This window comes from Staurois parvus, unplaced genomic scaffold, assembly GCF_062004578.1.
Source record: "Staurois parvus isolate SC_StPar_1 unplaced genomic scaffold, SC_StPar_1.0 ptg002083l, whole genome shotgun sequence".
Lineage (NCBI taxonomy): Eukaryota > Metazoa > Chordata > Amphibia > Anura > Ranidae > Staurois > Staurois parvus.
The window spans coordinates 204,745-348,923 of record NW_028319879.1 but is presented as its reverse complement, the minus strand read 5'-3'; the positions used below and the strand labels follow the sequence as shown (position 1 = coordinate 348,923).

The window sequence follows — 144,179 nt, the reverse complement described above, 5'->3', positions numbered from 1 at the left end:
TATAGTAGCTGCTGCTTCTACTGTAAGCGTTGGATCTGAAGATCTCATTTTGACCTCATTTTAGTGTCACTATCTAGTAACTTAGTGACATCAGAGAAGTGTTCGATGCTTGCAGTCATGTCCTGCATACTTGTGTCAGACGTAGGTAGAGAGGGTAGGCCAGGCAGACTATGTAGTGAACCTGGTATCAGGTAGGTGGAGAGGATTGGCTAGGCAGACTATGTAGTGAATCTGGTGTCAGGTAGGTAGAGAGGGTTGGCCAGGCAGACTATGTAGTGAATCTGGTGTCAGGTAGGTAGGGAGGGTTGGCCAGGCAGACTATGTAGTGAATCTGGTGTCAGGTAGGTAGGGAGGGTTGGCCAGGCAGACTATGTAGTGAATCTGGTGTCAGGTAGGTGGAGAGGGTTGGCCAGGCAGACTATGTAGTGAATCTGGTGTCAGGTAGGTAGAGAGGGTAGGCCAGGCAGACTATGTAGTGAACCTGGTATCAGGTAGGTAGAGAGGATTGGCTAGGCAGACTATGTAGTGAATCTGGTATCAGGTAGGTAGAGAGGGTTGGCCAGGCAGACTATGTAGTGAATCTGGTATCAGGTAGGTAGAGAGGGTTGGCCAGGCAGACTATGTAGTGAATCTGGTATCAGGTAGGTAGAGAGGGTTGGCCAGGCAGACTATGTAGTGAATCTGGTGTCAGGTAGGTAGAGAGGGTTGGCCAGGCAGACTATGTAGTGAAACTGGTGTCAGGTAGGTAGAGAAGGTTGGCCAGGCAGACTATGTAGTGAATCTGGTATCAGGTAGGTAGAGAGGGTTGGCCAGGCAGACTATGTAGTGAATCTGGTGTCAGGTAGGTAGAGAGGGTAGGCCAGGCAGACTATGTAGTGAATCTGGTGTCAGGTAGGTAGAGAGGGTAGGCCAGGCAGACTATGTAGTGAACCTGGTATCAGGTAGGTAGAGAGGGTTGGCTAGGCAGACTATGTAGTGAATCTGGTGTCAGGTAGGTAGGGAGGGTTGGCCAGGCAGACTATGTAGTGAATCTGGTGTCAGGTAGGTAGGGAGGGTTGGCCAGGCAGACTATGTAGTGAATCTGGTGTCAGGTAGGTGGAGAGGGTTGGCCAGGCAGACTATGTAGTGAATCTGGTGTCAGGTAGGTAGAGAGGGTAGGCCAGGCAGACTATGTAGTGAACCTGGTATCAGGTAGGTAGAGAGGATTGGCTAGGCAGACTATGTAGTGAATCTGGTATCAGGTAGGTAGAGAGGGTTGGCCAGGCAGACTATGTAGTGAATCTGGTATCAGGTAGGTAGAGAGGGTTGGCCAGGCAGACTATGTAGTGAATCTGGTATCAGGTAGGTAGAGAGGGTTGGCCAGGCAGACTATGTAGTGAATCTGGTATCAGGTAGGTAGAGAGGGTTGGCCAGGCAGACTATGTAGTGAATCTGGTGTCAGGTAGGTAGAGAGGGTTGGCCAGGCAGACTATGTAGTGAAACTGGTGTCAGGTAGGTAGAGAAGGTTGGCCAGGCAGACTATGTAGTGAATCTGGTATCAGGTAGGTAGAGAGGGTTGGCCAGGCAGACTATGTAGTGAATCTGGTGTCAGGTAGGTAGGGAGGGTTGGCCAGGCAGACTATGTAGTGAATCTGGTGTCAGGTAGGTGGAGAGGGTTGGCCAGGCAGACTATGTAGTGAATCTGGTGTCAGGTAGGTAGAGAGGGTAGGCCAGGCAGACTATGTAGTGAACCTGGTATCAGGTAGGTAGAGAGGGTAGGCCAGGCAGACTATGTAGTGAACCTGGTATCAGGTAGGTAGAGAGGGTAGGCCAGGCAGACTATGTAGTGAATCTGGTATCAGGTAGGTAGAGAGGGTTGGCCAGGCAGACTATGTAGTGAATCTGGTATCAGGTAGGTAGAGAGGGTAGGCCAGGCAGACTATGTAGTGAATCTGGTGTCAGGTAGGTAGAGAGGGTTGGCCAGGCAGACTATGTAGTGAATCTGGTGTCAGGTAGGTAGAGAGGGTTGGCCAGGCAGACTATGTAGTGAAACTGGTGTCAGGTAGGTAGAGAAGGTTGGCCAGGCAGACTATGTAGTGAATCTGGTGTCAGGTAGGTAGAGAGGGTTGGCCAGGCAGACTATGTAGTGAATCTGGTGTCAGGTAGGTAGAGAGGGTTGGCCAGGCAGACCATGTAGTGAATCTGGTGTCGGGTAGGTAGAGAGGGTCGGCCAGGCAGACTATGTAGTGAATCTGGTATCGGGTAGGTAGAGAGGGTTGGCCAGGCAGACTATGTAGTGAATCTGGTGTCAGGTAGGTGGAGAGGGTTGGCCAGGCAGACTATGTAGTGAATCTGGTGTCAGGTAGGTAGAGAGGGTTGGCCAGGCAGACTATGTAGTGAATCTGGTATCAGAACGTCACCCGGGTCTTGCGCCATTCAGAAATAAGTCAGCAATGATCAGATTAAGTTATTAAAGGGCCAATCAGGTTTGTGCTCAAAGGGGCTCTTTCATGAGAACAATATGGAGGCTGTTTCTGCTCACACGAGTTGTATTGTGCGCAGTACACATGTGCATTTCCAGCATCAGATGGGAGGAGCCCGAGTGTGTACTACCCTGTGCATGCACCACGACCATTGTACACTCAGTAAAAGAAACTGCAAGAAGATGCATTTTTATTTGGTAGCAGATACTTTGATGTTGTAAGGCAGAAGGAAGCCTTTCCTCTGATCCTCTAGTGATTGGACTGTACATTGTAACTTTGTAGCCAGTCACAAGGTGAGAGGTTGTGGCATGCACTGATCTGTGTCAGTTAGTTGCGAATGCAGCCAAGACCTGCACAGACATCAGGATTTAGGCCCAGATCACATCCATGTGGCTCTGCGGGCCGCGTTTGCACAGGTATGGCTGCCCATTCATTTGACTGGGCTGCTGTGCCTGCAATTCCTGCAGGGGAACAAGGTCTTTGTACCTTTTTTTTAATATGCAGCCACACGGAAACAGTATGGTGCTTTGGCAACATGCATTTCCATGTGTTAGAAGCTGCACCGCATTTTTCAGTGCATGAGGGTACCGTTAGGAGTCAAAGGCACCCTTGCGCATTTCTTTCATTCACTGCATTTTGTGTGTGACTGCGGGAATGCATGCCATTTACACGGCATCCTGCACCTGCACAGATGTGAACCCAGGCTTACATGTCCGTGTCCAGATATTGATGATGGCCCTGGATGAGGTCTGAACAAAGGCAGCACTGTCCTGGATTCATTGGGGTAGATTTTAGGCTAGGTTCACATCTGTGCGGGTGGTGCCGCTGCGGATCCGCATGAAAATTCGTGCAGCCGCACCACCCGCACAGAGAAATGCAGACCTGCGGGCGGGTGCCATTAGTTCTAATGGCACACCGCCCGCACTGGGAAATGCAATTGTAACGGGAACCTCGGCTGCGTTTTCGGAAGAAGTGCCGGGACTTCTTCCCTGCGTGGCGTGGGAGTCCATTCACATGAATAGGCTCTCGTGCATGCGCAAAACGTGGCCCGCACAGCCACATATATGTGAGCCACGGCTAACTAAGGGCTCATTCACACTTGACTTTATTTCTAACTCTTGCCAAACTCCCCCTATAGCGTTTGACAGGTGTTAGACAGGAGTTTGTGAACCGTTTTTAACGCTCCAAAAACGCCCTATGCGCGTTTTTGCGGTGGTTGGTAGGCGTTTGCCAAGTGTTAAAACCGCACCACAAACGCCTATAATGAAGTTTTAAATGGTGTTAAGGCTACGTTCGCACTAGCGTTGTGTGCAGGCGGCAGAGAGGCGTTTGGGAAGCGTTTTTACGGCTTCCCAAACACCTCTGCCAATTCTGCACATTACAGCACATGGTGCTGTTCTAACGGGAGCGGTAGCGTCGCGGCAAAACGGACGCCTCTGGTCGAGTTAGGAGGAGTTGAAGCCTCCTATTCTAGTCCATGGTGCCGCTCCGTAAACGCCCGGCCGGCGTTTGCGGAGCGGTAACACCATTCGAAATGCATTATAGGCGTTTGTGGGGTGTTTTTAATGCTCGGGAAACGCCTAGCAACCGCCGCTAAACCGCACATGCGGCGTTTGCGGAGCGTTAAAAAACGCTCCGCAGACGCCGGACCAACGCTTGCCAAACGCTATAGGGGCGTTTGGCAAGCGTTGGTAAAACAGTCAAGTGTGAACGAGCCCTAAATGCTCCGCAAACGCCTCACAACCTCGTCACTTGAATGGGAGGCTTCAACTCCTCCTGACTCAACCAGAGTCATCTGTTTTGCCGCGACGCTAACGGTTCCGTGTGAACAACACTGTGTGCTGCCATGTGCAGAATTTTCAGAGGCGTTTGAGAAGAGTTAAAAACGCTTCCGAAACGCCTGTCTGACGCCTGCTGACAGCGCTAGTGTGAACGTAGTCTAAAACTGGAGCACACAGAATGTGGTGCAGCTCTGCACGGCAGCCAATCAGCCTCTAGCTTCAGCTTGTTCAGTTAAGCTTTGACAACAAATCCTGGAAGCTGATTGGTTTCTATGCAGAGCTGCACCAGATTTTTCACTCTCCAGTTTTAGTAAATCCCAATGTGTCAATACTGTGAGAACACATCATGGGGAGTAGGAATAGATGCAGGTGCTGTGTGGTAGTTTGGGGGTAAAAAGACCACCACTGCTCACGTGACCATTTCTGGAGGGGTTCAGACAGGTATGTATTGGACATTTTTGTCTTTTAGATTCTTGTGCTTTCTTTACTTGTGTGACTATTTTTGACATAACAATGCAGATCCACTTACAGCTGAACTCCAGGCACATAGAAGTGGTGCAAATTAATGCAGCTCCGTATTGTTAAGCAGTGTAAGTAGCTGAGTTTTGACTTGCTATCACTCTTTTGCAGTCCCCTGTACAGCCGAGTTCAGACTAGGAGAGGGAGAACAACAAAAATTATAAAAATCAGGTTTCCCCATTCAATAATTGATAAGAGGTCAACAACAGGGTTCCAAAAAGGGAATTCCCAAATAGTAATACATCGAACTAAGGGATACCCAAAGTGGTGTCCTCAGAACCAATCATAACTTGCAAAAAAGGGGAAAAAAGATCTAAGGAAAGGGGTCCAAAGGTCCCAATAAGGACAATCTGTGGCTTGGAATAAATATTTTATTGCAAAATATAAAAACGACAAAGTACAGACCCAACAGAGAACATATTTTCTGTTGGTGGTTGGGTCTGTACTTTATCTGAATTTGTCATTTTTTATATTTTGCAATAAAATATTTAATCCAAGCCACAGATTGTCCTTATTGGGACCCTTTGACCTTTGGAACCCCTTTTCTAAGGTCTTTTTTCCCCTTTTTTGCTAGGAGAGGGAGAAGCTGCACAAAGATGTAATCAGTTCATGTGCTTACATAGAACAGACTGATAGGAGGATAGAGCAGAGAGATGATGCTGCTTCTCCTTTCACTGTTCAGTCACAGGCTGGGGGGAGGGACAAGACCTGTAAATATGACCGAACTGCAGCAGGGGAAAAAAAAAATAGATCTCCTCTTCTGCCAGACAGGGCTGTGCTGTGTAGCAGAGCTGTGTAAATCTCAAGTCTGGATGAACAGAAATACAACTCATTTGGCAAGTAGATCCGCTCCTATATATAGTATTTGTTTCATATGTGTGTGTTCAGCGATTTGCCTGGAGTTCAGCTAAGGAAATATTACTGATGTTAGTGAGCCTGTCTTCAGGGTGGTCCTTGCTCTCCTGTTCCCCCTGAATTTTTTTTTTTTCCTCCCTCTGACTTTCATCATCCCATCTCATGACTTGTGTTCTCTCCCCTCCTCCTCCACCTCTCCCCTCCATCAGATGAGCTCACCCCCCTACACCCCGTTCCCCTCGGAATATCTGGCTCCCATCCCCAACTCCACGCCCCCCAAAACCGACCGACCCAAGAGAGACAGAAAGAGCCGCGGCGTTAACCCCAAGAAGCCCAAGGTACCTGCGTGTGCGAGTTGTTGCGAGTGTGTGATCGTACGAATGCCTATAGAGGGAACGCTGCCCTTTTAATGTGCAATTTTCTTCCTCTTGTTCTGTTTGTCTTCTCCCTGTCCACTCTGATTCCTCTCTCTCTCCTGTCGATAAACTCGCCAGATTCCGCTGAGTCCCCCCTCTAGCTGCGGCGGAGTCCTGCCCTTCAGCCCCCGCTCTTCAGGCCTCTCGTCCCTTTCGTCTTCAAGCAAGCACGCGCCGCCTCCCACCATCCTCAGCACCGTCCCGCAGCAGATGTTCAGCGACGGCGGCGAGGGCAGCGGAGACGAGGGTCCCCTGGATGGAGACGAGGAGGATGACTTGGTCATAGACATTCCTGAGTAAAACTAGTGCATCCGGATGCAATCAAATTTTTGCTGGCCTTGGTTTGTAACCATTTGCACGGACCCCATTCATCTCTGTGGTTACATACTAAACACTTTGGTGAGGATTTTCTCATTCCTCAGTTTCCAGGTCAGCCTCTCAGCCTTCTGATTGCTTGAAGGAACTGGAAACAAGATGGAGACCCTGAAGTTCGCACAGTCGGCTTCCGTAAATGATTGTTCGGTCAAGATTTATTTATATAGATGGCGAAAGATTGGTGGACATGTGACCATCACACCTACACTATATGGCCAAAATGTTGTGGGCGCCCCTCCCAATGATGGTGTTCAGGGGTTTCCAGTGACAGGTACCATTAAAGCCTAACTCCACATTTAATTATTATTATTATTATTATAATGTCATTTAATGTCATTTTTGTCCAATTGACCCAAATGAACTGTTTTTTTGCATTAACAGACACACTTGCTTAGCATGCTGTATTAAGGCTGAACTCCAGGAATTCAGCTTCTTTGTAAAAACTGCAGGCGTGCCAAGTCCAACAAGGTGCCTGCCGCCTCATAGACTTATCTCTTATTACTTATTATTTCCATATGACAGTTTTATTGTGCTCCACTGTGGTCTCAGTTCTTTCAAGAGCAGAGTCACTGGAACTGCTATGCCTGCCCCTCCCCTCCTTCTGCCCATTCACAGAAGACTTTGTATTATGTGAACTCATGCACAAAATACAAAGGCTTCTGTGAATGGGCAGCAAAGGGGAGGGGCAGGCATAGCTGCTTTGTGTGTTTCTCTCCTCTCACAGCCTGGAGTGTATCCTGCGGGAGTGCAAGAAACCTGTCACATATAAGTAGTAGTGAAGTCCTGGACAGGGGCAGACTGACCATTTGGAAACTCAGGCACTGCCCGAGGGCCCGGGGTCAGTAGGGGGCCCCATGAGATGCCCCTGGTACCTTTTTCATAGGCTTTTTTGAGTTTGGGCAAGGACACAGGGGCCCCATGATCCCCTATTGTCCGGGGGCCCCATGAGTTGTCAGTCCGCCCCTGGTCCTGGAGGTGATATGCACCTATTTGGACTTCACTTGGTGTGCCTGCACTTTATGCCAAGTTGCTGAATTCCTGGAATTCAGCTTTAACGGTAAAAAAATAGAGTTGTGCTGAGCGCCGCTCAGCCATTCACGGGAAGCTCATTCACAAAATACAAAGGCTTCTGTGAATGGGCAGTAAAGGGGAATGTTGGGCATAGCTGCTTTGTGTGTTTCTCTCCTCTCGCAGCCTGGAGTGTATCCTGCGGGAGTGCAAGAAACCTGTCACATATAAGTAATAGTGAAGTCCTGGAGGTGATATGCGCCTCTTTGGACTTCACTTGGTGTGCCTGCACTTTATACCAAGTTGCTGAATTCCTGGAATTCAGCTTTAACTGTATGTAGGCTACATACAGTATAAAGTCCTGGGTTCCAGCAGTGAGCCTGGGACTTCCCATCCCACTCCTGGAACAAAATAGAGTTGTGCTGAGCGCCCCTCAGCCATTCACAGGAAGGTTATATAAGCAGATAGGCAAGGCGGATAAAGTCACAACCTCTCCTCAGCCAATCAGAGGAAGCTTTGTAACCATTGATAGAGTACAAAGCTTCTCACGAATGGCTGAACTTGACTCTATTTTATTTCGGGAGTGGGACAGGCAGTCCTCATCCCACTACCGGAATACAGATCTATATACTGCATGTAGCTGAGGCTGCATATAGTTAATGCAAAGCACCTATTAATACAAGAAAAGTTTCTGTTGGGTCAGCTTGGCCCAAACAAAACATTAAACATGGGGAGGCATATTTTTGATGCTCCTCCAACCCTGTGGTGACAGTTTGGGGAAGGTTCCAGCAGACTGTGCCTCTGAAAATGGAATTCCAGCTTTACTGTGTATATTTTTTTTAAATAGTTTGCTGGCTCAAACAACCTATTTGCTTTTGAAAAATATATTCTATTGTAAAAATTGTCCATTTCGGTTTTTGGCCAAGTGCCTCCTGAATTTTCGGCGTTCCGTCCGGACGCCCTGATGTAACCATACAAAAGAATGCGCCGTGGCTAATGCCACATGTAACCTTTAGTAGAAAAGTAAATTATTTCAAATGTTCGGGTATCTGGATATACCGTGACGCCGTGCTCACCCCCCGTGGCACTCCATGTTAGGTAGAGGTGGCCTTCCGACACATCTAAGGCCCGCGGGACATGCTACAATCTACACGGTATGGATGGCAGAGCATTAGAGAGCAGCCTTACTGGAATTACTGCATATATAAGCTGGAGACGCATGGAACTGTACTCTGGGATGATGGATGGGTACGCCGGATTTGTTCTCGGTCACGGAAGCATATTAACTTTTTTTTTTTTTTATACCAGTTCCTACTTTTTGTCTTCAAAAGTAACCTCTATACACAGTGGCTAAATGGTTAGCACTTCCGCCTGGCAGTAATCGGGTCGTTGGTTCGAGTCCGAACCACGGCACCACTTGCCCGGAGTTTGCATGTTCTCCCTGTGCCTGCGTGGGTTTCCTCCGGGTACTCTGGTTTCCTCCCACACTCCAAAGACATGCTGGTAGGTTAATTGGATCCTGTCTAAATTGTCCCTAGTATGTGTATGTATGAATGTGAGTTAGGGACCTTAGATTGTACGCCCCTTGAGGGTTAGGGACTGATGTGAATGTACAATATATATGTAAAGTGCTGCGTAAATTGACGGCGCTATATAAATACCTGAAATAAATAAATATACCCCTTCTATGGGGACTAGTTTGTGTTGTGATCTCCATATTAATGTCCATGGTTTTGGAATGGGACTTTCCAGCACGCTCATAGAGGTGTTCACAAGCGTCTGTCAGTATAGTAGACATGGGGGTTGGTTTAATAAAACTGGAGGGTGCAAAGCTTGGTGCAGCTGTGCATGGTAGCCAATCAGGTTCTAAATTCAGCTTGGTTCACGTGTGTGGGTGGTGCCGCTGCGGATCCGCATGAAAATCCGTGTAGCCGCACCACCCGCACAGAGAAATGCGGACCCGCGGGCGGGTGACATTAGCTCTAATGTCATGCTGCCCGCACTGGAAAACGCAACCGTACTGGGAACCTCGGCTGCATTTTCGGAAGAAGTGCAGGGACTTCTTTCCCTGCGTGGCACGGGAGTGCATTCAAATGAATGGTCTCTTGTGCCCACGCAAAACGCGGCCCACACAGCCGCATAGATGTGAACCGGGGGGGTTCATGAAGCTTTGACAAGACAACTGCTTTCTATGCAGAGCTGCACCAGATATTGCACTTTCTAGCTTTAGTAACTCACCCCCATGGAGTGATGTGTGGTGAATGTTCAGAGCGAAGGTGTGCCGGTATGGCTCATCGAATGTGTGTTTGTATTGGATGGCCTGTGTGTGAGGACACTTCATACATTTTCCATGTGCTTGAGGGCCATCTATAGTAAAAAAACACGGGTCATAAACATTTAATTTCTATACTACAGGGAGATTTACTAAAACTTGAGCGCTCAGAATCTGGTACGGCTGTGTACGGGAGCCAATCAGCTTCTACCTTCAATGAAGCTTTGGCAATAAAACTCGAAAGCTCATTGGTTTCTATGCAGAGTATCACCAGATTATGTGCTCTCTAGTTTTAGTAAATGGCCCCCATCGGAGGGACTGTGTAGTGAACGGGTGTCGCACACTTCATACATACCTGTGGGTTGGAGAGGAATTGAAATTGAAGCTGAATTCCAGGCAAAGTAAATATCTACCCTTGCAGCGAAGCTACCCCTGTATGGTAGCAGGAGAAAAGAAGCGCCTCTAAGTGCAGCAGAACCACTTTATTATAGCACAAATGTAAGAACACTCACATATTCAAGGAGTAAAACAGGTATGTGTATGATATCACTGTTCAACAGGTAAAAAGTTTTGGGCATAAAATTAGCTAATCTTACATAATTTTGGGGTGCTGAAAACGAAAATGACCCTAAAAAATGTTGATTGGCTCTAGTTTCCATGATATTTTCACCCATCTAATGACGTAAGCCATTCAAAATTATGATGCAACTTCAGCTGCATATTGCGCAATTGATACTGGTGACCAATAGAAAATCGCATGTATACTGAGATGATGCAATATTAGCCTTTAATTGCATCACTTCACTGCATAAAAGCTGCACTATCTGTAGCTGATTGTAGTTCGTCTTTACATTTCGTTTTATGCTTATATAGGCTACTCAGTAATGCCTCGAACTTGTGTGAATAAAGCAGATAATTTCTGCTATATCTGCGGTGAAATAACTTTTATCTCACAAAAAAGGAGGATAACAGGAATGATTAAGAAAGCCTACAACTTGTATTTTGGCTGCAAGATAGGAGACCAGGACAAGAGCTGGGCACCGCATATATGCTGCAATTCTTGTGGGACGGCACTGGAGCAATGGTTGAATGGAAAAAAGGCATCTATGCCTTTCGCTGTGCCAATGATTTGGAGAGAGCCAACAGATCATGTTAGTAATTGTTACTTTTGTATGGTGCCTCCAATTGTAAAAGGGCTAAATAAGAAGAAAAAGTTATCTGTGCACTATCCAAATATTCCATCGGCAATACGTCCAGTTCCTCATGGAGAGGGGCTACCAATTCCTAAAGCACCAGAATCCTTCGTGGTTGAGTCAAGTGAGGAAGAACCTGAAGCGTGTAGTCACGTGCAGTTGTAAGAGATAGCCCTTTCCTCGAATACAAGAGAAAAGCCAAGAGAAGCAAAACCGACACAAACTGAAGACAAAACTAGTGAGAATCCTAAGTATTAAAATGATTCAACTTAGCTTATGGCTATAATTTTTCTTGGTAATCCTATGCAATATATTATGCCATTTAGGCTTTGTTATGTAGTCAATATCACTTGCTTTATATTTGTGGAAAGACATCTATCTATATAATTATTGTGCATTATGTAGTCATTACGCCTATAGTAGAAAACTTTCCGTTTACAGAAAAACTAGAGCCAATTGACAAATTTCATTGTTATATTTGAACTCAGAATGTGAAATTCATTAAGAAATGGATCCTTTTGTTTCCAAAACTGGCAAAAAATAAAAATTTGTTGAACAGTGTATCCAGTAAGGAACGGCTGTGACAGGTGCCTGACATCTGCATCTGCGCTAAAACAAAGGAGCGCGCTTCCGCCAATAGAGGCCAGCGCATGCTCCGAAACGCTAATAAGATACTCAGTGCGCGCTTAATGGTATAGCAGCGAATGGCACGAAAAGGTAACCGCAATAAAACCTCTTATGATACACAGAAAGTGCAGCGCTAAAAATTTTTTATAAATACTTACTAATAATGGTGTGAACCATCGTCAAATCATAGTCCAAAGGAAATCAAGCTAAATAAATCCATAAAATGATAATATAAGATGTAAAATAAAACTGGTGACCGTGTGTGGGAGGTGATAGGTACAGGAGTTGATAGTGACTTCACGTTCCAGTGACGAGGTGATAAATAGTAAAATAGTGGTCCCTCAACAAGTGGGAGGCACATATGCAGACTGTTGTAATTCCTACACCGTTCACCTGATTTGGATGTAAATACCCTCAAATTAAAGCTGACAGTCTGCAGTTAAAGCACATCTTGTTCGTTTCATTTCAAATCCATTGTGGTGGTGTATAGAGCCAAAAATTTTAGAATTGTGTCGACGTCTCAATATTTATGGACCTGACTGTATACTGCGTCTCTGGAAATGCTCCGAAACGCGTCGCAATGAATTCTGGTCCCTGACGTCATCACGCCGACGTCGCGCCTCAGCGTGCGTTCCAGACGCCATCTTGAGGAGTACGTGTATGCCGGCCGGCTTCCACATCTGTCTCCCTCCTGTTGCCATGCTTGTTTTAGCGCAGACGCGGATGTCGGGCACCTGTCACAGCTGTTCCTTACTGGATATCACACACATGCCCATTTTACTCCTTGAATGTGTGAGTGTTCCTACATTTGTGCTACATTCAAGTGGTTCTGCTGCACTTAGAGGCACTTCTTTTCTCCTTCTATCATACAGAGTTCTGCTCCAGTACTACATGAAGCTTGCCCTTAGTGACCTATGGACCTTCCTAGTCTAATGTATTTAGATTACATTAATATCACTAATTACACTGTTCAACAAATTTTTATTTTTTGCCAGTTTTGGAAACAAAAGGATCCATTTCTTAATGAATTTCACATTCTGAGTTCAAATATAACAATGAAATTTGTCAATTGGCTCTAGTTTTTCTGTAAGCGGAAAGTTTTCTACTATAGGCGTAATGACTACATAATGCACAATAATTATACAGATAGATGTCTTTCCACAAATATAAAGCAAGTGATATTGACTACATAACAAAGCCTGAATGGCATAATATATTGCATAGGATTACAAAGAAAAATTATAGCCATAAGCTAAGTTGAATCATTTTAATACTTAGGATTCTCACTAGTTTTGTCTTCAGTTTGTGTCGGTTTTGCTTCTCTTGGCTTTTCTCTTGTATTCGAGGAAAGGGCTATCTCTTACAACTGCACGTGACTACACGCTTCAGGTTCTTCCTCACTTGACTCAACCACGAAGGATTCTGGTGCTTTAGGAATTGGTAGCCCCTCTCCATGAGGAACTGGACGTATTGCCGATGGAATATTTGGATAGTGCACAGATAACTTTTTCTTCTTATTTAGCCCTTTTACAATTGGAGGCACCATACAAAAGTAACAATTACTAACATGATCTGTTGGCTCTCTCCAAATCATTGGCACAGCGAAAGGCATAGATGCCTTTTTTCCATTCAACCATTGCTCCAGTGCCGTCCCACAAGAATTGCAGCATATATGTGGTGCCCAGCTCTTGTCCTGGTCTCCTATCTTGCAGCCAAAATACAAGTTGTAGGCTTTCTTAATCATTCCTGTTATCCTCCTTTTTTGTGAGATAAAAGTTATTTCACTGCAGATATAGCAGAAATTATCTGCTTTATTCACACAAGTTCGAGGCATTACTGAGTAGCCTATATAAGCATAAAATGAAATGTAAAGACGCTGTCGAACTACAATCAGCTACAGATACTGCAGCTTTTATGCAGTGAAGTGATGCAATTAAAGGCTAATATTGCATCATCTCAGTATACATGCAATTTTCTATTGGTCACCAGTATCAATTGCGCAATATGCAGCTGAAGTTGCATCATAATTTTGAATGGCTTACGTCATTAGATGGGTGAATATATCATGGAAACTAGAGCCAATCAACATTTTTTAGGGTCATTTTCGTTTTCAGCACCCCAAAATTATGTAAGATTAGCTAATTTTATGCCCAAAACTTTTTACCTGTTGAACAGTGTTATTGGGCTTTATGGACTTGGCATTAGTGTTTTGCGCTGATTATCATTTCAAGCTTCCCCTGTATGGCAAGAGTTAAATGTTTAGGTCCAGGGGACTGGGAACAGTTTTTTTTACTTGCCTGCTCCTCTGTGCCCCAGGTTCCTATCACACCGTTAGACCAGTCCCCACAGCCTCTTCTCCCCTACGGTCTGGAAGTCGCAGGTCCTCTGACTGTAAATGCAATGCATGGTACATAGCCCTGCATTGGATCTGCGGAGGCTGAGGAACAGTCCACTGCTGGAGCGTAGGGAAGTAGAGGAGAGCATTGGCTGTTTGGGGAGTAAGGCTGGCCATACATCATACAATTTTCTTGAGATTTGTGGATTAGATTTACCAAAAACCATATAATAGGTCAAACCTAAACAACACTTTCAATTGTATCCAATCAGGCGGGCTCATGGCTACATAGTTGAAGGTAAATCTAAAGGAAATTGGATCGAAAATTGTATAGTGTATGGCCAGCCTAAGGAATCAGGTAAGTAAACTGCTGTTCCCAGTCCCCTAGACCTAAAGGAGCATCTAACCCATGGAGTGCGGAGGCAACACCACTCGCAAGGTAGGATATTTTTTTTTACTTTCTCCAGCAGTGATCGCGTGAAAAAAAAAAAATCTGAGTCTGATTGTACCGAAGTTGATTGACGGATAAACTTCAGTACAGCCATCCTGCCCATAGATGGATCGAATCTTAGCCAGTCTCTGCTGAACCGGTGGAATTTCAGTCCATGTATAGCCGGCTTTACTCTAACGGTCTCGTGTCTCTGGGACAGGAAGTAAAGGGAAATGTCCCCGTTGGTACAAAGGCAACAAAAATGAACCTGACGGGTTTTAATCCTTCCCTGCAACTATGAATCACTTGTAATCTGTTTATTTGAATTGCAGTGATTACATTTCCTGTGTATGTCTGCTCTGCTCGATTATCTGTAGACAGTCACAGGCGGCACATTTATAAAAGTTAGGGCCGTAGGAAACTGGTTTTTATCATTATTTAATTTAGTAGTAAAAATTGATAGCTGAATCCTGATTGGTTGGCAGCTGAGCCACACGTTGCACATCTGCATATCAGAAAGATGACCCAGAGTATGAACGCGTGTTTGTGTGTGGTTATTTTTTTTTTTTTTATAAATTATGTAGCACCACCGTATTGAAGTTCTATTTTGTACTGTGTGAGGAGTAAATTGAATTTGCCAATGTAATGTCTCCTCCATGCCTCCTATTCATTTATAAAGCTGAAGTTGCTTTATGTAAGATCTGCTGATTGCTCTAGCTCAGGGCTTGAAACTTCCACTCGCCTGCTCACCAAGGGTGAGTGGAAATTATGGTGGGGGCGAGTGTGTCCCCCAGGGCCGTCTTGCTGAGCAGGCTCGGAGCTCAGGCCGGATCTGTCATTGGCACTGGGAGCCTTTAGACTGCTCAATAGCTGAACGCAGTGAAAGCAAAGCAAGGAGTGTGTTCTGTGCCCTCTGCCTCTCCCTAGAGTGCAGTACCCGGATCTGTGAGTGAACAACGAAGTACTGCAACTTTTTATGGGGGGGGGGGGGTGTACGTGTACATGTGTGTGTCTGTGTATGCATGTACAATTGTACATGTGTCTGTGTGTATGTACATGTGTGTATCTGTACATGTGTCTGCGTGTATGTACATGTATGTGTGTATGTACGGACATGTGTCTGTGTGTACATGTATCTGTGTATGTATGTACATGTGTCAGTGTGTGTATTTCTGTGTATGTACATGTATCTGTGTGTATGCTGCGTGTGTGTACATGTTTCTGTGCGTGTATGTACATGTGTGTGTGTGTGTGTGTGTGTGTGTGTGTGTGTGTGTGTACAGGTGTCTGTGTGTTTGTACATGTGTCTCTGTGTGTGTGTACATGTTTCTGTGCGTGTATGTACATGTCTGTGTGTGTGTACATGTTTCTGTGCATGTATGTACATGTCTGTGTGTGTGTGTACAGGTGTCTCTGTGTGTTTGTTGGTGGCGAGTACCTCTAAGGCCTGGCTAGTCGCTAATGACTTGAAATTTTAAGCCCTGCTAGCTGATGGGAATACACACCGTAGATGTACACGTTAATGAAATCAACCTTGTTTCTATATGTAAAAATAATAAGATTTGTTTGTATAGAAAAGAAGTGATAAGCATGTAACCCACTTATGGGTGTGGCAGGTGCCTGGTCCTCCTGTGTGCACTATGGATCCACAGTATGCAGTAGCCCACCCTGCATCTGACACCCACAGAAGGCTCCCTGCAGCTAAGGAACAGTCCACCATATTACTAACTTACTATGCTTCGTGCTAAAGCACGGGTGTCAGACTGGCGGTCCTCCAGCTGTTGCCAAACTACAAGTCCCATGTGGCACTGCCAGATTGACAGTTTCAAGCATGACTCCCAAAGGCAGAGGCATCATAGGACTTGTATCAAATAAAAATCAGTGAGCGCTCAGGACAAAAAAAATTGCTCAAGCTGCAAATGCACCGACAAAGGAACCCTAAAGGCTTACAAGAAAATTAGAAAAATAGTGCAGCGCTAAGAAATGAAATCTATAAGAAGAATGTGCAATAAAATAAAAAATAATACAAATCAATTCATCAAAATAAAACAAATGAAGTAGCGGTGTACCATGTAAGTGAATAAAGCGCTATGTTAGGCGCCAAAAATAAACGTGATATTGTGTACAGTCCTTATAACAATAAAGAGTGTTCATAAACGGGCGCACTGACCATTTGGGTACTCGGGCACTGCCCAAGGGCCCGGGATCAGTAGGGGGCCCCATGAGATGCCCCTGGTACCTTTCATAGGCTTTTTTGGGTGTGGTTTGAGTGTGGGCGAGGACACAGGGGCCCCATGATCCCCTATTGCCCGGGGGCCCCATGAGTTGTTAGTCCGCCCCTGTTTATAAATTAGTGAAGGCTTGACACGGTCAGGTCATCCTATAGTGCTCCATAAAGTCCTAATGCACTTGTGACATCCAATAAATCCGTGTGACTTAATCCATGTAGAAGACTGTAAGAAATGCACACTCACCAGATGCGCATAATTAATGCACAATATGCTGGATAAGAATCTGTAGGAAACCCCCTTTTAAATGGATCTGCCAGACCGCATGGAACCAGGATCCCTCCTGTGGACACAAGCCTCCTTTGTAGCCATGCTGCCACTGGGGTCCTGGGAATTCTTAGCTCAGAGCTGTGCTTGTCTCCAACTTGCAGAGGCCGGTCTAAAGGAACATGGGAAAAGGAGGAAGCAGACGCTAAAACTTGGAAATGGGGAACCCTGGATTGTATTGCCTATGAAAGTAAAAGACCTTCTCCATGCAGCACCCCCCCCCCCCCCCCAATACTCACCTAAGCCCCCTCTCGATCCAGCGATGTGCACTGCAATTTTGGCTATCCCAGGGCTTCCTCTCCTCATTAGCTGAGAAAGAAGAAGGGCCATTGGTTCCGACTGCTGTCAATCACAGCCAGTGAGCAAATGAGAATAGAGTGGCGGGGCCAAGCCACAGCTCCATGGACACACAGAGCAGCTGGTGCCCCCATTAGCAAGCTGCTTGCGGTGGGGGCACCTGACAGGAGGGAGGGGCCAAAAGCGCTGAATGGGGGCCTGAGAAGAAGAAGACTTGTGCTGCTCTGTGCAAAACCACTGCAAAAAGCAGGTAAGTATAGGCATGTTTGTTATTTAAAGAGAAAAAACATTAAGCCTTTAGAATCACTTTAATCACCGGTTTCCTTTAAAATTAATACAGTAGCCACATGAGGCCGGGCATTGTCATGTACTAGGGGGAACCTAGGATCTACTTCACCAGTGTAGGGTCTGACAACGGGTCCAAGGATTTCATCCCGATACCTAATGGCAGTCACGGTGTCATGGTTTATCCTGTAGAGGTCTGTGTCCCTCCATGGATATGCCTCCCCAGACCATCACTGACCCACCACCAAAATGGTCATGCTGAACCATGTTACAGGCAGCAGAACATTCTCCACGGCTTCTCCAGAGCCTTTCACGTCTGTCACATGTGCTCAGGGGGAACCTGCTCTCATCTGTGAAAAGCACAGGGCGCCAGTGGTGAACCTGCCAATTTTTTGAGCTCTATGGTGCCAGGCAGTGAGCACAGCGCCCATTAGAGGACGTAGGGCCCTCAAGCCACCCTCATGAAGTCTGTTTCTGATTGGTCAGAGACATTCACACCAATGGCCTGCTGGAGGTCATTTTGTAGGGCTCTGGCAGTGCTCATCCTGTTCCTCCTTCCACAAAGGAGCAGATACCAGTCCTACTGATGGGTTAAGGACCTTCTTCGGCCCTGTACAGCTCTCTTAGGGTAACTGCCTGTCTCCTGGAATCTCCTCCATGCTCTTGAGACTGTGCTGGGAGACACAGGAAACCTTCTGGCAATGGCATGTATTGATGGGCCATCCTGGAGGAGTTGGACTGCCTGTGCAACCTCTATAGGGTCCAGGTATGGCCTCATGCTACCAGTAGTGACACTGACCCTAGCCAAATGCAAGACTAGTGAAAAACTGTCAGAAAGATGAGTAGGGAAAAAAATTATCAGTGGCCTCCAGCTGTAAAACCATTCTTGTTTTGAGGGTTGTCTCATTGTTGCCCATGTAGTGCACCTGTTGTTAATTTCATGAACACCAAAGCAGCTGAAACTGACTAACAACCCCCTCTGCTACCTAACTGACCAGACCAATATCCCAGGAGTTTCACTGACTTGATGCTAGACTCTGATTATAAAGTGTTCCAATATTATTTTGCCGTGTATTATTCCCCAATAGCTCAGTATCAGAAGAGTCCGAAACAGGGGAAGTGCAAAAATTGTCTAAGCATTTGTTTCCGATGGAGGAAATAGAAGAATTGCTGAAAGCAATCTATCCTTCACAGCAAATTCAAGAAACCATGCCCACTAATTCTGTCCAAGACAGATTATATAGAGGGCTACAAGAGATCCGGAGAAGAACATTCCCAGTCCATCATTCTATCAGAATAATAGAAAGTCTTGAGAGATCAGCGGACAGGAAAAAAAGATTCCCATTTAAGTAACCCAGAGACAAGACAAGAAGATTTTTTTTTTTCGGCGCTACAAACCAGAAGAGCAGACAGAAAACAAAAAGCAGCAAAACCAGCATAAAATGAGTATTCAAAGGAATGGGAAGGGAAAAGGAAAGCCTCTTTCCAAATACACCTACAACCAGCAAAATCTAATGACGCCATCTCTGGGGCCCACAATGGAGGGAGTTCTGTCAAAATCCTTTTATCCTGCAAATAATACAAGACTGGTACACTTAAGATTTGGAAGAAATACTTGGCGTCTATACCTCCGGATAGCAAAAATCTCAGACAACTGGCTACTGTGTTAGATTTTTTTTTTTTTTTACAGGACAAAGTGGAGGCGGGACAATCCGTAAGCACCCTCAAAGTCCATTCTGCAGCTCTGCTTGACTTCCTATTGAGTGAAAACACTATGGTTAAAAGGTTCTTCAAAGCTATCTTGCCCAGGCAAGTCAGTGAAAGTCACACCTTTGGAAACTCTTGTAAGTCTTGAGAGCCTAGACCAGAGATCCCTTTGAGCCTTTGGAAGAGTGAAATTTTTAACGCTCAAAGTGGCATTATTAGTGGCCATCACTTCGGCCAGAAGAGTCATTGAGTCACAGGCCTTATCCATTAAGGAGCCTTTTATACCAGTTTTTCCTGACTGGCTCATATTCAAGATGGATCCCCTATTTTTACCTAAGTTAGCATCACCATTCCATAGAACTCAAGAAGTGCTACCATCCAGAGAACTCAAGAAGTGGTGCTACCATCCAGAGAACTTAAGAAGTGGTGTTACCATCCAGAGAACTTAAGAAGTGGTGCTACCATCCAGAGAACTCAAGAAGCGGTGCTACCATCCAGAGAACTCAAGAAGCGGTGCTAGCATCCAGAGAACTCAAGAAGCGGTGCTAGCATCCAGAGAACTCAAGAAGCGGTGCTAGCATCCAGAGAACTCAAGAAGCGGTGCTAGCATCCAGAGAACTCAAGAAGCGGTGCTAGCATCCAGAGAACTCAAGAAGCGGTGCTAGCATCCAGAGAACTCAAGAAGCGGTGCTAGCATCCAGAGAACTCAAGAAGCGGTGCTAGCATCCAGAGAACTCAAGAAGCGATGCTAGCATCCAGAGAACTCAAGAAGCGGTGCTAGCATCCAGAGAACTCAAGAAGCGATGCTAGCATCCAGAGAACTCAAGAAGCGGTGCTAGCATCCAGAGAACTCAAGAAGCGGTGCTACCATCCTTCTGTCAACATCCTAAGTTAAGCAGATAGAGATTTTGCCTCACTAGACATCAGAAGATGCGTCCTTCAATATTTAGAATGTCACCGGGTTGTATGGAGGCGCATACAAAGGGAAGCCTACCTTGCTATGCTTACACGTCGCAAGATATTACTTGTCCTTTGGGCATTAAAGCTCACGCCACTCAAGCAGTCGCTACTTTGTGGGGTGAGAGGGCTGGGGCTTCCATCGAGCAGATCTGCAAAGCAGTTACATGGGCCAGCAATTCTACATCTGCGAGGCTCTGCAGGATCGATTTGGTCTCCGCCCAAGATCTAGCCTTCGGGCGCAAAGTTCTTCAAGCAGTAGCCCCACTCTAGGTATGCATCATTGAGATCTCTTGTGGCTGTCCTGGAGGATGACCTAGAAAATGAGTTATTACCCGATAACTCCCTTTCCAGGAATTCTCCAGGATGGTGGATTCCCACCCTGATTTTCTCGTGTGATAATTTTAATGAAATTAAATCTGTTTTTTTGCTGTCCGATCAATCTTTTTATAACTGAGGGGGCAGCCCCTTGGCTGGCCTTTTAGCCACTTGCCTACCAGGCACGTATACCCCCTTCCTGCCCAGGCCAATTTTCAGCTTTCACTGTTGTCGCACTTTGAATGACAATTGCGCGGTCATGCAACACTGTACCCACATGAAATTTTTATCATTTTTTTCACACAAATAGAACTTTCTTTTGGTGGTATTTAATCGCCACTGAGGTTTTTATTTTTTGCACTGTAAATTAAAAAAGAGCAAAAAATTTAAAAAAAAAAAGTTTTCTTTATTTCTATTACTGATGTGCATTGATGAGGCTGCATTAATAGGCAGCACTGATGAGGCGGCACTGGTGGGCATTGATGAGGAGGGACTTCTGATGGACTGATATGCAGCAAGGATGGGCACTGACTGATAACAGTGACTGGCATCAATGCTTGGTGACACTGCTGGGCAGCATTGATAATCAGGACACTGTTTATTAGTGCAGATCTCCCCTGTCACATTTGCAGGTTATGGGCAGTTACTTTCTTCACACTGTGACAGCTGTGAGGAAAGTGCAGCCGATAATCGGCAACTGTATTTATATTGTGATCTGCTCTGTCATTGGACACGGCTGATCACGTGGTAAAAGGCCATTGTGATTGGCCTTTTATCTCATCATCTGATCAGCTGTGTTCGTAGGACACAGCGATCGCCGACCGTGCCGGGTGCATGCCGCAGGGGTCGTGTTCTGGCAGGACGTCCATGGACGCCCTACCAGAACTGGACAACCATGCTATAGCCGTCTTTTGGCTATAGTGTGGTTGTGAAGCGGTTAAATCTATCTGAACGTGTTTCCTGTAGGGGGTGGAGCTTATCATTCATGTGACTGTCATGGAGGATTCCTGGAAAGGGAGTTATCAGGTAATAACGCAGACTTTTGTGAGAATCCGGCACAAGGTTCCCAGGTCTGTACATCTGCTGTGCCCATTATGGGGGGGTTCCCACCATCCCAGTGTTGAGTTCCCGGGTCTGTATACCTGCTGTGCCCATTATGAGGGGTTCCCACCATCCCAGTGCTGAGTTCCCGGGTTTTTACATCTGCTGTGCCCATTATGAGGGGTTCCCACCATCCCTGTGCTGAGTTCCCAGGTTTTTACACCTGCTGTGCCCATTATGAGGGGTTCCCACCATCCCTGTGCTGAGTTGCTGGGTCTGTACACCTGCTGTGCCCATTATGAGGGGTTCCCACCATCCCTGTGCTGAGTTCCTGGGTCTGTACGCCCGCTGTGCCCATTATGGGGGGTTCCCACCATCCCTGTGCTGAGTTCCTGGGTCTGTACACCCGCTGTGCCCATTATGAGGGGTTCCCACCATCCCAGTGCTGAGTTCCTGGGTCTGTACACCCGCTGTGCCCATTATGAGGGGTTCCCACCATCCCAGTGCTGAGTTCCCGGGTCTGTACAACCGCTGTGCCCATTATGAGGAGTTCCTGTCATCCCTGTGCTGAGTTGCTGGGTCTGTACACCTGCTGTGCCCATTATGAGGGGTTCCCACCATCCCTGTACTGAGTTCCAGGGTCTGTACACCTGTACTTTAGGTGGATTCACTCTGTAGAAGGAAACAAAACCTTTTCTTTAGCTTTCTGCACCACACTACACTACACTGACACAGACACCTCAAACTAACTAGTCTTAAAATGCCCCCCCCCCCCACTATTTATGCTTCCTTACCTGTGTTAAAAAGATGTGTTTATGTACCTATGTTTTTTTTCTGCTCACGTGATCCCACAGCTCTGGCTCCCCTGTGTCAGTTAACGGCAGTTGCATGGGGGGAAGAGGGAGCGCAGATGATGGCTGGAACATGGGAGCCTATGAGTGACATCACCACTCCTGAAATTCTCAGCCATTGTCGAGTGTTATCTCCCCTGCAGCTGCCATCACTGACATGGAGGATGACATGACCGGAACAGGCTGAAAATGGCTAAGTATATTTTTAAAACTGGTTATTGTTAGGCTGATACTTATGCAGGCCATAGACGGTTTGTTTATCGGACGTTTTTTCGTCCGAAAAACTAAACATCGGTCATTCTGTTGCCACCAATGATTGCGAAAATCTGCCGTTTTTCGCAAATTTTCCAGCATGACCAATAAAAGAAATGAGGAGGAACCGAAGAAAATCGGTCGATGCCATTGCCCCACTAACAGTGCGAAAATCGGTCGATTATTCTTTCGGATGCAAAATTGTCTGATAAACGCACCGTCTATGGCCTGCATAGGTTGTACCTTTAGCCAAGACTTTTTGATTTTGGATAGGGGTCTCCAAACGTTTCGGTATGGGGGTCAGGTTGTATATTTTACAAATATTCAGGGGCTGAAAAAATCAGCTTTGTAAATGAATGAATAGGTTTTAGTTGGAACTTTTTTTTTCTATTCTGCATAAGTTTCAGAACAAAGAGAGAACTTCTGTAAAACAAAGCAAATAAGTTCCAAATACATCTGAACAATTCTAAAATCACATTCAGCCTGCACCTCTCTCATCAGAGTCCCTCATATATCAGGGTTGTCCCTTACATCAGAATCCTTCCCCCCAGAATCTTCCCCCCAGCCCGGACACCACCCCCCATTGACTTCTCCGTCACATCCAACAACGCCACCATCAAACCCGTCCCGCACGCCATAGTACTGGGTGTCATTCTGGACTCCAACCTATCCTTCCAGCCCAATCTTTAACAAACTCGTGCAGACTCCACCTCCGCAACATCGCCAAAATCCGCACGTTCCTAACCCCAGAAACCACTAAACAGCTCATCCACTCCCTCATCATATCACGACTCGACTACTGCAACTCCCTCCTCACTGGCCTGCCTCGCCGCTGGCTATCCCCGCTTCAGTCCATCCTGAATACGGCTGCCAGACTCATTCACCTTTCCAACCGCTCCATCTCCGCCACCCCCCTCTGCCAATCCCTCCACTGGCCTCCACTCAGTGTCCTCCACCCCCCTCTGCCAATCCCTCCACTGGCCTCCACTCAGTGTCCGCCACCCCCCTCTGCCAATCCCTCCACTGGCTTCCGATTGCGCAACGGATCAAATTCAAAATCCTAACACTGACGTACAAAGCCGTCCACCATACTGCCCCGAACTACATCACTGACCTAATATCCAAGTACCGCCCAACACGCACACTCCGCTCCTCACAAGACCTCCTTCTCTCTAGTTCCCTGGTCTCCTCCTCCCATGCCCGCCTCCAGGACTTCTCCAGGGTGTCACCCATCCTCTGGAACTCCCTGCCCCAACCCATCAGATTATCACCTACTCTCCTCTCCTTTAGGCGCACCCTGAAAACCCACCTCTTCAGGGAAGCCTACCCCACCCCCTGCTAACTTGCCGACCTCCTCCACTCTTCCTACCACTCCATCCCCCACAGCTTTCTCCTCCTGTGCCACCATCCCCTCCCTCCTAGATTGTAAGCTCCAAGGAGCAGGGCCCTCGATCCCCTCATGTTTTGCATTGTATTGTTATTGTACTGTCGCATGTTCTGTCCCCCTTTGTAATGTACAGCGCTGAGCGAACTATCTGCGCTTTATAAATACTGTATAATAATAATAATAATCCCTATTGGAGTGCCCCCTTACATCAGAGTCCATAGTAAAGGCCCCTTTACATCAGGGTCCCCATTAGACTGCCCTTGCAACAAAGTCCTCATTGGTATTTCCCCTTACATCTGAGTCCTCCTTTTATCAGAGTCCACGTCAGGTGGCCACCTTACGTCAAGGTCTCCATCAGATCTACATCAGCGGTGGGCTAGATAAAATCTTGTAGTGGGCCGCATGTTGCCCATGGGTTGTAGTTTGGAGACCCCTGGAGTAGGGAATGGTAAAAAGCCCTGATAGTTTTCTTTTTTGCTTTTTGTTTTGCTCCAAAACCTTTTTATCTAGAGATGTTCATGTGCTGTACACCTATGAGCTTGTGTAGGGGCCACGCCTAGGGGGCCATTGGAGATTCTATGGAATGTTCAATCCAATGTGAGAACACAAGACTCAGACTCAGAGCGGGTCAGTTTTTTTGCCTTTATTGAGTGCAGTTATCAGGAGGAGACTGTGACATGCAAATACAGAGTGTGCAGCCTCCATCACACCCCAATCCAAACCTGACACAAACAAACACAAAGCACAACCAGCCACGTGCCATCATCCGCTCTTATGAAAACGCCCAAACCCTCTTCCCGGAGAGATATCCAGCCGTCGCCATCTTTCCTAGGTCATGGACAGAAGGTGTTCCCAGTCAATGGCCCATTGTAACATTCTCATCCCTAGCCATCCTAGATACAAGTTTTGTTACTTTAAAAACATTTTTTTAGGGTTTTTTCTGCCTTAAAAAACAAGGCCTGCTTAATCTGCCCCCTTCAGAATTTACCAAGTATTGGTAGACCCCTGACGCCTAGGAGAGGATGACACTTAATCCAGCTAGTTTGGGAATGGAGAGCAGCCAAAAGTCTCAGGAGAAGACACTCTTGCAATGGACTTGATTATCTACTCTCAAGATTTCACCACTCAAGAATTTTTCTGGATAGACAGTGACATCATGGCCACCGATGTAAAAGACGGGTAAGGTAAGTGTATATTTGACCCCTTTTCCAGTAGTTGATTTGTAAAGGGGGCTTGGGCAATTTGGATGGGCCTTGTATTTGGTCTGCTTTAAATTTAGAACAGCTTCCAAATTTCTGTATGGAGATGTTTACCCTCCTTTCCCCAATTTAAAGCCTCCAAGTTGGTTTTGCTACTTCAAAATGTTCTTGCTAACATCATTTTGCACAGGAGATCTCCTACATTTTAGATTCTGTGTGGGGAAAAAAAATCAACAAATCGGGTTCCCTTATGTGAAATACTTTAAGTGACATACTGATCAACCTCTGCCCTATGCGTGTTTGTCGCATTTTTTGCTCCATTTTTGGTGACAAGCTTCACGCTATTTTTAAAACTGCGTTTTGCTGCTATTGTGTTACGTGACAGTCGTGGCTAAATCGCACCGCGTTTGGGGGGCCACTTAGAATGAATTCGGTTTGGAATCACGGGCAGAATCGTGGCGATTCCACATCGCCGAGTGTGAGTGAGACCTAATTGCTGTCCTCCTTCCGAAAATGCTAGTGCATACGTGCTCTTTGTTGCTTAGAAAACACTGAAGTGAATTAGTCCATAATACTGCCCCAAACTACATCACCGACCTAATATCCAAATACCACCCAAAACGCACCCTCCGCTCCTCACAAGACCTTCTTCTCTCTAGTTCCCTAGTCTCCTCCTCCCATGCCCGCCTCCAGGACTTCTCCAGGGCATCACCCATACTCTGGAACTCCCTACCCCAATATATCAGACTATCATCTAGTCTACTCTCCTTTAGGCGCACCCTGAAAACCCACCTCTTCAGGGAAGCCTACCCCACCCCCTGCTAATTGCCGACCTCCTCCACTCTTCCTACCAGTCCATCCCCCACAGCTATCTCCTCCTGTACTACTATCCCCTCCCTCCTAGATTGTAAGTTCCAAGGAGCAGGGCCCTCGAACCCCTCGCGTATCGCATTGTATTGTTATTGTACTGTCGCATGTATTGTCTCCCATTGTAATGTACAGCGCTGAGCGAACTGTTGGCGCTTTATAAATACTGCACAATAATAATAGACAGACAGCATTTTCAGAAGGAGGTCATCAAATATATATATTTTTTTCCATGACAGGTTTGCTTTAAATTGTCTGTGAAAGATATAACGTCATCTATGTGCTGCTAGACCCTTAGGGGTTCATTTTCATCATTTAGGCCATGAATCAGTGCATGACATAAGGGCAGCTCATTCAAAATGTATGGGCAACCAATCCACTATTTCTGGCAGCTCATTGCAGTGGACATTTGCATGCAAGAATTAAAAACGAATGGCACTGCATTGCCCCAATGCATGTAATGTGCATTGCCATGGGTTACTGTAACATAAATGGGCCCTATAGGGTTACTGTCACATTGCCCTGAGGCGTGTATTGCAGACCAGGTTTACTTTAGGATCAAATTGCTTTTACCCAAAATCAATCTTATTTCACTTTTCATGTTTCTAGTGTCAGAGAATAAAAGTCAAAAATAATGTTGGTTTCTGTGAGCAACAAGACCTTTTTGCTTCAATCACTTCTGTTTAGGATTCCACAGATGACAACCAACTGACCATTGAAGACACTCAGATTTCCAGCCTCCCTTCTAATCTTGACCTACATGTAATAAACACTTTGCCTTGAGCTTTGTACAGACATTTATCCTTGATCTTAGGGGTGCTTTTCATTATAGAAACATGAGGATCTCACATATACAACCTAACAACACACAGGAGGCTCAAACACGTTCAACCACCATGTGTGATTTACCCTTAATAGGCTTCTCCTGGAACTGCTGCGTATGGCTTCAGATTATTAAACCGGGCAGACCATACATTTGCTGCCTACACTTAATAAGCTTCAGGTCAAAGGTTATCCAGAGCGCCAGTGGATTGTAAATTCAAGACAACATACAGGAGCAAGAACTGGTTCCCGTAAAAAAAGATCTTCAAACTGGACAACCAGAAATGCTAACTATGACCATCGTAGCTGCCATATTGGCCATCAAAAGTATTTGGAATATAGGAGGTAAAACTTTTCCTATGGGGCTGACCAGTGCTACCCCCTTTCTGAAAACACGAACTACCTGGCTGGTATGTGTATCACCTGTCTTTAAAACTAATAGATCAATTGTGTCAGACTAATTTTAGAAATCTTTTGTATTTGTTCTGGGTTAGTGGTGATGACAAACATCTACCATTTGCAGAAAGGGTAAGAAATGGCAATCTCCATTTTTCTTGTTCTTAAGAGATAACCTTTCATTGTCTGAACAAATTACAACTATAACATCTCTTCCTCAGACATATAAAAGTCAATTAAAATATATTTCAAGCAAAAACTTTTTTTTTTTAATTTAGGATAGAGTGGAGAAGGTTTAAACCCATGTCAAGCTTTTTCGACACAACAGGAAGTGAGGGAAATTCCAAAGGGTTTCCATTGGATTGCATTTTCCCTCTATTCTTGTTCTGGTGTCAATTCAAAATTTTGGAGTCCGGGTGGCAATGGTCACCAGAGTAAACTCCCCCAGGAAGAACACAAACCAATAAAGCCTTAAGGTGATAGGAGCATGTATTACTCTAAGGGTTGCTGCCAAACTAGACCATTATTAATTACCCACCCTCCTTACAGGACTGTCCGGTCCAAATTTCATTCTTTTGGTCTTATTCTGTCCTACGGGTCCATTCAAACCTGAGCGACAAGCTTTTCGTCCAATGCTCACCATTCAACATCCCGTGGTTTTCACTTGTGTTTGTTCACACCTTACCGTAGCATCCCTTGAAACTCAAAAAAAGCACATGAGCTTCTTTTGAGCTATAAGTGTCAAGTGTTTTTTGGGGTCAATAGAATGTACGTTTTGCAGAGCTCCCATTGAAGTCTTTTGGGGCCAAAAGTGCTTGAGCTCAAAGAAGCTTATGTCCTTTTCCCTTAGTAACTAACTTTTGGTTGGCTGAAGTTAATAGTAATACAAAATGCTCAATCCTGAGATTCCCTTGAAAATGCCCGTACAAACTCTCAACATAAAAAGCCTGTAAAACACCCAAAGACACTCAGCTGAAGTGTGAATGCAGCCTGAAGAAGGGGGACCTTTGTAACCCCACATCTTGTCTTTCATTGGTGATTGCACATACAATTTTATTCTGAACGACTATGGAGTGGCACTACTATACTTGATCCTGGAGCAATAAAAACCTGACAGGGATTGTGACCACACCGCTCTATCCAAAACCAAAAAACACCAAAGTTTTGTTTAGATACCCTTGAATTTCCTTCAGTAGCAATGGCTAACAGGCTGGACTTTCTATTCTATGAACTGTACATTCGTTTGGCCATCACCATCTAGCCCTTTCGTTATCCAGCATAATCTATTTTACCAAGAGGACAACCATAGTGATACATTCAGAGAAGAGACAGCCTAACTTGGTGATGTCTGTGAAGGTTTTCATATACCCAGGTTGTAGTATCTCTAGTAGTAGCTAGCTACATTTCAACTGAACTTGCTCTGCAACGTCCAAAATGTTAAAGCTGAGCTCTGGCAACCAACAAAAATGTCTCCATTCTTCCCCCAACTCCTAAACAATATCTCAGTTGTCCTAACACACCAATAGTTACCTCCTTGGTCTTGCCAAATCCTCCAATCTTCAGCTCTGGAAGGTTGACAGGTACTTCTAGCAGTGCCCATGTACCATACTGATGACTTGGACATTGGTTCTATACCAAATACAGTGCAGGCATGATGATTTCGAATGGAGGGACAGCAACAAAACTGGTCCTCACATCTGGACAGGAGCACGGATTACGGGAGTAGGTGCTGGAGCCATTATTTATTTTAGACTGAATACAGATTGCCTAAAAAGTGGAAGGTAATAGTGATTTATTTCTTACAAGACCATAGTTGTGCTTCAACCATGTTGTTTTAACTTCTTTACCCAGGAAATTTGACAACTCACACTTTCAGCCATATAGCTCAACTAGACCTTATGACACAATGGTCATTGGAATACGTTAATCAGAACAGCGTTTCATAACTTTTCACATCTCCAGTCAAGTTTTTGGTCCATCACCACATTTCATGACACCATCATGGTGTTAGCATGAGCTGGGTATACAGTATACACTGGGATAAGTTCTAAACACTTCAATTGAGGAAGTCACTTGGATGACCCATGAAAGGTCTCCAACATAGCTAAACATAGCTAATTACCACCAGCCATCTTGGTTATGACTCTAAAACACCTTTTTTTTTTTTTTTTTTTGCTTTTTCAAAATCCTAGATCAACACCCTACAGTCTACTGACTGATCATCCTATAAACCGTTGACCTTGGCCAAGTTTCAGAACAGTCATATCTTTCTCGCCCCTTTTGTTCCTTTTGTTATCACCATCAACACTTGTTATAAACAGAAGAGTAATAAAATTACAAAAAACACGATTTTGCATAAATGCAGTGCCTGCGTGCGTATCTTGAGCACTGACTTACACCCCAGTATACAAAAAAACAGATCACACCCCCACCCCACCCCACCCCCACCCAACGTACAAAACAAGTAGTCACAAAACAGTGAAAAAAGGAAAAAAACGTGCAAAGAGTGAGTGTGTGGGATGTGTGCATAGCCCAGAGATGCGTGTGCATAGTTGCGTGTTACATGGGTACAGCGACGGTTGGTGTATGTCTTCACATACTTGGTGTAGCCTGTTTCCAGTCCGGGCAGGGAGTACTTATCCTATGTTTTTGTCTATGACCTTTAAATCCTACGCTAGATCTTGCAGTTGTTTCAATAGTGTTTTACTATGATTGCAAATGTGTGTACAGATTTTTCCAGCTTTGTATTGAAGACCTTGCTGGCAGTTAACACTGTGCCCAGGGCTTTGTGGAGGGGGCAGAATCCACCACAGAGACAGTTTCCTATTCTCGGTAGACTTATTCATCACTACCTATGAATGTTCAGCAATTCTGTATATTAGTTGCTTACACTAGACTCAGTTTTGGTGAACACCAACTAATCTATCAAAACATATTAGAATTGAGGGAGAAAACCCAGCACAGCATCCTTGGTAGGGAATAAGCCCAGCAAATTCTGGAGCCATGTACGGAATACAAATAAAATAATCAAATATACCAAATGTTTGTGCAAACCTGACCATCACACCTACTTATATGGCCAAAAGTATATTCAGGTGTTTCCAGTTAATGCTACACAATACAAAGTCCTTTTAGAAAATTGTGCTCTTCCAACACTATGGTAACAGTTTGGGGAAGACCCTTTCCTGTTCCCCTGTGTACAAAGCCAGCTCCCCAAAGAAATGGTTTGTCCACTTTGGTGTGGAGGGACTTGAGTGGCCTACACAAAGCCGCACCCTGCTGTCAGGGCCTGGATCTGAACCTGAAAACTCTGCTGTGTCTGGCAATGTTTCGTCTTGCTGATACACCTGGAATGCTGGACAGCTCCATGGACAATTCCTTGAATGATCCTGCCTTCAACCTTGTTTGTCTTGAACTTTGAACTCCTTGCTCCTCCCTTGAACTTTCTATTTAAGCCATGCCTTTGCACTTTTTGTTTGCCACATTACTGTTCTCCCTCCAGCTCTTGTCTCTCCTGCTGCCGTCTGTATCTTTGCTATCACTCCTTACTGATCTTTGGCTTGTTTACTGACTATGCTTTTGTTTATTCCTACTTGCTATATCTGCTACTGGACTCCAGCTTGCTCACCGCCTGGTGGGGGGATCCTGAGGACCACAGTCTGGTACTAACACACAGAAAAACCCATCTCCACCATCAGAAGCTCTGGTGAAAACCAGTTAGTACCATGTCATCCGCCAGAGAGACTTGTTTCTGTACTTATTCAGTTGGTTAGTGGGTGCCTCCATACTGCTATAGCTATTGGTCTCTGAGTCTGACTCCAGATCATGACAGCTGCTGAACACGTTTGGGACGCATTGGATTGTGAGCCAGATCTTCTCGTCCATCAGTAGCTGACCTCGCAATTGGCAAATATCCCCACAGACATTCCAAAATCTTGTGGAAAGCCTTTCCAGAGGAGTGCAGGCTAATATAGCAACACACAGGGACAACTCCATGGTTTTAGAATGGGATGGGCAACAAGCCCACATAGGTGTGATGGTCAGGTGGTGTTTGGGCGAAATGCCTTCTTGGCCAAATGGGGATAAATTCCCACAGACACTCTCCAAATACTTGTGGAAAGCCTAACCAGAAGAGTGGAGGCTGTTTGACACAAAGGAAAGGAGAGGAACCCAATAGTAATGCCCGTGGTTTTGGAATGGGATGTCCAAGAAAAACACATTTTCAGTGGACAGAGGAAACGTTGAAGCTTCTGACATTTTTTTTATCACCGCTTGTGCCTTTCTCTACCGCACTCACCATTTCTTGTGTAGGGGTCACAGGGACAGGAAGTGAGAAATAATCCCAATGAGATCAGAGAGAGAAATGACCAGCTTCACCAAGCACAAACTTTTTCTGTTTTATGAAATACCTCAATAGGAAATGCCTTCAAAATTGTGAACACAAACGATACCCATGAGTACCAACCCTGTGTCCACCATAGGAAAAAACATAGTGCCCACTCCTGAAATCAGCTATCTCTGCGGCAGAAGTATTTCCTCCTTTTACTGTAAAAGGGAAGGGCAGGAACCCTCTAACAGACCTTGGTGCAGTGTTAAACCCTTAGGGGTACAAGCCTTTACTGCTAGGCCACTGTTTGCTTCTTGGCAGCAGAAGCAGCCAATGAAAAACAGTAAGGGTAAAAGGGGTTGACTAATTCCAGGGAACAACTGACACCTGTTACAAGTAACAACTATCTGGAAAGCAAGGGAAGCATGTATCTCGTTGTTTAAAAGCATTCAAAGCAACATTTTTCCATTCAGGAAGTAAGGTTCATGGTGGGTCATATTACCCTACTGAGGTACCATTGTGTAGCATGGAATTGTGTATTGCTATACTAAAGAGTGATCGATTATCTATTTGGTTGGGTCTGACCTCCCATAGGGTCTCCACTTGTGTCCAGGCCACCTCAGGGGGGGAGATCTGTTCCACCTCCCAGCCACTTGTGTTATCAGCCTTTGCAAAAGAAACATTTCTTAATTTTGGAACATATAAGAAGGGGATTATAGAAAACAGGAATAAAAGTGGTAACTACCATAACTCCCACCTTCCCAGCCACTTGTGTCATCGGTCTTTGCAAAAGACCAAATTCTTCATTTTGGAAGATATGGGAAAGGAAATTTTAGAAAATAGGTGGTGATATCCTTTACGTCTACATCTAAACCATCTGAGATTGGGCACACAGGTGATGATCCATCCCACCTTCCAAGCCACTTGTGTCATCGGTCTTTGCAAAAGACCAAATTCTTCATTTTGGTACATATGGGAAAGGGATTATAGAAAAGAGGTGGTGATATCCTTTACGTCTACATCTAAACCATCTGAGATTGGGCACACAGTTGATGATCTGTCCCACCTCCAAGCCACTTGTGTCATCGGTCTTTGCAAAAGACCAAATTCTTCATTTTGGAACATATGGGAAAGGGATTATAGAAAAGAGGTGGTGATATCCTTTATGTCTACATCTAAACCATCTGAGATTGGGCACACAGGTGATGATCTGTCCCACCTCCAAGCCACTTGTGTCATCGGTCTTTGCAAAAGACCAAATTCTTCATTTTGGTACATATGGGAAAGGGATTATAGAAAAGAGGTGGTGATATCCTTTATGTCTACATCTAAACCATCTGAGATTGGGCACACAGTTGATGATCTGTCCCACCTTCCAGCCACTTGTGTCATCGGTCTTTGCAAAAGACCAAATTCTTCATTTTGGAACATATGGGAAAGGGATTATAGAAAAGAGGTGGTGATATCCTTTATGTCTACATCTAAACCATCTGAGATTGGGCACACAGTTGATGATCTGTCCCACCTCCAAGCCACTTGTGTCATCGGTCTTTGCAAAAGACCAAATTCTTCATTTTGGAACATATGGGAAAGGGATTATAGAAAAGAGGTGGTGATATCCTTTATGTCTACATCTAAACCATCTGAGATTGGGCACACAGGTGATGATCTGTCCCACCTTCCAGCCACTTGTGTCATCGGTCTTTGCAAAAGACCAAATTCTTCATTTTGGTACATATGGGAAAGGGATTATAGAAAAGAGGTGGTGATATCCTTTACGTCTACATCTAAACCATCTGAGATTGGGCACACAGGTAAGTGTGTGTCTTGTACATGGCTATGTAATTGCTGCATAGTAAATCATAGGAACAAGGTAACAACATGTCTTCCTTGTGTGTGTGATGGAGATGCCAGCATGCAAATACTGATCATCGCCATAAGTGGTTACTTTGGTGCCTTCGGCCCAGGGGCGGACTGACAACTCATGGGGCCCCCCGGGCAATAGGGGATCATGGGGCCCCTGTGTCCTTGCCCAAACTCAAAAAAGCCTATGAAAAGGGTACCAGGGGAATCTCATGGGGCCCCCTACTGACCCCGGGCCCTCGGGCAGTGCCCGAGTTTCCAAATGGTCAGTCCGCCCCTGCTTCGGCCTTAATACCAGCATGTGTTTGTAGTAAAAATATTGATTCTGTGCAAGTATTTTGTAAGTTTTGTACATGAATACTGACAAGGAACTGTTTACTTGCTAAATTTGTCATAATTCTGTTCAGCCATTCTTGGAATTGACACACTCCTGCCATGTGAGCAGCCAGTGTGTGGGGACAATAGTTCTGAGTGATGGAGCTTCCTGTGTTGCTTGTCCAATGACCGGACTATGAAACAGTCTAATAGTCCATTGTATTGTGGATAAAAACCTTTACTTTAGGCTCCCGGTGCTTGAAACAAGTTAGACTGCAATTGATAATCTTGACTGGATAACCGTGCATAACACTGCACTCTTTGTCTTTCTGCTATGTGGGATATCGAGGGAATAAAATTATAGAGCGCAGTGCAGCAAAATGGAAATAATTATTGTGATGATAAATAGGTCCCAACGTGGGCCTTTAGAACAATGTCATGTGTCGGCCTCCCTGTGTTTCTGATATGATAAAGCGCCTCAAACAAGCTTGAGAGATCACTTACAGATTAGCCGTACTGAGCTGTCATGGGAGCTGGCTGCAGTAGGGCCCTCGTTAAATCCAATTTATAAATGCAAATCACAGATAATTAGAAAAGAAAGGGCGAAGCTGGCTAATCCGCTCCAAAGAGCATGCTGTAGAGCAGGAATGATAAGAACGGGGCAAAAGAGGAAGATGGGGCCTCGGAGATTAGAACATTAGCTCGGCTTCATCTGAGGTGGAATAATATTAGGTTTACAATTAGATGCACTGGTGACAGGAGGCTGTTAATTGCTACCTTGCTTTGTTCTGGATAAAAATGGAGATTTGTACCCCCCTACGTGGCAGTTTCAGGATATAGCTATATGTGGAAAGCAGTTTAATCCCTGCCGGGGTTTACAGCAGGTCTAGTCGCTTTCATGGTACTAGAAAACCACTTCGGGGCCATTCATGATAAATTCAATAAAGGAATAAGTAAACCTAAGGTTTCTTTTTAAAAAAATGGTTAGACAGAAGCAGTTTTTCCAAGCAGAATATTTTGGAAATAACTGCATGTTTGCTGATGTGTTGGGTTGGCCGTAGCGGAGCCATGTTGCAAAGTACTAAATAGGTAAACAAAGTAAAAAAGTGAGCGCTAATCAGTTCAGCAGCTGTACACTGAAGGCAACCAATAAAACCTCAATAAGTAATATCAAAGAAAATAGTGCAGCGCTTAAATCAATAGTCCTCAGTTATTCCCGATCAGTGGATGTTCCTCAATACGGAATGTAAGAAATGCCCACTCACCGGAACCACACTTGATACAGTGCAGTGCATAATAGTTATTCCCCGGTGTCACTGGAAGTATACATCTGGTTCAGCCCTTGGAAGAGTATCCCTCTATAGATCAGACAGGTCCAGGGTCACAGCAAATAAGGCTCCGACATAGAGTTCCCCTTAAGGGATGTGTGGGTGTTACTCTTGCAGCAAATAGAAACCTCCCACTCTGGATGGAATCGGAGTAACACAGCTTCGTCAGAGGGAGCCGGCTCTCCCTCTGACGATGTGTGTGGCACGTAACGCGTAAGGAGGAGTCTGCTCACGCCATTGACGTCACGCCGTCGGAGCATCGTGGAGCTCCGGCGGCCATTTCCTTCTAGGGACGAACCTGTGTTACTCCGATTCCATCCAGAGTGGGAGGTTACTATTTGCTGCAAGAGTAACACCCACACATTCCTTAAGGGGAACTCTATGTCGGAGCCTTATTTGCTGTGACCCTGGACCTGTCTGATCTATAGAGGGATACTCTTCCAAGGGCTGAACCAGATGTATACTTCCAGTGACACCAGGGAATAACTATTATACACTGCACTGTATCAAGTGTGGTTCTGGTGAGTGGGCATTTCTTACATTCCGTATTGAGGAACATCCACTGATCGGGAATAACTGAGGACTATTGATTTAAGCGCTGCACTATTTTCTATGTTGCAAAGTACTGGCAATGTGTGTTGGTGTGTTTCCCATAGAGCAGCTATGTTGGGCACTGACAGGTATGTGGACTTGGCCATTGTACAGTTGTGCTGCACCAGATTGGCAGTGTTTTTGTTGATGTGTTGGGTGGGCCACAGTGGAGCCATATTGTGTCACATCAACAATTTGAGTTGATGCATTGGCCATAATGCAATATTGTTGGGCACTGATAGGTGTGTTAGCATGTTGGGTTGGCCATTGTTTTGCTGTGCTGCCCTGGATTGGCAGCATTTGTTGAAGTGTTGGGTGGGCCATAACGAAGCCATGTTTTGCCACATCAACAATGTGTGTTAATGTTGGCCATAAAGCAGCCATGTTGGGCACCAACAGATGTGTTGGTTTGGCCATTGAACAGCTGTGTTGTATTAGATTGTTGTGCTAGATTGGCAGTGCATGTTGATGTGTTTGTTGGCTGAAGCAGAACCATGTTGTGCTGCATTGAAAAACAGCATGGATGTGTTGTTTTGGCCATACTGCACTCATGGGCACTGTGTTGTCTTTTTGGGCTGATGGTTTGGGAAGGCTACATAGGAGCCGTGTTATGCTGCATGGACTGTGTTGGCCATTGGGGTACAATTGACTTTATGTTGATGCATTAGGTTGGCCATAGAAGTTGCATCAGTTTGTTTTGTCTTGGACGTAGAGGAGCTAGGCTAGGCATAGCGGGCATTGCATGTTGACTACCTGTGTTGGCCATATTTTTGGGTTAGGTTTTCCATAGATTAGCCATGTTGTGCTGAATTAACAATATATTTTTATAGGTTGGAATGGCCACCAAACAACCATCTTTTGTTGAACAGACAACATGTATGTGTGTTGCATTGACTATACAGCAGCCATGTTATGCAGAACTGAAATTATGAGGTACATTTATAAAGCAGTAAATGTGCCTTTCACTGGTGGTAAACCAATCACTGTCATTTGAAACTCATGCCCCTTGAAGTTGCATCTGCACTGATTGTTTGGTGAATGCAGATTCACTGCTTTAAAAATACACCCCTATATGTTGATGTGTTAGTATGGCCATAGCAGAGGCATGCCAGGCAATACTGAAATGCATGTTGGCTAGTTGTATTGGCTATAGAGGAGTTTTTTTCACAATAGATATTGATGAGTTGGGTTGACCATAGAGCTGCTATGTTTCACAATGGCTGTTGACGAGTTGGGTTGAACAAAGAGCAGCCATGTTTCTCAATGGATGTTGGTGGCTTGGATTGACCATAGGGCAGCCATCTTTTACAATGGATGATAATGAGTTGGGTTGACCACAGAATAGCTATGTTTCACAATGAATGTTGATGCTCTGCAATGGATATTGATAGACTGGGTTGACCATAGAGCAGCCATGTTCCCAAATGGATGTTGATGGGTTGGGTTGAAAATAGAGAAGCCATGTGTTGCAATTGATGTTGATGGGTTAAGTTGACCATTGCACAGCCATCTTGTTTTGAATAGACAGTGTGTGCTGTATGTTGGGTTGGCTATAGAGCAGCTAAGTGATGTACAATTAACAGTGTGTACATTGTTTTGCAGAACTGGACCGATATTCCCAACCTTACAGATAAATTCCTTTTACTGGCTGGGAGTATCCCGTCTAAAGATAGCGGAATGGAAAAGGGCTTGAGAAGAAATGGATATCTTCTTATAGCATAGACAATGAACATGCCCATCCCTCAAAAAGTCATGAGGCTCCCAGCGTCGGCCATCTTGTATAAGCCCGCGCCATGAAATTTTCACCTCATAGACAGAAATGCGTTGAGTGATGTGAGTGCGCAAGTGAGTGTTGCCTGCCCTCGGCCCTTGTTCTTCGGCTGTCTCCGGCCTTGGAGAATAGGCATTCCTCAGTCGGTGTAGGTGGATCCTGGGAGTTCATTGGTGAGCGTGTGCCAGTGCTCTGCCCTCTGATTGGTGGAAGAGAGACACTCCATCCACTGCTTTAGACACTCCCCTTTGGAGTTTACGCCAAGGGTCACACCCCCTGTAAGAAAAATAATGTAAGCAGTTAATGGTAGCCTCGTGGGGAATCGGTGGATTGACTTACCAGAGAAGGATTCAGAAACCTTTCCACAAGGAACATGAAAACTGGCACATTTGTGGGCACGTGGCCATGGTTCCATACAAATGCTATGTGCAGGCCTATTTGAAGATGACCTACTGTATATTTAATTGTAAGAATACAACTTTGCTACCGTGCTTGGTGGGAGGGTTAGAGAAGAGCAAGACTGAACTAGTTACAGTACCTTTCTTGGGTGAAATGCTGCTCCAGGCTTCCTCCAGTGCTTTTCACAAAAGCAGATATTCAAAGTTTTGGTCACATGATCTCTGCTGAAAGAGCAGGCAATCCAATCTACACTCACATCCTCCCCTCCATCAGGGGATTACCTGATCAAATGCCTAGGGTTTTGGTTATTCTAGCAGCACTGAGAGGAGCATGAAGCTGCATTTTCTCCAAGAAGCACCTCGGATCCTGTATTCTTCCTAATTTCTGCAGCTGATAAACTGACGTTTAGGAGCTTTTTTGCATTTTTTTCCACAGCCCCTGAACTCTCCCGAATGTTCTCCTATGTGTCCATGTACACATCGTCGTTTACAGGCAGTTGAGCTTACAGTCGTTTTTTTGAACGCACCAAACTTGCGTTCAGGAGTAGATTTTTCTTTTTCTAATCGCTTCTCGGCCTTTTGGCTAAGATCAAGTGTAGTATCTGTTCTTATCAGTGTCCAGTGGGGGTGCTCCCGGCCATTCTAGCTTTGCGAGGATGGCTGTTGTATAGTACCCTCACTGGTATGATGGGGGTCTGGAAGGCTAGTACCGGGGGGACAGAAACTGGGATGCCCACACGTAGCTGGGACCTGGGAGTAATTCCCCAGAGGAGACTGGAAGGACCCAGTACCTCCTGATTTGTATGGATCTACCTTGTCTGGCCAGGGGTCGGGAAGGCAGAAAGTCCGCAAACCAGTGCTCGCTGAGTAGTCGCCTCAGGGGTGCCACTAGTAACACCTGGGTGTGGGACCCCACAGTGTGAAGATGACACAAGGTCACTGTGTTTTCACTCTTTTTGCACAGCGCCCTTAGGACCAGGCCTTTTGGCTAGGACCAGGGCAATTTTTGCTACAGGCCTCAGGGCCTGGTCTGTGCACAATTTGGCACGGCCACTTTTTTATTTTCTATTTATTTAATTTATTTTCACTCCCACGTATTGTCACTTTTTCTTACTTATGTGTGTGTTTTTACAGGATGGAGGGTGTGGGTCCTCGGGCCTGCCCTGAAGTCTAGGGGGAGGTTGTGTGGCCTTTTGGGTCCTTCCTCCCCTGATCCCTAGGGGGTTTTCTCTTCGGGAGAGCCCCCTGACCAAGTACTGGGTGTCCGGCTTCGGCTGGACACAAGGAACGGTGGTCCACCAGGCCTTTTGGCCAGGAGGACCAAATGGGAACCTTGTCCCTGTCAGGAGCTTCGTGCCCCGGGGGATCAGGGTAGTGGTCCAGCCCCTTTAGGGGTAGGACAAAAGCACACCCCTAAGTGCACTTTTTCATGTGGTGTTTTGCACTTGCACTTTTTTTGTGAACACTTACGGGTTTTTTCGTTATAGTTGCACGTTTGCGGACTTAAAAAAAAAAAAAAAGTAGATTTAAGGCCTGGTCTGTGCACATTTGGCATGACCACTTTTTATTTATTTAATTTATTATTTCTCCCACTGTTTGTCACTTTCTCACTCATGTGTGTGTTTTTTTCTCACAGGATGGAGGGTGTGGGTCCTCGGGCCTGCCCTGAAGTCTAGGGGGAGGATGTGTGGCCTTTTGGTTCCTTCCTCCCCTGTCCCTAGGGGGTTTTCTCTTCGGGAGAACCCCCTGGCCAAGTACTGAGTGGCTGGCTTCGGCTGGCCACAAGGAACGGTAGTCCGCCAGGCCTTTTGGCTAGGTGGACCAAATGGGAACCTTGTCCCTGTCAGGAGCTTCGTGCCCCGGGGGGATCAGGGTAGAGGTCCATCCCCTTCGGGGGAAGGGCAAAGCACACCCCTAAGTGCACTTTTTCGTGTGGTGTTTTACACTTGCACTTTTTTTGTGATTCACTTACAGGTTTTTTCGTTATTCGCACGTTTGCGGACTTAAAAAAAAAAAAAAGATTGTACTGGCGTTTCAAACGGCAAATGCTTGTAAATGTGGTTAACTGCGTTTATAAGCGTTTGCGTTTAGAAGCGTTTTTAACTGTTCCATGTCCAGATGCTGTCCAGAGCCTTTTTTCATCATCAGAAATGCATGCAAAGCGTTTTCCATGTATTCAAATTGAGCTGGTACACCAGCGCAGTCAGTTGCAGGCTTCGCGTGAAGGAAAAAAATGGTAGAATGCAGAATACAACCAGAAAAGACAGGTCATCTCCACACATACTGCTCTCTCTGCTTCTACTTTATTTCTCTCAAAATGTCTGAAATAGTTCATTATTGTTTTTTCAGTGCATTCTGGGCATTTGGAAGGTCTCCTGAGGTTATCTTTTAAAAATGCTTCTCAACGCAAACGTGTATAAACGCGGTATGCAAACTCTGCTAAACTGACGATTTTTTAATCTACGTTTTCCAGCAGTCAGTTTCCATCATTCAGAAGAGTTTTCCATACGCCCCGTGTACATGGAGCCCTAAGGCTGCTTTCAAACTGAGGAGTTTTTCAAGCGTTTATGCATTAAAAAAAGCGCCTGAAAAGCTCAAGAAGACTGCTTCCCTGTGTCTGTGTTCACACTGAGGCTTTGCGCTTGCGGTGCGGTGCGAAAACTCCTGCTTGCAGCATCTTTGGGGCATGTTTGGGTAGTTAAAAAAAACAAAAAAACAAACAAACCGCCTCTTCCCATTGAAATCAATGGAAAATGCCTGAAAAGCGCCTCTGAGAACCGTTTTTGATGCAGTTTTTAAGTCATGTGTCCTTTTTAAAACATTCACAAAGTGCAGCAAAAGCGTGGCAAAAACGCCCATGCGTTTTTGCGGCGGATCAGTGTGAAAGTAGCCTAAGACTAATGGCATAATGGTCCACTAAATATTCGAATAATAATAATAAGGCATTTCATAATGTAGTGATAATTTGCAAAGTGCAGTATAATGAGTGTTAGAGAAAATGAGTCTATGCTTGAGAAGGGAGCGCGCTTGCCATCCATTGGCTTTGCGCATGCTCTGAAACGCGTCGCATTGCATGCTGGTCCTCTCCACGTCATCACGCTGATGTCGACGTTGCGCTCCAAGGTGCATTCCATCATCCATCTTCTGAGAGACACAAGCCGGCCCTCTCCATCCACAGTCTCCCCACCCAGCGAGGACGTCTCCCTTATGTAGGCCACAGACGGGTCGAAAACCGGATGTTTTTTTTTTTAAAGTTGAAAAATCGGTCGTTCAATAGGCTGACGTTACCACCAACGGTAAAAAAATCTGCCTATTTTCGTCCCGTCTACGGCCGGCATTTTTACTTCTGTCCCTTGCAGAGAGCTCCGCTATTATATTTTACATGAAAAGTCTTGCGGTTGCAACAATGTATCCATTTGTATCCATTTTGGATACAGATGGTTTTATTCGGATACAAATAGATACATTGTTGCAACCGCAAGACTTTTCATGTAAAGTATAATAGCGGACTGGAATTCTGCTTCTTTTTCTTCTTCTTTTTCTTCTTCTTCTTCTTATTTTCTTCTTCTTCTTCTTATTTTCTTCTTTTTCTTCTGCTTCTTCTTTTCTTCTTTTTCTTCTTCTTCTTATTTTCTTCTTTTTCTTCTTCTTCTTCTTCTTTTCTTCTTTTTCTTCTTCTTTTTCCTCTTCTTGCAGGTCACAGCTCATTTGCAGATTTTTTATCAGTAAAACTATCAGCCGATTTGCCCATCATTGCCGTGAAAATCGTCAGATTGTCAAAATTGGCCGCAAATTTTCCAACTTTACCGTTAAAAAAAATGTGCCAAAACCCCGAAAAATGGCCGACCAATCAACCCACTAACGGTGCAAAAATTGGCCGATTTTTTTTTCGGCTGATTTTCGACCCGTCTATGGCCTGCATTACACTCCTTTATGGATGAGCTTTTTTAAACTTTCACCATGTGAGTGATTTTCTATTGTTTCTGGAATAAATGTCTTTATACCGCACTTAGAGGCGTTTTTTTCTTTTTCATTGTGTCTTACCCAGAGCCTGCTACAGCTGCAAGAGCATGCCCTAGTGTTATGCGGAATTTCATACATTGAGCTTTAATATGAACTTTATATATATATATGAATACCGTTGTTCTCTGGCACCTTGATTTGGGGAATTTATTTTGCGCTGATTTTTCTGTTCTTTGTTTTTAGAGAGAATGAGACTATCAGAGCCGAATACCCATGTGAGAAGTGGCAGACAGAAGCTGTTCCTTTGTACACATCCTTGATGCATCTGTGGATGAGCTTCAGAACGAATCGCTGCCCCCCCCCCCCCTCGAGCTAGCATGCACTTTCCATCTGAGGCCTTTCATAAAGGTATTTAACGTCTCTCCTTATTCCTGTTAATGAATATTTGTTATGATTTCCTACCTATGAAGTCGTTGGATTTTCCCAAGTCATAATCCCACACCGTCACTTCCAGGCTTCTCTTCTGGAGCTCCAGCAGGCCGATTTTATAGAAGAATTCCTGGCCAATAAGAAAGGAGACTATGTGATTCGGACCAGTTAGATAGCAAGGACAAGTTTAAACCCCACCCATGAGGAGCCTCGTACTTCTTCTGATGTCCCGTCTGATTCCTACAAACATGAAATTCTGTAAGCTTAGAAATGTGATCAGCTCTGTACGATTTCTATAAAAATTTCTGTAGAAAGAATGATATTTTTTGTGACTGAAGCAAATGAAACTTAAGTTTTTAGAAGGGTATAAGCTGTGATAGAAATAGTTCTAGGAGGATTAGCTGTCTTCACAAATGTCACAGTCACCATTCCTGGGATCCAGCGCTGGGTCTCACTTGTTGGTCATCGCTTGGGGTGCAGAGGCCACGACTAATCAGGAGACACTTCTCCTGATTGGTTCATGCTTTAAGGGCCAGGCGACACATTGCTATGCCTGAGCTGAGTCCTCTGTGTCTCCAGCATTTGTCTGTGCCACCTGTGTTCCCTGTGTCTCCAGCATCTGACTGTGCCATCTGTGTTCCCAGTGTCTCCAGCATCTGCCTGTGCCACCTGTGTTCCCTGTGTCTCCAGCATCTGCCTGTGCCATCTGTGTTCCCAGTGTCTCCAGCATCTGCCTGTGCCATCTGTGTTCCCAGTGTCTCCAGCATCTGCCTGTGCCTTCTATGTTCCCAGTGTCTCCAGCATCTGCCTGTGCCATCTGTGTTCCCAGTGTCTCCAGCATCTGCCTGTGCCATCTGTGTTCCCAGTGTCTCCAGCATCTGTCTGTGCCATCTGTGTTCCCAGTGTCTCCAGCATCTGCCTGTGCCATCTGTGTTCCCAGTGTCTCCAGCATCTGACTGTGCCATCTGTGTTCCCAGTGTCTCCAGCATCTGCCTGTGCCATCTGTGTTCCCTGTGTCTCCAGCATCTGCCTGTGCCATCTCTGTTCCCTGTGTCTCCAGCATCTGCCTGTGCCATCTGTGTTCCCAGTGTCTCCAGCATCTGCCTGTGCCATCTGTGTTCCCAGTGTCTCCAGCATCTGCCTGCGCCATCTCTGTTCCCTGTGTCTCCAGCATCTGCCTGTGCCATCTGTGTTCCCAGTGTCTCCAGCATCTGCCTGTGCCATCTCTGTTCCCAGTGTCTCCAGCATCTGACTGTGCCATCTGTGTTCCCAGTGTCTCCAGCATCTGCCTGTGCCATCTGTGTTCCCAGTGTCTCCAGCATCTGCCTGTGCCATCTGTGTTCCCAGTGTCTCCAGCATCTGCCTGTGCCATCTCTGTTCCCAGTGTCTCCAGCATCTGCCTGTGCCATCTGTGTTCCCAGTGTCTCCAGCATCTGACTGTGCCATCTGTGTTCCCAGTGGCTGCCTGTGCCCTCCTGGATGTAGAGCTTTGCACTCTGGTGACTTCACTGCTTACAGTGACCCCTGTGCATTCCAGACATCCTTGTGTCTCCAGAAATCACTGTGACTTCTGCGACCTTTGTGTTTTCAGTGCCCCTTGTGACACCGGAGCATTCTGTGTCACCTTGTGACCCTTGTGGCTCCACAGCATCCCGTGTTACTTCGTGACCCATACGTCCTGAACATCCTGTGTCATCCTGTGATCTCTCTTACTCTTAAGCATCGTATGTCATCCTGTGAATCCTGTGATTTCAGAGTATCCGGTGTCAACCCATGACCCCTGTGACTGCAGAGCATCTGGTGTCAACCCATGACCCCTGTGACTCTAGAGCATCCTGTGTCACCCCATGACCCCTGTGACTCCAGAGCATCCCGTGTCTTCTCATGAGTCCTATAACTCCAGAGCATCCTGTGTCACCCCATGACCCATGTGACTCCAGAGCATCCTGTGTCACCTTATGACCCATGTGACTCCAGAGCATCCTGTGTCACCCCATGACCCATGTGACTCCAGAGCATCCTGTGTCACCCCATGACCCCTGTGAGTCAAGAGCATCCCGTGTCACCCCATGACTCCTGTGACTCCAGAGCATCTCGTGTCTTCTCATCAGCCCAGTGACTCCAGAGCATCCCGTGTCACCCCATGACCCCTATGACTGTAGAGCATCCTGTGTCACCCCATGACCCCTGTGACTCCAGAACATCCCGTGTCACCCCATGACCCCTATGACTGTAGAGCATCCCGTGTCACCCCATGACCCCTGTGACTCCAGAACATCCCATGTCACCCCATGACCCCAGTGCTCCCTGAGCACCTCTGTGACACCTGTACCTGCTCACCTCTTCAGGTATGCTTGTATCTCCCTCTCCTTGTGAATGAAGCCCCCTGTCTGTGACACTAAATGAACACATTATAAAGAGCTACTAATATTTGTAAGAAATAACACTGCAGTATGCTGATTCCATGGGTGCCTGATCACTTTGGAGAACAAGAAGGAATATTGTGGGAATGCATTGTAAGGGTTTTTCGCCTAAATTAAATAAAGTCCTGCTTTAAGCTGCAATAATCACGTTGGATGGACCCCCCCCCCCTTCTCTTTTTACCTCATTAAATTCTGGGTTCAGAGTTTTCTTCTTCACGGCAGTTTTGTGCTTGGACTTCTTTTCCACGTCCGGCTTCAAGTATCTGCAGAAGGAAAACAGGACTGGTAAGATCTGGGATTGAGTGGTATTGGAGTAATGGAGCAACCAATATTGAAATGTACAATGCAGGACCAGCGGCGGTCCCCACTCATCGATTCCTAGAAGTACAAAGTAGGAATTATTCCTAGAGCTAAGTACATTGTATATACCGTATACCCTCGTATACCTCCCTCTAACCATCCACTGCTCAGCAGTACACTGTATATACCGTATACCCTCGTATAACTCCCTCTAACCATCCACTGCTCAGCAGTACATTGTATATACCGTATACCCTTGTACAGTTGCAAGAAAAAGTATGTGAACCCCTTGGGATTACGTGGAATTTTGCATGAATTGGGCCATTGGAAAAAAGACGTGCTGAAGAGGTTACAATCTGCCAAAGAGCACATTGACCGGCCTAAAGAGAAATGGCGCAACATTTTGTGGACTGATGGAAGTAAGATTGTTCTTTTTGGGTCTAGTGGGCGGAGACAGTTTGTCAGACGACCCCCAAACACTGAATTCAGGCCACAGTACACTGTGAAGACCGTGAAGCATGGTGGTGCAAGCATCATGATATGGGGATGTTTCTCATACTACGGTGTTGGGCCTATTTATCGCATACCAGGGATCATGGATCAGTTTGAATACATCAGAATACTTGAAGAGGTCATGCTGCCTTATGCTGAAGAGGAAATGCCCTTGAAATGGGTGTTCCAACAAGACAACGACCCCAAACACACCAGTAAACGTGCAACATCTTGGTTCCAGACCAACAAGATGGACGTTATGGAGTGGCCAGCCCAATCCCCGGATCTTCATCCAATAGAAAACTTGTGGGGTGACATCAAAAATGCCGTTTCTGAGGCAAAACCAAGAAATAGAGAAGAACTGTGGAATGTGGTCCAATCATCCTGGGCTGGAATACCTGATCACAGGGGCCAGAAGTTGGGGGACTCCATGCAACACAGATGTACAGCAGTTCTCAGAAACAGTGCGACTACAACCAAATATTCATGAAGTCATTCAAAGGAAAGCAAAATCTTCAAACATTTCTCAGGTTATATAGTGAATGTTTGAGTTTGTAAAGAAGAATACAAACACTGCGATTTTTTTGAACCGTCTAATATTCACTTTTCTTCAATTGTTTTAGAGGAACAACACAAATTTGATGTATTTTTCTTCATGTTGTGATTTGGAATAGAATGTGTCGTGTTCCCAATGCATTTGTGTGGATGGAAATAAAAGCTATTAGAAGGATTTTCAGCTTTAGTCACTTTTTTCAGCACAACACACTATTATTTTGAACACAACTGTACATCTGGGTGCTTCCTTAGATTAGGGCCTTCATTAGAGACCCCTTACAGCAGAGTTCCATCTTACATCAGGGTTCCCCATCAGAGCCTCCACCTTAAATCAGGGTCCTCCTTTTGTTTGATTCCTGCTTATATTAGGATCCCTATCTGAGTCCCCCTTACTTTAGAATCCCCATCAAGGTCTCCCCTTACGTCAGGTGCTTCCTTAGATTAGGGTCCCCATCAGAGACCCCCTTACATCAGAGTTCCACCTTACATCAGGGTTCCCCATCAGAGACCCCTTACATCAGGGTCCCCATCAAAGTCCCCCCTTACACGAGATGTCCCTCTTACATCAAAGTTTCCCTAACGTCAGAGTCCCCATCAAAGTGCCCCTTAGATCATGGTTCTCTCTTAAATCAGGGTCGCCATCAGAGTCCCCCTTACATCAGGGTCCATATCAGAGTCCCCCTTACATCAGGGTCCATATCAGAGTCCCCCTTACATCAGGGTCCATATCAGAGTCCCCCTTACATCAGGGTCCATATCAGAGTCCCCCTTACATCAGGGTCCATATCAGAGTCCCCCTTGAATCCTCAATCTGTGCGCTGAGCCACCGAATGGACAACCGTGACTGATGCAGCACTTTGTAGCACATTCCATGCTGTGCACACTGCTCCCCTCTCCCCCGTCTCCTGCACATCTGTCTCCTCTGCGCCCCTTGGGGGGAGGCGATCTACAGCTAAAAATACATCACCTTCCTCCCCAGGGGGGATGCAGATGACACCTGCGCACCGAGTGCTCATAGAAAGATCCGCCAGATCGAGCGTAAAAACAACTTTGGGACGCACTCCTGGTTATGGGGACCACAAATGACAATTTATAGCTGCCAGAGAAAAAAAGTCCCACGGCAGTGGTCGATGTAGACCCTTCATACACACCTTTGCATGTTTACTTAAAAATGAATGGCGCAACCGATGCGGGTGCGTTTCTGCACATTTTCTGCACGTGCCGTGTCTTCATTTCAATAGGTTGCCCTACGCACAAGAAACATGGAAAAGAAGTCCCTAACTCTTTTTTTCTTTGTTTTGCGCATTACTTTCACCCCCGGTTCACACCTATGCAGCCGTGCGGGCCGCGTTTTGCTCGGGCATGAGAGCCCATTCATTTGAATGGACTCCCGTGCCCCGTGACACGCAGGGGAAGAAGTCCCTGCACTACTTTGTAAAACGCAGCCGAGGTTCCCAGTACGGTTTATATATAAACTGATGGAAAAAAAAGGATGATGTAAACTGATGAAAAAAAACGGATGTAAACTGATGGAAAATGGATGTAAACTGATGAAAAACGTATATATAAACTGATGGAAAAAAGGATGTAAACTGATGGAAAAAAAAAAACGGATGTAAACTGATGAAAAACGGATGTAAACTGATGAAAAATGTATATATAAACTGATGGAAAAAAAGGGAGGTAAACTGATGATAAAAAACTGGATGTAAAGTGATGAAAAAAAAAAGATTTAAACTGATGAAAAACGGATGTAAACTGATGAAAAAAAAAAAAAAACTGCTGTAAACTGATGAAAAAAAGATGGATGTAAACTGATGAAAAACATATATATAAACTGATGGAAAAAAAATGGATGTAAACTGATGAAAAAAAAACAGATGTAAACTGATGAAAAAAAAAACTGCTGTAAACTGATGGAAAAAAAAGGATGTAAACTGATGAAAAAAAAAGGATGTAAACTGATGAAAAACGTATATATAAACTGATGGGAAAAAACGGCTGTAAACTGATGAAAAACGTATATATAAACTGATGGAAAAAAAGGGAGGTAAACTGGTGATAAAAAACTGGATGTAAAGTGATGAAAAAAAAAGATTTAAACTGATGAAAAACAGATGTAAACTGATGAAAAAAAAAACTGCTGTAAACTGATGGAAAAAAAGACGGATGTAAACTGATGAAAAACATATATATAAACTGATGGAAAATAAAATGGATGTAAACTGATGAAAAAAAAAAACTGCTGTAAACTGATGAAAAAAAAAACTGCTGTAAACTGATGGAAAAAAAATGATGTAAACTGATGAAAAAAAAGGATGTAAACTGATGAAAAACATATATATAAACTGATGGGAAATAAAAAGGATGTAAACTGATAAAAAATTAACGGATGTAAACTGATGAAAAAAAAAACCAGCTGTAAACTGATGAAAAACGTATATATATAACCTGATGTGGAAAAAAAGGATGTAAACTGATGAAAACTGGATGTAAACGAATGAAAAACGGATATAAACTGATCTGTTTTTGCTTGAAAAAAAACATGACAACTGATAAAAAAACGGAACGTCCGTATGAATGGGGCCTTAGGGTGTGCTGATAGTCAAATCAGGATGAGTATGCTGCCTTAACCCCTCTGTCTACCAAGGTACGTTTATAAACGGCTCAGTATCAAGCTGCTGCAGCCATAAGCTTGGTGTGGGATTTTCCGGTGAAAGGCGTTCAGATAAAAGCGATCCCAATGGCCATAGAACAGCAATGGGCAAACTACGGCCCGCGGGCCGTATACGGCCCGGCGGACCTTTTAATCCGGCCCGCGGAGCTAGGCTCCCGCAAGGCCAGTGGTCGGCAAGCCGCGGCTCTTTACAATAGATGCGGCTCTCCTGTGTGCCGGGCGCCCGCTCCCCTCCCTCCTCTCGGGCGGGCGGGCGACCTCCTGTCCTCCTCTCCCCTCCCCTCCTCTCGGATGGCCGCCCCCCCTCTAGGATGGCCGCCCCCTCCCTCCTCTCGGGCGTCAGGACTCTGCAGCTGTCAGGATGTAGGCGGGGCAGCCAGGATGTAGGCGGGGCAGCGTGACGAACTCTTCTCTCACAGTCCTCCCTGAAGACCAGAACGGCGCGGGAATACGAGAGGAACGCGCGGAGGAGCAAAGGTAAGTGAATTGACACAGGGGGGGCTTACTATATGGGGAATGAATTACTATATGGAGGACTTACTATATGGGGGATGAATTACTATATGGGGGACTTACTATATGGGGGATGAATTACTATATGGGGGACTTACTATATGGGGAATGAATTACTATATGGGGGACTTACTATATGGGGGATGAATTACTATATGGGGGACTTACTATATGGGGAATGAATTACTATATGGGGGATGAATTACTATATGGGGGACTTACTATATGGGGGATGAATTACTATATGGGGGACTTACTATATGGGGAATGAATTACTATATGGGGAATGAATTACTATATGGGGGACTTACTATATGGGGGACTTACTATATGGGGGATGAATTACTATATGGGGGATGAATTAATATGGGGGATGAATTAATATGGGGGATGAATTAATATGGGGGATGAATTACTATGTGGGGGATGAATTACTATGTGGGGGATGAATTACTATGGGGGATGAATTACTATATGGGGGATGAATTACTATGTGGGGGATGAATTACTATGGGGGATGAATTACTATGGGGGATGAATTACTATATGGGGGATGAATTACTATATGGGGGATGAATTACTATATGGGGGATGAATTGCTATATGGGGGATGAATTACTATATGGGGGATGAATTGCTATATGGGGGACGAATTACTATATGGGGGACGAATTACTATATGGGGGATGAATTACTATGGGAGATGAATTACTATATGGGGGATTAATTACTATGCTTACTATGGGGGAATATTACTATACTTACTATGGATGACACATACACATCATTCATCTACTCTTGGTCCGGCCCCCGAGTCCAATATATGAACCCATTGCGGCCCTCAAGTCAAAAAGTTTGCCCACCCCTGCCATAGAATCACCCAATCACTTTTATGGGGGCATAAAGGTGTGCCTCTCCCCCCTCCACCGGCGGTGCCTTTTGGTGGTTCCCCAGCTATCCTGTTTCCCATCCTCCCTGCGACGCATGCAGCCGGAAGCTCTCTGAATTCAATCAAGCACGATCTGTGACAACACAGGAGCATGGTTGGGAGGCAGAGACAGGGTGTTGTCACCCTAACAGGAAGTGGCTGAACAGGGGTTCCAATGGCAGGATCAGCAGTGAATGTTTTAATGAAAGTTGTGAATTTAAAGGACATGAACATGTTCTATGAGATTTCAGTGATGGGGTTTGTAAGAGGCGGCCGGGATGCAGAGCGTGCGGTGCGCTATTTGTACCCATGTATGCTGGTTATCGACCCCGCTAATTCTGGTCTGCCGCCGCTGCCGTCATTAATGTATCTGGGTTGCAAGATTCCTATTTAATTCAATCCTGACACGTCTGGGGGCTGCGGGTGTCAGCACAGGGAGCGCGGCATGGCGAGTAGAGCGCGGCCTTTATTATGGAAATAGGGAGACGTCAATATTTCCATCTCCGGATTAGGATTCACAGCGCGGAGAAATGACGCGCGTCAGGCAGGAGTATTGATGTATGGGAATGGAGGATGAGGGGGCGCTAATTGGTGTGACACACTGAGAAAAATACAAGGGGGGCTCTAATATAGGTGACACAGGAGGGGGTAGTGAGGGGACACAGATGGATCTGACATCGAGGAAAAAAATAAGAATGAGCTACTAAGAGAGGGGGGATGGAGAAGATGCGGTGCGCGCCGCTATGACAACCGGGGGACGGTGAGGGCACAAAGGGAGGCCAGGGGGGGGGGACACACCAATAAATGTGACCACAAAGGAGGTGACATACACAGCAAGGGGGGGCATCAATTATTTTGACACACTGCAAAGACGGGGGGGCGCTGAAGAATGTGGCACATGGTAAAGGGGGGCACTAATGAATGTTACACACAGGCAGCTGGAGGGAGACTAATGGGTCAGGGGTGCTGAGGGGACACTAATCAATGTGACACACAATGTGAGTGGCAAAGGGGATACTAATGAGTGTTACACAGAGAGAGACGAAAGGTGCCAATTATACTGATAGACTGGAAAGTGAGGGGACAGTAATGAAAGTGACACAGGGAAGTGAGGGGACACTAATGAAGGTGACAAGGGGAACTGAGGGGACACTAATAAAGGTGACACACAGAACTGAGGCAACAGTAGTGAAGGTGACACAGGGAACTGAGGGAACAATAATGAAGGTGACACACAGGGAACTGAGGGGACAGTAATGAAGGTGACACGGGGAACTGAGGGGACAGTAATGAAAGTGACACGGTGAACTGAGGGGACAGTAATGAAGGTGACACAGGGAAGTGAGGGGACACTAATGAAGGTGACACAGGAAACTGAGGGGACAGTAATGAAAGTGACACGGTGAACTGAGGGGACAGTAATGAAGGTGACACAGGGAAGTGAGGGGACAGTAATGAAGCTGACACAGGAAACGGAGGGGATAGTAATGAAAGTTACACGGGGAACTGAGGGGACAGTAATGAAGGTGACACAGGAAACTGAGGGGACAGTAATGAAGGTGACACAGGGAACTGAGGGGACAGTAATGAAGGTGACATGGGGAACTGAGGGGACAGTAATGAAGGTGACACACAGAACTGAGGCAACAGTAATGAAGGTGAGACAGAGAACTGAGGAAACAATAATGAAGGTGACACACAGGGAACTGAGGGAACAATAATGAAGGTGACACACAGGGAACTGAGGGGACAGTAATGAAGGTGACACACAGGGAACTGAGGAAACAGTAAAGAAAGTGACACACAGGACTGAGGGGACAGTAATGAAGGTGACACAGGGAACTGAGGGAACAATAATGAAAGTGACACGGGGAACTGAGGGGACAGTAATGAAGGTGACACACAGAACTGAGGCAACAGTAATGAAGGTGACACAGGAAACTGAGGGGACAGTTATGAAGGTGACACACAGAACTGAGGGATCAGTAATGAAGGCGACACAGGGAACTGAGGGGACACTAATAAAAGTGAAACGGGGATCTGAGGGGACTCTAATGAAGGTGACACAGAGATGAGGGGACAGTAATGAAGGTGACACAGAGAGCTGAGGGGACAGTAATGAAGGTGACACAGGGAACTGAGGGGACAGTAATGAAGGTGACACACAGGAGGCCTGGTTCACACCTATGCATTTTCAGTGCGTTTTCAGTTTTGCAGAATGCACTCTAGTGCATAATAAAACATGGTTTCCTATGAGTCACGTTCACATCCCTGCGTTTTCCACCGCTGCGTTTTTTGGAAAGGGTCAGGGATTTTTTTCCCGCAGCAGGTTGTGTTTTTTGGTTCCATAGAGTTTAATGGAAATGCAATAAAAACGCATAAATAATGAGTGTTGCAAAAAGGCGAAACCGCATCAACAGCAACCTGCATAGGTGTGAACCAGGCCTTAGGGGACAGTAATGAAGGTGACGCACAGGATACTGATAATGGTTGGCTGCCCCCCCCCCCCCCCCCCGCCTGGCCTCTGACAGCCTCGTATTGCAGGGAGGCCCCGTGGGGAGCCGTTCCCTCCACCATGTGCGTGAGAACTCTGCGGCAGGAGCCGCTCCTCTATAAATAAACGTCTACCAGAGAGAGAGGTGAGAGCGGTGCGTCCGCTGAGCGCGTCATCTGCACGCTACGCCGCGCTCCCTGCGTCACATGACTCCCAGGTGTTGCACAACATGAGCCGGTGGGGGATCACCAAGACTGCAATTAACTCCATGAGTATCCGGGATGAGTCAGCGACTATTGCAGGGCTCCCTGACCGCCACCATTCCCAGAGATGATCTTCGCTCACCGCGCATTCACCACCTGCAGAGCTCTGAATGAGGACAACGTTATGAGGAGCCAACCTCTCACTGATACAGGCGCAGGCCCGCCCGCACACCCCTCCATACAAGGACACCTATAGGGGGCCGAGGGATGAACATCGCATTCCTGGCACAACAATAGGCAGCATAGTGAATGCGCACATTCAACCGTTTTCCCGCGTACACGTACATAAACATTCTTTTAATGCAAAAACCCCGTCCAACGCAGAGCAGCGCCGGTTTCTGTATTTCTTCTTACTGATCTATACGCAGCGCTCGATTATACTCCTGTGTGTACAGGACCATTGGAAACAATCCGCTGCATTTAGAGCAATACAAAAACAAAACGCCTGAATGCCTAAGAATGTGGCGTCTTTAGGAGTCCATGTACCGCGGAGGATGGAGCGCTGCGTCTCTAGACTCGGCGTGTTCTTTTTCACGGATGTGAACGCAGGGGGCATTGTGATGTTCAGTGATAGGTGGAGTCTGCCAGGTGCCTCCCCCTGCGAACCCCCATCATAATAACATGCAGGCCAGGAGAGAGGGGCCCCGTGTCTTCCATCCATGTTGGGACCCCGGGATTCACCAGCAGATAAAACATAAGTTCTGGGTGGGGAGACGCTTTAATCTGGCAGTACATTGTCCTTTATGTGGACAATCAGACCCCGCCCACTGTCCTGCTAATCCCCGCCCCACTCAAAGCTTTGAAAGCCTACTACTGGAGCATTTGTCATGTCTGTCTACCGCATTCTGTATCTGTCAGTCACAGTCTACAGCGCCTTCCTCCCCCGGAAATGTCCCCCATGTTGTCATGATACAATGTATTCCCCCTCCCCCACTGAAATGTCCCCCATGTTGTCATGTTACAATATATCCCCCCCTGAAATGTCCCCCATGTTGTCATGTTACAATGTATCCCCCCCTGAAATGTCCCCCATGTTGTCATGTTACAATGTATCCCCCCTTGAAATGTCCCCCATGTTGTCATGTTACAATGTATTCCCCTCCCCCCCTGAAATGTTCCCCATGTTGTCATGTTACAATGTATCCCCCCCCCGAAATGTCCCCCATGTTGTCATGTTACAATGTATTCCCCCTTGAAATGTCCCCCATGTTGTCATGTTACAATGTATTCCCCCTTGAAATGTTCCCCATGTTGTCATGTTACAATGTATCCCCCCCCCGAAATGTCCCCCATGTTGTCATGTTACAATGTATTCCCCCTTGAAATGTCCCCCATGTTGTCATGTTACAATGTATTCCCCTCCCCCCCTGAAATGCCCCCCATGTTGTCATGTTACAATGTATCCCCCCCTGAAATGTCCCCCATGTTGTCATGTTACAATGTATTTATTGGGATTGGATGTGATGGACCGACACAAAGTGGTACATACTTGTGAAGGGGAAGGAAAATGAGAAATGGTTTCCAACATTTGTGGCCAATAAATCTGTAAAAAGTGTGTCGGCATTTGTATTCAGCCCCCCGGAGTCAGTACTTTGTAGGACCCCCTTTGTCTGCAATTCCAGCTGCAAGTCTTTTTGGGGATGTCTCTTTGCACATCTAGAGAGGGACATTTCTGCCCATTCTTCTTTGCAGAATCCCTCAAGCTCTGTCAGATTGGATGGAGGGCGTCTGGGAACAGCAATTTTCAGGTCTGGTCACAGATTCTCCATTGGATTTAGGTCTGGACTGTGACTGGGCCATTCTAACACATGAAGATGCTTTGATCTAAACATTCCATTGTAGCTCTGGCTGGATGTTTCGGGTCGTTGTCCTGCTGGAAGGTGAACCTCTGACCCGGTCTCAATACTTTTGCAGACTCTAACAGGTTTTCCTCTAAGATTTCCCTGTATTTGGCTCCATCCATCTTCCCATCAACTCTGACCAGCTTCCCTGTCCCTGTTGAAGAAAAGCATCCCCACCACATGATGCTGCCACCACCATGTTTCACGGTGGGGATAGTGAGTTCAGGGTGATGGGCAGTGTTAGTTTTCCGCCACACATAGCATTTTGCTTTGAAGCCAAAAAGTTCCATTGTGGTCTCCTCTGTCCAGAGCCCCTTCTTCCACATGTTTTCTGTGTCCCCCACATGGCTTCTCACAAACTGCAAACAGGACTTCTTATGGCTTTCCTCCAACAATGGCTCCCTTCTTGTCACTCTTCCATAAAGGCCAGATTTGTGGAGTGACGACTAATAGTTGTCCTGAGGACAGATTCTCCCACCTGAGCTGTGTTTCTCTGCAGATCCTCCAGAGTTCCCATGGACCCATTGGCTGCTTCTCTGATGAATGCTCTCCTTGCCCGGCCTGTCAGTTTAGGTGGACGGCCATGTCTTGGTAGGTTGGCAGTTGTGCCATACTCTTTCCATTTTCGGATGATGGATTGAACAGTGCTCCGTGAGATGGTCAAAGTTTGGGAGATTTTTTTATAACCTAACTCTGCTTTTAACTTCTCCACAACTTTATCCCTGACCTAGTCTGGTTTGTTTCTAGGCCTTCATGATGCTGTTTGTTCACTAATGTTCTCTAACAAACCTCTGAGGGCTTCACAGAACAGCTGGATTTGTACTGAGATCACATGACACACAGGGGGACTCTTATCTACTAATCAGGCGACATCGGAAGGCAATTGGTTCCACTAGATTTTAGTTAGGGGTATCAGGGTGAAGGGGGCTGAATACAAATTCCGCCACACTTTTCACAGATTTATTTGTAAAAAAGTTTGACAACTATATATGATTTTCCTTCCACTTCACAATTATGTGCCACTTTGTGTTGGTCTATCACATAAAATCCCAATAAAATACATTGACATTTTTGATTGTAACATGACAACATGGGGAACATTTCACAGGGTGTGAAGACTTTTTCAAAGTACTGTATATCTGTCACTCTGAGTCTGTCTATCATAATCTGTATCTGTCAGTCTGCGACATTTAACACATTCTATGCCTGTTGTTTTCTGTTGTGGATCACAGGTGACGGTTGTCTGAATCTTGGGTGAAACATTTATAGACAGAGCCCTATGTGACATATTGCTATGAGGGTGTGTGGGGAGGTGTCGCATTGTGTGCGGTGGCCGGTTTGTGTTTAGGAAGTCAGACACACAGCCAATCAGAGGCTCTGGCTCATGTCCCATGCACACCAGCGTGGATTCTGATGATACTTTTTATGATCTGTATTTTTGGAGCCCCCCAGAGCTGCCATTTTCCCATCTTTCACTCCCACCTGCCCTCAGGATGAACGCTCCGGACTGGAATAACCTGACGGTTCCGCATCTTCATCCCTATCGCTCCATCTCCCCCCCCGGCTCCTATGATGGATGTGCTTGCCGCAGCACGCCGCTCGCATCTTAATCGCTGAATGTTCCCCGCGCCTCCGCTCAGCCGAGAGTCGCCAAACATCGCCGGAGAACTTTCTGTATCTGCAGTCGCTGCGCTCCGCTACCCTTTAACAAATCTCCCGCATTGATTTTCTCCGCACAGATCGATGGCGGTAATATCTGCTCGCCAGAGGACAATAGTCACCGTTTGTAAGCGCGCCTGATTGTCCGGCTGCGTCGGAGGAAGGGCAGAGGTTGTACTTTTATTGACTGATGGAAGGGAAGGTTCTCATGAAGCGCCTGGCGGTTTAACCCTTCCGAAGCCCAGGATACATTATTAGCTGTGACAAAATCGTTAATTCGCACTTCTGAATAATTGTTTTTGTGATCGCCCCTGTGACAGCCAATCACTCGCATGATCAGGATGCTGTCCCCTCCTCCCGGCTGCGGCAATGGGTTAACGCAATGGGGTCGATTTACTAAGACCGGACAGTGCAAAATCTGGTGAAACCAATCAGCTTCCAGGTTTCATTGCCAAAGCTTCATTGAACAAGTTGAAGTTAGAAGCCGATTGGCTGCCATGCACAGCTGCACCAGATTCCGAGTGCTCCAGATTTAGTCAATCTCCCCCACTGCATTGTACAATGACGGGTAAAGTCAGAAGGTTTGTTTGTAAACAAAGCTCATGTGGTCACCATAAGGGCTGGTTCACACCGCCATACACGTAAAAATGCAAAAAGCGCATTGGCAGTCATGGTGAACATGATGATGGGGAACCAGGCCAGAAATAGGAGCGCGCACCTGTGTGCACCTGCGCTGTCACTGAGTTCTAAAACTGAACTTCAAGTGCTCACCATAATTGGATGTCAAAGTGAGCTAACGATAGGAAACTGCGCCTTAAATAGGAGCGCGCACCTCTGCGCACCTGCGCTGTTAGTTCTAAAACAGTAGCTTTTGAGATCACCATAATTGGCAGACATGGTGAATACATGATGGGGAACCACGCCAGAAACAGGAGCGCGCGCCGTCACTGAGTTCTAAAACTGAACTTCAAGTGCTCACCATAATTGGATGTCAAAGTGAGCTAACGATAGGAAACTGCGCCTTAAATAGGAGCGCGCACCTTTGCGCACCTGCGCTGTTAGTTCTAAAACAGTAGCTTTTGAGATCACCATAATTGGCAGACATGGTGAATACATGATGGGGAACCACGCCAGAAACAGGAGCGCGCGCCGTCACTGAGTTCTAAAACTGAACTTCAAGTGCTCACCATAATTGGATGTCAAAGTGCACTAACGATAGGAAACTGCGACTTAAATAGGAGTGCGCACCTGCGCTGTTAGTTCTAAAACAGTAGCTTTTGAGATCACCATAATTGGCAGTTGGTTAATACATGATGGGGAACCACGCCAGAAACAGGAGCGCGCGCCTCTGCGCACCTGCGCTGTCACTGAGTTCTAAAATAAAGCCTCATGCGGTCACCATAAGTGGCAGCCATGGTGAACCGTGCCAGGAATAGGAGTGCGCGCTTGTGCTGTCACTTTGTTCTAAACAGAAGCTCATGTAGTCACCATAATTAGCTGTCATGTTGAACACATGATGGGGAACCTTGAAAGAAAAAGGAACGCACACCTGTGCGCACCTGCACTGTCACTTTGTTCTAAAACAGAACCTCATGTAGTCGCTATAATTGTCTGTTGTGGTAAATACATCATGGGAAACCGTGCCAGAAATAGGAGCGTGCGCTTGTGCGCACCTGTTCTAAAAATGAAACTTTTGCAGTCACCATAATTGGCAGTCATGTTGAACACATGATGGGGAGCCATGGAAGAAATTGGAACGCGTATGCTCCTGTGTTGTCACTGAGTTCTAAAGTAGAACCTTGTGTGGTCATCATAATTGGTTCAACAACCATGCCAGGAATAGGAGCGCGCACCTGTGTGCACCTTCACTGCCACTGAGTTCCAAAATAGAACCTTGTATGGTCACCATCATCATCAGCAATCATTTTGAACACATGATGGGGAACCGTACCAGAAATAGGAGCGCGCACCTACGCTATCACTTTGTTCTTGAACAAAACCACTTGTAGTTAATATAAATGGTGGTCATGGTGAACAAATGATGGGGAACCACACCAGGAATAGTAGCACACATCTGTGTGCACCTTCACTGTCACTGAGTCCTAATGTAGAACCTTATGCGGTCACCAAAATTGGCATTCAAGGTGAAGACATGATGGGGAACCATGCCGGAAATAGGAGCGCGCACCTGTGCACAACTGCGCTGTTACTTTGTACTAAACACAACCTCATGTAGTCACCATAACTGGCTGTTGTGGTCAATACATGATGGGGAACCATGCCAGAAATAGGAGCGCGCACCTGTGTTGTCACTTTGTTCTAAACAGAACCTCATGTAGTCATCATCATTAGCTGCCATATTGAACACATGATGGGGAACCATGAAAGAAATAGGAGCATGCACCTGAGCGCACCTGCACTGTCATTGAGTTGTAAAGTAGACCCTTGTGTGGTCACCATAATTGGCAGCCATGGTTGGTGAATCATGCCAGAAATAGGAGCATGCACCTGTGTGCACCTTGCTGCCACTGTGTCCTAAAATAGAACCTTGTGCGGTCACCATCATTGGTGGTCATGGCGAATACATTATAAGGAACCACGCCAGGTACAGCATCGTACCGTGTACTTGTTCACTGTCACTGTGTTCCAAAATAGAACCTTGTGCGGTCACCATCATTGGTGGTCATGGCGAATACATTATAAGGAACCACGCCAGGTACAGCATCGTACCGTGTACTTGTTCACTGTCACTGTGTTCCAAAATAGAACCTTGTGCGGTCAACATAATTGGTGATCATGGTGAACACATGGTGGGGAACCATGCCAGAAACAGAAGTGCGCGCCTGTGCTGTCACTTTGTTCTACAACAGAACCTCATGTAGTCACCATAACTGGCTTTTGTGGTCAATATATGATGGGGAACCATGCCAGAAATAGGAGCGCGCACCTGTGTGCATGTGCACCATCAGTTCAAAAAAAGAAGCCTTTGCAATCACCATAATTGGTAGTCATGGCAAACACATGATGTAGTCATCATCATTAGATGCCAATTTGAACACATGATGGGGAACCACTCCAGAAATAGAAGTGTGCACCTGTGCGCAACCTGTGCTGTCACTTTGTTCTACAACAGAACCTCCTGTGGTCACCATAATTGGCTGTCCTGTTATATACATGATGAGGAACCATGCCAAAAAATAGGATAGAGCACCTATGTGCGCTGTCCCTGAGTCCTAAAAACCTTGTGCTGTCCATATAATTGGCTTGCATGGCAAACACATGGTTCCAGAACCGTATCTGAAATAGGAGCACGGACCTGCGCTGTCAGTGTTCCAGAATAGAACCTCATGTGGTCAAATACATCATGGGGAACCATGCCAAAAATAGGATTGAGCACTTATGTGCACGTGCGCTGTCCCTGAGACCTAGAAACCTTGTGCTGTCCCTATAATTGGCTTGCATGGCAAACACATGGTTCCAGAACCGTATCTGAAATAGGAGCACGCACCTGTGCGCACCTGCGCGCACCTGCGCTGTCACTGTTCCAGAATAGAACCGTATGTGGTCACCATAATTGGCTGTCAAGGTGAACATATGATTTGGAACCATGCCAGGAATAGGAGCACACACGTGTGCACTTGTGCTGTCACGGAGGTCAATAATGGAGCGTAGATGGATGTTTTCTCATCTTCATTTGCAGACCTGTACTGGGAGTATTGGGGAGACAGCGGCACAGCTCAGGTGCAGGGCCCCTCAGAAAAGAAGGCCATCGGCAGCCACAGGGATGTACCGACAGAAGCCTTCAGCTGCAGTTGGTGAACGCCAGATTAAAATACAATTCAGGTGCGAGGTGCCCCTACCTGACCGGAGCACGGCTCTAAGCGATTCGCACAGATGGCGTGCAATGGCTGTGTGTTACCAAGGAGTCATTTGAATTCATTAGCACATTTCGCCTGCGCTCAGCACATTACCTTCATGTGACTAACAAGGAGATGACGCTGAGAAGCCGAGGAATTAAAAATAAGGCAGCAGCTCTGAAATCTGCAAATTTGCTTGAAATAATAAGCGCTTCTTATAGGTGTGACATAGTGACATCGCCACCCGCAGGGCGAGAGGAGATGACAGGTCCTCCTCCGGCACAGCCAGTATTGGCAGCACACAAGCTGTTTTCACCGATGTCACCGAACCATGAAGCCATCACCCCACATGTCACCCCAAGAAAGGAACGCCTTGGATCTGCACATAATAGAACTCATACATAAAATCACATTGTAACAATGTAACACAGTGGTCTGCAAACTGCGGCCCATGGGCTGAATGTGGCCCTTTGCTTGTCTCTACCGGCCCTCAGGGTACGATTCCTCCCACTGATAACAAGGAGGCACCATTTCTTCCACTGGCACCAACTATGGGGCATTTTTTCTTCCAATGACACCAATGATGGGGCACAATTCCTCCCACTGATGTAAACAATGAGGTACCATTGCTCCAACTAATACCAAGGATGGGGCACTATACCTTCCACTGACACCAATGATGGGGCACTATTCCTCCCACTGACACCAATGATGGGGCACTATTCCTCCCACTGACACCAATGATGGGGCACTATTCCTCCCACTGATACCAATGATGGGGCACTATTCCTCCCACTGATACCAATGATGGAGCACTATTCCTCCCACTGATACCAATAATGGAGCACTATTCCTCCCACTGACACCAATGATGGGACACTATTCCTCCCACTGATACCAATGATGGGACACTATTCCTCCCACTGATACCAATGATGGGGCACTATTCCTCCCACTGACACCAATGATGGGGCACTATTCCTCCCACTGACACCAATGATGGGGCACTATTCCTCCCACTGATACCAATGATGGGGTACTATTCCTCCCACTGATACCAATAATGGAGCACTATTCCTCCCACTGACACCAATGATGGGGCACTATTCCCCCCACTGACACCAATGATGGGGTACTATTCCTCCCACTGACACCAATGATGGGGCACTATTCCTCCCACTGACACCAATGATGGGGCACTATTCCTCCCACTGATACCAATGATGGGGCACTATTCCTCCCACTGATACCAATGATGGGGCACTATTCCTCCCACTGACACCAATGATGGGGCACTATTCCCCCCACTGATACCAATGATGGGGCACTATTCCTCTTTACATTGAAGACAAAGAGAGGGGAAAAAATGAATCAAGAAATACACTGGAATGTGTAAAAAATCATCAAAAATGCACCGGAATGCTCCAAAGACGCGTCAAAAATGCACATCAGAAATGCATGCGGAACGCATCTGGACTGTTTCTATAGTGTGAACCAGCCCTAAAGATCACCCTATGTAAACAGTGCTGGGAGTACTCACGTTTTCACGTAGGGGTCTGAGAAGCCGTTGACATCCATAGCGGCGAGGTGAGCGCAGCGTACGATCCCCACCACCAGTCCGCCTCGCTCGGTGCTGTACATCAGTGACAGGAGGATCCTCCCCCTCTCCTCCAGCTCCCACTCCTGACAGCGCTCCAGCTGTGGACACAAAGCACAGGTCAGTGGACTACGTATGAACGGGAGCGATACGTAAACTGGGAGCTTCCCACATTGTACATTAGAAGCTGCAGCAAGTCAGATAGAGCTCCGCCTCATTTTCTATTTGGGGGACATCCAGCATCATCTAGCTCTTTCCTACCCAGCCTGACCCACCCCTTTCATTGGATTTCAGTTTTTTCAGCCATGGAGACTTTGCAACACGTGTGGGTGTCACTACACGCAGTACAGCCTGCCTAGGAACGCCCACTCCTCCAGACTGACATCCACCCATCAAGGCATTTTGATATTTGTATAACCCATCCCAAGAACCAGCCCACTGCTTGTATTGAGAGGATTACGGAGGCAGGGTGCTGTGATGTTGTTAGCCATAATATGCCTGCATTGCGTAGAGATGCACAGAGACCCAGTGATAATGTCATTGGATCTAAAATGAAGTATGTCATTAAAATAGAAATGTTTTATTCATAAATGTAATTGGCATGTTGATTAGAGGTGAAAACAGGATCCAAGGAAGGCAGAATTAAAGTACAAGGTGGTATCAAAATGTTTTGAGGCTGGTTTTGTAACAGACGGCTGCAGGCACAGTCACAGGGAGCACCAACCTTCATAAGTCAATGTGCCAAAAGACATCGTCCTGTGTACATCGGGAGCTGTGCAACTGGCGCTATTCTGACCACGTGCGTTACCATGTCTGCAACTTCATCATGGACAGCAAGTTAGAACAAAGAGAAATCGTGGAAATCTGCCTGAAACCCGTACACCCAAGTAATGATCCTCGACATGAAGGAGGGGTCATCCACGGCACGCTGACAGAGTTCTTGGCAGACTTTGATGCGGTGTTCCTTCTGCTCCTGAGTCAGCACGGCACATGTTCACATCACACGTGAGGATTACCTGGTCTGTTCCGTATGACACCCCGACAACGGCAGCCATGTTGTAGATTGTTCTCCAACGATCGTCATGCACAAGTTGCCAAATGGTTTTCGACATTTTCAGGGGTTGAGCTCATTGAAGGTCCTCCTGATCTCTCGTCGTCTTCCAGTGATGTTCTTCCGCTCTTGAATCGCGCTCGCCACTCAAATCACCTCCAACGACTCATCGCAGCATCGCCATAAACTTGCCAAATCACGTCATACGTCTCTTTCGCAGACTCGCCCAGTTTCACGCAGAATTTCACGTTCGCTCTTTGTTCTAACTTGCTGTCCATGATGAAATAGCAGACGCGGCAACGCACGTGGTCAGAATATATTCTTCAGGTTTTTATTAATATATAAAAAAGTCATTTTAACATATATTTGTAAACGCATTCCAAAAATGTAGATTTGTATTTTTAACTAGTTGCCGCCCGGCCTATAGCCAGATTGCGGCCGAGAGAACACCTCGTCCCTCCGGGTGGACGCCATGTGACTGATCAATACTGATCACTTTCCCAAAGTAGTACAATGTTACCATGGTAACATTATAATAATTTGGTCATAGTGAAATATGAAAAATAAATCTTAAAAAAAGAGAAAAAAATGTAATAAAAAATAAATAAAAAAATGATCAATTTTTTTTTTCGTACTGTCACCAGTCAGTGTCCCTGATCACCGCCATGCCAGTTATATGATGACGCTGTACTGCACTGGTGACAGTATGTAAAAGAAAAAATTGTGAAAATCATTTTTTTAATTTCTTCATTTTCCAAAAAATTGACAAAAAAATTACAACTTCAAAAAACTCGCCATGCCTGTTATGAAGTACGTCGGACTGTCTACTCTGCAAAAAGGGGTCATTTGGGGGATATCTGTCCTGTCCTGACATTTGGGGGATATCTGTACTGTCCTGACATTTGGGGGATATCTGTACCGTCCTGACATTTAGGGGATATCTGTACTGTCCTGACATTTAGGGGATATCTGTCCTGTCCTGACATTTTGGGGATATCTGTACTGTTCTGACATTTGGGGGATATCTGTACTGTTCTGACATTTGGGGGATATCTGTCCTGTCCTGACATTTGGGGGATATCTGTACTGTTCTGACATTTGGGGGATATCTGTCCTGTCCTGACATTTGGGGGATATCTGTCCTGTCCTGACATTTGGGGGATATCTGTACCGCCCTGACATTTGGGGGATATCTGTACTGTCCTGACATTTGGGGGATATCTGTACCGTCCTGACATTTAGGGGATATCTGTACTGTCCTGACATTTTGGGGATATCTGTACTGTTCTGACATTTAGGGGATATCTGTACTGTTCTGACATTTGGGGGATATTTGTCCTGTCCTGACATTTGGGGGATATCTGTACTGTTCTGACATTTGGGGGATATCTGTACTGTCCTGACATTTGGGGGATATCTGTACTGTTCTGACATTATTGGACCTCAAGAAATGAGATTGGCTGTCAGTACTTCAGGATCGATCAATTTTCAGATCTATACCATAGTTTGTGAACTCTATAACTTTCCTACAGACTAAATCATAAATACTAATTCGGGTTATTTTCACCAAAGACATGTAGCAGAATACATTTAGGCCTAAATTTATGAAGAACAATTATTTATTTGCAAACTTTTATAATAGAAACAAAGAAAAACATGGTTTTATTTTTCAAAATTTTTGGTCTTTTTTTGTTAATTTAGCAAAAAATAAAACCCCCAGTGGTGATTACATACCACCAAAAGAAATCTCTAGTTGTGTGAAGAAAATGATACAATTTTAGTTTGGGTTCAGTGTTGTATGACCGCGCAATTGTCATTCAAAGTGTGAGAGTGCTGAAACCTGAAAATTGGCCTAGACAGGAAGAGGGGTAAAAGTGCCCGGTATGGAAGGGGTTAAAGACATACAGTATATTTGAAATGTATTTTTAAAAATATTTTTCATATATTTTTAATAGAAATGTATTTCAACATGCAGTGTATATATATATATTTATTGAAATATATTTTGAAATATATTGAATACGGCCAAAATTGCAGCATTTCAAATGCATGTCAATATATTTGGGAAGAATATTTTTAAAATATCTTTGAAGTATATTTTTCTTCCATGTGGGAACAATTGGGGACAGTTATCACCCCATATCAGGAAGCGCCTAAAGAAAAGCCTATTCACCGTCCGTGAAAAGGATTCCTCCTCCTCGCCTGGACCGGCACTTCTTTATGTGCTAAATGCTTATTTCATTTGCTGCAATCAGATCCACCTGCGCAAATGCAGGCAGAGGAGGCTGAGGACGCACGCACACGTAGATTTATTGTGTGGGTATGTACATGCAGTGGATGCTGCCACAGGATGTACAGAGCGCCGCGTGCGCTGTCAAGGCCGTCGCTGGAAGCGTCGTATTATAGATCTGTTCTGGGTGCTCAGCGCCGCGTGTCCCCAGCCCCCGCAGGTGGGGATAATATGTGGGAGAGTAGAGAGAAATGTCACCTCACAGTCACAGGGAGGATGCGGGGGATCGAGGAGGTAAGCGGTGATCGGGGAACAAGGGATGAATACATCTGAAGATAATGAGAACGGAGAAAACACAAAAAAAAGCAAAAAGAAAAGGATGAATAATAGAGGCAAAATAAAGGGAGGAGGGGAGGGGGGGAGAGGAGGAAGCAGCATTGGAAATTGCAGGAAGATGTTACAGTACCAATGCAGATGTCTCCAGTCTGAGGCTTCTTGGTTCACACTGAGTCGTGTGTTGGGCAGCCCATTGAAATGAATGCAGTAACATTGTATCAATGTAACATATGGATACAATGTATTATTAAACAAAGCCTGCAAGTGGTACAGTGCCTTGAAAAAGTCTTCCTCCCCCTTCAAATGTCCTCCATGTTGTCATGTTACAATGTATTCCCCTCCCCCTTGAAATGTCCCCCATGTTGTCATGTTACAATGTATTCCCGCACCCCCCCTGAAATGCCCCCCATGTTGTCATGTTACATTGTATTCCCCCCCCCCTGAAATGTCCCCCATGTTGTCATGTTACAATATATTCCCGCTCCCCCCCTGAAATGCCCCCCATATTGTCATGTTACAATGTATTCCCGCTCCCCCCCCTGAAATGCCCCCCATGTTGTCATGTTACATTGTATTCCCCCCCCCCTGAAATGTCCCCCATGTTGTCATGTTACAATATATTCCTGATCCCCCCCTGAAATGCCCCCCATGTTGTCATGTTACAATGTATTCCCGCTCCCCCCCCTGAAATGTCCCCCATGTTGCCATGTTACAATGTATTCCCGCTCCCCCCCAGAAATGCCCCCCATGTTGTCATGTTAAAATGTATTCCCGCTCCCCCCCTGAAATGCCCCCCATGTTGTCATGTTACAATGTATTCCCCCTCCCCCCCGAAATGTCCCCCATGTTGTCATGTTACAATGTATTCCCCCCCCAAATGTCCCCCATGTTGTCATGTTACAATGTATTCCTGCTCCCCCCCTGAAATGTCCCCCATGTTGTCATGTTACAATGTATTCCTGCTCCCCCCCTGAAATGCCCCCCATGTTGTCATGTTAAAATGTATTCCTGCTCTCCCCCCTGAAATGTCCCCCATGTTGTCATGTTACAATGTATTCCTGCTCCCCCCCCTGAAATGTCCCCCATGTTGTCATGTTACAATGTATTCCTGCTCCCCCCCTGAAATGTCCCCCATGTTGTCATGTTACAATATATTCCTGCTCCCCCCCTGACATGCCCCCATGTTGTCATGTTACAATGTATTCCCCCCCCCATGTTGTCATGTTACAATGTATTTATCAGGATTGGATGTGATGGACCGACACAAAGTGGCACATAATTGTGAAGTGGAAGGAAAATGAGAAATGGTTTCCAACATTTGTGACCAATAAATCCATGAAAAGTGTGGTGCCATTTGTATTCAGCCCCCCGGAGTCAATACTTTGTAGGACCCCCTTTGTCTGCAATTCCAGCTGCAAGTCTTTTTGGGGATGTCTCTTTGCACATCTAGAGAGGGACATTTCTTCCCATTCTTCTTTGCAGAATCCCTCAAGCTGTCAGATTGGATGGAGAGAGTCTGGGAACAACAATTTTCAGGTCTGGCCACAGATTCTGCATTGGATTTGGGTCTGGACTATGACTGGGCCATTCTAACACATGAAGATGCTTTGATCTGAACCACTTCATTGTAGCTCTGGCTGGATGTTTTGGGTGGTTGTCCTGCTAAAAGGGGATCTGCCGCCCCCGTTTCGTGTCTTTTGAAGACTCTATGTGTGAGAAGAAGAAGCAGCACAAGTAAAATATCCATTCATGTGTTGACCGAAAGCATGCTAATAGGAGGAGAGAGCAGAGAGAGCTCATAACTGTGCTGCTTCCCTTTTCACGGGTCCTGGATTGCCTGGGCTCAGAGGAAGTGGACTGTATGATGCTGGCCATCAGACAGAGGACATCTAATGGTAGAAAAAAGTACGGCGGGGGAAATCTCTCTGGCTTGAAGCTGAATGTTTAATTTAATTCTACTGTAAGATCTCAGTTCATGTGCTGTATATAAGCATCTTTCTTTTCTGTCTTTATAGCAAAGCAGCGAATTCTGAAGATTGTAGATTCTCTCACCTCCTTGAGGTAACACGAAATTCCCCGCAGAGCGGCTGACATTGAGGAAGGAGAGGCAAGCTAGGAGAAAGAAGACACAAAACAAGAATTCAGGAAGACAGTTGTTATGTAAGGCTGTAACTACGTGTGCTGAGTTCCATTAGTGGCTCGTCCGTCCTCTGGTAGGAGCTGTCCCTCCTGGTGGTGCTGAACGTCCCCTTCCCATGGAGCTGCGCTCACTATTTATTCATTCCCAGCTCGTTCCTACTGAGGAGCCATCCCACTGCCAGTGCTGAAATGAACTCTTCGCTGTAGGAGCTGTCCCTGCTATTAATGCTGATCCCAACTCTGCCTTCAGGAGTTCCATAATACATCCTGATGGGAACTTTTTTTTTTAAGAGTTGTCTTGTTAGTACATATCACAAGTGTTCTGTAGTAATGGCTGTTCCCTGCGGCCAATCCCATATCCTCCCTACGTCGCTACTGAAGAGAGGCAAATCTATGCTGCCTATTAACACTGATCCCAGCTTACCTTTTATGAATGGCTGGATCTTAAAGGCACAGAAGATTAGTTTGGACTGTAAAAAAATATGGTGGTTGACCACATTCTAGTAAAATGATTTTTTATTCATATGTCCATAAAACCAATACAATAGAGGAAGTAAGACTACCAACGGAATTCATCCATACTCCAGCAAAAAAAAATACAAATGTCCATAAAACCAATACAATAGAGGAAGTAAGACTACCAACGGAATTCATCCATACTCCAGGAAAAAAAAATACAATAGAAGAAGTGAGACTACTAATAATTTCACCCAAATGTCCATAAAACCAACACAATAAAGGAAGTAAGACTACCAACAAATTTCATCCATACTCCAGGAAAAAAAAAAAATACAATAGAAGAAGTGAGACTACCAATAAGTTTCACACAAATGTCCATAAAACCAACACAATAGATGAAGTAAGATGAAAAATGAGTTTCACCCAAGTGTCCGTAAAACCAATACTATAGAAGTAAGAATATCAAAAGGTGTCACCCATAAAATAGAAGAAGTAAGGCTACCAACGAGTTACACCCATACATCCGTAAAATGAATACAATGTCCCTGCTATTAATGCTGATCCCGACTCTGCCTTCAGGAGTTCCCTAATCCATCCTGATGGGAACTTTTTTGTAGGAGTTGTCTTGATAGTACATATCACAAGTGTTCTGTACTACTGGCTGTTCCCTGCGGCCAATCCCATATCCTCCCTACGTCGCTCACTACTGACATTAACATTGATCCCAGCTTAGCTTTTATGAATGGCTGGATCTTAAAGGCACAGAAGACTAGTTTGGACTGTAAAAAAATGGTGGTTGACCACATTCCATGGAGTAAAATGATTTTTTATTCATATGTCCATAAAACCAATACAATAGAGGAAGTAAGACTACCAACAAATTTTATCCATACTCCAGGAAAAAAAATACAATAAAAGAAGTAAGACTACCAACAAGTTTCACCTATACGTTCATAAAAACGACAAATTAGAAGTAAGGCTACCAATGATTTTCACCCATATGTTCGTAAAACCAATACAATAGGAGAAGTAAGACTACCAAAGAATTTCACCCATATGTCCGTAAACCAATACAATGGGAGAAGTTGGACTACCAACAAGTTTCACCCATACGTTTGTAAAACCAATACAATACGAAAAGTAAGCCAACCAACGAGTTTCTCCCATATGTCCATAAAACCAATACAATAGAGGAAATAAGACTAACAACGAGATTCACCCATATGTTCATAAAACCAATACAATAGAAATAAGACTACCAATAATTTTCACCCATAAGTCCATAAAACCAATAAAATAGGAGAAGTAAGACTACCAATGAGTTTCACCCTTAAGTCCATAAAAGAAATATAACAGAGTAAGTTGAACTAACAATGAGCTTCACCCATATGTTTGTAAAACCAATATGATGGGAGAAGCAAGACTACCAACAAGTTTCACCTATACGTTCATAAAAACAACAGATTAGAAGAAGTAAGACTACCAAAGATTTTCACCCATATGTCCGTAAAACCAATATAATAGGAGAAGTAAGACTACCAAAGAACTTCACCCATATGTCCGTAAACCAATACAATGACAGAAGTTGGACTACCAACAAGTTTCACCCATACGTTTGTAAAACCAATACAATATGAAAAGTAAGCCAACCAACAAGTTTCTCCCATATGTCCTTAAAACCAATACAATAGAGGAAGTAAGACTAAAAACGAGATTCACCCATATGTTCATAAAACCAATACAATAGACATAAGACTACCAATTATTTTCACCCAAAAGTCTGTAACAGCAATAAAATAGGAGAACTAAGACTACTAACGAGTTTCACCCATATGTCTGTAAAATCAATTTAATAGAAGTAAGACAGCCAACATGTTTCACCCATATGTTCACAAAACCAATACAACAGGAGAAGTAAGACTACAAAATGAGTTTCACCCATGTGTCTGTAAAACCAATACAACAGGAGAAGTAAGGCTACTAAAGAGTTCCTACCCATATGTCTGTAAACCAGTACAATGGGAGAAGTAAGACTGCCAACAAGTTTCACTTACGTGTTTGTAAAACCAATACAAAAGGAAAAGTAAGCCAACCAACGAGTTTCACCCATATGTCCATAAAACCAATACGGTAAGAGAAGTAAGACTACCAAATCGTTTCACACTAGAAAGATCTTGGATATCAAACTCCATGACTAAGTGCTTCCTAGGGTAAAATGCCTTTCTAGTCTTACTTCTACTTTTGTATTGGCTTTTTTACTGGAGTGTGCCCCTAGGGATCCGCAGAATAGTTTGAACAGAATGTAAAGGATGTAAAAATATAAAATAGAAGTAAGACTACCGTCAAGTTTCACCTATACGTTCATAAAAACAACAGATTAGAAGTAAGACTACCAATGATTTTTACCCATATGTCCGTAAAACCAATACAATAGGAGAAGTAAGACTACCAAAGAGTTTCACCCATACGTTTGTAAAAGCAATACAATACGAAAAGTAAGCCAACCAATGCGTTTCTCCCATATGTCCATAAAACCAATACAAAAGAGGAAGTAAGACCAACAATGAGATTCACCCATATGTTCATAAAACCAATATAATAGGAGAAGCAAGATTACCAACAAATTTCACCTATACGTTCATAAAAATGACAGATTAGAAGAAGTAAGACTACCAGAGAGTTTCACCCATATGTCCATAAACCAATACAATGGGAGAAGTTGGACTACCAACAAGTTTCACCCATATGTTCATAAAACCAATACAATACGAAAAGTAAGCCAACCAACGTGTTTCTCCCATATGTCCATAAAACCAATACAATAGAGGAAGTAAGACAAACAACGAGATTCACCCATATGTTCATAAAACCAATACAATAGACATAAGACTACCAATTATTTTCACCCAAAAGTCCGTAAAATCAATTTAATAGAAGAAGTAAGACAGCCAACATGTTTCACCCATATGCTCACAAAACCAATACAACAGGAGAAGTAAGACTATCAAATGCATTTCACCCATGTGTCTTTAAAACCAATACAACAGGAGAAGTAAGGCTACTAAAGAGTTCCTACCCATATGTCCATAAACCAGTACAGTGGGAGAAGTAAGACTATTAACAAGCTTCACCTACGTGTTTGTAAAACCAATACAAAAGGAAAAGTAAGCCAACCAACGAGTTTCACCCATATGTCCATAAAACCAATATGGTAAGAGAAGCAAGACTACCAAATCGTTTCACACTAGAAAGATCTTGGATATCAAATTCCATGAGAAAGTGCTTTCTAGGGTAAAATGCCTTTCTAGTCTTACTTCTACTTTCGTATTGGCTTTTTTACTGGAGTGTGCCCCTAGGGATACCCAGAATAGTTTGAACAGAATGTAAAGGATGAGAGCACCTCAAGTTTGTAACAGGTCCAGTAAATGTATATTCATCTTGAGCAAAGGTCAGAGGATACAGTTAACATGTTTCGGGGGGCTCAGAACTGTCCCATCATTGGGGCTTTAATGCTGTAAGAAATAGGAGCTATTACTGGACAATAATTACAAGGAAACATGGGTTAGGACATTACCAGCGTGGTCACCAATCTGACAGCCTTTACAATCTGTTTGGATCTTAAAGGGCCACTGTAATAGTTTTTGGTTAATTTTTTTTAAAGCGACCCTGTCAGCTTGTTATAAAACCATAAATGTCAGCTCCGGCAGCCGGTGTCTTCTACCTTCCCTCCATTCCAGTGCTGCAGCCTCTGGTGGAATCTTCAGGATTTAACATTTCCGTGAACATCAGATGCCTGTGTCCCTGCTGTGCACTATGGATACCCTACTTCAGGGTCTACAGAATTTCTAAACAAGGGACCAGTTTACTTACTTTCAGACTTTAGAGGGGTCGGACTATGACTAGTGGGAGCGGATAATGCCTCAGGCTTGGTGGTCAGTGGGACAGCATCCCTGTGGTTAGGAGGAGGAATAGTGCTCCATCACTGGTGTCAGTGGGAGGAATAGTGCTCCACCATTGGTGTCAGTGGGAGGAATAGTGCTCCATCATTGGTGTTAGTGGAAGGAATAGTGTTCCATCATTGGTGTCAGTGGGAGGAATAATGCTCCCATCATTGGTGTCAGTGGGAGGAATAGTGCCCCATCATTGGTATCAGTGGAAGGAATAGTGTTCCATCATTGATATCAGTGGGAGGAATAGTGCCCCATCATTGGTGTCAGTGGGAGGTATAGTACTCCATCATTGGTGTCAGTTGGAGGAATAGTGCCCCATTGTTGGTGACAGTGGAAGGGATAGTGCCTCATTATTGGTGCCAATGGAAGGAATAGTGCCCCACTGTTGGTGTCAGTGAGATAAATACTGCCCCATTGTTTATGTCAGTGGGAGGAATAGTGCCCCATTGTTGGTATCAGTGGGAGAAATAATGCCCCGTCGTTGGTGTAAGTGGGATGAATAGTGCCCCATCATTGGTGTCAGTGGGAGAAATAGTGCTCCATTCTTGATGTTAGTGGAAGGAATAGTGCCTCATCAATGGTGTCAGGGAGAATTTATGCTGCATCATTGGTGTCAGGAGGAGGAATAATACCCAAATGTCGGTGTCAGAGGGAGGAATAGTATCCCAAGAGTTGGATAAAGGCAAGCAAAGGACCGCATCCAGCCAGCAGGCCGCAGTTTGGAGACCACTGCCCTATGTCACTGCTGAGTTCTGTAGGAACTGAAGAAGGGATGCACACAAGCATTTGAAACACGCAGAGATGCTGAACTCTGAAAATTTTCATGAAGGCCGCAATGCTGGAATGGATAGAAGGCAGGAGACTTGGAACAAAGGTGGGGGGTGAGTATACTACATGTGCTGCTGCAGGGAGCTGAAATCTATAATTTTCTTTCAGACTGACAGAATCACCTTAATACACATAACTATACACCATATAAATATTTATATATATACTGTACATGTATGGGATATATATATATATAACATGACATAGGATTCCCAGGGCACTCTTGGTTAGCCAAAGAGCTAAAGCATTACAAAAATTCCACAGTACACTTAGCATCTAATCAGCATGAAAAGGTTGGTTGACCGAGTGCAGAAGAGAGAGAGTGTGGTCACCGGCAGTGGCGTCCTGAGGCAGGTGCGGGGGGTGCGCGCCGGGTGATACCTACCGCACGGGGTGACACTGGACCCGCTCCACAAAAAGGTAAATTGTAAAGCAAGCCGACGATCCCCACAGGATGGATCGGATCTGCGGATTGAGCATAATGGAGTCCGATCCATTATGCTCCCCAATCTGCAGATCTGATCCATCCTGCGGGGATCGTCGCCTTACTTTACAACTTACCTTTTCGTGGAGCGGGTCCAGTGTCACCCCGTATAGGTTGCATCCCCACAGGATGGATCGGATCTGTGGATTGGGGAGCGTAATGGATCAGACTCCGATCCATTATGCTCAATCTGCAGATCTGAACCATCCTGCGGGGATCATCGGAGGGGGTGTCACCAAGTGTTATTGCATCGGGTGACACCGACCCTAGGGACGCCCCTGGTCACCAGACTGGCTGTACTGCTTGATTCACAAATGTTTCTATTTTTCTCTTCTGTGTCAGCGATTACTTCCCCACGCAATCTGTATCTTCAGTTCCCGCCTATACCGGCCCCAATACTTATTCACTTACAGGAATCTGACGCTCCAGACAGAGGTTGAAGTGTTTCCTCTCCCCAGGTTTTAGCCTGCGCAGCGGGACTCTCGTCTCTCCAATAAACTCGTTATGACTTAGTTTGTCTTCATCGCACACAGAGATCCTGAGAAAACATAGAAGATCACATGACAAAGCTTCAAGGGAGGTTCCACCTTGTTAAGTTTACTCTTTCACCTCGTAGCTTCCATGTTGTAGTTTTCTTTTGTGTTTTGAATCAGTTCAGTTATTTCTGCTCCCCTGGAATAAGACTCTGTTACAGGAATCTGTAGTATCCATAGACTTTCCTTGTGTCGTATCCCAGAACAGGAATTAATAAACAAATTAATAATTCCTGCTGGGAGACAGAAAGACACATCTGAACAGCACGGAAGGGAGCCACTAAGAAAAAGTAACAAAGCAAAAGTATTGGATTATTAATGAGACACAAATGTAACAAATTCTCAGATTCTGATTGGCAGCTCACCGTAGAATCTTCTTTGCCATGTCTTCTGGGGTGATCCCGCAGTACGTCAGGCTTTCATTCCAGGTGGGGTTCAGATTGTTTCGTACGGTACGTGTCTTCAACTTGTTTGCCTGAAAGGGGAGAAAATCAGCATCACTTAAAGCAATGGAGGTGGGAACAACAAAAGGATGAGTTTTTCATGGTGAAAAATTAAGGGAAAAGTCTGTATTTCAGGTAGAACTGTAAGATAGGCTCAGGTCAGGGTAGGCAGTATTCAGTTAGAACTGAAGGACAGGGTTAGGTCAGGGTAGGCAGTGTTCCGGCTGAATTGAAGGATGGGGTCAGGTCAGGGCAGGCAGAGTTCAGGCAAAACCATAGGATGAGACCAGATCAGAAAAAGTGGTGTTCGGACAGAATCCTAAAACCACCTCGGTCAGGGCAGGTATTGTTCAGCAGAATCATAGTACGCGCTCAGGATGGGGCAGGTATTGTTTAAATAGAAACATACACTATATTGCCAAAAGTATTGGCCCCGCCCTCCAAATCATTGGATTCAAGTGTTCCAATCACCTCCATGGCCACAGGTGTATACAATCACGCCCCTAGGCATGCAGACTGCTTCTACAAACATTGGTGAAAGAATGGGTTGCTCTCAGGAGCTCAGTGACTCCAAGCGTGGTCCCGTGATAGGTGGCCGCCTGGGCAATAAGTCCATCCGTGACATTTCCTGGCTACTAAATATTCCACGCTCAACTGTTAGTGGGATTATAACAAAGTGGAAGCAACTGGGAACAACAGCCACTCAGCCACCAAGTGGTAGGCCACGTCACATGACAGGGTGGGGTCAGCGCATGCTGAAGCGCACAGTGCGCAGAAGTCGCCAACTGTCTGCAGAGTCAATAGCTAAAGACCTCCAAACTTGGCGAGGCCTTCAGATTAGCACAACAACAGTGCGTAGAGAGCTTCATGGAATGGGTTTCCATGGCCGAGCAGCTGCATTCAAGCCTTACATCACCAAGTGCAATGCAAAACGTTGGATGCTGTGGTGTAAAGCACGCTGCCACTAGACTCTAGAGCAGTGGAGACGTGTTCTCTGGGGTGACCAATCATTCTTCTCTGTATGGCAATCCGATGTACGTGTCTGGGTTTGGTGGTTGCCAGGAGAACTATACTTACTGGACTGCATTGTGCCAAGTGTAAAGTTTGGTGGAGGGAGGATTATGGTGTGGGGTTGTTCTGGGGTTGGGCTTGGCCCCCTAGTTCCAATGAAGGGAACTCTTAAGGCATAAGCATACCAAGACATTTTAGACAATTTCATGCTCCCAACTTTGTGGGAAGAGTTTGGGATTGGCCCCTTCCTGTTCCAACATGACTGCCCACCAGTGCAAAAAGCAAGGTCCATAAAGACATGGAGGAGCCAGTTTGGGGTGGAGGAACTTGACTGGCCTGCACAGAGTCCTGACCTCAACCCCATAGAACACCTTTGGGATGAATTAGAGCAGAGACTGTGAGCCAGGCCTCCTCCCCCGACATCAGTGCCTGACCTGACAAATGTGCTTCTGGAAGAATGGTCCAACCTTCCCATAGACACCCTCCTAAACCTTGTGGATGGCCTTCCCAGAAGAGTTAAAGCTGTTATAGCTGCAAAGGGTGGGGCCAACTCAATATTGAACCCTACAGACTAAGACTGGGAGGCCATTAAAGGTCATGTGTGTGGAAAGGGCGGGGCCAACTCAATATTGAACACTACGGACTGGAATGCCATTAAAGTTTATGTGCGTGGAAAAGCAGGTCGCCCAATACTTTTGGCAATATAGTGTAGGTCAGGTTCCAGTCAAGACAGGGGATGTTCAGGCTCAGGTAGGGTAGATGGTGTTCAGGATGAAATGTTGGACGGGCAATGTTTAGGACAGATGGTGTTCAGGTGAAATCGTAGGACAGGCTCAGTCAGGGTAGGTGGTGTTCAAGCAGAATCGTAGGACAGGCTCAGGTCAGAGCAGACAGTGTCCAGGTAGAATCATAGGACAGGCTCAGGTCAGGGCAGGCCATGTTCAGACAGAATCATAGGACAGGCTCAGGTCAGGGCAGATGGTGTTGAGACAGAATTGTAGGACAGGCTCAGGTCAGGGCAGGTGATGTTCAGGCAGAATTATAGGACAGGCTCAGGTCAGGGCAGGTGGTGTTCAGGCAGAATCATAGGATAGGAGTAGATTAGGGGAGGTGGTATTTAGGTGGAACTGTAGGACAGATTCAGGGCAGGGTGTGTTCATGTAGAATCGTAGGACAGTCTCAGGTCAGGGCAGGTGATGTTCAGGCAGAATCATAGGATGGGCTCCGGTAAGGGCAAGTGGTGTTCAGGCAGCATCACGGGATAGGAGTAGATCAGGGTAGATGGTATACAGGTGGAATTGTAGGACAGGCTTAGGTTAGGGCAGGTGATGTTCAGGCAGAATCATAGGACAGGCTCAGGTCAGGGCAGGAGGTGTTCAGACAGAATCGTAGGACAGGCTCAGGTCAGAGCAGGTAGTGTCCAGGTAGAATCATAGGACAGGCTCAGGTCAGGGCAGGCCATGTTCAGACAGAATCATAGGACAGGTTCAGGGCAGGGCAGGTGGTGTTGAGACAGCATTGTAGGTCAGGGCAGGCGATGTTCAGGCAGAATGATAGGATAAGCTCAGGTCAGGGCAGGTGGTGTTCAGGGTAGGTGGTATTTAGGTGGAACTGTGTAACAGGCTCAAGTCAGGGCAGGGTCTGTTCATGTAGAATTGTAGGACAGGCTCAGGTCAGGGCAGGCAATGTTCAGGCAGAATCATTGGACAGGCTCAGGTCAGGGCAAGTGGTGTTCAGGCAGCATCATGGGATAGGAGTAGGTCAGGGTAGGTGGTATTCAGGTGGAATTGTAGGACAGGCTCAGGTCGGGGCAGGAGGTATTCAGACAGAATCATAGGACAGGCTCAGGTTAGGACAGGTGGTGTTCAATCAGAATCATAGGACAGGCTCAGGTTAGGACAGGTGGTGTTCAGTCAAAATCATAGAACAGGCTCAAGTTAGGACAAGTGGTGTTCAGTCAGAATCACAGGACAGGCTTAGGTCAGGGCAAGTGGTGTTCAAGCAGGATCATGGGATAAGAGTAGGTCAGGGTAGGTGGTATTCTGGGTGGAATTATAGGACAGGCTCAGGTTAGGGCAGGTGATGTTCAGGCAGAATCATAGAATGGGAGCAGGTCAGGGAAGGCAGTGTACAGGCAGAATTGTATGACAGGCTGAAGTTAGGACAGAGGTATTCAGGCAGAATCATAGGACAGGCTCAGGTTAGGGCAGGTGATGTTCAGGCAGAATCATAGGACAGGCTCAGGTCAGGGCAGGTGGTGCTCAGGCAGAATCATAGGATAGGAGTAGGTTAGGGGAGGTGGTATTTAGGTGGAACTGTAGGACAGATTCAGGGCAGGGTGTGTTCATGTAGAATCGTAGGACAGGCTCAGGTCAGGGCAGGCGATGTTCAGGCACAATCATAGGATAGGCTCAGGTTAGGACAGGCAGTGTTCAGCCAGAATCATAGGACAGGCAGGTCGTGTTCAGGCAGAATCATAGGACAGGCTGAAGTTAGGACAGGAGGTGTTCAGGCAGAATCATAGGACAGGCTCAGGTTAGGGCAGGCAGTGTTCAGCCAGAATCATAGAATGGGAGCAGGTCAGGGAAGGCAGTGTAGAGGCAGAATTGTATGACAGTCTCAGGACAGTTGACATAATGCCAGCAAAGTCTTGGCAATCTACAGGTACTGTAGATGAACAACAGAATCTTTAGAAGGCACCAGTTTTTCATGAACTGACCCTTCTCGATGGCAGAGAGTATGTGCCCACTTACCTAGTGTTTTGGTAACTGGAGCAAATCTGAAACGACCATTTCTTCAAAAAAGATAATTTATTACTTTTTATTTACTCAGTAAGTCCTTTAACATAGTTTTACTTAGCACAGTATAGGTCTGCTTTAATGTTGAGTAAAATGTTCCTTTAAATGTATTTGTTTTTCTCTCATTTGTTCCCTCCAAATCTATGACCTCACAGGCCAATCGCTGTACCATCTGCCATTTTTTTATCCCAACACTCGACCCCCGTGGTCTCGGACAAACAGCGCCGAGCGATATGTTATATGATTAGCATCGATCGAGGCCCGGCTAGGGGAGTCCAGAATCTAACCGCGGAGACTGCCCTGATTAGATTAGCACACAAAAAAAGGCATTAATAGGCGAATGCGGAGGGAGCCTCATTAATCAGGGTCCTGATGCAGCGCACAGACCGCTCTCAGGCGAGTGGCGGGTGATTATGAGGAAGCGACTATGGGAATAAAGGATTAAGTGTAAAAATGTAGAGCAGTTAAACACACACAGCCCAGCCGGCTTTGCCAAGGATAAAGAGCAGCTGGCATGGTGCGGGTTGATATTCAGGGCACATGGAAGGATGTGTAAAGAAAAACAGCGAGCCATGAAATTCGGGCACATGGCACATAGTATGGTCAGATTTAAAGCCTATTTAATGTGCTGGATGTCTAAATCATAGATGTCAACCCTAAGATTATTATCCAACCGTCACTATCTCGCGCCTGATGCAGAAAGTTATTATCTTCTATACAATATTATATATATTGCTGCCGCTATACTCTACTTCAAAAATCCTATGAGCAAGTCAGGATAAGACGAAACATGTCAGGGCGTGATGGTGAGGCAGACCGGAAGTGATGTAGATCCGTAACCGGAAGTGACGCGACAGCGTTCTGTCCGACAGTTCCAGAGGTGGTGAGAGCACCATGCGGTATCCGCGTGACACTAGGATGTATTATTTGGGCTTGTAAAAGTTTTTAATGTTTGGAGTTTTTCAATTATCCTGGCAACCAATCTTAGACGGGTGATTCTTGGAGGAACCTCCTGGTCTAATTAATGGATATCCTCTTGATTACGTGTTAAAAAAGGCAATTTCTGGTGAGTGCACACCTGAGTGGGGGTGCACGGTGGGCTGAGCACAGAGTTTTCTACACTTTACAAGTTTGTTTCATGTCACATGAATTCAACATTGGACTTTAATTTCTTTTTTATAAATTCATTTCAACACTGAACTTTAATTTTCTCTTCTGTCACGGGACTTTTTTTTGAAGTTGATATGTATTTTTAAATCACGAGAATTGTGGACTGTCACAATTTTGTGTTATATTCACTAAGTTGTTTTATGTAGGTTTTATTTATGTATTTTTTGTTACAGCAACAATGGTGAAGACCAAGAATGACACAATATATGAATAATAGTTGATGTTTAATGATGGCATTGTTAGATGTATGCGCCGCTTGTGTTCACTAGAATAGGGGTGATACATAGATGCCAACTGTCCCAGATTGGCCAGGACAGTCCCGCATCTTGGACCTCAGTCCCAATGATGCTGTGTCCTAGGTGATGTCTTGGATTTACACAGTCACCCTTTGTACTAAGAAACTCTTGTTTCCTAGGCTTACCTTCACTGTCCTGTTACAGATTTCCTGTCAGTTGACTAAATCATAGATGCCAATTGTCCCGGTTTTGCCAAGACAGTCCCGCCTCTTGGACCTTGGTTTTGATGATACTGTGGCTTGGGTTATGTCCTGAATTTACACAGTCACCCTTTGTATTAAGAACCTCTTGTTCCCTAGGCTTACCTTCGCTGTCCTGTTACAGATTTTGTGTCAGGAGACTAAATCATTGATGCAAATTGTCCCGGATTTGCAGGGCCAGTCCTGCAACCTGGAACTTGGTCTTGGTGATACTGTGCCTTGGGGTCATGTCCTGAATTTACACAGTCATCCTTTGTAGTAAGAACCTCTAATTTCCTAGGCTTACCTTTACTGTCCTGTTACAGCTTTTGTTTCAGGTGATTAAATCATAGATGCCAACTGTCCCGGATTTGCCAGGACAGTCCCGTCTTTTGGACCTTGGTCTTTATGATACTGTGGCTTGGGCCATGTCCTGAATTTACACAGTCACCCTTTGCACTAAGAACCTCTAGTTTCCTATGGCTTACCTTCACTGTCCTGTTACAGAGTTTGTGTTGGGTGTCTAAATCATTGATGCCAATTGTCCCGGATTTGCCAGGACAGTCCCGCATCTTGGACCTCAGCTCCAATGACGCTGTGTCCTGGGCGATGCCCTGAATTTAGAGCTACCCTTATTGGAGTTGCTGAACATGTAACTCAGTAAGGGCTCATTCACACCAGGAAGTGCATGTGAGTGTGCACGTTTCTTTGCGTCTTTTAAAGCAGGCTCTTAATTTCAATGGGCTCCCCTATCATTGTGAAATGTGCAAAAAAAAGAGTGCCGGCATGATTTCTAAATCGCATGGTACTGTGGTTGTGAATGTGCATGTTTGATAAATGCATGGGGGGGTACCATTAAAAATGAATTGCACCCATGCGCACCTGGAAAAGGCTTTTGAGTGGCACCGGAATGCCTGTGATTTTAAATAGTGATACATAAAATATAATCTGCAGAATTCCGGCTTCATGATCATAAAAAAATAAAATAAAAATGTAAAAATGTTTTTATAAAAATTATAATTTTTGGTTATAAACTAATTTGGGTTATTTTTTTTTGTACTGAAAAGATAACGGAATAAATTTTGGCCAAGATTTATGATGAAATATTATTTATTTGCAAAATTTTATAAGAAAAACACTTTTTTCAAAATGTTTGGACTTTTATATTTATATAGCAAAAAAAAAAAAAAATCCCAGTGGTGAATAAATACCACCAAAAAAAAGCTCTATCTGTCTAAGAAAAATGCTAAAATATTCATGTGGGTACAGTGTTGCATGACCGCGCAATTGTCATTCAAAGTGTGATAGCGCTGAAAGCTGAAAATTGGCCTGGACAGGAAGGGGGTGAAAGTGTCCAGACAGGAAGGGGGTTAAAGTGTCCGGACTGGAAGGGGGGGGGAAGTGTCCAGACTGGAAGGGGGTGAAAGTGTCTGGACTGGAAGGGGGGGAAAGTGTCCGGACTGGAAGGTGGTAAAAGTGTCCGGACTAGAAGGGGGGGAAAGTGTCCGGACTGGAAGGGGGTGAAAGTGTCCGACTGGAAGGGGGGGAAAGTGTCCGGACTGGAAGTGGGGGAAAGTGTCCGGACTGGAAGGTGGTAAAAGTGTCCGGACTGGAAGGGGGGGAAAGTGTCCGGACTGGAAGGGGGTGAAAGTGTCAGGACTGGAAGGGGGTGAAAGTGTCCGGACTGGAAGGTGGTAAAAGTGTCCGGACTGGAAGGGGGGGGGAAAGTGTCCGGACTGGAAGGGGGTAAAAGTGTCTGGACTGGAAGGGGGGGAAAGTGTCCGGACTGGAAGGGGGTAAAAGTGTCTGGACTGGAAGGGGGGGAAAGTGTCCGGACTGGAAGGGGGGGAAAGTGTCCGGACTGGAAGGTGGTAAAAGTGTCTGGACTGGAAGGGGGGGAAAGTGTCCGGACTGGAAGGGGGGGAAAGTGTCCGGACTGGAAGGTGGTAAAAGTGTCCGGACAGGAAGGGGGTGAAAGTGTCCTGACTTGAAGTGGGTAAACTGTAACTGTTTTTTTTCCCATGTGAATCAACAGGTCCACTTAGTTGGCTGCTGCCCCGGCTGCTAATAATCACCATCAGCTTGCTCTCCCGCCGCTTTTGGTGCAGCTGAATCCAAGCACGGCGGTGTGCCTAGATCTGACCTTTTTTTTCATCTTATTAGTATGCCTGAAACTGTTACATATTTACACTCTAAGAACCGAGGCAATTTCTGAAAATGTAATTTATTAATGACGGCCTTTGAAGCTAGCCATGTGATTGATTTTTCCTGGCTGCACCCCAGGCGTTCCGTTAATATATCCTGCCTGACACACAGCCAGGCGTCATGTCACACTGGGCCCGAGGTGCAGATCACACGCGGCATGAGAAGTGGACGTATAATGAGTCTTTTGGGCACAGAGAGAGGTGGCATCATTACAGAATCGCACCTGATATCCTGCAATTGGACCTGATGGCTTGTATGAAGATTTGCTATTCCATATTCAAGAAGGGTGAGTATACTGAGAAGAAAGATGTTGCGGATGCTCAACAGCTTTATACGCAAAATATATGCGGCCCTCCTCCAAATGATGGGGTTATGGTGTTTCTAGTGAAGGGCACAGTTAATGCTACAGGAAACAAAGACATTGCAAACAATTGTGCTCTTCCGACTTTATGGTAACAGTTTGGTGAAGGCCCTTATCTGTTCCAGCATGAGTATACCAACGTGTACAAAGTCAGCTCCATAAAGACATGGTTTGATGAGTTTGGTGTGGAGGAGCTTGTGTGTCCTGCAGAAAGCCCTGGCCTCAACTCTACTGAACACCTATGAATTGGAACTCCAATTACAAGCCAGGTCTTCTCATTCAACATCAGTATCTGACCTCACAAATGGGCACAAATTCCCAAAGATACTGTGCTTTTCCAACCTTGTGGTATTAGTTTGGAGAAGGCTATTTTCTGTTCCAGCATGGTTGTGCCCTGTGTACAAAGCCAACTCCATAAAGACATGGTTTAATAGGTTTGGTGTGGAGGAGGGGCGAAGGATCTCAAGTGGCCTCAAGAACCCTGACCTCAACCCTACTGAGCATCTTTGGGATGAACTGGAATGCCAGTTATGATCTGTTCCAGCATGGTTGTGCCCTGTGTACAAAGCCAACTCCATAAAGACATGGTTTAATAGGTTTGGTGTGGAGGAGGTGCGAAGGATCTCAAGTGGCCTCAAGAACCCTGACCTCAACCCTACTGAGCATCTTTGGGATGAACTCGAATGCCAGTTATGATCTGTTCCAGCATGGTTGTGCCCTGTGTACAAAGCCAACTCCATAAAGACATGGTTTAATAGGTTTGGTGTGGAGGAGGTGTGAAGGATCTCAAGTGGCCTCAAGAAACCTGACCTCAACCCTACTGAGCATCTTTGGGATGAACTGGAATGCCAGTTATGATCTGTTCCAGCATGGTTGTGCCCTGTGTACAAAGCCAACTCCATAAAGACATGGTTTAATAGGTTTGGTGTGGAGGAGGTGTGAAGGATCTCAAGTGGCCTCAAGAGCCCTGACCTCAAACCTACTGAACATCTTTGGGATGAACTGGAATGCCAGTTATGATCTTTTCCAGCATGGTTGTGCCCTGTGTACAAAGCCAACTCCATAAAGACATGGTTTAATAGGTTTGGTGTGGAGGAGGTGCGAAGGATCTCAAGTGGCCTCAAGAACCCTGACCTCAACCCTACTGAACATCTTTGGGATGAACTGGAATGCCAGTTATGCTATTTTTCAGCATGGTTGTGCCCTGGTACAAAGCCAACTCCATAAAGACATGGTTTAATAGGTTTGGTGTGGAGGAGGTGTGAAGGATCTCAAGTGGCCTCAACAGCCCTGACCTCAACCCAACTGAACATCTTTAGGATGAACTGGAATGCCAGTTATGATCTGTTCCAGCATGGTTGTGTCCCGTGTACAAAGCCAACTCCATAAAGACATGGTTTAATAGGTTTGGTGTGAAAGAGGTGTGAAGGATCTCAAGTGGCCTCAAGAACCCTGACCTCAACCCTACTGAGCATCTTTGGGATGAACTGGAATGCTAGTTATGATCTGTTCCAGCATGGTTGTGCCCTGGTACAAAGCCAACTTCATAAAGACATGGTTTAATAGGTTTGGTGTGGAGGAGGTGTGAAGGATCTCAAGTGGCCTCAAGAACCCTGACCTCAACCCTACTGAACATTTTTGGGATGAACTGGAATGCCAGTTATGATCCAGGTCTTCTCATCCAACATCAGTACCTGACCTCGAAAATGTTCTTTTTGATGAATGTGCACAAATTCCCACAGACAGACTCCAAAATCTTGAGGAAAGCCTGCCCAGAAGAGTGGAGGCCATTATGGCCACAGAGTGCAGGGTGGGGGGATGGGGGGGCTTGCTATGATATGGATGTGTTGGAGTTAGTCTTTATCAACAGAAGACCAATACTCTTTACAGGTGTAGGTGATTGGAAGAAAATTTAGGGGAGAATCCATGTCTGTGCATGAATATGCCCTAAATGATAACTGGACCTCTTGGGTTGGTTCTGGGGGTTTGGTTTTTGGGAGGGAACTTCTGCAAGTGATGCGGGAAGGTCAGATGCAGCATTGGGCATGCTTTCTAATGGTGGAGGATATCCATAGTGATCAGAGAGCAGAGAAGGGTGAGGAGTCCAGGAGGCCATGTGGGGAAGTACCTGTGAAATATTACACCTTTCAGGGACAGGCAGGGGATAGGGCATCACATTAGACAAAGTGAGAATATGACTTCTTCTGTACCTTGCATGCTCCAGGAAGAAGGTGAATCTTCACATAGGGGTCTGCCAGGCCATTGAAATCCATCGGCTTCAGTCCCTAAAAAAGAAATGCTAAAGGTTAAAGGTCTGGGTTTGTCATTTGGCTGCAGTCACAATGTTAAGATCCCCTTACATGGCAATCTACATTATACCTGTCAGTGACCTAACTCTCCTCTCCTGAAATACTCTGCTCTGCTGGAGGACTCTGCCCCTTCCTCTATAACTCTCCTCTCCTGAAATACTCTGCTCTGCTGGAGGACTCCGCTCCTTCCTCTATAACTCTCCTCTCCTGAAATACTCTGCTCTGCTGGAGGACTCCGCCCCTTCCTCTATAACTCTCCTCTCCTGAAATACTCTGCACTGCTGGAGGACTCCGCCCCTTCCTCTATAACTCTCCTCTCCTGAAATACTCTGCTCTGCTGGAGGACTCCGCTCCTTCCTCTATAACTCTCCTCTCCTGAAATACTCTGCTCTGCTGGAGGACTCCGCTCCTTCCTCTATAACTCCTCTCCTGAAATACTCTGCTCTGCTGGAGGACTCCGCTCCTTCCTCTATAACTCTCCTCTCCTGAAATACTCTGCTCTGCCGGAGGACTCCACTCCTTCCTCTATAACTCCTCTCCTGAAATACTCTGCGCTGTTGGAGGGATCTGCTCCTTCCTCTATAACTCTCCTCTCCTGAAATACTCTGCGCTGCTGGAGGACTCCGCTCCTTCCTCTATAACTCTCCTCTCCTGAAATACTCTGCTCTGCCGGAGGACTCCGCTCCTTCCTCTATAACTCTCCTCTCCTGAAATACTCTGCTCTGCTGGAGGACTCCGCTCCTTCCTCTATAACTCTCCTCTCCTGAAATACTCTGCTCTGCTGGAGGACTCCGCTCCTTCCTCTATAACTCCTCTCCTGAAATACTCTGCTCTGCTGGAGGACTCCGCTCCTTCCTCTATAACTCTCCTCTCCTGAAATACTCTGCTCTGCCGGAGGACTCCACTCCTTCCTCTATAACTCCTCTCCTGAAATACTCTGCGCTGTTGGAGGGATCTGCTCCTTCCTCTATAACTCTCCTCTCCTGAAATACTCTGCGCTGCTGGAGGACTCCGCTCCTTCCTCTATAACTCTCCTCTCCTGAAATACTCTGCTCTGCCGGAGGACTCCGCTCCTTCCTCTATAACTCTCCTCTCCTGAAATACTCTGCGCTGCTGGAGGGATCTGCTCCTTCCTCTATAACTCTCCTCTCCTGAAATACTCTGCTCTGCTGGAGGACTCCGCTCCTTCCTCTATAACTCTCCTCTCCTGAACAGGGGCGGACTGACAACTCATGGGGCCCCTGGGCAATAGGGGATCATGGGGCCCCTGTGTCCTTGCCCAAACTTAAAAAAGCCTATGAAAAAGGTACCAGGGGCATCTCATGGGGCCCCCTACTGACCCCGGGCCTTCGGGCAGTGCCCGAGTTTCCAAATGGTCAGTCAGGCCCTGCTCCTGAAATACTCTGCTCTGCCGGAGGACTCCGCTCCTTCCTCTGTAACTCTCCTCTCCTGAAATACTCTGCACTGCTGGAGGACTCCGCCCCTTCCTCTATAACTCTCCTCTCCTGAAATACTCTGCTCTGCTGGAGGACTCCGCTCCTTCCTCTATAACTCTCCTCTCCTGAAATACTCTGCTCTGCTGGAGGACTCCGCTCCTTCCTCTATAACTCCTCTCCTGAAATACTCTGCTCTGCTGGAGGACTCCGCTCCTTCCTCTATAACTCTCCTCTCCTGAAATACTCTGCTCTGCCGGAGGACTCCACTCCTTCCTCTATAACCCCTCTCCTGAAATACTCTGCGCTGTTGGAGGGATCTGCTCCTTCCTCTATAACTCTCCTCTCCTGAAATACTCTGCGCTGCTGGAGGACTCCGCTCCTTCCTCTATAACTCTCCTCTCCTGAAATACTCTGCTCTGCCGGAGGACTCCGCTCCTTCCTCTATAACTCTCCTCTCCTGAAATACTCTGCGCTGCTGGAGGGATCTGCTCCTTCCTCTATAACTCTCCTCTCCTGAACAGGGGCGGACTGACAACTCATGGGGCCCCTGGGCAATAGGGGATCATGGGGCCCCTGTGTCCTTGCCCAAACTTAAAAAAGCCTATGAAAAAGGTACCAGGGGCATCTCATGGGGCCCCCTACTGACCCCGGGCCTTCGGGCAGTGCCCGAGTTTCCAAATGGTCAGTCAGGCCCTGCTCCTGAAATACTCTGCTCTGCCGGAGGACTCCGCTCCTTCCTCTGTAACTCTCCTCTCCTGAAACACTCTGCGCTGCTGGAGGACTCCGCTCCTTCCTCTGTAACTCTCCTCTCCTGAAACACTCTGCGCTGCCGGAGGACTCCGCTCCTTCCATTATCTATCTCTCCTATCTATATTTTTTGGTATCTGTACCAGGGGCGGACTGACCATTTGGCACTGCCCGAGGGCCTGGGGTCAGTAGGGGGCCCCATGAGATGCCTCTGGTACCTTTTTCATAGGCTTTTTTGAGTTTGGGCAAGGACACAGGGGCCCCATGATCCCCTATTGCCCGGGGGCCCCATGATTTGTCAGTCCGCCCCTGATCTGTACATATAAAGTTGATTTGTGATTCAGCCTGAAATCTTCCTTCATATTTTCCACACAACAGCTGTAAGATTACATCTGGCTTTGCATGTAGCTCCCGATGGGTCCAAGTGTTGGAATAAGGTTTAGTACAGGAAGGGGCAGTTCTGGGTGTCACTAGTGTGCTGATTGGAGTCTAACAAGGAAGCAGGGGGCGGGGCAGTGGCACAAAGTCTGCATAGGGGATGTCACTGTGCTCACAGGGGTTTAATGCACAGAACTGGGTGGATGTGAATTGCTTCACTAATCTGCAGGAAAAAAAAAAAGCACTATATACTGTACGGCATTCATCTGCGTGTTCAGCCTCCCAGTCGGGGATGTCCTTTAAGCCTCATCGTAGACACGCTCACATTTCACTACACTAACCTATATCCAGATTCCTGCGGCGCTGGGCTCCATGGTCCGGCTGGACGCCGCAGGATCTGTGTCGCTAACAGGCTTAGTGGATTTAGTGTGTGTCCACCAGGGATTTATGGGTAATACCTGCTGTGGGTTTAATGTCCGCAAAGCAGACAGAAGAATTGGGGATTAAGCGATGAGAGCGGCATCGGTCCCCTGTGTGACCCCAGACAGCTGTGTGACAAGGGACTGATAGGCAGGGGACTGACACAGGAAACCAAACTCACCGGGAGTCACCCAGCCACACAATGGCATGGAAACGACTTGCCTTTCTGTGGTTCCCATCACCCTCCCCCCTCATCAACATGCTAATGAAATTTTCCATAAAATCTGTCCATTTTCATTATTTACTTTAATTTAGGCTTAGTAAAGTCATCACTGGGTCTCTGTGCTTCTCTATGCAATGCAGCCAGTTCATGGCTGGTGGGAGGGGCCGGGCAGGGCAGGGTGCTGTACATAGGTTCCTGAAAAGATCACAGCCCCCTGCCTCAGTGCTCCTCTCAACAACTGTCAGCCCTGATGCAAGCAGTGGGTTGGCTTTTGGGAGGAGTTATGCAAATTTAAAAATGCCTTGATGTCAGTCTGGAGGAATGGGCGTTCCTAGTCTGGTTGTATTTGCATACAGACCACCCTAGGTAACTCCCACATGTGATGCTGAGCCTTCATGATTGAAAGAACTGAAATCTAATGAATGAATGAAAGGGGCGGAGCCAGGGACAGTCAGGCTGGGGAGGAAAGAGCTAGATGATACTGGACATCTTCTGGGCCAGTTCACACTAGAAAGTGCATGTGACAGGTGTGCTGTGCGGTTTCTGTGCGATTCACATGCAGTTCTATGCAGTGCGATTTCAGCCCATTCATTTTGAATGCACTAAAATCGCACTGTATGCACTACATTTGGATACATACTGCAACTGAATCACATGGTATTTATGCACCATCCAATCCGGCGTGGACTCACGCATTGCTTTGCCTCCGGTGTTTGGGGTGTCATTAACTTATTACTGACACCCACTGCAGATCACTAATGGAGTGCATTTTAAACACGACACAGGAAATGCGCACAGAATACAGATGTCCTGCGCGGTGTTCTGGTGTGAACCAGCCCTCCAGCCAGGAAATGAGGAGGGATCTCTGCGACTTACTGATGTTTCTAATACACGGTGTGCAATGATATTCAGGGTAATTAGCCGAGGTTCATGCCAATGCAGTGCGGGAAACTCCACAATCTGTACACATCTTCCGCACCGCATTCCAATCACACTGCACTTGCAATCTGCGGCGGATGTCAGTGCAATCCTAATGACACCCCAAATGCACATCGAAAACACAGATCGCAGGGTACAAAACAGCCGTGTGATCCGGTTGTAGTGCGGTTTTACAATTGCTGCATGCATGAGTTTCATAACGCACTGAACTGCATGTGAATTGAACAGGAATGAGGTGTTGTTCCTGTGTGATTCACATGCAGTTCATAGTGTGAACCGAGGTTAAGCAATGAAAGACAGAAGGGGTTAAAGGGAGAGAGGGAAAAAAGAAAGAAAGAAAGAAAGAAAGAAAGAAAGAAAGAAAGAAAGAAAGAAAGGTAGGAAAAAAGGAAAGAAAGAGGAAAGAAAGAATTAAAGGGGGAAGAAAAGAGGGCAGTAAACAAAGAGGAAGGAAAGAAAGAAAGAAAAAGAAAGGTAGGAAAAAAAGAGGAAGGAAGGAAGAAAGGAAGATAGTAAGAAAAAGAAAGAAAGATTGATTTAATGTCACATCACCCATTAGGAGGGTAGGAAGGAAAGGGAGAAAGGATGAAAGGGAAGTAGGAAGAAAAAAAAAGGAAAGAAGGAAGCTGGATTTCTTCCATCCAGGAAATGAGGAGGGCTCTAAAGAAAGAAAGAAAGAAAGAGAGAAGATAGTAGGGTAGGAAAGAATGAATTAAAGAAGGAAGAAAGGTACCGCATTCCAATCACACTGCACTTGCAATCTGCAGCGGATGTCAGTGCAATCCTAATGACACCCCAAATGCACATCGAAAACACAGATCGCAGGGTACAAAACAGCCATGTGATCCGGGTGTAGTGCGGTTTTACAATTGCTGCATGCATGAGTTTCATAACGCACTGAACTGCATGTGAATTGAACAGGAATGAGGTGTTGTCCCTGTGTGATTCACATGCAGTTCATAGTGTGAACCGAGGTTAAGCAATGAAAGAAAGAAGGGGTTAAAGGGAGAGAGGGAAAAAAGAAAGAAAGAAAGAAAGAAAAAAAAAAGATTGATTTGATGTCACATCAGCCATTAGGAGTGTAGGAAGGAAAGGGAGAAAGGAACAAAGGACGGAAGGGAAGAAGGAAGAAAGAAAAGGAAGGAAGCTGGATCTCTTCCATCTAGGAAATGAGGAGGTCAAGAAAGAAAGAAAGGTAGGAAAAAAAGGAAAGAAAGAGGAAGGAAGAAAGAAAGAAATAATTAAAGGGGAAAGAAAAGAGGACAATAAACAAAGAGGAAGGAAGGAAAGAAAGGTAGGAAAAAAAGGAGGAAGGGAGGAAGAAAGAAAAAGAAAGAAAGAAAGGTAGGAAAAAAAGGAGGAAGGGAGGAAGAAAGAAAAAGAAAGAAAGAAAGGTAGGAAAAAAAGAGGAAGAAAGAAAGAGGGAAGAAAGGAGGATAGTAAACAAAGAGGAAGGAAGGAAAGAAAGAAAGAAAGAAAGAAAAAAAAGAAAGAAAGGAGAAAAGGAAAGAAAGACAAAGGAAGGAAGGAAGGAAGAAAGAATTAAAGGGGGAAGAAAGGAGGGTAGTAAACAAAGAGGAAGGAAGGAAGAAAGAAATAGAAAAAACAATTTTGATGTTTGTAGAATTATGATGTAACGCCACATCCCCATTAGGAGGGTAGGAAGGAAGGAACGGGAGAGAAGGACGGAAAGAAGTAAGGAAGAAAGATAAGAAAAGAAAAAAAAAACATTTTTTAAAATTTTTTTAGAATTACGATTTAACGTCACATCAGCCATTACCCGATTGTCTTCAGATCACGTCTGCCAAGATTTTACTGCCATTTTTCCCGTCCATTGCGGTTCTCTCTAATTACCCGGAACTGTTTGCCCGGAGCACAGATTAGAAGCGCTCTCCAGCAGGCCCCCCTCTGGGCCCGTCTAGCGGAAGGCTGGCACCACACACTGCCAGGAAGAAGCCCCATTCTCAGGGTTTGGAGAGCCTGTCTGGGGTTTTGGCACGCGGCGATCTGCTAACTGTGGTTTGCAAACAGTTGGAGGCTCAGCGCCCAGATAGGCTGCCGGCTTCCCTGTAACCGCGGCTGTCAGCTGGCCGTACGCCATAGACGGGGTCCAGCACTAGGAAAAGACGACTAAAAACATTCCCCGTGAGAGATTTCATCCATATGTCTGTAATAGAAGTACAGGATGTTCACAGTCCTCTGAAACCGGTCAGTCCCCCCAGAACTGAGATCTGAGTGGTGGATGCTGGAGAGACGTACCCCCTGTCAGTTGTTGGTTAGGTGCAGCATGGTGGGGTCCTGGTTTGCCAAACAACAATGTATCACAGAACTTGTCAAATAGTACAAACAGGCCTGGCGGGGAGGCTCCCCCCATGGGGTCACTTACAACATTTCTGAGCAAAGTCAGCGGTGTGTAGATCCAGGCTGCAGACAGCGTCCTTCACAAGGGGTGGAGTGTGGCTTGGCTGAAGGGGGCCTTCTTGAAGAGGTAGACACAGGTCCTACTCTCCCTACTCCACTGGAGGCTCTCCCTACCACTAGTGCTGTCCCTGATAGACGAGTATTCTGTCCCAACACAAGCCACTTGCAAGAGCAGGGCCAGGGACCTAAAAAGATACTGCGTGGCCCAAGATGGCCACCAGGGTCACCTGAAACCAGCTCATCCAAGCGGATCACTGCTCCAGGGGGACAGAGGAAACCATAGAAAAAACCCAGTTTCTCCAAACTTCCTCCTCCAGCTGCACTGCAGCTAAAGCTGAGCGCTACACAGCGTCTACCCGGGTGTTCCCAGGTCTGTACACCCTCTGTGCCCATTATGAGGGGTTCCCACCATCCCTGTGCTGAGTTCCCGGGTCTGTACGCCCGCTGTGCCCATTATGAGTGGTTTCCACCATCCCTGTGCTGAGTTCCCGGGTCTGTACACCCGCTGTGCCCTTTATGAGGGGTTTCCACCATCCCTGTGCTGAGTTCCCGGGTCTGTACACCCGCTGTGCCCATTATGAGGGGTTTCCACCATCCCTGTGCTGAGTTTCCCAGTCTGTACACCTGCTGTGCCTATTATGGGGGGTTCCCGCCATCCCTGTGCTAAGTTCCCAGGGGTGTACGCCGGCTGTGCCCATTATGAGGAGTTCCCACCATCCCTGTGCTGAGTTCCCAGGTCTGTACACCCGCTGTGCCCATTATGAGGGGTTCCCATCATCCCTGTGCTGAGTTCCCGGGTCTGTACACACGCTGTGCCCATTATGAGGGGTTCCCACCATCCCTGTGCTGAGTTCCCGGGTCTGTACGCCCGCTGTGCCCATTATGAGGGGTTTCCACCATCCCTGTGCTGAGTTCCCGGGTCTGTACGCCCGCTGTGCCCATTATGAGGGGTTTCCACCATCCCTGTGCTGAGTTCCTGGGTCTGTACGCCCGCTGTGCCCTTTATGAGGGGTTTCCACCATCCCTGTGCTGAGTTCCCGGGTCTGTACACCCGCTGTGCCCATTATGAGGGGTTTCCACCATCCCTGTGCTGAGTTTCCCAGTCTGTACACCTGCTGTGCCTATTATGGGGGGTTCCCGCCATCCCTGTGCTAAGTTCCCAGGGGTGTACGCCGGCTGTGCCCATTATGAGGGGTTCCCATCATCCCTGTGCTGAGTTCCCAGGTCTGTACACCTGCTGTGCCTATTATGGGGGGTTCTCACCATCCCTGTGCTGAGTTCCCGGTTCTGTACGCCCGCTGTGCCCATTATGAGGGGTTCCCACCATCCCTGTGCTGAGTTCCCGGGTCTGTACGCCCGCTGTGCCCATTATGAGGGGTTCCCACCATCCCTGTGCTGAGTTCCCAGGTCTGTACACCCGCAGTGCCCATTATGAGGGGTGCCCATTATGAGGGGTTCCCATCATCCCTGTGCTGAGTTCCCAGGTCTGTACACCCGCTGTGCCCATTATGAGGGGTTCCCACCATCCCTGTGCTGAGTTCCCAGGTCTGTACACCCGCTGTGCCCATTATGAGGGGTTCCCATCATCCCTGTGCTGAGTTCCCGGGTCTGTACACCCGCTGTGCCTATTATGGGGGGTTCCCGCCATCCCTGTGCTGAGTTCCCCGGTCTGTACACCCGCTGTGCCCATTATGAGGAGTTCCCACCATCCCTGCTCGTGATTTTACTTATCTTTATTATAGATAATGTAATACACGCGAAATGTTGCACCTGCATAAGTGTGAATGGAGCCTAAGGCTCTATTCACACTTGTGCGACTCCAGTGCAACTTTGGAGTGTGACTTTGATTGCGACTTTCATCTGACTTTACACTCTCCGCCACTAAGTTGCTTCAAAGTCGCATTAAAGTAGCGCAGGAACATTTTCAAACTTTCATCCGAAAGATCCAAACGGGTACCATTGAAAACAATTGACTGTGACTTGCCATGCGACTTTACGTCTCCAAAGTCACATGACAAGTCGCGCACGTGTAGACGGCGCCTAAGGGTAGGTGTAGGGTAGGTGTAGGGTAGGTGTAGGGTAGGTGTGCTCTGCACTGGGGTGTTAAAAGGCACTACAGCTTTTGTTTTTTGTTATTGTTCACAGCTGCATGGAAGGCTGCGTTCACGGTTGAGTCATTTTGGGTCGCACCACATATTTGGTATGAAAGCGCACTGACGTGAATGGGCTGCCTGTCCTAGGACAAACACACCAAAAAAAGAAAAACACGCAACCGCCGTCCGTGTTTGGAATAATGGCACCGCAAGTACGACGAGCATGTTAGCGTATTTTTCATGCGCCTCCAAATCGCTCAAATGTGAATGCAGCCGTACTGTTATGCGCCTCTGCAATATGCTGCAGCACGTCAGAATGCCCGGCGCAGGAATGCAACATGTTGTACTGTTTTATCAGCGTTCCCCGACGCAGCCGGTGTGAAGGACAGGCAGACGCAAATATATTACGCTCTCTAACCCCCCCTCCCCCACAGACGGACTAAGAGTGTTTCCTGCAGGCTCCGCTCTGGCGCTCCCATCTGAAAATTGAATTTTGCAGTAGAAGGGACGGGATTGGTTATTGATTCTGAATCTGTGAACACGGGTCATGGCGATCCCTTTATAAATTACACCTGTCGTGTCATTACCAGGGGGGGGTGCTGTGGTCGGTAACAGCCTGCCCCATGTGTCTGCAACATAAAGTGTTATGCCGGCCATAGACAGGTCGAAAATCGGCCGATTTTCTCACCAATAGTGGGTTAATTGGTCGGCCATTTTTCGGGCCTTTTGCACATTTTTGTTAACAGGCATGTTGGAAAATTAATGGCCGATTTTGACGATCGGATGATTTTTTCAGCAATGATGGGCAAATCGGCCGATCGTTTTACCGATTAAAAAATCTGTGCATGAGAAGAAGAAGAAAGAAGAAGAAGAAAAAGAAGAAGAAGAAAAAGCAGAAGAAGAAGAAAAGAAGAAGAAGAAAAAGCAGAAGAAGAAGAGGAAGAAGAAGAAAAAGCAGAAGAAGTAGAAGAAAAAAAAGAAGAAGAAAAAGAGGAAGAAAAAAGAAGAAAAAGCAGAAGAAGAAGAAGCAGAAGAAGAAGAAGTAGAAGAAGAAAAAGAGGAAGAAAAGCAGAAGAAGAAGAAGAAGAAGAAAAAGAAAAGCAGAAGAAGAAGAAAAAGAAAAAAAAGCAGAAGAAGAAGAAGAAAAAGCAGAAGAAGAAGAAGTAAAAAAGAAGAAGAAGAAGAAAAAAGAAGAGGAAGAAAAAGCAGAAGGAGAAAAAGAAGAAAAAAAGCAGAATAAAAAGAAGAAGAAAAAGCAGAAGAAGAAGAAGAAGAAAAAGCAGAAGAAGTAGAAGAAAAAAAGAGAAGAAAAATGAAGAAAAAGCAGAAGAAGAAGAAGAAGAAAAGAAGAGGAAGAAAAAGCAGAAGAAGAAGAAGAAGAAGAAGCAGAAGAAGAAGAAGAAGAAAAAGAAAAGCAGAAGAAGAAGAAAAAGAAAAGCAGAAGAAGAAGCAAAAGAAAAAAAAGCAGAAGAAGAAGAAGAAAAAAAGAAGAAGAAGAAAAAGCAGAAGGAGAAAAAGAAGAAAAAAAGCAGAATAAAAAGAAGAAGAAAAAGCAGAAGAAGAAAAAGCAGAAGAGGAAGAAAAATCAGAAGAAGAAGAATTCCAGTCCGCTATTATATTTTATATGAAAAGTATTGCGGTTGCAACAAATGTATCCATTTGTATCCAAATAAAAACATCTGTATCCGAAATGGATAGAAATGGATAGAAATGGATACATTTGTTGCAACCGCAATACTTTTCATATAAAATATGATAGCGGACTGGAATTCTGAGGGACAGAAGTAATTATGGGGTTAAATGCTGGGCATAGACGGGGCAAAAATCAGCCAAATTTTTTTTACCGTTGGTGGTAACGTTGGCCGATTTTTCGTTTTTTGTTTTTTTAAGAAACGTCTGGTTTTCGACCCGTCTGTGGCCTGCTTCAAGAATCATTTCCTTTGTTCACAAGAGTGGCGGAATGTAGATGGGAAAGGCAAAAAATAACCTGAAGATGGAGTTTGAGCCCATTATATCTCTCTATAAAAATTCAGAGGAAAACCATTCAGTTTAACTCCTCCCCCTCCTGAGGATTCCCCCCCCCCCCTGACAAGGCCATTTTTTGCGTTCTTTAACTAACAATTGCACGGTTGTGCAACGCTGCACCCAAATGAAATTTACGTCCTTTTTTTCCCGCAAATAGAAGTTTTGTTTCAATGGTATTTGATCACCTGTGCGGTTTTTATTTTTTGCGCTATAAACAAAAAAAAACCGACAATTTTGAACATTTTTTTTTTACTTTTTGCTATAAAACATATCCAGTAAAAAAACGTAAAAAATAAAATTTAGGCCAAAAAGTATTCTGCTCCATGTCTTTGCTAAAAAAAAATCCCAATACGTGTAAATTAATTGGTTTATGTGAAAGTTATAAAGTCTACAAATGGCGGTATAGTTACTGAGATTGTTTTTTTTTTCATTTTTACTAGTAATGGCGGTGACTAGCGACTTATAGCAGGACTGCAGCATGCATTCTGACACTGGGGGGGAACTGACTTGGTGTCACTGACATCCCCAGTGACACCAATACAGTGATCAGTGCTAAAAACACTGTACTAATGCCACTGGGCAGGAAGGGGTTAACATCTGGGGCAATCAAAGCGTTAACTGTGTGCTGGGAGTGTTTTACAGGGTTGCGGTGTCAGTGTGCTTTACTGCAGGGGTGGACTGAAAACTCATGGGGCCCCTGGGCAATAGGGGATCATGGGGCCCCTGTGTCCTCGCCCACACTCAAAAAAGCCTATGAAAAAGCTAATGAAAGGTACCAGGGGCATCTCCTGGGGCCCCCTACTGACCCCAGGCCCTCGGGCAGTGCCCGAGTGCTCGAATGGTCAGTCCGCCCCTGCTTTACTGTAATCACACTGCTCTGGATGGCTGTGCTGTGCAGTGTGCCCGATCTGACAGGGAAGAGAACTGTTAGTAAACAAAACAGTCCTCCTCTCCATCCAAGAGGTAATCAACAGGTGCCGGTGAGTAATCACCAGCTGGGACCTGGTGATTGACAGCCGTGGCTGCAAATGGCCTGCGCCCCCTGCTGCCCAGAAATGCATATACACCCGTGCCACCCTGTAGCAGTATTTCTGCTATAGGGTGGTTGGGAAGCGGTTAAAGTGGATCTTCCAGTAACTCTACTAGTCTGCATGAATACATCTCCCAGAGATCACATTGCAACATTGAGAAGCTGCAGCCAGGGGCTGAGCTGTGTCAGACACTTGTGAAGACAGCCAGTATTGACATGACTGTGCCATCTCTGAGCCAGCATCTCAGTCCATGAGTAGATGGTGAACCTGGATGATGCCTGTACAAAGATGGCGGCGCCCTTCTGGAGAGAGAAGCAGATGATGGCATTGTCAAGAGGAAGCTGGTTCTGAAGAAGTCCGCCATAATTGGCGGATGAAACATGTCAACACAATGACGTCATCACACCTGACGAGGTCTCCATACTAGGCATGTGAGGAAAGTCAAATGACACTGGGGAGGTCGTATTACTCCCGGAGGTTCGAGTGATTTTTACCAGCTGGATGCAGGTTATTATACCTGATATGGAGGCATGAAGAGTGCAGAAACCACTTGAATTGATGGGATGCCAAACATACGGCCTAAGGAGCCACAGCACAAGGGGGGGGGGGGGGCAAGAGAGGTCAAACTGTGGAAAACCTTTCAACACGGTAGCAGTAAGTGTGAGAAGCATCAACGCACGATCTATCCGCACTTGTCTGATATAATCCCTCTCCTACTATCAACACGATCGTCCTGTCTGCCCACACTGGCTTCTGACATCACTGCCTGCACTGATGGACAGATCAGGACAACAGCCATACACGGGGCAAATTACAAACAAATTTCCTTTAGAAAATCAGAAATTTTGTGCATTTTGTAACCCGATGGCTCCACCCTTGATTTCGAAATTCGACCAACCGAGCCTTTCATGTTGCTACAGAAAAGAATTTACGTGGCCGAGAATTTTCTTTTCTTTCCAGGTCGCGGCTCATTTCTTTTTCGATTACATTTCTTGCACAATTCTCCCATCATTGATTAGAAATTCATTCATTTTTCAAAAAATTTCCAACATGCCCGATCACTCAAATTCGATGATCGCTTGAAAATCGGCCATTGCTGTGGCCCCACTAATGGTGCGAAATTCGAATGAAAATTGTTTTGGAAGTTGACCCGTGTGTGGCCGGCCTAAAGGCTTGGTTGGTCAAATTTCGAAATGAATGGTGGCTCCATCAGGTGACAAAACACACAGAATTTCTGATTTTCTAAAGAAAATTCATTCGGAATTCGACCCGTGTATGGCCTGCATTACTATGGGTCACTTATGATCGATGGACTTATACTTTGCCTTGGACATTATAGAGAATATAAACTTCTGATAATACTAAGATTACATGCTATACAGTATACAGTGAATCCACCCCTCCCCCCGGACTGTATACAATATATATATATATATATATACAGTATCTCCCAGAAGTGAGCCCACCCCTCCCCCGGACTGTATACAATATATATATATATATACATTATAACAAAGTGGAAGCAACTGGGAACAACAGCCACTCAGCCACCAAGTGGTAGGCCACGTCACATGACAGGGCGGGGTCAGCGCATGCTGAAGCGCACAGTGCGCAGAAGTCGCCATCTGTCTGCAGAGTCAATAGCTAAAGACCTCCAAACTTGGTGTGGCCTTCAGATGAGCCCAACAACAGTGCGTAGAGAGCTTCATGGAATGGGTTTCCATGGCCGAGCAGCTACATCCAAGACTTACATCACCAAGTGCAATGCAAAGCGTCGGATGCCGTGGTGTAAAGCACGCCGCCACTGGACTCTAGAGCAGAAGAGACGTGTTCTCTGGAGTGACCAATCACGCTTCTCTGTCTGGCAATCCAATGGACATGTCTGGGTTTGGCGGTGGCCAGGAGAACGGTACTTGCCTGACTGCATTGTGCCAAGTGTAAAGTTTGGTGGAGGGGGGATTATGGTGTGGGGTTGTTTTTCAGGGGTTGGACTTGGCCCCCTAGTTCCATTGAAGGGAACTCTTAAGGCGTAAGCATACCAAGACATTTTGGACAATTTCATGCTCCCAACTTTGTGGGAAGAGTTTGGGGATGGCCCCTTCCTGTTCCAACATGACTGCGCACCAGTGCACAAAGCAAGGTCCATAAAGACCTGGAGGAGCCAGTTTGGGGTGGAGGAACTTGACTGTCCTGCACAGAGTCCTGACCTCAACCCCATAGAACACCTTTGGGATGAATTAGAGCGGAGACTGTGAGCCAGGCCTCCTCCCCCGACATCAGTGCCTGACCTGACAAATGTGCTTCTGGAAGAATGGTCCAACCTTCCCATAGACACCCTCCTAAGCCTTGTGGACGGCCTTCCCAGAAGAGTTGAAGCTGTTATAGCTGCAAAGGGCGGGGCCAACTCAATATTGAACCCTACGGACTTAGACTGGGGGGCCATTAAAGGTCATGTGTGTGGAAAGGGCGGGGCCAACTCAATATTGAACCCTACGGACCAAGACTGGGGGGCCATTAAAGGTCATGTGTGTGGAAAGGGCGGGGCCAACTCAATATTGAACCCTACGGACCAAGACTGGGGGGCCATTAAAGGTCATGTGCGTGGAAAGGCCGGCCACCCAATACTATATATATATAGTGTATCTCTTAAATAGAAAATTATAAAGGGATAATTATAACAATAAATATGCATATTTATAAAAGCAATAGTCAACAATAAAAACAAAATAGATATTCATAAAAACAATATTCAAAAAAGAAAATATTTTAAAAAAATGGAGTGTTCAAAGATCAATTTTCATTAGAAAAATATGCCCCCATTAGGGATAATCCAAAGGATGACACAAAAAAAACCCAAAAACTAATAGCTATTGATTTACAAAAAACAAAACAAAACATGAAATGTATTACACAAGAAAGGACAATTTATAAAGAACAAAAAAAAAAAGGTCAGCAAACATAAATCAATCAATAAATAAATACATAAATTACAATATGTCTTTAAAACAAAAAAGCAACAAAGAAAATGAAAAAGAAAAAAAATGCCAAAAAAAACTGTTTCCAAAACACTAAAAAACACAAGTTTTTGTGTTTTTAATGTAGTTTTCATTTTTGTTTGGCTGTATTGTTTTTGATCATTTTTTGCATGTCTATCTTTTTTAATTTGTGTTCCTTTTTTTTCTTTTCTTTCATATTTGAAGAAAGTTTGTTTTTAAAAAATTTTTTTGCAGAATTTTTATTTGTAGCCTTTTTGGTTTAATGAAATTAGAAAATGTGTTTATTTTTTTAATTTTTTTGGTCAATGAATAGATATTGGTTTATGTTATATACACACATATACTGTAGCAGTCAGGAAGGAATTTTACAGCACATTTGAATAAAACAGTCTAACACCATAAAAAAATAATCAATATACAATCCCATTTTTGGATCCTATAAAGGAGAAGGTGCAGATTCCAGTGCAGACCTGAATGTCGGTGACACCGTGGTGTCTGTGATAAATGACACCCGTCGGGGATAACAAAACGCAGAGAGAGAATCAATACAGCTCTATGGAAATATATATATCAGCCTCACCTTGTGACTTGCGCTCCCCTCTTCCTAGAATGAACTCTCTACGTCAGGGGCGGACTGGCAACTCATGGGGCCCCCGGGCAATAGGAATTATGGGGCCCCTGTGTCCTTGCCCACGCTCAAACCAAACCCAAAAAAGCCTATAAAAGGTACCAGGGGCATCTCATGAGGCCCCCTACTGGCCCCGGAATGGTCAGTCCGCCCCTGCTCCACATGTCCTCAGAGGTGGAGGCCAAGTCGCTGGCATCCCCTGCAGCTTCCTCAGATGGAATGCACTGATGTTTGAAGCTATTTCCTACAACTGATTATGTGATTACACCAGGGGCGGACTGACAACTCATGGGGCCCCCGGGGCAGTAGGGGATCATGGGGCCCCTGTGTCCTCGCACACACTCAATCCACACCTAAAAAAGCCTATGAAAGGTTCCAGGGGCCCCCTACTGACCCCGGGCCCTTGGGCAGTGCCTGAGAACCTGAGTGATCAGTCCACCCCTGGATCACACCAAACCCTGACCCATACCGAAGACCTGTCATCAGATACATTATGCCTGGAGTTTGCATGTTCTCCCTGTGCCTGTGTGGGTTTCCTCTGCGTACTCCAGTTTCCTCCCACAATCCAAAGACATGCTGGTAGGTAAATTGGCTCCTGTCTAAATTGTCCCTAGTATGTGTATGTATGAATGTGAGTTAGGGACCTTAGATTGTACGCTCCTCGGGGGCGGGGACTGAAAGTAAAATGTAAATGTAAAGCGCTGCGTACATTGATGGCGCTATACAAGTACCTGAAATAAATAAATGCTGAGTAATGTATCTTTGTAACACTTCCATGTATTTATTGCTTCTCACAGAGATCACAGTACTTCCCCTAACAATGCCTTCATCTTCTTTTCTCTACAAAAGGACGGCACCATCTTTGTTCAGGCATCATCCAGGATCACCATCTACATCCTGGACTGAGACAGCAGCTCATAGGTGACACAGCGACTGTATTTAAATCCTGGTGCTGCGCAGTTCTTGGCTGTGTTCACAATTGTCTGACACAAATCAGCCCCTGGCTGTAGCCTCTCACCTTGCTACAATGTTGCAGTCTGGGGGTAGAGGAAACAGTTAAAGCAGCAATATGTGGAGGGCCAGCGGGGAGCAGATGTGCCCCTTCCCCCACCCCAGCAGCGCTCAGCCAGCTCTCTCGTGTATGTGTCTACTCCACGCTGAGTAAGACACGCCGGGAAGATGTTCCGTCTCTCGCACGCCGTGCGTCTCAACGGGGGAGACGCATCAATAAATGATCCGCTCTAATTGAATTTTGCTTCTTCATTACTGCAATAGTAACATGAGTGTCTAATGGCGGCTGCAATCCTCCGCAATTATATGGCAAACAAACTGGGATTAGGACTGGATAATGTTTTCTGATGTGAAGAATGAATTGGAGGATTATTATGGGACCCTGGGACCCGCCTTAAAGCTCCACTCCGACCCAAAACCTTTTATTGTGGTTCTGATAGGGAAGAGTCAGAGCCGGTTGGGCCACCAAAATACTGGTTGGGGGGGAACATGGAAGAAACAAAGACACGTGCAGCGCTCACAACAGGAAAACTATTCGATTTCAGACCTGGGGTCCATCAACGGGGGCCCCTGGCCCGAAACGGTCCTCCCGCCGTCCTAAACAGAGAAGAGCCGGCAGCTCCAAATCCATAGAGATTGCTTTATTTCCATGTAGTGAAGAGCAGGGGTGGACTGACCACTGCCCAAGGGCCCGGGGTCAGTAGGGGGCCCCATGAGATGCCCCTGGTACCTTTCATAGGCTGTTTTGGGTGTGGTTTGAGTGTGGGCAAGGACACAGGGGCCCCATGATCCCCTATTGCCCGGGGGCCCCATGAGTTGCCAGTCTGCCCCTGATAAAGAGTAAAAAAAACCAACGCGTTTCGTCAGATTGCCTTGGTCACGGCACCTGCGGCTAGGTTGGGGGGGGGGGCAACACGACCGCAGACTACCAGGAGCATTGTGGGTGTTTCATGCTGCGGGGGCCTTTACTATAATGCAGTATTGGGCTGGAGATTTATCCATCACCCCCCCCCCCCATCAGACTGAGGCCGGGATTTCATATCTATCTGCGTTGGGAATGCGAGCAAAAATCGCACACTTTCCCGACAAGCACAGAAACAAGCTGCCCTTTAGGGGGCGCCGAACTGCACCACTTCTGCAAACAAGCGCATTTCCTCCCGCGTCAAACCGCATGGTGCCGCAGCCAGGGACGTCTTCTCTGCGTTTCTTGTGCATTGGGCAGGGCCGGATCTAGCCTATATGATATGGGGGTACAGAAAATAAAGTCAGGGGGGCATAATGTCATCAGTGCCATAGGGATGCAGGGAACTGATATTCCCCATTCACTTAGCTTTTGTACCACCTGACCGGACATAACGTCTGACAGTACAGAGGCAGTGCAGGACTGAACAGGGACCGCCAGGCTGGATTAAGCTGTCCTCATCAGACTCCCGCAGAGTCCCTCTTTACATCAAGTGTCCTCAATATATTGCCCCTTCCATTAGGGGTCCCCATCAATGTGCCCTCGTTCATCAAATGTCCCCATCAGAACCCCCCCTTACATCAAGTGTCCCCATCAGAACCCCCCCCTTACATCAAATGTCCCCATCAGAACCCCCCTTACATCAAAGGTCCCCATCAGAACTTCCCTTACATCAAATGTCCCCATCAGAACCCCCCCTTACATCAAATGTCCCCATCAGAACCCCCCCTTACATCAAATGTCCCCATCAGAGCACCCTCCTTACATCAAATGTCCCCATCAGAGCACCCTCCTTACATCAAATGTCCCCATCAGAACCCCCCCTTACATCAAATGTCCCCATCAGAACCCCCCTTACATCAAATGTCCCCATCAGAACCCCCCCTTACATCAAATGTCCCCATCAGAACCCCCCCTTACATCAAATGTCCCCATCAGAACCCCCCTTACATCAAATGTCCCCATCAGAACCCCCCCTTACATCAAATGTCCCCATCAGATCCCCCCTTACATCAAATGTCTCCATCAGAACCCCCCTTACATCAAATGTCCCCATCAGAACCCCCCCTTACATCAAATGTCCCCATCAGAACCCCCCCTTACATCAAATGTCCCCATCAGAACTTCCCTTACATTAAATGTCCCCATCAGAACCCCCCCCCCCCCTTACATCAAATGTCCCCATCAGAACTTCCCTTACATTAAATGTCCCCATCAGAACCCCCCCTTACATCAAATGTCCCCATCAGAACCCCCCCTTACATCAAATGTCCCCATCAGAACCCCCCTTACATCAAATGTCCCCATCAGAATCCCCTTACATCAAATGTCCCCATCAGAACCCCCCCTTACATCAAATGTCCCCATCAGAACCCCCCCTTACATCAAATGTCCCCATCAGAACCCCCCCTTACATCAAATGTCCCCATCAGAATCCCCTTACATCAAATGTCCCCATCAGAACCCCCCCTTACATCAAATGTCCCCATCAGAACCCCCCCTTACATCAAATGTCCCCATCAGAACCCCCCCTTACATCAAATGTCCCCATCAGAACCCCCCCTTACATCAAATGTCCCCATCAGAATCCCCTTACATCAAATGTCCCCATCAGAACCCCCCCTTACATCAAATGTCCCCATCAGAACCCCCCCTTACATCAAATGTCCCCATCAGAACCCCCCCTTACATCAAATGTCCCCATCAGAATCCCCCTTACATCAAATGTCCCCATCAGAACCTCCCTTACATCAAATGTCCCCATCAGAACCCCCCTTACATCAAGTGTCCCCATCAGAACCCCCCCTTACATCGAATGTCCCCATCAGAGCACCCCCCTTACATCAAATGTCCCCATCAGAACCCCCCTTACATCAAATGTCTCCATCAGAATCCCCCCTTACATCAAATGTCCCCATCAGAACCCCCCCCCCCCCTTACATCAAATGTCCCCATCAGAACCTCCCTTACATCAAATGTCCCCATCAGAACCCCCCCCCCCCCTTACATCAAATGTCCCCATCAGAACCTCCCTTACATCAAATGTCCCCATCAAAACCCCCCCCCCCCCTTACATCAAATATCCCCATCAGAACCCATCCCTTACATCAAATGTCCCCATCAGAACCCCCCTTACATCAAATGTCTCCATCAGAATCCCCCTTACATCAAATGTCCCCATCAGAACCCCCCCCCCCCCCCTTACATCAAATGTCCCCATCAGAACCTCCCTTACATCAAATGTCCCCATCAGAACCCACCCCTTACATCAAATGTCCCCATCAAAACCCCCCCCCCCTTACATCAAATGTCCCCATCAGAACCCCCCTTACATCAAATGTCCCCATCAGAACCCCCCTTACATCAAATGTCCCCATCAGAACCTCCCTTACATCAAATGTCCCCATCAGAACCCCCCTTCCATCAAATGTCCCCAACAGAGTGCCCCCTTCCATCAAATGTCCCCATCGGAACCCCCCTTACATCAAATGTCCCCATCAAAACCCCCCCTTACATCAAATGTCCCAATCAGAACCCCCCTTACATCAAATGTCCCCAACAGAGTGCCCCCTTCCATCAAATGTCCCCATCAGAACCCCCCTTGCATCAAATGTCCCCATCAGAATCCCCCTTACATCAAATGTCCCCATCAGAACCCCCCCTTACATCAAATGTCTCCATCAGAACCCCCCCTTACATCAAATGTCCCCATCAGAACCCCCCCTTACATCAAATGTCCCCATCAGAACCCCCCTTACATCAAATGTCCCCATCAGAACCCCCCCTTACATCAAATGTCCCCATCAGAACCCCCCTTACATCAAATGTCCCCATCAGAACCCCCCCTTACATCAAATGTCTCCATCAGAACCCCCCCTTACATCAAATGTCCCCATCAGAACCCCCCTTACATCAAATGTCCCCATCAGAACCCCCCCTTACATCAAATGTCCCCATCAGAACCCCCCCTTACATCAAATGTCCCCATCAGAACCCCCCCTTACATCAACTTCCCAATCAGAGTCTCTCACAGATCAGTATATGCACTCTAATAGACCTGGGGGGGGGGTAACAACAAAAACCCACCCCCTTCCCCCCGCAGAAGCAGGCCTGGCATAGGGCAGCTCATTGAAATCATCGGGCCGCTGTACACAGGTCACACGGGAACACGATGAATGCGTGGGAACACGTCTGCGCTAAGTCGCACCTTTAGCCTAATATATTCCACAAATCATTCTCTTCTCTGCGGGAATTTCCGAAAGTCGAGATAAAAGTACAATTATATCCCAGAAATTCTTTTATTTTTTATAGATCTTAAAATTAAAACAAAAAATTGCATTTTAAAGTCCATCTGGATACATGTATCAAATATTCCATATATTACATGAATACCCCCATATATCTAACCTCAAACCCCCCCTGATCAGAGCACTTCATGTACATAAAGATTACTTCCATTCAGTTAAAAACCGACGCGTTTCATGGATCATAGATCTGCATCATCCGGGGATATAGGAGGTGCGTATGTCAGGAGACAACCAGATATATATTGAACCAGAAACTCATCTAAGCTGAGCTCTCGGGGGACATAGAAGGGGATCCTAGGACTGCAGATCTTATATAAGGCTGCAATGGACCTTTATGAGGGATGGGGATGATTCTCGACGCGTTTCATAGATCTACTTCATTGGGGGGCCTGGGGGGTGTACAGTATATGTCAGGAGACAACCAGATATATAATGAACCAGAAACTCATCTAAGCTGAGATCTCGGGGGACATAGAAGGGGATCCTAGGACTGCAGATCCTATATAAGGCTGCAGTGGACTGTTATGAGGGGGTGAGGATGATTCTCGACGCGTTTCATAGATCTACTTCATTGGGGGCCTGCGAGGTGTACAGTATATGTCAGGAGACAACCAGTCATATATTGAACCAGAAACTCATCTAAGCTGAGATCTCGGGGGACATAGAAGGGGATCCTAGGATTGCAGATCCTATATAAGGCTGCAATGGACTTTTATGAGGGATAGGGATGATTCTCGACGCGTTTCATAGATCTACTTCATTGGGGGCCTGGGGGTGTACAGTATATGTCAGGAGACAACCAGTCACTGATAAAATGAACCTAAACTCATCTAAGCTGAGATCTCGGGGGACATAGAAGGGGATCCTAGGACTGCAGATCCTATATAAGGCTGCAATGGACTTTTATCAGGGGGTGAGGATAATTCTCGACGCGTTTCATAGATCTACTTCATTGGGGGCCTGGGAGGTGTACAGTATATGTCAGGAGACAACCAGTCATATATTGAACCAGAAACTCATCTAAGCTGAGATCTCGGGGGACATAGAAGGGGATCCTAGGATTGCAGATCCTATATAAGGCTGCAATGGACTTTTATGAGGGATGGGGATGATTCTCGACGCGTTTCATAGATCTACTTCATTGGGGGCCTGGGATGTACAGTATATGTCAGGAGACAACCAGTCACTGATAAAATGAACCTAAACTCATCTAAGCTGAGATCTCAGGGGACATAGAAGGGGATCCTAGGACTGCAGATCCTATATAAGGCTGCAGTGGACTTTTATGAGGGATGGGGATAATTCCCGACGCGTTTCACAGGTCATAGATCTACTTCTTTGGCGGCCTGGGGGGGTGTGCAGTATATGTCAGGAGACAACCAGCCACGCATATAATGAACCTAAACTCATCTAAGCTGAGATCTCAGGGGACATAGAAGGGGAACCTAGGACTGCAAATCCTATATTAGGCTGCAATGGACTTTTATGAAGGGGTGAGGATAATTCTTGACGCGTTTCGCAGATCATAGATCTACTTCATCAGGGTACATATTAGGTTTGTCTATATATCAAAGATCAACCAACCAACCCACCATATAATAAACAAAGGGCTCACATCTATCAAAGGTGACATCATAGGGGGGAGCCCTAGATCACCAGATCCCCCCACCAAAAGGGGAACAACCTCCTATGTTATAGGGAAGGATATAAACTTTGCTGTTGGTGAAATTCTTCTGACAACTAAAAGTCTAAAGACTTAAAAAAACATAAATGGACCATTAAGCCTTTATTGTAATCTAGCACATGACTGTAGCCTGTAGAGAATCTGTTGCCTTCCATCAGACTGGCCCTACCTGGCATACCTGCAGTGAGACTACAGGATCGTCATTGTGCAGCACTACTAAACAGGAAGCAGAAGCTGCATATATAGCGCCCCCTCATGTACACATATAATGGCACACAATGCACAAAATTGAAGATATAGATAATAAATGACAGCAGTTAATTTTTGGGCAACACAGACGATGTCTAGTAAAACTCAGACTTACTGTTGCCCCACAGACCCCCACCGCCGTAGACTGCTGCCTCACCTCCCATCTCCATCCTCCATATAGAACGATGAACACCCACACAGCGATCGGCAGGGACTCACCTTGGCCCTCAGGATGCAGCACTGCAGGATACATTTTTCTGGGTCATACAGCAGATCGAACTCCAGCGTTCCCAGCGATGCTGAAATAAGAAGATTTGGAGTCAGCAGATGGAGATGAAAAGTCAGGCAGAACACAGATGCACAATATACAGAAAACAGAAGTCAGTCCGGGCAAAGCACCAAATACAGAGATGGAACTCAGACTGTATATAAGAGGGGCTTCTCCTTATGGGTTCCCAGATCTTATCATCCAGACATCCCTGCCATTCAGCTTGGGGACCTCGATCTCTTCACTGGGGTCATACAATGCAGCTTGGTCCCAGATCCGCCCACAGCCCGCTGATTGGATAATGATGCTTCACCATGCTAATGTGGTCATCACTCTGCTCTCTCCTTCTTTCTGCACGCTTCACTCATAGCATGGTGCAATGGCATCACACCTGATTGGCTCACAGCACTGTCCCCTCTCTTTCAGTCTAGGGTCATGCAATGCAGCTTGGTCCCAGATCCTCCCACAGCCCACTGATTGGATAATGATGCTTCACCATGCTAATGTGGTCATCACTCTGCTCTCTCCTTCTTTCTGCACGCTTCACTCATAGCATGGTGCAATGGCATCACACCTGATTGGCTCACAGCACTGCCCCCTCTCTTTCAGTCTAGGGTCATGCAATGCAGCTTGGTCCCAGATCCGCCCACAGCCCGCTGATTGGATAATGATGCTTCACCATGCTAATGTGGTCATCACTCTGCTCTCTCCTTCTTTATGCAAGCTTCACTCATAACATGGTGCAATGGCATCACACCTGATTGGCTCACAGCACTGCCCCTCTCTTTCAGTTTGGGGTCATACAATGCAGCTTGGTCCCAGATCTGCCCACAGCATGTTGATTGGATAATGAAGCTTCACCATGCTAATGTGGTCATCACTCTGCTCTCTCCTTCTTTATGCAAGCTTCACTCATAGCATGGTGCAATGGCATCACACCTGATTGGCTCACAGCACTGCCCCCTCTCTTTCAGTCTGGGGTCATACAATGCAGCTTGGTCCCAGATCCGCCCACAGCCCGCTGATTGGATAATGATGCTTCACCATGCTAATGTGGTCATCACTCTGCTCTCTCCTTCTTTCTGCAAGCTTCACTCATAACATGGTGCAATGGCATCACACCTGATTGGCTCACAGCACTGCCCCCTCTCTTTCAGTCTGGGGTCATACAATGCAGCTTGGTCCCAGATCCGCCCACAGCCCGCTGATTGGATAATGATGCTTCACCATGCTAATGTGGTCATCACTCTGCTCTCTCCTTCTTTCTGCAAGCTTCACTCATAACATGGTGCAATGGCATCACACCTGATTGGCTCACAGCACTGCCCCCTCTCTTTCAGTTTGGGGTCATACAATGCAGCTTGGTCCCAGATCTGCCCACAGCATGTTGATTGGATAATGATGCTTCACCATGCTAATGTGGTCATCACTCTGCTCTCTCCTTCTTTATGCAAGCTTCACTCATAGCATGGTGCAATGGCATCGCACCTGATTGGCTCACAGCACTGCCCCTCTCTTTCAGTTTGGGGTCATACAATGCAGCTTGGTCTCAGATCCACCCACAGCCCGCTGAATATATAATGATGCTTCACCATGCTAAGGTGGTCATCACTCTGCTCTCTCCTTCTTTCTGCAAGCTTCATTCATAGCATGGTGCACTCGCATCACACCTGATTGGCTCACAGCACTGCCCCCTCTCTTTCAGTCTGTGCAATGCAATAGCACCTGGCTGGCTGACAGTACTGCCCCTTCCTTTACCAGTGGATTACAGAAAGGTAACATAAAGACAGAATTCAGGTACTTATATTGGCTGCATTACACATCCTGAAACAGTAAGACACAATTTCACATAGACGGGGACTGGGAGTACAAAGCTTTTACTCGCCTTCTAAAAATACCAGTTTTCTGGCTGTAATGCTGACGCACGCTGCTTGCGGGACAGGGACTAAGGCTCCGTTCACACCGATGCATTTTTTTTGTGCCTGAGGTTTCAATGAAAGAATGAGAGCTGCTGTGCCTGCTGTACTCCGTCCTCATCCAATCCACAGCGGTCCGATGAGTTATACCCAGGGGCGGACTGACCATTCGAGCGCTCGGGCACTGCCCAAGGGCCTGGGTTCAGTAGGGGGCCCCATGAGATGCCCCTGGTACCTTTCATTGGCTTTTTCATAGGCTTTTTTGGATATGGGCGAGGACACAGGGGCCCCATGATCCCCTATTGCCTGGGAGCCCCATGAGTTGTCAGTCCACCCCTGGGTATACTGTATATACAGAATATACGGAGAGAGAGAAACAAAGTACCAGGCGGGGGGTGGGGGGGGGATTTGTTGAATAAAGTCACTACAAGCGTTAGATGATCCGCCGAAACGTTACTGTCATTCTTCCCGTCCATTACACTCCTCTCTAATCACCCGGAACGCTTTGTCCCGGAGCGACGATTAGAAGCGCTCTCCAGCAGCGGCACCCCGGAGCACATCTAGCAGAGTGCTGGAACCACAGGCAGAGCCTGGAGATACCGGCCGCGATATTGGCTCTCAGCAGCCTGCAAATCCTGCTGTACAAACAGCTGACTGCTCAGCCCTGAGATAGACGGCCGAGTCCCCTGTAATCACCGATGTCAGCATAGACAGACCATTATGAGGGGTTCCCACCATCCCTGTGCTGAGTTCCCGGGTCTGTACGCCCATTGTGCCCATTATGAGGGGTTCCCGCCATCCCTGTGATGAGTTCCCGGGTCTGTACGCCCGTTGTGCCCATTATGAGGGGTTCCCGCCGTCCCTGTGCTGAGTTCCCGGGTCTGTACACCTACTGTGCCCATTATGAGGGGTTCCCTCCATCCCTGTGCTGAGTTCCTGGGTCTGTACACCCGCTGTGCCCATTATGAGGGGTTCCCGCCGTCCCTGTGCTGAGTTCCCGGGTCTGTACACCTACTGTGCCCATTATGAGGGGTTCCTGCCGTCCCTGTGCTGAGTTCCCAGGTCTGTACACCTGCTGTGCCCATTATGAGGGGTTCCCACCATCCCTGTGCTGAGTTCCTGGGTCTGTACACCTGCTGTGCCCATTATGAGGGGCTCCCACCATCCCTGTGCTGAGTTCCCGGGTCTGTACGCCCGCTGTGCCCATTATGAGGGGTTCCCACCATCCCTGTGCTGAGTTCCCGGGTCTATACGCCCGTTGTGCCCATTATGAGGGGTTCCCACCATCCCTGTGCAGAGTTCCCGGGTCTGTACACCCGCTATGCCTATTAGGAGGGGTTCCCGCCATCCCTGTGCTGAGTTCCCCGGTCTGTACTCCCGCTGTGCCCATTATGAGGGGGTTCCACCGTCCCTGTGCTGAGTTCCCCGGTCTGTACACCCGCTGTGCCCATTATGAGGGGTTCCCACCATCCCTGTGCTGGGTTGGTGTCTGGTGTGCAGACCCGGGATCTAAATATTTCTGAGCCCTTTCCTTTAAATCACGGTTAGGGGTGACATGAAGAGTTTTCAACGCCTGAAAATTTTGGCAAGAATTCAGAGATTTTGGCAAATGTTCGCTAGTTGGGCAAAAATCATTGGAATCGATCGGGAGAGCAAGTTGAAGGGGTTTTCGGTGTTGGATTTAAAGGGTGCGAAGGGCTTCAATTGGCTCCTGAGGGTGGCCCCTGTCAATCATCCTGGACCTGTTTTTGGGGCCCCTTATTAGTCTCATTACTTACAAAAAAAAGAAAGAAAAAATGATAATAAAAGTTGGAAAGGGGCCGTATACAAATAATCACACACACTAATCATTTGGCTGCACATTTACTTCCCTCATCCCCGACATTAGGCTCAGAAGAGGGTCATACAATCGGATTGTGTAATATATGGTCATCTTAAAGGAGATTGTACAATCCTATTATATACTGCGTGACTCAAACCAGCCGTATCCATCCCAGGGGCGGACTGACCATGGAGGGCCCGGGGTCAGTAGGGAGCCCCATAAGATGCCCCTGGTACCTTTTTCATAGGCTTTTTTGAGTTTGGGCAAGGACACAGGGGCCCCATGATCCCCTATTGCCCGGGGGCCCCATGAGTTGTCAGTCCGCCCCTGCCGCGGTGAATGTTTGGTGAATGTCAGTCACTTATATACATAGAAATCTGCCTCTTATTCTCCTCGTCTCGTGATTGCGGGGAGAAGTCACAATCCACCACAATTACACACACAATACGTCTGATTAGGGGGAGAGGGGGAGGGGCGGGCGCAGGAAAGAAATCGCGGAGTTGCGCTTAAATACATGGCAGCGGGAAAACGATGAGTTTCTGGTGGGCTTAACCCCCTCATTCCCACACGTGTCCTCCTCCCACACATCAGATCCTCCATCCCCCTCTACACGGCGATGAGCCCATGACGTTAGACCGCATTACAGCGCCAGAGGCCAGACATCGGAGGCACCGCCGAAAAATGAGATTTTATATCTACAATGAAAAGTAAATCTCACCTTCAGAGGTCACCAATCGTTTACATCGATCGCTCTGATTCCACAGACAGCACTGGGAGTGCTAAGGTGATGGAGGTGAACGGAAAACCCTGATATTTAATATTTCATCTGAATATTTGAGAAATATAAATCTCCCAATTTAGGTGAAATCCCTTCGCTCCCTATTTCTCCATAGATTTTTTTGTTCCTAGTAGATTGGCTCGGTGGGTCATTATATTCATTCAGCTCTTATATCTTGCAATTCCTAAATTCAATTTTGGTTGTACAATCCCACATGAATATATTTCCAATATATTTAGGAAAAAAATGATATATGTGACATATATTTACAATACATTGGCCTACACTAATGTATTTTAACATGTACTCTTTTAAATTTAAATATATTTTCTAATATATTAAAAATATATTTAAAAAAACTAAAATAAAATATAAATTAAAATATATATAAAAAAATATATATATATATTTTATATAAATTATATTTTTATATATATATATATATATATATATATATATATATTTATTTTTTTTAAAATATATATATATATTTTTTTTAAAATATATATTATATATATATTATATATATATACACACACATATATACTGCATGTTGAAATGCGATTTCTATATATTACAAAATATATGAAAAATATTTTTAAAAATATATATTTTTTAAATTTTATATTTTTAAAATATATATATTATATGATAAAAAATATTTTTCATATATATTGTAATATATAAAAAACGCATTTCAACATGTATTTTATATTTATATCTATCTATTATCTATCTATCTATTATCTATCTGTCTATCTATTATCTATCTATCTATCTATCTATCTATCTATCTATCTATCTATTATCTATCTATCTATCTATTATCTATCTATCTATCTATATATACTTATACATGTTGAAATGCGTTTTTTATATATTACAATATATATGAAAAATATTTTTAAATATATATATTTTTTAAATGTAATATTTTTTAAGTATTTATATATATATATATATATATATATATATATATATATATATATACACGCACACACACACACACTGCAGGTTGAAATGCATTTTTAATATATTACAAAAAATATGAAAATATTTTTAAAAATATATATTTTTTAAATTTAACATTTTTAAAATATTTATATATATATATATATATATATATATATATATATATACATACATACTGCATGTTGAAATGCGTTTTTTAATATATTACAGAGTATATGAAAAATATTTTTAAGAATATATATATTTTTAAATATATTCTTCAGATTTTTTTTTAACATATAAAAAGTCATTTCAACATATAGTTTTTACATATATTTGTAATTGCATTCCACAAATGTAGATTTGTATTTTTAAAGACATACAGTATATTTGAAATGTATTTTTTTAACTTATTTTTCATATATTTTGTAATAAAAACGCATTTCCACATACAATATATACATATACAGTATTTATTGAAATATATGTTGAAATATATGGAATATGTAGATTAAATGTATTTTTAAAGACATATGTTTGATAATGTATTTTTAAAAATGGGGACATCGCGTCTGTGACCCCGCTCCTTGTGGCGTCATCAACCGGGACATGCTGGGTCAATGATGTCACAAGGAGGTGGGGCCACACATGTGATGTCACTGGGTGGCCCCATCCCTTACATATTTAAGATATGCTCGGATGAGGGTCTGGTATGGATTTTGGGGGGGGGACCCCACGCCATTTCTTTTTAAATTTTGGCATGGAGGCTCCCCTCAAAATCCATACCAGACCCAAAGTGCTTGGTATGGATGGAGGGGGGACCCCACGTCATTTTTTAAATTATTTTTTTAATTGCCAGCAATTCTTTCTTTTACATTCAGCTGTCAGTGGGGAACCCCACTGACAGCTGAAATATTAACGTATGGTTTTCACTACTAAAATACCGCATGACTTGATAAAATAGCTCATGCTGTATTTTAGTAACGTTTTTTGGTGAATTCAAATTTTTTTTATTTAAAAAATGCTATGCGGTATCCTTCTGCATACTCGGATGCGGTAAGATAACGCTTAGTGAATTGTGCCCAGTGAGCCTCTCACCGGGCCCACTACTGACCCGAATGCCCGAATGGTCAGTTTCGCCCCTGTTACACATGGAAGATGATACATTTTATGGAACACAAACAGCTTAAGCCATAATTAGGAAAAAAGATGAGTTATCATAACACCCCACTGAGCTAAAAGCAAAGGATAGATAATCTTCCTGTCGCAGAAAAGACTCTCAATGAGGATTGTTTTATATAGTCTAGCAGAACATCTTGCAGAAATACACACCCAGATTCTGTTTTTTTTTTTTGTTTAAACTAAAACAGACAAATTCTATTTACATTCTATAATTCTTGCTGTAATGGAGTTACCTTCATAACAAGTGCCTATACAATTGTATTAGGAGACAGCCATCAATTAGACACCAAACAAGCCCATATTACAAGATTCAGACAGCTAATACGACACACCAGACCTAAGAGAAACATCCTCATTCAGCTATATACATGCTATATTTCTTGTTGTAACAGAGTTACCTTCATACCACAGGGTGACACCAGACCCTCTCCACGAGCTCCACAAAAAGGAAAGTTTTAAAGCAAGCCGACAATCCCTTAAGATGGATCGGATCTGTGGATTGGGAAGCATAATGGATCGGACTCTGATTCATTATGCTCACTCCGCAGATACAATCCATCCTGCGGGGATTGTCGGAGGGGTGACACCAAGTGTTACCGCACTGGGTAACACCAACCCTAGGGACACCCCTGTTCACATCATAACATGTTCTAACTCTTGCTGTGATAGAGTTACCTTCATAACAAGAGGTTATACAATTGTAGAAGATAGTCAACAATTAGACACCAAACATGCCCACGTTATAAGCTTCAGAAACCTAAAGAGACACATCATACCTCCTAAGAGTAAGAGTTTGGCCATATCATACCATTCTATAACTCTTGCTGTGATAGAGTTACCTTCATAACAAAAAGTTATATGATTGTAGAAGAAGATACTCAGCAATTAGACACCAAACATGCCCATGTCACAAGACTGAGAAAGATAATAAGACACATCAGACCTCCTAAGAGAAATACTGTATTCTGTACATAGAGTTTGGTCACATCCAGTGGCATCCCTAGGCGGGTGCATGCCACACCGGCTGACACCTATCACATGGGGTGACACCGGATCCCTATCCACAAGCTCCACGAAAAGGAAAGTTTTAAAGCAAGCCGACGATTCCCACAAGATGGATCGGATCTGCGGATAGTGCATATTGGATCAGAGTCCGATCCATTATGCTCCCCAATCCGCAGATCCGATCCATCTTGCGGGGCTCGTCGGCTTGCAACCTAAACGGGGTTAACTGATCTAGGTAAGGCTGTGCAAAATCCAGGACTTATCTGTAACCAGGAAATGCGGCCGCAATAGCAGGAACCTCCTCCATCTGTCATCACTTCTCGAGCATGTGCAGACCGGACCGGTGTTGAAAGATCAGTTAACCCTGTAAAGGTTGCAAGCCAATGGTCCCTGCAAGATGGATTGGATCTGCGGATTGAGGAGCATAACGGATCGGACTCCGATCCATCCTACGGGGATTGTCGGAGGGGTGACACCAACCCTAGGGACGTCCCTGGTCACATCATAACATGTTCTAACTGTTGCTATGACAGAGTTACCTTCATAACAAGAGGTTATATGATTGTAGAAGAAGATAGTCAACAATTAGACACCAAACATGCCCACGTTATAAGCTTCAGAAAACTGAAAAGACACATCGGACTTCCTAGAGAAATATACTGTACATAGAGTTTGGCCATATCATACCGCTCTATAACTCTTGCTATAATAAAGTTACCTTCATAACAAGCGGTTATACAATTGTAGAAGAAGATACTCAACAATTAGACACCAAACATGCCCACGTTATAAGCTTCAGAAAACTGAAAAGACACATTGGACCTCCTAAGAGAAAGAGTTTGGGCATATCATACCATTCTATAACTCTTGCTGTGATGGAGTTACCTTCATGACAAGTGGTTATACGATTGTAGAAGAAAATACCCAACAAGTAGACACCAAACATGCCCATGTCACAAGATTCAGAAAGCTAATAAGACGAATTAGACCTCCAAAGAGAAATATAAATAATCTCTACAATATATCATATTTGATCGTTAATAAGTACAATTTAATTCTCTACATTAATATGTTGGTTTTTGCATTGTGAAGCTTTGTCATATGGAAATATAGATGTACTTAGAATAGTTGGCATTAACGGTGTGTCTGCTGAGCATAATAAAATACTCTCACCAATCCACCCCTCAGACCTTTGATTGGGTGTAATAAGATCTGCAACAATTATAATGCATCTCATTAAAGGATAGTTTGTATTAGAGAATTGGTTTAGGAATGTTCCCAATTTCTTTCACTGGGAGGTCACCTGATGGGCTCTCATCACTCTCTAGGAGTTACATACATGAAAAAAAGACAAAAGTCCATCCAGTTCAACCATTAAAATATAAATAAATAAAAGTTATAATCCTACACCCACAGCTGATCCAGAGGAAGGCAAAAAAAACAGCAAAGTATGATCCAATTTGCACCTGCAGGGAAAAAATTCCTTCCTGACCTCCCTGGAGTGATAGCTCTATTGGAGAGAGCTGCAAGACGAAGACAAAGACGAAGATAAAGATGAAAACGCTAGTACTCCCTGGACTGATCACCACACCAGTGGGACTGAAGTACCAATTGGTAGAACCAGTAGAGCTTCTTTTTTTTTTTATAGTATTACACTAGGTCACCACCAACCATTGAATGTTCCTGTTTGTCTGCTAATTGGGGACAGTAGCACAAAGAAGAGGTAAAGAGCTGCTTCTACCAACATATCATTTGATTAATTATTTGGGTTTGTGACTCAAGGTGTTATATAAGAGAACACATCTCTTAGCATCCCTTTAGATGTGCATGCTCAAGCAACGTATCAGCAGATTGCATAGCTAAAGTTGGCAGCCCCCCCAGTAGGCAGCAGGGAGGAACATGAATGTCAAAAGAGATGTTGGAGTATGTTTGTTATATAACACTCTTGATTCAGCAGACAGACCCGTATAATGAGGGTAGGGGCAGCAGAGGCACCTATGGTGAAAAACTTGTGAGTGTTCTTGTCAAAGGTGGGTATTTATTTATTGGTCAGGCAACAGAAGAATAGGCCATTATCACATTTTGAGGCATCAAAGTGGCCACTTCATCAGGACAAGTGTAAGAACACTTTTAGGGAGGCAGGGACTTGTGTGCGCTGCTGTGGCCTGGAGCCTCATTCATAGCTCCCAATTGTCCCTGATTTCGAGGGACTGTCCCTCATTTGGAACAAAGTTCCTCTGTCCCGCATTCCTCCTCATTTGTCCCTCATTTCAGTCTGATCTATGTATTTGGATATAAAATGCACCATTTATGTATCAAAAAAGTGTTTTACAGCATTAAAACTTTCATCCAATTTCTAAATTGTTTCATTTGTAAATGTCACAAGCCAGTATAAAGGAACAGCAGTGTAGTGGAACCGACCCCAGACTGCACTTGGGTATTTCCGCTTGACTACCGCTTCACCATCCGAACACCGACAACAGACACCACAGCCGACCATACAAGACTAGACGACACCACAGCTGTCTGGACATGGAACTCTTTATTTGAAACTTGAACTGGCTTTTTATACCCTCAAGGAAACAATCCCCCCTCCCTGCATAATGACACAGGGCGGGGCAATCTACACTTAGTAACAAGAGACACACAGGAATTCAAACTTCACACCAGCAGACAGTCCCATCAGGAGGGAGGGCTGCTGGAAACACCCCCCACTAAGCCAATACACATAAACACATACATCCCATAAAAGTTTGCTCCCAAGCAAGACACACAATAGAATAATGGGATGCAGCCACGTGGCATTAAACAATCAACAGCCCCTCACCCCGATATTAGGACAGATCACCCTGTACCCCTAACAGGCACAGGGTGACTTACACATAAGAGGGATATGGGGAGCTGAGACAGGGGTCTCCGCACCTCTCCAAAGTTTGCTGGGTTCCATGGGCCCCCCACCCAAAGTGACTCCCATCACAAGCAGTGTTAAAAAAAGTCCTTGTGGATTTAACCACTCGTTTTTTTGTATAATTCTCTGTTAAAGGGGGGGGGGCGTGGCAGGGAGCGTGTCCTGTTGGGAGGCACGCAAATGAGATGAGAATGCTCTGCAGCCTCCTGCTGTCCTTTTTTCTCATTGTACAGGTCTGCCTGTTGGTCTTTTCTCCAAGTTTGGTGAGAGGGCTAGAAGACTCCTGTAAATTTCACAGCATCTGCCTTGGATTATGAGTGTTGTATGAAAGAACACATTCCGACATCCTTTTAGACATGCATACTCCTCCCTGCTGGCTACTGGGGACTGCAGATTTTTGTTGTGCAATCTGCTGATAAGTTGCTTGATGCTCATCTAAAGGGATGCTGGGAGATGTGTTCTTTCAAATAATGCTCTTAATCCAAGGCAGATGCTGAGATCTTTACAGGAGTCTTCCAGCCACTCTCACCAAACAGGAAATGAAGGTGAGCTCAACATAGCTACTGCAGTTTTAGGGTTCATATACACTGCAGTTGATAAACTGACTGCAATCCGCTGGTAAGTTGCTTGATGCTCATCTAAAGGGATGCTAGGAGATGTGTTCACCCTAAAACTGCAGTAGCTATCTTGAGCTCACCTTCATTTCCTGTTTGGTGAGAGTGGCTGGCAGACTCCTGTAAGCATTCCAGCATCTGCCTTGGATTAAGAGCATTATTTGAAAGAACACATCTCCCAGCATCCCTTTAGATGAGCATCAAGCAATTTATCAGCAGATTGCAGTCAGATCAGCTGCAGTGTACATGGTTTTTGTCATGGAGATACAATTTTGCAGGGAGATGAGAGTTTACAACAGAAGAAGACTTTCTACAAGTGTGGCAATTTTGGTAAGACTGGAGTCGGCTTTAACTGTTTGCTTAGCATGAGAAAACTTGCGGCGCTCAGCGCAGTCTGTGCTAGAAGCATTATTTTGCCCTAAAAAAAGGCTGATTTTGCAGAAAATATTTCTCATTTGAGCGGGAACGAAATGCGTTTTATTCATCTATGAAGCTCACGCCTGCTATTGTTTGAAAACATTCAGCCTTTGAAAAAATTGTCTGAGTCAACAGGAAAGCGTCGCCATGCCGGGGGTTCTGATCATTTATCATAATGAAAGAAAAATGACTGTAAACAGATGGAGACTTTGTCTTTCAGGGGCCCAGTCGCACCCGCGCTCGCACAGTGTTTACATGCTTATTTAAGCGCGTTATGCGCCAAGTGTGGAGTTAGCTTTAGATGGATGGGAGACCTTCTGTGGATTTTTAGTGCGATCTTATGTTTCTAGATAGTATAAGAAGAATATAGGTACAACCAGGGGCGGAAAGACCATTCGAGCACTCGGGCACTGCCCGAGGGCCCTGGGTCAGTAGGGGGCCCCGTGAGATGCCCCTGATACCTTTCATTGGCTTTTTCATAGGCTTTTTTGGTTGTGGGCGAGGACACAGGGGCCTCATGATCCCCTATTACCCGGGGGCCCCATGAGTTGTCCGTCCGCCCCTGGGTACAACCATTGAATAGTCACACGTTGGTAATCATTGGAAATAATCCTTTGTGGGTCTCAATGACATCAATAAGCATGAAAAGAATAAAAGAGCGCAAACACCAACAGCATTTAAAATACTCGTTTTCACAAGTCTGTAGATCCTACTGTATGTGTTTGACTGATATCTGACCAACAGTCACAGAAAGACATCTGGCTCTTTCCTAATGTTGGCGCACTATTTTGCCCGCTGACACCAATGATGTGGCACTATTCCTCCTACTGACACCAACACTGGGACACCATTTCTCCCACTGACACCAATGATGGAACAGTATTCCCCCCACTGACACCAATGATGGGACAGTATTCCTCCCACTGACACCAATGATGGGACAGTATTCCTCCCACTGACACCAATGATGGGACACTATTCCTTCCACTGATACCAATGATGGGGCACTATTCCTCCCACTGATACCAATGATGGGGCACTATTCCTCCCACTGACACCAATGATGGGGCACTATTCCTCCCCACTGACACCAATGATGAGGCACTATTCCTCCACTGACACCAATGATGGGGCACTATTCCTCCCACTGACACCAATGATGGGACACTATTCCTCCCACTGATACCAATGATGGGGCACTATTCCTCCCACTGACACCAATGATGGGGCACTATTCCTCCCACTGACACCAACAATAGGGCACTATTCCTCCTACTGATACCAATAATGGGGCACTATTCCTCCCACTGACACCAACAATAGGGCACTATTCCTCCCACTGACACCAATGATGAGGCACTATTCCTCCCACTGATACCAATGATGGGACAGTATTCCTTCCACTGACACCAACAATAGGGCACTATTCCTTCCACTGACCTGAAGGGAATACCCTCAGGCAGCCGGGTGAAGAGGAGAATTCATCTGGGGGTCTGAGGAGGTACACCAAAGAGCTTTGGATGCTCTTGGAGGAGAGACAATTTTTGTCCACATTTTTGTACATAGTTGTTTTAAGTTGTCCTCAAGTTTGCAGTTTCCTTGGGCATCCCATATACCCCGAGATCCCATCCAAATTGTTAACCCCTTAATAAAACAACAAAACCAAGCTCAAGGACCGTTTACTGACTCCAGTGTACAAAATGTGGATCCACTTCAGGTGAGATCTGGTGGACTCTGGAAAAGTGAAGAACGTCTGCATTTTTCCGTAAGACACTGCAACCCACCTCAAGGTAGCGTTGTAGCGTGAACAGGGCACATACAGACCAATTGTCCTCTATCTGCTTGTAGTGACTGGTGTGACCGGTTTGCAGGCTTTCTAATGAAGTGTTAATAGGCCTACACCAAGGTGTCGCTCATAGCCCACCCACAGCTCAGAGCTTGAGGACAATGCAGGAGCCTGGAAAAGTATAAGTCCTTGCACCCCTAGACTAAATGAGTGACTTTGACAAGGGCCAAATTGTAATGGTTGGATGACTGGGTCAGAACAACTGCAAAACTGCAGCTCTTGCCAGATGTTTCTGCCCTGCAGTGGTCAGGACCAACCAAAAGTGATCCAAGGAAGGAGAACTAGCAAACCAGTCAAGGCTCATTGATAGGGAGCAAAGGCTGGTCTATGTAGTCCGATCCAATAGAGAGATACTGTAGATCAAATTGCTGAAAACGTTAATGCTTGTTCCCATAGAAAGGTGTCAGAATACACAGTGCATCCCCGGTTGTTGTGTATATTGGTAGGTAGCCGATCAGGGTGCCCATGCTGACCCATATCCACAGCCAAAAGTGTCTACAATGGGCATGTGAGCATCAGAAGTGTACCACTGAGCAATGAAAGAAGGTGGCCTGGTCTGATGAATTCACAAATGGTTTGAGGAACACAATCATGAGCTTGAGGTGTTGACTTCGTGTCCAAATTCTCCAGATCTCGATCCAATCGAGCATCTGTGGAATGTACTGGAAAAATAAGTCCGATCCATGGAGGCCCCACCTTGCAACTTACAGAACTTACAGGATCTTCTGGAACCGGTATTGCAATGGAAGCAAGTGACCTGGTCTGATGAATTCACGAATGGTTTGAGGAACAAAATAATGACTTTCAGTTGTTGACTTGGCCTCCAAATTCTCCAGATCTCAATTATCTATGGGATATGCTTGAAAAAAACCAGTTTGATTCATGGAGATCCCACCTTGCTACTTACAGGACTTATAGGATCTTCTGGAATTTCTACTGTAATGGAAGAAAGTGGCCTGGTCTGATGAATTCACGAATGGTTTGAGGAACGCAATAATGAATTTCATTGGTTGACTTGGCCTCCAGATTCTTCAGATCTCAATTATCTATGGGATATGCTTGAAAAAAAACAGTCTGATTCATGGAGAGCCTACTTTGCTACTTACAGGACTTATAGGAACTTCTGGAACTTCTGCTGTAATGGAAGAAAGTGGCCTGGTCTGATGAATTCACGAATGGTTTGAGGAACAAAATAACGAATTTCAGTTGTTGACTTGGCCTCCAAATTCTCCAGATCACAATACAATTAAATATCTATGGGATATGCTTGAAAAAAAACAAGTCCGATTCACAACGACCTCACCTCACAACTTACAGGACTTAAAGGATCTGCTACCGAAGGCTTGGTGCCAGAGACCACAGATACCTTCAGAGGTCTCCTGGAGTCCATGTCTTGACAGGTTATGGTGGACAGTCATAATGTTATGGCTGATCAGTGTATGTCTTCTGTATAGATATTTACAATCTCTTTTAAGCTTTAGGAAGAAAAATCTCAGATTCTGATATCTACGACCTTCTTCTTCGCTCTCTTTTTACAGATAACTCTTTGCAGAAACATCCACACCCTACTTGTGACTTGTGTAGACGAAGAAAGATTTATTCCATACACACCTAGCAGAACGCATTGCATTAGCTCCATCCAGCAGACAACAAAAAAATGATGTCTAAGATGCTTTGGCTGGACACCTGACATGCATTTGTACCGCTTTCCTTTTGTGTTTGATACAACTGATCTGCGGATAATACTTACAAATAAAGTTTTTTGTTTTTTTCTTTTACAAGGTCATTGCAGTGAAAGCACTTCAAACGCATGATAAATACAACAGTGCTTGTGAGTCTACGGGGCAGACAATGCTACGAAAATGTCAATGCGACACAAAGCAATACAAAAGGGATGCTACTAAAACGTCTGATCTACATTGCACCATACACTTCCCATCAACGCTCCACCGCTGACAGATGAACACTTTCTTAAAGGAACGTGACCCTATATTCACAGTGAGATCAGCTCTCGAACCCTTATTATGTCTACCATGAACATGCCTATCTCTATATAATTATTTATATTAATGTTATTATATAGTATTATTTACAGAATTTTATTATATTTCAATATTCCTTTATTTTATTATATATAATAATTATTATTTATATTATTTGTATTATATTTCTCTATCCCTTTCTCTTTATATGCATTATTTTTATTATATTTTTCTATTCCTTTCTATTCCTTTCTTTTATTATATATAATTATTATTATTTATATTATATTTATTATATTTCTCTATCCCTTTTCTCTTTATATGCATTATTTTTCATTGTATTTATCTATCCTTTTCTCTATATATGTATTATTTTTATTATATTTTTCTATTCCTTTATTTTATCATATATAATTGTTATTATTTATATTATTTTTATTATATTTATCTATCCTTTTATCTTTATATGCATTTTTTTATATTTATCTATCACTTTCTCTATATATGTATTACGTTTATTATATTTTTCTATTCCTGTCTTTTATTATATATAATTATTATTATTTATATTATTTGTATTATATTTCTCTATCCCTTTCTCTTTATATGCATTATTTTTATTATATTTATCTATCCCTTTCTCTATATATGTATTATTTTTATTATATTTTTCTATTCCTTTCTTTTATTATATATAATTATTATTATTTATATTATATTTATTATATTTCTCTATCCCTTACTCTATATATTTATTATTTTTATTCTTTTTATCTATTATCTATCTATCTATCTATTATCTATATATTATCTATCTATCTATCTATCTATCTATCTATCTATCTATCTATCTATTATCTATCTATCTATCTATTATCTATCTATCTATCTATCTATCTATCTATCTATTATCTATCTATCTATCTATCTATCTATCTATCTATTATCTATCTATCTATCTATCTATCTATCTATCTATCTATTATCTATTATCTATCTATCTATCTATCTATCTATCTATCTATTATCTATCTATCTATCTATCTATCTATCTATCTATCTATCTATCTATTATCTATCTATCTATCTATCTATCTATCTATTATCTATCTATCTATCTATCTATCTATCTATCTATCTATCTATCTATCTATTATCTATCTATCTATCTATCTATCTATTATCTATCTATCTATCTATTATCTATCTATTATCTATCTATCTATCTATCTATCTATCTATCTATCTATCTATCTATTATCTATTATCTATTATCTATCTATCTATCTATCTATCTATCTATCTATCTATCTATCTATTATCTATCTATTATCTATCTATCTATTATCTATTATCTATCTATTATCTATCTATCTATCTATCTATCTATCTATCTATCTATTATCTATCTATCTATCTATCTATCTATCTATCTATCTATCTATTATCTATCTATCTATCTATCTATCTATCTATCTATCTATCTATCTATCTTCTATCTATCTATCTATCTATCTATCTATTATCTATCTATCTATCTATCTATCTATCTATCTATCTATCTATCTATCTATTATCTATCTATCTATCTATCATCTATCTATCTATCTATCTATCTATCTATCTATCTATCTATCTATTATCTATCTATCTATCTATCTATCTATCTATCTATCTATCTATCTATCTATCTATCTATCTATCTATCTATCTATCTATTATCTATCTATCTATCTATCTATCTATCTATCTATCTATCTATTATCTATCTATCTATCTATCTATCTATCTATCTATCTATCTATCTATCTATCTATCATCTATCTATCTATTATCTATCTATCTATCTATTATCTATCTATCTATCTATCTATCTATCTATCTATCTATCTATCTATCTATCTATCTATCATCTATCTATCTATCTATTATCTATCTATCTATCTATCTATCTATCTATCTATCTATCTATCTATCCTTTTCTCCATATCTTTATTATTTTTTTTATATTTCTCTATTCCCTTCTCTATATATTTAAAATATAATGTTTATATAAGGATTTTTATATATGGAATTTTTTTTTTACATATCCAGTGTTTTATATCATTTTATTTTTATAGTCATATTAATTTAAGAGTGAAGATTATGTCATTTGAGATGAATTTATGATTTTTTTACATTTATGATTGATATGAAACAGTTTGCCTGTATCCATTGATTTTCGTGCCACAATGGCTCATTGATGAGTTTCTTGCTCATCTTGTGTTTTTATATATGATTTATATACTTTTTTATTATTTACAAACCAAACAGTGTCATGCTGTATCCAATATTACAATATATTATAAATAATACAATAAGCCATGCCCCTGATGACGTCATATGTGACGAAATGCGTAGGACAGAGTCGGCCAACCACGCATGGAAATTGATTGCGGCCATCTTGGTTTCTGGCGGATGGACGTATTTACATGTTAGAAAAGCCCTTTTTTTGTTTTTTTTTTGTTACCCATGTAAGTGCAATTGTCCCAACAAATGTTATATTTCATCGTTGGTCTTCACTATGGAGATTATTCTTTTCTTCCCTTTTATTGTACTGTGAAGTATAAATGGTCTTGGGATATACATGTAAGGGCATTGGCTTTTCTGAGGAGTGACACCAGGGTTTTGACCATCATGCTGGTTTTCAGAGAATAGGTGCAGGAACTCCCCCCTTCTGGATTTTTTATTGTCTCTGCCCCCTACCCTCCTCCTAGTACCGTTCCTGATAGAGAATACACAACCAGGTATCATTTTGCGGTGATATATCATTTATATGAAATTTGTTCATGATAACAAGGAAAGCAGTAAATTAGATCCGCTGCAGCCGGCAACAATAGACACCCCCCCAAGCAACAAAATACCACCCCAGCAAAAGCAGACCCCCAGCAGCAGCCAGCATCAATAGACCTTCCTAAGTACGATAGACCACCATGCAAAGACAGATCCCCTCCAGTGACAATAGATCAGCAGCCAGCATCAATAGACTCTCCAGCAGCCAGCATCAATAGACCCCCCCATCAACAGTAGATCCCTTACAGCAACAATAGATCCCCCATTAGAAACAATAGACCTCCCCAGCAACAATAGCCAATGATGCAAAGACAGATCCCCTCCAGTGACAATAGATCAGCAGCCAGCATCGATAGACTCTCCGGCAGCCAGCATCAATAGACCCTCCAGCAGCCAGCATCAATAGACCCTCCAGCAGCCAGCATCAATAGACTCTCCAGCAGCCAGCATCAATAGACCCCTCCCTCAACAGTAGATCCCCTACAGCAACACTAGTCCCCCAGCAGAAACAATAGACCTCCCCAGCAACAATAGCCAACCATGCAAAGACAGATCCCCTCCAGTGACAATAGGTCAGCAGCGAGCATCAATAGACTCTCCAGCAGCCAGCATCAATAGACCCCTCCCTCAACAGTAGATCCCTTACAGCAACAATAAATCCCCCAGCCGCAACAATAGACCTCCCCAGCAACAATAGCCAACCATGCAAAGACAGATCCTCTCCAGTGACAATAGATCAGCAGCCAGCATCAATAGACTCTCCAGCAGCCAGCATCAATAGAACCCTCCCTCAACAGTAGATCCCTTCCATCAACAATAGATTCCCCCACCAGCAACAATAGACCTCCCCAGCAACAATAGCCAAACATGCAAAGACAGATCCCCTCCAGTGATTAACTGATTCTTTGGAACTTGGTTCCCTCTATTCACCTACAGGAACCTCATCAAGCAGGATGGGTCCTGCTATTGTAGGTCTACGCCCCCATTGTGTGCCTCCCGGACGGTCGGGATGAATTTGACAAGATCCAATATTAACTAACATTCGAAGAACAAGTTCCAAGTATTCATTTGTCTTCTTGCATTAAAAGAATCGCATATCCTGGAAGCCCATGTAAGAAAGCCGTGGTAACATTAAAGTATATGTAAAACAACCCATTCAGTTTAAAATATCAATTAAAGGCAAAACATTTGTGTATAGATATAAAAAAAACATTATAAATACCTTTTTTGTCCCTTTTTTTTTTATAAGTAATCACATTCCTTCTAAGCTCCTTATGCGGCTGAGAACAGAGAGATGGGGGAGGAGAAGTACACACAGCCGCACACTGATCTTCCCAGGGAATGGCTGTGCTGGGGAAGGGGGGAGGGGGCAGCAGATATCTGATCATTGGAGGAGGGCAGGCTGAATTCCCAGCACAGCTAGAGAACTGACCCTGTTGTACTCACATGCCTAGTGTGGTCAGTTTTTAATAGGAAAGCAGTGGGACTGGAAGGAACACCAAGGATTTCACACAAAGGAAGCAATACAAAGAGGAGACTTTTTCATACAAGTACACAGTACAGCCGGCACAGATCAGGAATATCAAATGTTGGCTTTACATATTGTTTAACCACTTCCAGTCCGGACACTTCCCCCCCTTCCAGTCCGGACACTTCACCCCCTTCCAGTCCAGACACTTTCACCCCCTTCCGGTCCGGACACTTTCACCCCCCTTCCAGTCCGGACACTTCCCCCCCTTCCAGTCCGGACACTTCACCCCCTTCCAGTCCAGACACTTTCACCCCCTTCCGGTCTGGACACTTTCACCCCCCTTCCAGTCCAGACACTTTCACCCCCTTCCGGTCCGGACACTTTCCCCCCCTTCCAGTCCGGACACTTTCCCCCCCTTCCAGTCCGGACACTTTCCCCCCTTCCAGTCCGGACACTTTCCCCCCCTTCCAGTCCGGACACTTTCCCCCCCTTCCAGTCCGGACACTTTCCCCCCTTCCAGTCCGGACACTTTCCCCCCCTTCCAGTCCGGACACTTTCCCCCCCTTCCAGTCCGGACACTTTCCCCCCCTTCCAGTCCGGACACTTTCACCCCCCTTCCAGTCCGGACACTTTCACCCCCTTCCAGTCCGGACACTTTCACCCCCTTCCAGTCCGGACATTTTGAGCCCCTTCCAGTCCGGACACTTTCAGCCCCTTCCAGTCCGGACACTTTCCCCCCCTTCCAGTCCGGGCACTTTCCCCCCTTCCAGTCCGGACACTTCCCCCCCCCTTCCAGTGGGACACTTTCCCCCCCTTCCAGTCCGGACACTTTCCCCCCCCTCCAGTGGGACACTTTCCCCCCTTCCAGTCCGGACACTTACTTTCCCCCCTTCCAGTCCGGACACTTTCCCCCCCTTCCAGTCCGGACACTTTCCCCCCTTCCAGTCCGGACACTTTCCCCCCTTCCAGTCCGGACACTTTCCCCCCTTCCAGTCCGGACACTTTCACCCCCTTCCAGTCCGGACACTTTCCCCCCCTTCCAGTCCGGACAATTTTACCCCCTTCCAGTCCGGACACTTTCACCCCCTTCCAGTCCGGACACTATCACCCCCTTCCAGTCCGGACACTTTCCCCCCCTTCCAGTCCGGACACTTTCCCCCCTTCCAGTCCGGACACTTTCCCCCCCTTCCAGTCTGGACACTTTCCCCCCCCTCCAGTGGGACACTTTCCCCCCCTTCCAGTCCGGACATTTTCCCCCCTTCCAGTCCGGACACTTTTCCCCCCTTCCAGTCCGGACACTTTCCCCCCCTTCCAGTCCGGACACTTTCACCCCCTTCCAGTCCGGACACTTTCAGCCCTTCCAGTCCGGACACTTTCAGCCCCTTCCAGTCCGGACACTTTCACCCCCCTTCCAGTCTGGAAACTTTCCCCCCCTTCCAGTCCGGACATTTCCCCCCCTTCCAGTCTGGAAACTTTCCCCCCCTTCCAGTCTGGACACTTTCCCCCCCTTCCAGTCCGGACACTTTCACCCCCTTCCTGTCCGGACACTTTCCGCCCCTTCCAGTCTGGACACTTTCCCCCCCTTCCAGTCCGGACACTTTCACCCCCTTCCTGTCCGGACACTTTCCCCCCCTTCCAGTCCGGACACTTTCCCCCCCTTCCTGTCCGGACACTTTCCCCCCCTTCCAGTCCGGACACTTTCCCCCCCTTCCAGTCCGGACACTTTCCCCCCCTTCCTGTCCGGACACTTTCACCCCCTTCCAGTCCGGACACTTTCACCCCCTTCCAGTCTGGACACTTTCCCCCCCTTCCATCTGGACACTTTCACCCCCTTCCTGTCCGGACACTTCCCCCCCCTTCCAGTCTGGACACTTCCCCCCCTTCCTGTCCGGACACTTTCACCCACTTCTGGTCCGGAGACTTTCCCCCCCCTTCTAGTCTGGACACTTTCCCCCCCTTCCAGTCCGGACACTTTCACCCCCTTCTGGTCCGGACACTTTCCCCCCCTTCCAGTCCGGACACTTTCCCCCCCTTCCAGTCTGGACACTTTCCCCCCCTTCCAGTCCGGACACTTTCCCCCCCTTCCAGTCTGGACACTTTCCCCCCCTTCCTGTCTGGACACTTTTACCCCCTTCCTATTCAGGCCAATTTTCAGCTTTCAGCGCTATCACACTTTGAATGACAATTGCGCGGTCATGCAACACTGTACCCATATGAATTTTTTAGCATTCTTTTGAGACAGATAAAGCTTTATTTTGGTGGTATTTATTCACCGCTGGGATTTTTATATTTTTTGCTATATAAATGAAAAAGTCCAAAAATTTTGAAAAAAAGTGTTTTTCTTATAAAATTTTGCAAATAAATAATCTTTCTTCATAAATCTTGGCCAAAATGTATTCCATTATCTTTTTAGTAAAAAATGCCCAAATTATTTTATAACCAAAAATTATAATTTTTTAAAAAAAATTTTTACATTAATATTTATGTTTTTTTTTAATTGCATACTGTCACCCTAGCAGTACAGTGTCGCCATGGTGACACTGTACTACTTGTGGGGGGTAATGAAGATTTCTTTTTTTTTTCACAGATTACTTTTACACCCATAAAGACTGTAAAAGCAATCATTTCTCCTTCTCTCTGTCTGCATTCTTGCAGCCATTGAGAAATACTGTGAGCTGTGATTGGTCACAGCTTGTCACATGGTACAAGGCTGTTGTGAATGGTCCTGTACCATGTGACCTCTGTGATCATTCACAGATTTCACACGTAGTAAGCAATGATGTCAGAAGTGACATCTTGCTTACACCTATTCATGTGATCACTGATTGGTCAATCAGTGATCACATGATTGGGACCTCGCACAGAGGTCCTGTACAGTGATCGGTGTTCCGCTGTGCACCGGTTTGTGGTGCTGCACGCTCCCAGGGAGTACAAAATGGCGGGCTCCGTTTATGAACAGCAACCCGCCCCTGGACTGCTCCCGTCCGGCTGTTTATATACATGGGCCGGACGGGAAGTGGTTAAGTGAACTCGGTGTAGAGCTATTCAGCCTGAGGTCATTACAGAGGACAAGGGGGCGCTCTTTACGTCTGGAGGAAAAGAAATGTAATCTCCAAACACGGAAAGGATTCTTCACAGTAAGAGCTGTGAGAATGTGGAATAGACTCCCTCAAGAGTTGGTTGTGGGCAGCTCAGTGGATTGCTGTAGGAAAGTCCTGGATTCTTTCTTGGATACACAGAATATAACTGGATATATCATTTATAGGGAAAGGTGATCCCGGGAATATCCGATTGCCTCTCGGGGGGATCAGGAAGGAATGGTTTCCCCTGCAGGAGCAAACTGGATCGTGCTTTGCTTGTTTTTTTGCCTTCCTCTGGATCAACTGTGGGTGTAGGATTATAACTATTTTTTTTGGTTGAACTGGATGGACTTTTGTCTTTTTTCAGCCAGACTAACTATGTAACTATGCCCATTGGCTTCATACCACATAGACCGCCAGGCTGGTGCACCATAGGGACAAAAAGAGCGAAACAGATATCACCGCAAATAAAACACCCCAAAACTGAACATTTCAATTTCACCCAATAAGCTGCTTAGGCAATAATTTTCAGGCAAGAAAATTCTTCTTTTTTAAAATTGTTTATTTAGAGACCCTTAAGTCCCACGTAAGCAAGTTCCCATTAAACGTACCAATTTGCTGCATACCCCCATGGGCGTCCCTAGGCAGGTGCGGGGGGTGCGCGCCGCACCGGGTGACACCTTTTGCACGGGGTGACACCGGACCCACTACACAGAAAGGTACGTTTTAATGCAAGCCGACGATCCCCGCAGGATGGACACTTGGTGTCACCCCCTCTGACGATCCCCGCAGGATGGATCGGATCTGCGGATTGAGCATAACGGATCGGAGTCCAATCCATTATCCTCCCCAATCTACAGATCCGATCCATCCTGCGGGGATCATCGGCTTGCAACCAATTCGGGATTAACTGAACTCTGCACGGTCGGCTTGCTTTAAAACTTTCCTTTTCGTGGAGCTCGTGCAGAGATCAGTTAACCCCGTATAGGTTGCAAGCCCATGATCCCCACAGGATGGATCGGATCTGTAGATTGGGGAGGATAATGGATCGGACTCCAATCCATTATGCTCAATCCGCAGATCCGATCCATCCTGCGGGGATCGTCAGAGGGGGTGACACCAAGTGTTCCGGCACCGGGTGACACCAACCCTAGGGACGCCCCTGCATACCCCATACCAGGCTATCGCATTGTTGGGATGAGAAGAGCAATTTTGGCAAAACTGATATTTCCACCAGGTGACATCAAAGCGGAAAATCTCAATTTTCGGTCATTAAACTGCTTAGGTAAAAATTTGCATGCAAAAAATTTTTATTTTTTAAAAAAATATTTATTTAGAAACCCTGAAGGCTCATGTAAGACATGCCCACGGGCTGCATACCACATACTCAGCTCAGTGTGAGGATGGGAAGAGCAATTCCTGCAAAATCGATATTGCCACAAAATGACATCAAAGCTGAAAATCCCAATTTCAGTAATGAAGCTGCTTAGTCATAATTTGCATTAAAAAAAAATCCACTTTTTAAAAATTATTTATTTTGAGTTTTTTTTCTTTTTTTTTTAAAGAAGGGATGGGGGGCGGGGTGTGTGTGTGTGTGTGTGTGTGTGGGGGGGGGGGGGTAGTTGAGTTTGTTTCACTTCACTTGACGTGTTTGCAAGTAATGAATTCATGAAGATGGAACATGTATGTATAATTAATGAAATAAATTGTAACTAATTGTATATTTACGTAATTGTAGATATTCCCATGTGGTCTGATGAAGCCGACCGGGTCTGAGAAACATGTAAATACGTAATCTATAGCCACATCGATGTATTCTGCCAGATAACGGCTGGAGGTGTTAAGGATGGAGAGTCTGTATTGGATTGTAAATGGTGAAAGGCAATTGTATGAGAAAAATATGTGACTGTTCACATGACGATGGGATGTTGGTAGTATCCGCTCTCCCCGGACCCGGCATTCACTATATCCGCTCTCCCCGGACCCGGCATTCACTATATCCGCTCTCCCCGGACCCGGCATTCAGTATATCTGGTCTCCCCAGACCCTTCATTCACTATATCCGCTCTCCCCAGACCCTTCATTCACTATATCCGCTCTCCCCGGACCCCGCATTCACTATATCCGCTCTCCCCGGACCGGCATTCACTATATCCGCTCTCCCCGGACCCGGCATTCAGTATATCCGCTCTCCCCGGACCCCGCATTCACTATATCCGCTCTCCCCGGACCCTGCATTCACTATATCCGCTCTCCCCGGACCCTGCATTCACTATATGCGCTCTCCCCGGACCCTGCATTCACTATATCCGCTCTCCCCGGACCCCGCATTCACTATATCTGGCCTCCCTGGACCCCGCATTCACTATATCTGGCCTCCCCGGACCCTGCATTCACTATATCCGCTCTCCCGGGACCCCACATTCACTATATCCGCTCTCCCCAGACCCTGCATTCATTATATCCGCTTTCCCCAGACCCTGCATTCACTATATCTGCTCTCCCAGGACCCCGCATTCACTATATCCGCTCTCCCCGGACCCCGCATTCACTATATCTGGTCTCCCCGGACCCCGTATTCACTATATCCGCTCTCCCCGGACCCCGCATTCACTATATCTGCTCTCCCCGGACCCTGCATTCACTATATATGCTCTACCCGGACCCCGCATTTACTATATCCGCTCTCCCCGTACCCTGCATTCACTATATCCGCTCTCCCCGGACCCTGCATTCACTATATCCGCTCTCCCCGGACCCCGCATTCACTATATCCGCTCTTCCCGGACCCTGCATTCACTATATCCGCTCTCCCCGGACCCTGCATTCACTATATCCGCTCTCTCCGGGCCCTGCATTCACTATATCCGGTCTCCCCGGACCCCGCATTCACTATATCCGCTCTCCCCGGACCCCGCATTCACTATATCCGCTCTCCCCGGACCCTGCATTCACTATATCCGCTCTCCCCGGACCCTGCATTCACTATATCCGCTCTCTCCGGGCCCTGCATTCACTATATCCGGTCTCCCCGGACCCCGCATTCACTATATCTGCTCTCCCCGGACCCCGCATTCACTATATCCGCTCTCCCCGGACCCCGCATTCACTATATCCGCTCTCCCCAGACCCCGCATTCACTATATACACTCTCCCACATTACACACAAGATTGAAATGCAATTATTTTAGCAAATATAAAAACTGCTGCATACCTTTTCTCATCAGCAGTATATAGCAGTCTTGTGACTTCTATCAGTGTCCAGCCGAGCACTGGTTAAAACTTGTAGGAGGAGTTTTCTTTCTGCTCTGGGAGGATGCAGGACCCCTGGCCTCTGTTTGAACAGTGCTGATTGGCCCTGTGCTGATCACATGCACTCTCCCAAGAAAAAAAACCTCTCCAGCAATACACATCAAACTAAGCATGTGCAGAGTGACTCCACACAATATGTCTTATCGGGAGAGAAGAGGGGGGCACTGGAAGAAGAGGAGGATCAGAAAAGACAGGATCAAACAGCCTTTTTACACAATGCAGAGGATTAACCCCTTAGGTTCCGCAGTGAGTATAACAAGCACGCTTTACTGCATCTACAGACTGATTGTACTGTTGGGGGTTTAGTAACACTCTTTTTTATGTTATTGTACATTAACCATTTTCTGTTTTAGAAATGGTGCCACACTTTACAAATCTCTTTTACTCATAGCTCTGAAATATCTTCCAATACTGGGATGTGGCATCTGGACTGATTTCATTAAGCTTCATTACTTAACCCAAATCCTAACCCTACCTCCCTACCCTAACCCTAACTCTAACCACCTTACCCTATCCTATCCCTAAACCTAACCCTAACCCTAACCTAACCCCAATCACCACCCTAACCCTGACTCCCTATCCTAACTCAAACTCTAACCCCAATCTCCTTATTCTAACCGAACCCAAAACCTAAGCCTACCTCTAAACCTAACCCCAACCACCACCCTAACCTAACCTTAAACCTAACCCTAACTCCCTATCCTAACCCTAATCCTAATCACCTTACCTTAACCTAACCCTATCTCTAACCCTAACCCGCAACCAAAAACCTAAACCTTACTCTAATTTAACCCAAAATTTAAGTCTAACTCCCTACCCTAACCCTATCCACCTTAGCCTATCCTATCCCTAAACCTAACTCTAACTCTAACCATAACCCTCAACCCTAACCTAACCCCAACCACCACCCTAACCCTGACTCTGTATCCTAACCCAAACTCTAACCCTAACCACCTTACCCTATCCTATCCCTAAACCTAACCATAACCCACAATGCTAACCCAACTCTAACCACCTTACCCTAATCTAATCCTAAACCTAGCCCAAACTCTAACCATCTTTATCTAGCCACCTTACCCTAATCCTAACTACTTTACCCTAATCTAATCCTAACCACCTTACCCTAATTTAACCTCCTAAACTTAATCTAACCTTAATTGTAACCCTAACCCCTAACCTAACGCTCTAATCCTGATCTAACCTTATCCCTAAACCTAACCCTAACTCTTGCCGTAACCCTCAACCCTAACCTAACCCCAACCACCACCCTAACCCCCTATCCTGACCCAGAATCTAACCCTAAACACCTTACCTTATCCTATCCGTAAACCTAGCCCTAACTCTAACCATAACCCACAATGCTAACCCAACTCTAACCACTTTATCCTAATCTAATCCTAAACCTAACCACCTTACCCTAACCTTACCTCCTAACCTTAATTGTAACCCTAACCCCTAACCTAACTCTCTAACTCTGATCTAACCCTATCCCTAAACCTAATCCAAACTCTAACCCTAAAAACCACCTCACTTCAAATTTACCCATTGACAAAATGTTGAAATGTTGCCAGAATCTCAAAATTTTCCATGAAATGTCAGCAAAACAAAAATTTTCATCAGAATTATCACCTTCAAACCCTAACCCTAATCTAAACCTAATCCCAACTCTAACCCCAATCTAAACCTAATCCCAACTCTAACCCCAATCTAAACCTAATCCCAACTCTAACCCCAATCTAAACCTAATCCCAACTCTAACCCTAATCTAAACCTAATCCCAACTCTAACCCCAATCTAAACCTAATCCCAACTCTAACCCCAATCTAAACCTAATCCCAACTCTAACCCCAATCTAAACCTAATCCCAACTCTAACCCTACCCATATGGAAAAAAAATATATTTGAAATATATTTTAAAAATATTCTTCCCAAATATATTGATATATATTTGAAATACTACAATTTTGGCCGTATTCAATATATTTCACTATATATATATATATTTATTGTATGTGGAAATGTGTTTTTATTACAAAATATATGAAAAATATTTTTAGAAATGCATTTCAGATTTACTGTATGTCTTTAAAAATGCAATTCTACATTTTTGGAATGCATTTACAAATATATGTAAAAATAGATATTAAAATTTATTTTTTATATGTTAAAAAAAATCTGAAGAATATGTTTAAAAAAATATAAAAAAAAAAAGTTTAATATATTTTGTAATATATAATAAACGCATTTCAACATACAGTATATCTATATATTGGAATATATTGAATACGGCCAAAATTGTAGCATTTCAAATATATGTCAATATATTTGGGAAGAATATTTTTAACATATATTTCAAAAATATTTTTCTTCCATGTGGGTAATCTAAACTTCACCTCCAACTCTAACCATAGCCCTCTAACCCTAACTCTAACCGTAACCCTAAAAACAACCAAAAACTACCTTCCCTATTGACTCCAATGAATTTCATCAAAATTTGGAAATTTCACCAGAATTTTTAAATTTTAATTTTTAATTTTTTTTTAAATTTTAATTTTTCTCCAGATTCTAACCCCAACCCTCTAAGCTATATATAACAGAGAAATACAATATGTAAGCAAGTGACCCACATTGAGAAGTCCCAACAGAGAACCAATCTGTGGCTTGAAAAGAGCCTCGTGGTGGCGCCTGGAGAAGCTCATGTGACTCAGTGGGTGAAAGGCGTTGAATGTCACAACGTCGTGACGCCCGCGCTGCAGGTGCCACCACGTGGCTCTTTCAACCTGCCGCGCCACACTGGGCATACACTTTGACCACACCAGGCATACACTTTGGCCACACCGGGCATACACTTTGGCCACACCGGGCATACACTTTGGCCACACCGGGCATACACTTTGCAGCCACACTGGGCATACACTTTGCAGCCACACAACGTCGTGACGCCCGCGCTCCAGGTGCCACCACGTGGCTCTTTCAAACTGCTGCGCCACACTGGGCATACACTTTGGCCACACCAGGCATACACTTTGGCCACACCGGGCATACACTTTGGCCACACTGGGCATACACTTTGGCCACACCGGGCATACACTTTGGCCACACCGGGCATACACTTAGCAGCCACACAACGTCGTGACACCCACGCTCCAGGTGCCACCACGTGGCTCTTTCAACCTGTCGCGCCACACTGGGCATACACTTTGGCCACACCAGGCATACACTTTGGCCACACCGGGCATACACTTTGGCCACACTGGGCATACACTTTGGCCACACCAGGCATACACTTTGGCCACACTGGGCATACACTTTGGCCACACCGGGCATACACTTTGCAGCCACACACCTCATATGGAAACCAATAGCAGCAGCATCACACAGAGGGTCAGGACCGACTGATGTGAGCGATTGATTCTGGAACGGTGAGCCAAATCACATCAGGCTCAGGTTGTGCCTACATCGGGGGGTTGGTCCCAGGACTATGATTTCTCCGTTTAGCTTTACACACCTGGTATCTTCCCTCTGCCTGTATGAAGTGAATGGCTGTGGCTACCTATACTGCATATCTGCTCCCTTGCCGTCAAACTCCAGCTTGCTGCCTAAGCCTGATCCTATCTGTTTATCTTGCTAACAGTGAAGCTTTCTGCTGCTATCTCTATTGGAGCCATTGCTATACTTATCCTCTGTGCAGCATGATTGGATGGCATGTATGGAAAATTCAATACAAGTTTGCATTTCCAGCATTGATTGAAGATATTTACTCTGATTGATGGACATTATGGACCGCTACTAATATATATGCCCATTGATACCATTTCTGGACATATCTCTGGCCCAAAGTTCTCATAGGGACCAGCACAATCAGATTTCCATTGCAATCCTGTTAGAGATGACATAGTTGACCTATTGGTCCAGCACAATTGGTCATAATTATATTGCCTTTGGCCTCTTTGGGTTCTGTTATGGCATTTAGTGCATGTCCGAGTGTGTGTGTGTGTGTGTTTGTGTGTGGTTGGCAAGTCTGTGAGCCCAGGCGGTGGTTTTATTGTGTATGACAACGTTGTCACTCGGTTTTAATTGTGTAGGGTGCAGGGATATTAGTTATTATTGACATTTTGATATTTTTCAACAAAATATTTTTTCAAGCCGCGGATTGGTTCTCTGTTGGGACTTCTTCTGACGGGAGTCACTTTGGGTGGGGGGCCCATGGAACCCAGCTCACTTTGGAGAGGTGGGCAGACCCCTGTCTCAGCTCCCCATATCCCTCTTATGTGTAAGTCACCCTGTGCCTGTTAGGGGTACAGGGTGATCTGTCCTAATATTGGGGTGGGGGGTTGTTGATTGTTTAATGCCATGTGGTTGCATCCCATTGTTCTATTGTGTGTCTTGCTTGGGAGCAAACTATTATGGGATGTATGTGTTTGTGTATTAACTTGGTGGGGTGTGTTTCCAGCAGCCCTCCCTCCTGATGGGACTGTCTGCTGGTGTGTCTCTTGTTACTAAATGTAGATTGCCCCGCCCTGTGTCATTATGCAGGGAGGGGGGTTGTTCCCTTGAATGTATATATCTTGTATCTGTGTTAAAATAAAGTAGTCTATTTCCTGGTTTACTTCAAGTCTGGTGTCATCTAGTCTTGTATGGTCATCTGTGGTGTCTGTGGTCGGTGTTCAGACGGGGAAGCGGAGTCCTAACGGAAGTACCCAAGCGCAGTCTGGGGACGGTTCCGTTACACTTCTTAATGTGGGTCTCCTGCTCACCTATTGTATTTCTGTGTTCTGTGTCTTTTCGGTCCTGAGGACACCACCCTTATTTTTGTGTGAGCCGGCTGTATATTGGTTATATTTGCTGTGGATCCTGTTTATGTTTTTATGATTTTTAACCTGTACATTACCCTAACTCTATCTGTAACCCAACTATAACCGCAACCCTCTAAACCTCAAAACCATCGAGGACACCTTGACTTCACCTTCTCCTCTGACTCCAAAAGTATTTTGCCAAAATGTTGTTATTTCACCAGTACCTCTAAACTTTCACTAAAATTTCAGGAAAAATTAAAATGCTCAATCTCACCCATTTCTAGTGCATTTTTTAGGTAAAGAGAAGAAAACAACTGACCTTGACAGTAGTGGTATGAGAGCCCTTGTAATAAGAATTGGCTGGTTCCATAAAATGCCATCTTTAAACCTAGCTACTATTTGCCAGGCCACGGTATATGCCAAGGGAAGAGAAAACGTAGTTGGCATACACAGCATCCAACCTGCTACAGGAAAAAGTGTTAACTGGAATTCGGGGTGGACTGACAACTAATGGGGCCCCCGGGCAATAGGGGATCATGGGGCCCCTGTGTCCTTGCCCAAACTCAAAAAAGCCTATGAAAAAGGTACCAGGGGCATCTCATGGGGCCTCCTACTGACCCCGGGCCCTCGGGCAGTGCCTGAGTTTCCAAATGGTCAGTCCGCCCCTGCTGGAATTGCGTTGCTGAGGACAAAACAGACACTTTTCCTTTTTTTTTTAGTTTTATAGCCCCCATTTAAGAGTATAGTGGTCTCTTCCAGCCAAGTACTACATGATGGCTGTTTACGGCTGGCATCTCAGCTGGCTACCGAGTGAAAAGCAAATTGCAATTTAATAGCAGAGCAGGAAAAGCTGGCTGTGTTTACTAGGAAACATTCCAGCAGGCTCTGAAGGCAATCTGCAGCTGGGTGGATGTCCCCTTTAAATGACACTGGAAAAGACAACAACAAGGGTTTTAAGCAGATATACTCACTGCCATCGTCGGAGTCATAGTTGTCCAGGTCGGCGGAGTCGGTCTCTAGCTCTGGCACCTGGGGACGTATGTCCAGTGGGGCGAGGGTGTGTGGGGGCCCCGTGGGAGAGGGGGCCCCTTCCGGCCATGGAGTGTACCTGGGGAAGTAGTCGGAGATTTGCTGGATGGGCCGGATGGGTCCCGGGCACACGTTGATGGCCATGTGCTCCTGGATACTGATGGGCACCTTGTCGCCTCGCCGTACTGTCATCGGCTTTCCTGCGAACAGAAAGAGAGAGAGAGTCAGGAAAGACCAAGAGCAGATTGTGACAAAAATGCCATAATAATTAAAAATGCAACACTGGTGGAGGGAGCATTGCAGTAGTAAAATACAAAAATGACTATAATGAACCATTTGCAGTAGATGCACTTGATAATTATGTAGTATTGGACCCAACGGACGTGTGCAACGAGCACAAAGGGAACCACTGGACAAAATACAATAGGTAGTAAGGGATCTGCTTCTTAGAGTGCAGAGGGCAGCAGAAGATCTGTTGCATAATGTGCAGAAGGTGTAAGGGATCTGGTGCAACAAATGCCGTGATTGCATGGGTCCACTAAACAGAGCTGAGCAGCTATAAAGGGATCCAGTGCTGAGCACCCACAAAGGATCCAATGGCTCCATAAAGGGGTCATCAACTAGTAGGGGACCTTTGGATAAAGTACAGCAGCTATTGGGGGGCAAGTGGGTGGAATGCAGAGAACAGAGAAAATCCCGTGTACAGAGTGCAGTGGGTAGTAGGGATCTAGTTAATAAAGTACATAGGTTTCTAGTAGAGGAACTGTAGCAAGTAGATGGGATCATTGCATTAAATGATAGTAGAATGCAGAAGATGGGATCTACTAAACCAATGCAAGGTGTATACAAGGATTTATCCGATAGAATGAAGCAGGTAGTAGGGATCCAGTGGGTAGGTTGCAGCAGGAAGTAGATATCTTGTTCGTAGGGTGCAGCAGGTGTTAGGGATCTAGTTGATAAAGTGCAGCAAGTACTAAGGATTCAGTTGGTAAAATACTGATGCTATGAGGGGCTCCTTCTTGTAGAGTGCAGCAGGTAGTAGGGATTTAGTTGGTAGAGTGTTGCAGCTAGTAGGGATCCAGTGGGTAGAGTGCAGCAGGTAGTAGGAATCCAGCAGGTATAGTACAACAGGTATTGGCTCCTGTGGGTAGAGTGCAGCATGTAACACTAATCTAGTGGGTATAGTGCAGCAGGGAGTAGGATTCCCATGGGTAGGGTGCTGCAGGTAATAGGGATCCAGCAAGTAGAGTCTGCAGATGGTAAAGATCCATTGGGTTGAGTTCTGCATGTGGTAGGGATCCAGTGAGTATAGTGCAGCAGATAGTAGGGTTCCTAGAAGTCGAGTACAGCAGGTAGAAGGAAATTGATAGGTAGAGTGCAGCAGGTAGTAGGGTTCCTACGAGTTGAGTCCAGCAGGTGGTATCGATATAGAGGATTGAGTGCAGCAGGTGGTAGGGATCTAAAGGGTTGGGTGCAGCAGGTGGTGGGGATCCAGCAGGTAGAGTGCTTCAGGTGGTGGGGATCTAGTGGGTAGAATGCCATGGGTGGTAGGGTTCCTATGAATTGAGTGGAGCAGCTGGTAGGGATCTAGAGGTTTGAGTGCCACAGGTGGTAGGAATCTAGAGGCTTGGGTGCAGCAGGTGGTAGGGATCCAGTGGGTAGAGTGCAGCAGGTGGTAGGGATCCAGCAAGTATAGTGCAGCAGGTAGTAGTGTTTCTACAGGTTGAGTACAGCAGGTAGTAGGAATCCAGCAGGTAGAGTTTACCAGGTGGTAGGTATCCAGTGATTATAGTGCAGCAGGTAGTAGGGTTCTTATGAGTTGAGTGCAGCAGGTGGTAAGGATATAGAGGGTTGAGTGCAGCAGGTGGTATGGATCTAAAGGGTTGGGTGCAACACGTGATAGGGATCCAGTGGATGGAGTACCGCAGGTGGTGGGGATACAGCTGATAGAGTGCAACTCGTGGTAGGGTTACTACAAGTGTAGTGCAGCAGGTGGTAGAGATCTAGAGGGTTGAGTGAAGCAGGTGGTAAAGATCTAGAGGGTTGAGTGCAGCAGGTGGTAGGGATCTAGAGGGTTGGGTGCAGCAAGTGGTAGGGATCTAGAGGGTTGAGTGCCATAGGTGGTAGAAATCTAGAGGCTTGTGTGTACCAGGTGGTAGGGATCCAGCAAGTATAGTGCAGCAGGTAGTAGTGTAACTATGAGTTAAGTGCAGCAGGTGGTAGGGATATAGAGGATTGAGTGCAGCTGGTGGTAGGGATCTTGAAGGTTGGGTGCAGCAAGTGGTGGAGATCAAGTGGGTAGAGAATAGCAGGTGGTAGGGATCAAGCGTGTAGAGTGCAGCAGGTGATAGGGATCCAATGGGTAGAATGCAGCAGGTGGTAGGGTCCCTACAGGTTGAGCAGGTGATAGGCATGTAGAGAGAGAGTTGAGTGCAGCAGTTGATCAAGAGGGTTGGGTGCAGTGGGGATCCAGCGAGTGGAGTGCAGCAGGTGGCTGGGATCCAGTGGGTAGAGTTCCGCTTATAGTGGGGATCCAGTACTGTAGTAGTATGGTAAGGAAGAGAAGGTTTATATAGCTCAACAGTAAACCCCAGGACATGTCTGTTGTGGTGGCCTTAGAACAGTCACATCCTTTTACTATGGCCATTAAAATTGTGATAGCCACCATGTGCCTTCCACTATGGGTGCCCACCACATGCACAACACAGCACCTCACTGCCAACTTCCACCACCATCACCACTGCGCAACCTCACCAACCTGTTATTTCCCACAGAGCATCATTACTGTAACTTGCAAGAAAACCACCGACCCTTAATGTGCCAGCCAACCCTTTGCAACCATGCCACTTTAACCCCTTTATGGCTCAAAAACAGAAACCTGCGGAATATCCCCCCTTTTATAACCTTCTGCTTTTCAGAAAGAGACCGGGAAGGGTTGCGTTGCCTCATTAACCCTTTCCACCAAGCTGGATGGACTTACCTGTCACCGTGGCTCTCTGAAGGTAGCAGCAGGGCTCCTGGGGGACCGAGGCAGAGAGTGGAGCTGAGCGGAGGACGCAGAGGAACGCTAGATCGCCTCTGATGATGCTTCTCTCCCTGACTGCTGTGTTTCACAGCAGGGGAAGGAGGGAGGGAGAGCAGAGGAGAGGTGGAGACAAAGAAAGAGCAAATGAATAGAGGGGAAAAAAGGAAAGAGTGTAGACAGAGGTGAAGGAAAACAATCGCAAGATAACTCAGGCACCACCAACCAATGCTTAACCACTTGATGCTTGGACCTCGTTCAATACAATCCAGACACATCCATCTGCCTGGACACCTATTGTCAGCCAGGCTCTGCTGCATGCAACCCTTTTATCTCCTCTCATTCTTCGTCATTTTATATCTGCAAAAACAAACCAATAAATAAAAGAGAATAAATAAAAACAACAGATTTACAAAAACAGCAAAAACACCCATTTCATTCAAGGGATGCTGTAATAACTCAATGGTGGGTTCATTTATCTAACCTCAGCACAAGATGCATATAAATAGAGGAAGCCAATTTAGAGAAATAAATCGGAGAACGAAACACATGCAATGAATACAATTTAATATTCACAGTGTACAATTTAAAATTTGGAATGTGAAGTGAAGCCCAAATAATCTAAAAAATATGATGTGCATAATTTTTTAAGTAAGAAAAAAACTGAAGAAATTAAGGAAAAACTTGTAAAAATCACACCGACACAAGAGAATATATATATTTGCTTCTCCATCTGTAGATAGATAGATAGATAGATAATAGATAGATAGATAGATAGATAGATAGATAGATAGATAAAAGAAGGAAGCAAGGAAGGAAGGTACATGAAAGGAAAGATGGAGGGAAGGGAAGAAGGAGAAATAAAAGAAAGAAGGATGATGGATGGGAAAAAGGAAGGATGAAAGAAAGGATGGTTGGTTGGAAGAAAGAATAAGGAAGAGATAGAAAGATAGAGAGATAGATAGATAGATAGATAGATAGATAGATAGATAGATAGAGAAATAGAAAGATTTGTTCCAGAACAATGACTAAAGATGTTTTATATGATGAAAAAGAGAGAATGGATAAGAGTGGAAGGAAGGAGGAACAGAAAAAGGAAGAGCGATGAAATGAAGTACGGGGTGAAAGAAGGGAGATGAATGCATGGAAGGTAGATGAAAGAAAGAATAGATGAAAGAAAAGAAGGAAAGAGTGATGTATCGGAGGGAGGAAGGGTAAGTGGAAAGAAGAAAGGAAGAAAGAAAAGGAAGGAAGGAAGGGAGGAAGGAAGGAAGGAAGGAAGGAAGGGAGGATAGGTGGTAAGAAGGAAGCAAGGATGGAAGAAAAGAAGGAAGGGAAGAAGGAAGGACGATGGAAGAGAGGGAAGAAAGTAGGAGGGATGGACTGGAGGGAGGTAGGACAGGTGGAAAGAAGGAAGGGAGGAATGGGATAAAGGAAGGTATGAAGAGAAGAATGAAGTAAAATTAAAGAATGGAAGAAGGAAGAAAGGAAGGAAGGTATATAGAGAAGAAAGAAAGTAGGATGGAAGGCTATGAAGAAGGAAATAAAATAAATGAAAGGTTAGGGGCAAGAAGATTGGAAGGAAGATAGATAAATGATGAAGGGAAGGGAAAAAGTAAGGAAGAATGGATGAGTGGGTGGAAAGAAGGATAGTTGGAAAGAAGGGAATGATGGGAAAAGAGAATGAAAGGAAAAGAGAAGGAAGATGGAAGGAGAGATGGATGGGAAAAAAGAAGGAAGATGAAAAAAAGAAAAGATGGGTGGGTAGATGGAAGAAAAAATAGGATGAAGGAGGAAAGGATGGAAGGAAAGGATGGATAGATAG

General features: G+C 45.4%; 2 protein-coding genes and 1 pseudogene across 2 annotated transcripts in view; 2 read left to right on the top strand and 1 right to left on the bottom strand.

Annotated features, from left to right (window-relative positions):
* INO80E (INO80 complex subunit E) overlaps positions 1 to 6,706 on the top strand; it is a 13,506-nt gene extending 6,800 nt beyond the window's left edge. Inside the window, exons 5-6 of the mRNA XM_089664873.1 lie at positions 5,827 to 5,955; positions 6,112 to 6,706. Coding sequence (XP_089520999.1) covers positions 5,827 to 5,955; positions 6,112 to 6,333 — 351 coding nt within the window. The 3' untranslated portion in view covers positions 6,334 to 6,706. The remainder of the gene's footprint in view (positions 1 to 5,826; positions 5,956 to 6,111) is intronic.
* A 30,614-nt stretch (positions 6,707 to 37,320) lies between these two features.
* On the bottom strand, positions 37,321 to 142,466 carry DOC2A (double C2 domain alpha). Its single transcript, XM_089664872.1, has 11 exons — positions 142,313 to 142,466; positions 139,275 to 139,532; positions 107,343 to 107,422; positions 84,475 to 84,549; positions 74,167 to 74,276; positions 73,680 to 73,806; positions 67,461 to 67,520; positions 61,735 to 61,892; positions 44,797 to 44,878; positions 42,226 to 42,322; positions 37,321 to 37,678 (listed from the first exon to the last, which is right to left on the bottom strand). Exons 2-11 carry the CDS (start codon positions 139,522 to 139,524, stop codon positions 37,542 to 37,544), a joined length of 1,176 nt encoding a protein of 391 aa, XP_089520998.1. The 5' UTR covers positions 139,525 to 139,532; positions 142,313 to 142,466; the 3' UTR covers positions 37,321 to 37,541.
* Positions 38,364 to 38,479, top strand: LOC149432851 (U2 spliceosomal RNA; annotated as a pseudogene).
* Positions 142,467 to 144,179: the final 1,713 nt, after the last annotated feature.

Coding starts and splice junctions, on each gene's coding strand:
- DOC2A (XM_089664872.1), bottom strand. CDS start 139,524: ATGACAGTACGGCGAGGCGACAAGGTGCCCATCAGTATCCAGGAGCAC. Junction 44,879..61,734: donor TCAGACCCCTACGTGAAAAC/GTGAGTACTCCC, acceptor TTCCTTCTGCAG/ATACTTGAAGCCGGACGTGG. Junction 42,323..44,796: donor TGAACCCAGAATTTAATGAG/GTAAAAAGAGAA, acceptor CTTATTGGCCAG/GAATTCTTCTATAAAATCGG.